Source organism: Paramisgurnus dabryanus, chromosome 23, assembly GCF_030506205.2.
Source record: "Paramisgurnus dabryanus chromosome 23, PD_genome_1.1, whole genome shotgun sequence".
NCBI classification, from domain to species: Eukaryota; Metazoa; Chordata; class Actinopteri; order Cypriniformes; family Cobitidae; genus Paramisgurnus; species Paramisgurnus dabryanus.
The window spans coordinates 25,191,426-25,335,604 of NC_133359.1; the positions used below are offsets into that span (position 1 = coordinate 25,191,426).

The following is a 144,179-nucleotide window of genomic DNA, read 5'->3' on the forward strand; positions in this document are numbered from 1 at the left end:
TAAACTAAACCCTGTCCAGGAAACCGCTCCTATGTAATCCTGTTGACTGGTAACAGCTATTGTTTTTAAAGCTGCCATCGGCAACTCTGGAGGATTGAGCAGTTTCCAAATGTTTAGAACTTAATGCCCCTACCCCACTACCACCGAGCAACCTCCCATCAAGCTCGTCCTCGTCAGCGCGTGTGCACCAGTATTATTGTGAACGCATACTTAGATTACTTGCATAACACTCCGAAATACAATAAAAGGGTAGGGGGGATCTGTGGCGCGTGCAGGAACTGTGATTGACAGGCAGATTTTACACAGCCCTGCGCTGATTGGACTAAATGAACCAGCCGGCGCTGATTGGACCAAGTGAACCGGGAGCGATGGATTTTTGCAAAACAAATAACAGGCTCTAGGTGGAGCTAGAAGCGCTGGGTTTTTACTTAAACAGTCTAATTCAGGGGTGTCAAAACTCATTTTAGGCTGAGGGCCGGATGGTAAATAACGCCATGATGTGAGGGCCGGATAATTTTTTTAAACCTTAGTGTGCTGATAATTGTGTTAATATTAACTAAACAAACCAATTAATTAGTTTGTTCAGCAAGAAAACTAGAGAAACACAGCTCTGTGAAAACTACATTTCATAAGGTCACACTCATACTGTACATTATACACACAAATTTACATCTGTACAAAATCCACTGGCCTTAGGTTGAAAAGCCTTAATTTAACTTCTTTTGCATTATTCCTTAATGCCAAAATTATTTATAAATCATTCACTTTTCTTTGGAATATATTTGTAATGAGAACAGTCATGTAGAAAAATGAAAATGCTAGATTGGGAAGTGGCCCAAACCAAAAAGGGCACTAAGGGGGGTGGTACTATTATTTTGGTTTTAATAAAGTATTATAAATATGATGTGTTATATTACTAGCATGTGATTATAATGGGAAATATAATAACAAGAATTAAAGTGTGACAATCTGCTAAATATTCAATATGATATACCTGCTGGCTTGATGGAGCTTTGAATCCATGTTTGCGATGTTGAACTGCCTTTAGCAGCCTCTCTTTTCCTTCTCTGTCTTTATTTTGTGAAGGCATTGGTGTTTTTTGTATTTTTTTTCTACAAAGTGTGCCAACAACAGCAAATTTAGTGTTTATATTAACTTAGATCTGATCGGGAAGATTAAATCGATTAGACATGTATTGTAACGTTAATACTAAGAATGTGTATATTTTGTTGTTGTTTGCTTGCTAAGTTGTTAGCACTTTTAAAACACAGACAGCAAATCATTACCGGAAGAAATACATAAACAAACTTCCAAATTACTAATTCTGTTGTTTAACAACTGATTTAATGTAATTAATCTACCTGTTAATGCAACGAACTTTGGAAACTGTCGTCTTCGCTCTCCAGGCAGAGAGTGGACACAGAGATGCTGCGGAGCGGTCGGGAAAACACAAAGTGGATCATCGGAATAAGTGGATCTTTAGCGGAGCGGTAACAATAAAACAGCAAGAGTTTTGGGCACCGTGTTTAGTCTATGTTCCGCGTTTTGCTGCTTTCCGCAAGTCTCTCATATTAAAAACGAACTAGACACCCGCCTGAAAGGGTTTTTAAAATATGTATTTCATATTTAATAAATAATCATGCGGGCCGGATTGGACACCTTTGTGGGCCGTATGCGGCCCGTGGGCTGTATGTTTGACACCCCTGGTCTAATTTATGATGTTCTATTGGAGCATAGTGTTGGTTTCAGTGAATATGATCAAAAAATATGATCAAATAAGTTGCCAACCGCAGCTTAAATGAAAATTTATTTTGTTCTTTATTTTGTAGAAAAAAAACCTCCAGCCCAGTTCAGGAGCCAGTTTTAACATACAACCAGACAATACTGTTAAATCCTGATTTGCGGCACAGTTGTATGTGTTGATGATAATGAAAAGGTAATAAATCCAGATCAGTTCAATTTATCTGCTTGTCTTATAAATTAAGTAGGTTAACCGTTTCTATTTTGTTCTAATTTCTATAAGGAAAAATTAAATAAAATGTTCACTGGATGTCGTGATGAAAAACAACCACTTGCTTGTGTCTGGAGGCGGTATCCAGTGGCAGTAAAAGACATCCGCAGTGTTTGTCCACCAAAGTTGCTGGGAGACTCATCACTGAGAAAGCCATGGCTGACAGATGATGTAAGTGTAGATTAATTAGGGCCCGAGCACACCGGGGTGTGAGGACCCTATTGTTCTTCAAGGAGTTATTATTATTATTATTATTTTTCTTTTTCTTCTCCGACTTCAGCGGGACTTTAGAGGGCTTAAACATACTCGAAAACTCATGAAATTTTGCACAGATATCAAGAGTGATGAAAATTTACATGTGGTGTAGGCTTTAGAATTAGGCGTGGGAAAATGGCTCTATAGCGCCACCTACAAATTTTCAACCAAGCAGCCCTCGGACTGTGTTTGACGTACAATTATGAAATTCGGTACACTTCTGTAGCATGACAAGACCTACAAAAAAGTCTCTTGGAGCGAAGCCGTAAACCAAACAGGAAGTCAGCTATTCAGAGTTATTTTTGTGATTTGGGCGCAGTTTTTGTCATTTCCAGGCGTCATACTTTAACTAACTCCTCCTACAGTTTTCGTCGGATCATCTTCATTTTTGGTGAGTGTCATCTTAAGGCCTTTGTGATGCTAAATTGTGAAGGATTTGACTCTACGTAAAAATTTGTGTCGGTTCTGGCCCGACAAATTTTGATGTTTTCCAATGAAACAGGAAGTTGCTGGAACTCATGCATACAATGTCCGATCTGTCCCAAATTTCACATGATTGCTAAGAGTCCTGACCTGAACACATCTACATAACAATTTTCATTTATAGCCATAGCGCCACCAGCTGGCAACCTGAAGGAACATGTTTTAGCGCCACTTTCAAATATTGTATGAAGCAGCCCTTGGACTGTGTTTAACTTACATGTACGAATTTCGGTATGCTCATGTATTATTACAAGCCCTACAAAAAAGTCTCTTGGAGCAACGCCCTAAACCAAACAAGAAGTCAGCTATTTTGAATTATTTCTCAGATTTTGGCTCAGTTTTTCTCGTTTCCAGCAGTCAATCTTTAACTAACTCCTCCTACAGTTTTCGTCGGATCATCATCATATTTTGCGAGTCGCATCTTAAGGCCTTTGTGATGTTAAATTGCGAAGGACTTGATTCTATGTTAAAATTTGTGTCTGTTTCGGCCAGCCAAAATTTGATGTTTCGCTATGAAACAGGTTGCTGGAACTCAGGCATACAGTGTGCGATCTGTCCCAAACTTCACATGATTGCTAAGAGTCCTGACCTGAACACATCTACATGTCAATAGTCACTTATGGTTATAGCGCCACCAGCTGGCAACAGGAAGTGACATGTTTACAATGATTATGCAATGTCTGATCTGTCCCAAACTTCACATGATTAATAAGAGTCCTGTACTGAACACATCTACATGTCAATAGTCACTTATGGTTATAGCGCCACCAGCTGGCAACAGGAAGTGACATGTTTACACTGATTATGCAATGTCCGATCTTTCCCTAACTTCACATGATTAACAAGAGTCCTGGACTGAACACATCTACATGTCAATAGTCACTTATGGTTATAGCGCCACCAGCTGGCAACAGGAAGTGACATGTTTACAATGATTATGCAATGTCTGATCTGTCCCAAACTTCACATGATTAATAAGAGTCCTGGACTGAACACATCTACATGTCAATAGTCACTTATGGTTATAGCGCCACCAGCTGGCAACAGGAAGTGACATGTTTACACTGATTATGCAATGTCCGATCTTTCCCTAACTTCACATGATTAATAAGAGTCCTGGACTGAACACATCTACATGTCAATAGTCACCAGTGTTGGGCAAGTTAATGAAAATTAGTAATTAGTTACAGTTACTTCTTTTAAAAGTAACTGAATTACTGTACCAGTTACTGGATATCAAAAGTAATTAGTTACTTAGAAAAGTAACTTTTAAGTTACTTTTATGTCTGCTTTTTAAATGTAAATATGAACAGTACTGAACAGTCAGAACAAAGGTATGTTGTCCCGTTTAGATTTTTCATGTTCATTCTATATGCACTGTCAGCTATGATGAAGTGTAATTAATCATTGCGCCGCCAACTACGGTCCTGCGACATCAGATATGTCTTGTCTATTTTTTACAAAATAGAGTAACGCGAGTAACGAACTCATTTAAATTTCAGTAATTGTAATTGCGTTACTTGATTTAAAAAAATACTTCGTTACATGCTCGTTACTGCTAAAAGTAGTGGAGTTACAGTTACAGTTACTTTGTAACGCGTTACTCCCATCACTGATAGTCACTTATGATGCCAATAGTCAGTTATGGTCATAGCGCCACCAGCTGGTAACAGCAACATGTTTACAATGATAATGCAATGTCAGATTTGTCCCAAACTTCACATGATTGATAAGAGTCCTGGACTGAACACATCTACGTGCCAATATTTACGTGTAGTCACTCATACTCACTCACACTCGCTCACTCACTCTCTTTCTCTCTCTCTCTCTCTCTCTCATGCTATCTTACACAATGCTACCTCGCTGTCATTTGTAATTAGCAACCGGAAATGTGGCACATTATACTACACTTTTAAATGGTTCACCTATGTTTACATGCTTAAATGCCTATTTACTACTGTTCCCTTTAATTCTTATGCCACGGCGTGGCGGTGTCATGTGTGCGAGGGCCCTTCCATCACTGCTTGCAGTTTTAATTATTATTTCTTTTGTAATTATTAACGTGAAATCAATAAATCTGTATTGTGTCTGTACAGCAGGAATGTTGGCTGTTTACTTTTTAACGATACAAATGAGTAATTCCTCCCTCTATTACATTTACTATCTTTCAAGAGTTACTAAAAAATAAATGCAACATTTGCTGTTATAATGTGGCTCTTTGCAGGCGCGCTGGAAGCTGTTTCATTTGAGGGGGCTGAGAGCTGGTTTGGAAAATGTGTGACGTCATTATGTTGTCACTGGCGACCAGACAGTTGTATATATTAGCCATTAACTCTTTTAATGCCAGCGTTTAAAATAAAGTTGCCAGCCAGCACCAGCATTTTTCATTATTTTCACAAACGTTTAATGCCTTCCAGAAAAAGTTATTCTTAAAATATATAAACAAACAATATATCAAATGAAAGAACAGACCCTCTGCTGTCAAACAAAAAAAAAGTTTAATCATACCTTCATTGGTTCTCTTTTTGTCCCCTCTCAAATAACTCAAAAACACCCAATTTTGAGCAAAAAGCTGAGATAATTCAATTTTTGTGAAGGACTTTTGATAGAGATCAGATGCAAAGCGATCTTTAAAGAAACACTATGTAGTTTTTTTACCTTTAAATAATGTCTCTAAAATTATTTCAGTGATAGAACAACTTTTAACTGGACAAATTGTACTGTTGCTGCAACCTGAGCAGCCTCCTAGCTGCTACAAGCACACTCTGAAAGTGGTGGTGGAGGGTAGGAAACACAGCCCCACCCCTCCCCCTGCCTGCAGAAGAGTGTCTGATACCAAGCACTGTTGCGCTTTTCAACCACATGGGGGAGCTGTAAATCATTTTTACATGAAAACTACATAGTGTTGCTTTAAAATATACACAGAGTTCTTTCTCTTTCACGTGAGGCACTACTTCCGGGTTGTATAAGTTGCGCCACCTGGTGGATAATAGTGGTATTGCGGAAAGCCGGAAATTCTCGTCATTGGCAGGGAAGCGTTTTCTCTTAATTGACGAGTTATCTAGTCAATGGCGCAGAAAGAGTTAACCATCACTTTCCCGTCAAAAATCACAGACGGCCCCACCGCCCCAGATTATTGTTGTTTAAAATTAATTACTTGTCAAAACCATAAGAAGAAAAATTTAATATAAAGGGTTGTTGTATTTTTAAAATGCAATATTAAATGTCAAAATTTGAATTCAAAAAGTATTTAGAACATCCTACCCCAAAAATCAAATACTGATATATTTTCAGATTTTTGTTTATGACTTTTTGCATTAACTAAAATTGAAAAACGCGATTAATAGCCATTTCACATTCAGACTTCTTTGGCAGAGATCGCAGTGCTTTGCCTAATGAATGTAATGAACATCATCATTCTACGCATTTTGTAATTTTTTTTCACGATTTCTTCAGCAAGCAAAAACCGAGACACTAGTTCGGCTATGTGCAATAGGAGCACACTTCTACCCTAAATAACCTAAAATTTGGTTACAGGCTGCTTTTGCCATAATAACTTGAAGAAGTACTGTATTCCATCATGTAAGCAACAGGTGTTCAAGGTGTTTGCTTTACTGTTGTTAACATACGCATCGTCTATTCTTGGGCTATGGTTAGAAGTCTATTACACTTTCACTGACAACCCAAATTTTGCCTTTTTGCATTTTAGCCTAAAAATGCTTGCTGGGAAGATGGTGAACGTGGAAGACAGATACACGTTTTTATAATTAACGGCTATTTTCAATGAACATGCAGTGTTGCAGTCAGAAACAATTTACTTGTTTTAGAGTCAGCCTGTGTGCTTCTGTCATTCCAACAATAAGTTATGGTTATGACACAGTTATTTAAATGCATCAACATTCACAACGAGAAATGTCAGCAGTCTGGACTATAAGTGAACAAGAAGGATTGTGTGAAAATGACTATACGTTACTGCAGTAGGCTATAACAAAGATCTCCGTCTGAAACAATAAAAACTTAGTTTGTTATAGCCTTATATATATATATATATATATATATATAATATTCACAAGTCATGCTCTAAAACAATAAAATTGCCATGAACACTGACTGCTTGTTCATTGAAAATAGCCGTTAAATATAAACACCCTCCCTTTCATTTTCTGTATTCATCAGCCTTCAGTTAGTCAAAAACACAAAATCACAAATCAATATGGACAATTTAAAAGTTTCAATCTTGTAGATGTTCAGTCTTGCGAGTTATAATCTATGCGCTTTAATAGAAATGTGTAACAATAGTAAAAGGCAGATATTGGGCCAGAGGACCAGCATCACATACATTTACAAATCATAATGAATATAATGTAATGTTTACATGTGTTACACACCCTTCCTTTAAGTATAGGGCAGGGGTGTCGCATGATGATTTATACAGTTTTATTAAATATTAAATACATATTTTAAAAACCCTTTTAGGCGGGTGTCTAGTTCGTTTTTAATATGAGAGACTTGCGGAAAGCAGCAAAACACGGAACATAGAGTAAACATGGTGCCCAAAAATCTTGCCGTTTTATTGTTACCGCTCCGCTAAAGATCCACCGATTCTGGTAATCCACTTCGTGTTTTCCCGCCCGCTCCGCAGCATCTCTGTGTCCACTCTCTGCCTGGAGAGCGAAGACGACAGTTTCCGAAGTTCGTTGCATTAACAGGTAGATTCATTACATTAAATCAGTTGTTAAACCGCAGAATTAGTAATTTGTAAGTATGTTTATGTATTTCTTCCGGTAATGATTTGCTGTCAGTGTTCTAAAAGTGCTAACAACTTAGCAAGCAAACAACAACAAAATATCCACATTCTTATTAACGTTACAATGCTTGTCTAATCGATTTAATGTTCTCGATCAGATCTAAGTTAATATAAACACTAAATTTGCTGTTGTTGGCACACTTTGTAGACAAAAAATACAAAAAACACCAATGCCTTCACAAAATAACGACAGAGAACGGAAAGAGAGGCTTTTAGCAGCAGTTCAACATTGCAAACATGGGTTCAAAGCTCCATCAAGCCAGCAGGTATATCATATTGAATATTTAGCAGATTGTCACACTTTAATTCATATTATATTTCCCATTATAATCACTTGTCTAAGTTGATGCTAGTAATATAACACATCATATTTATAATACTTTATTAAAACCATAATAATAGTACCACCCCCCATAGTGCCATTTTTGGTTTGGGCCACTGCCCCATCTAGCATTTTCTAAATGACTGTTCTCATTACAAATATATTCCAAAGAAAAGTGAATGGTTTATAAATAATTTTGGCATTAAGGCAAAAGAAGTTAAATTAAAGCTTTTCAACCTAAGGCCAGTGGGTTTTGTTCAGATGTAAATTTGTGTGTATAATATACAGTATGAGTGTGACCTTATGAAATGTAGTTTTCACAGAGCTGTGTGTTTCTCTGGTTTTCTTGCTAAACACACTAATTAATTGGTTTGTTGGTAACACTTTATTTCGATAGTCCACTTTAGACATTTTACTAATTATAAGTAACTTTGCAACTACATATCAACTACCAATCTTTAGAGAATTAGTAGACTGTCTGCTTAATATCTACTAACACTTTATTGTGATGATATCTCAACAGACATTCAACTGACTATAAGTATCTTTTCAGGTGCATGTCAACTTATTCCACTAACCCAAACCTCTTCCCTAACCCCAACACTTACAGTCTACTAATACTCTAATGACAGTTAGTTGACGTATAGTTGCAAATTATTAAAAGGTAGTTGGCATGTAGTTGCAAAGTTATTTATAGTTAGTAAAATGTCTAAAGTGGACTATCAAAATAAAGTGTAACCGGTTTGTTTAATTAATTTTAACACAATTATCAGCACACTAAGGTTAAAAAAAATTATCCGGCCCGCACTTCATGGCGTTATTTACCATCCGGCCCTCAGCCTAAAATGAGTTTGACACCCCTGGTCTAGGGGAAGGAGGGGTTGTAACAATTAAATAATAAACTAAAATAATAATAATAATAATAATAATGAACCTAAATGGCTGACGGTCACATCAATCCCCTGATCCAGAAGAAGAAACAGCACAACAAAATTAACCAACAAACTTTGTTTATTTGTTGATGTTAAATAATCATAAAGTAGGCAAACCTTCAGGAGAGGGCAAGGCCAACATAACAAACAAAACAGGTCTAACTATTAAAATAATGTCTAAATCAGAGGTCCCCAACCACCGGGTCGCGACCCAGTACTGGGTCGTGGACAAATTGCCACCGGGTCGCAAGAACGTCCCGAAAAAATGTGTATAATAGCCACGTAATAGCTTAATCGGGTATTTTGTACTGTAAGAGCCGACTTCAAATAACATCAATCATTTCCACTTTTGAACAGAGCCGCGCTCTCTCTCTTTTTCTCCGCCTCTCTCTCTCTACCAGCGCATCAGCGATCACATTGCTGTCATTAGAGTTTGAGCATACAGTACTTTTAAAACACAATCGATTAAAGAATTGCGGAGGTATGACTTTATGAATCATTTGCAAATGTACGTCGCAATGATGTACATATGCGGAGACGTTCAAATATGTGACAGCCCAAATGACTGAAAAGTAATTATTTTATTCTTCTTTAAAACAACTTCAGAATTATCCATCGATCGTAGCACCATGATCAAAATAAACTATTAGGCTAATAATATTTTAACAGCTACACTTTTAACGTAAATGTGAAAGGAACCTAAACTTGTCAATCATCATTAATCATGGTAAACGTGAGTCTCCGTGCCTCTGCGCCCATGCAGCCGCAATTCTTCTGTTATCTCTCCTCCTTCACTGCATTTTTCTTCTCTTCTGTTACTTGGAAATGGGTCTCGAGCCCGACCAAGATTCGAGCTGCCTTCGAGAACAGCAAGCCAAGTTCGTTTAGGTTCCATTAATTATTAAGAGTAAATGGGCAGGCAAACTAGTAAAAACAATGAAAGTAAAAAACAATCTGCCAAAATATGGTTTTACAAGTCTATAGAAAATATACTATAGCCTAAATAAAGCAATTATTAATTTTCCTAATGCATGGTTGTTATCTTTACTTCTGTTTAAAACCAATTGTTCGAAAAGGAGGATTTTCAGCACGTTTGAACAGCAACTCAGCGAAACTCAGCACAAAGAGTGAGCGCGTTGCTGTCAGCACTCAAACTTCTTCTTCTTTCCTTTTTAATGGTGGATGGCAAACAACTTTTGGAAGCATTACCGCCACCTACCGAAATGGAGTGTGGGTCTGGATATGTTTAACACTAGCTTAAAAAAATAAATAATAATAAATAAATAAATAAACACACACACATACACATACACAGGACCTACTCTATATTCTCCTAATCAGACCAGTTTCTTCCAAAAAATGAAACAAATACCTAAAACAAACTTCACTTGATCTTTTCTGAAGAATTACTTTTATTTTTAAAAGTTCACTTTCTATCTCCATCTCTTGAATTAATTGCTGTTTCTCCTGATTAAACTTAATACAATGTTCTATAACATGTTCTACAGTCTCATCAGCATCACAAACACTACATTTTCCATCAGCATGCTTTTTTAAAAGAAATAAAGAACTAGCCAAACCAGTGTGTCCAAACCTCATCCTAGAGATAATGTTTTCTTCATGAGTAGATCTATTAGTTGGTCTTGCTCCGCCCACAAACTTTTGGATACTGTAATATTTTCTACCAGAAATAGCATTATCCCATTCACTTAATGTTATCCTTTATACTTTGATTTGATTATGGTTTTAATTTCAGATTTACTATGACTTATATTCATTGTAATTTCGAGAGATTCACATGCCTCCTTTGCATTCTTATCAGCTAATTCATTCCCCCGCACCCCTAAATGCGCTGGAACCCATAGAAAACTGACACTTATTTCAGAATTTAATAATCTACTAATCAATTGTACAATTTCTAAAACAATGTCTTGTCTGGATTGAGACATGGCATTTTGGATACTCATCAATGGAGATACTGAATCTGAAGCAACCACAACCCCATTCCTAGGTAGCACTCAAACTTTGTTTTACTGCCCTCTTATGTTGGTTTGCCGTTCACTCACTGATGTCCTTCAGCTGGAGCCCAATTAGCAACCTGCTACACACAGAGAGTGAGAGAAAGACAGAGAGAGAGAGAGAGAGAGAAAAAAAACACACATGCCCAATAGGTGTCACAATAAACCCCAAATTATATATAATAAATACATCCACAGAGGATGTTACAGCCCCACCACAAAGAGTGCAGTTAAGATATATAAAAAAATAAATAAAGTCCAAATAGTCACTACACACACACACACACGCGCACACGCACACACACACACACACACACACACACACACACACACACACACACACACACACACACACACACACACTATAATGGACAATACATTTCATTTGAACCTTCTCATGCTCTAGAAAGAGCATCTGCCATTACATTTTCTACTCCCTTCTTGTGCTTGATATCCAAGTTGTACTCCTGTAAACCAAGAGACCATCACAGCAATCTCTGGTTAGCACCAGACATACGAGAGAGAAAAACAAGAGGGTTGTGATCAGTATAAGACCCCGTTTACGCGAAGGAAAGACGCAGATATTTCCCTGCGGTTTGGCCTGTCATTTACACGAAAACCGCGTTTTTATTACAGTAAACGATTATTTCTAAAACCTCCGGCCAAAGCGGATATTTCTGATTACCGCGGTTATGTGTTGCCGTGTCAACTGCGAGAAACGGGGTTTTAGGTTCTTAAACGTCACATTTTGCGCCAGAAAATGTTTAACGTCATGTGAGCGCCCTTACAGTTTGTTTGGCTACTGATCAATCAGGTTTATCATGGATGCTGTTAAGGTGCTACTAATTTTTACGTTTGTGCAAACGCTTGTGGTCTGTTTGCATTTGCAACAACTGCTCTACGATATGGAGGAGCAGAGGCGAAGGAGTGCCCGGAGGTCAGCATTTCTACTGTAACTTTCCCTTCCAAGACGTAGGTGCTTTGCCTGGCAATGTCGCCGCCGCCGGTTTTGGATCCGACCTGGGCGAACCCCGGTCTGGTGGGAAAACTTCGAGAAAGAAGTCGTCCTACCGGAGGAATGGCACGAGAACTTTCGAATGTCACGGTCATCTCTACTGTCCCTTTCCAAGTTACTGCGTCCCACCATAGAAGGTCAGACTACTGTTATGCGGTCGCCAGTCAGTGTATTGAAAAAAGTTGCCCTCACCCTGTATTATTTGGCTGATGAAGGTAGACTTCGTAAAACAGCAAACGCATTCGGTCTCTCGAGATCGGCTGTTTCAATAATTATCAGAAAGGTTTGTAGAGCTGCCAAAAACCGAAGCGGCTGTCCAGCGACTTGTGCAGGGATTTGAAGAAGTTCATGGTCTCCCTCAGTGCCTAGGTGCTGTGGATGGGACCCATGTAGAGATAAAGCAACCCGCAGCCAATTCAACTGATTACATCAATAGGAAAGGGAGATTTACCTTAAACATTCAAGCCACCTGCGATTATAAATATGCCTTCATGGACGTGGTAGTAAAATGGCCTGGGAGCATGCACGACGCCTGTATTTTTGCCAACTCCACACTTAACACGTCATTGAAAGACCAAAGCATCCCTCCATGTCCAAGGCAAATCATTGAAGATGAAGAGGCCATACCGGTTTACATACTAGGCGACCCTGCATATCCACTGCTCCCATATCTTATGAAAGAATATGTTAGTTTTGGAAGCACTGCCCAAGAGCAGTACTTTGGACTGTGTTTGTGCCGAGCACGGATGGTGATAGAATGTGCTTTTGGGAGACTAAAAGCCCGGTTCGGAGCCCTGAGAAGGGCCATGGACATTAATCTGGCTGATCTTCCCTTTGTAATTTATGCTTGTTTTGTGCTGCACAATTACTGTGAGGCTTCAAAGGACACGATAGATGACAACAGTGTTGCTGAGGCAATTCAATATGAAAGGGAAAACCAGCCAGACACACAACCAGCTACCAGAGGAGACTGCATGACATCAGAAGGAAAGAGGGTCAGGAGAGTCCTCACTCAATTCCTGGATCCATAAAAGTGACACTCTGTTCTCCATTGTGTGTTGTATCAAACAGTATGACAACTCTAAGTTTAAAGTTATTATTTTCATAGTTCTCAATATTTTGCTTCTGTTTATCACAGACCTAAAAACTGTGTGCTTCTTACATGCCAGTACAGGCAGTATATTTTGGCTACATTTGAAAGTGTTAAGCATTTAAATTTACAACATGTTAAAACAAAATGATTACAGTTTTCTGTTACTTACATTGTACATGTTTACAAGTCACTTGGATGTAATGTATTTGTCAGGAAATAAAGCACAGACAAGGATCCAAATGCAATGTGTTTATTAAGGACACACACACACACACAGAGAGAGAGAGAGAGAGAGAGAGAGAGAGAGAGAGAGAGAGAGAGAGAGAGAGAGAGACTTTGACTTTTAAGGTCTCTTTATTACAAAAAACTACAAAAACATTAAAACAGCATCAAGGTGATAAAAACCAAATCAAATATAAATGTGTAAAACCTCAACAGAATCAACCTCACAAATGCATTGATTAATTTCCCATTTTTCTTTGAAGCTCAACATGTCATCAATCAATTTATAATAACTATACTCAATATTGATGCGGGATTTTATTAATCCCTTTAATATTGTAATAACATCAATTGATCCCTTCTCAATCAGCTTATTTTGACAACCATATAGCCATCTTTGCTTGCCCAAACATGAAGTTTAATAAAACATGACTCTTCATTTTACTTCTGCAATATTTGGGTCCAAAAATAAAAAGTTCGGGTGCAAATAATTCCCCCAGGGTTTGACACCACTCTTTCAATATATTGTCACGGCTAGGGGCTGGCTGCTAACCCTAAAGCCACGCCCCTTCTCAACTTCCACCTCGAGGAGGTCCCCAAAGCCAACCCAATGACCACACAACACGAGAGCAGGTAAGTATTAAAACAAACTTTATTTAAATATTTAAAATAACTGGGGGAATGGGGAAAGGGGCAATTAAAACTAACTTCCTCTCTGCCTTCCAGGCAGACCACAGCACAGAAAAGTGGCAGAAAGGGGAAGAGGGCAACGGGGGTTCCAGGGGCTGGTGACCAAGATATAGGGGGGAGGGGACGGGGAACACAAGCTCCTGCCAACTCCGCTATCCGTGGCGCCCTCCTCTTCTCTCCTGGAGGCAAAGACAAAATAGTGTGAACTTGGGGTTTTATCTCTCCCTCTAACTGCGGTACCTGTGTCACGTTGGCCGATACTTCACTTCTCACTCCACTTGGTGTTTCTTTCCACAGGCTTCGACTGGGACACGAAGACTCGTTTGGCCTGGACGGGGATCGTCCTCACCTGTCAGTTTGCTGGTAGCTCTTGGTAAGTATGGTCTTTTTCCACAGGTCACTCTCCTAACATCCACACCCGTCTTATCTCTCTCTGTACAGGCCGCTTGGACACAACGACACCGTTAGTGCAACTTGGATACTTCTCACCTCTCTGCTGCTTACAGCTCGGGCATATGTGACTGTCCACAGTTCGTTCTACTGACGTTCACTCTTGTTCTCTCTCTTCCTTTACAGGCAGCTTGGACACAATAACACAGTTAGTGCAACTTGGATACTTCTCACCTCTCTGCTGTTTACAGCTCGGGCATATGTGACTGTCCACAGTCCGTTCTACTGACGTTCACTCTTGTTCTCTCTCTTCCTTTACAGGCAGCTTGGACACAATAACACAGTTAGTGCAACTTGGACACTTCTCACCTCTCTGCTGTTTACAGCTCGGGCATATGTGACTGTCCACAGTCCGTTCTACTGACGTTCACTCTTGTTCTCTCTCTTCCTTTACAGGCAGCTTGAACACAACAGCACAGTTAGTGCAACTTGGATACTTCTCACCTCTCTGCTGCTTACAGCTCGGGCATATGTGACTGTCCACAGTTCGTTCTACTGACGTTCACTCTTGTTCTCTCTCTTCCTTTACAGGCAGCTTGGACACAATAACACAGTTAGTGCAACTTGGATACTTCTCACCTCTCTGCTGTTTGCAACTCTGGGTAAGTGCAGCTTTTCCTCAGCTCGCTATGCGGTGTTTTGGTCGACAATGCACGGGGGCGGCTTACGACAGCTGGCCCGCACAGAAGGGCAACGGCGACGATTTCCCCAGGGGGCGCCGGGGGCCAAAACCCTCTCGGCGAATTCGCTGGTCAGCAGGGGGGGTGAACCGTCACACCGTCTCACCGGGCCGAGCGCTGCCCTGTCCTCAATGCCCGTAGGCCGATCGAATACCAGAAAGGGGCGCCCCTTTGTAGAGACCACGGGGCGGCGGAACTCCTTCACCCCTCACTCTGCCACAGATAGAACACACAGGTAAAGTAGCAATATACAGGTTCGTGTTTGTACTCACACACACACACTGCCAGCTTCCAGGTCTTCACTGCCGCACTCTGAAACTGTCAACACACCGACGGGGCAACTTCCAAGGCCCACACCGTCACTGTTCACTTAAATCGCACACAGCATACAATAGTTAATGTTACACACAACCGTCAGCCTCTCTGCCTTCTTCCTCAGTAGAAGGGATGATGCGGGGTACGTCTGACAAGACACACAGCACTTGCACAGCAACCCACAGCAAATACACAGCACCACTTCAACGTGAAAGGTTTTTCAAAATGACATAGCCTCACCCACCACACTACAAGTGTACACACGAGACGCCCGACGTCCTCCACTTCGCTAAGGTCAGATGGGGGCGATGGTACTACGGCCGGAGCTTTTGGTTCTGCTGCTACGGCTGCTAAATCCACTTATTCCTGCAGCTCACCTACCACGCTAGATCAGGGGTAGGGCCGCCTTCCTGGAGGCGTTCGATGATACACAGGTTAGTAGTTATATTTCAGTTAAATCCAGAGCCAATACTCACAGCGGTCCTCTTGGTAAATAGTTTACAAACTGCTTCGTTTCCTTCCTCCTTGGTTACTCCAAGCGTGTCACAATTATCGTTGTTTTCTTCTACCCACAGGGTTTCCTCTTACGGTAACATCCACTGAGAACTACGAGAGAGAAAGAGAGAAAGTGCAACCAACTGCCAACGTGTACCGGACGAGCACAGCTCCGTACCTCAACTCACACACTACCCAACCAACTGTGATTTACACTGCTCTAAAATACTCCTCTGTGTGCTGTAATCCTCCAATCAACCGGCGTTTCTCTTAAACGCCCACAGCTGCGCTCTATTTCGCTGATTACAGCCCTCGCGATGCTACCGGATGTCCGGTGTTTCCTCTTCCCGGTCTGGGCGGAAACATCCGGGCGGAACCAAAGTTTCCCGACTTTCGGTTCCGCCCAAAAGATCGTCACCTTGTGACAATATCATATAGTGGCTGTAATCTCACACAATTAAAAAATAAATGAAAAACAGTCTCTGACATTCCACAAAAAGGACAGCCCTCCCCAACCTGTGGATCAAGGTGTGCTCTGTGTCTGTTTGTGGCTATTATACTGTGGCAGGAGGGGTCCTTAGCGGGGTGCACAAAATGCACACAACTCAATTAAACGACTGTCGTAACAGTCAATATGACATTTATTTCCGACTACGCCACTTTGGGATTTTAACCAAAGAACAAACAGTGCCCCCTAGAGGCACGCACAGGTTCGAATCGCCAGGAGTCAGAGACAGAAGTAAAGGTACAAAAATATTTTTATTGAGTTGTACAAATATTAAAAATATGGCCACTCATCGTAAAACACTTCTGCTGTGGGCAAGGAGCTGGGTCTTACCAACTGGGGCAGTCTCATATGCCAAATTAATCACTACAATCAGGTGAACATAGCACACACACACAGACTGGTGTCAGTGAGAAGCACAACACACGGTGAAGGACACACCACCACCACAATAGAGCCACTCGTCTGCACCCAGCGCCCAGATCCTGCCAAAACAAAGAGAGGTATTAAAATAAACAATAATTGCACTGAATGCAAGCGCTGTGTCTGAAATGAGCGCGGCAAGCAGAGAGGGTTTACAAAAAAATAGTAAAGAAATAACAAAAACAATAAACTTAGTGCAGCTCAAAAGACCAAATTGCACAAAATAGAGATTCTTACTGGACTAGGTTAAGTCACAAAACATTACACAGCTTCAAATAGATGTAGGTGTATGGAATAATGTAATGTCCAGTCTCTGAGTTTGCACAAATCAAATAAACAAAACTTTAGACAAAATGTCCTTGGTTTCACAATATAATATGAATAATAAAAGAAAAAAAAGAAATTGAATAAACAATTGAATTCAGATCAAATGAATTAGAACACCAAAACACCAATAAAGTCAAATGATTAATGTATCAACCAAAAAAAGGAAAGGAGTTTAACATAACAGGGAAACCCTGCTGAAACCAAAATTAGACAGAAAGATTTCAAGCACTCATTACAGAGCCGCTTCAGCCTTGTTTAAAGACAATGCGCAGTCGCGTCTCAGCACACACACACAGGAAACGAAACAGTAGGAAACAAAATAATAGAAACAAAACAGAAACAAAACAGCAGCGCCCGCTGAGGCACAGAGCAATGGATTATGCAGCGTGAAGCATGCAGCGCAGCGTATGGAGTATGCGGCCCAAAGCAGGAAGTATGCAGCATGAAATATGCAGCCTGCAACGCAGCACTTAGTACGCAGCCATTGCCTTCACCTCGCGCCTATAAACACAAAGCAAGATGTTACGCTGCTCGTTCTCCCTTTGCTTAATGCTCAAGCAGCCAGTGATACTCACAATCGGAAATGCTGAGACGCAGGAGGTTAATCAGTTAGTGATCCCACCCCCAAAAGAGCGCAGCACCAGCTAAGCAGAGACTAAATTGCCCCTTAAATATATAAAGCAGACACGTAAGAGCACTAGCAATACAAAACATGTTATAAACACACGTCATTGTGCACCCGGTACACTCTCCTTACCGTCTCAATTGTCCACATTTGGTTCCTCACGCAGCAAAATAGACTTTTGTACAGTGGTTAGCAGCTTCGACAGTCTCTACCAACTAGAAAATAATCAGTATTAGCTCCCCAATATAGCTCGTTTTAAAGTGTTGCGAAGCCAAACAATACACTCACCACGGATGTAAACAATCCACTCGAGCAAACAAGCGGCGGCGCGCTGATGACGTAACGGCCCCCCTCAATGACACACACCTACGACTGATGCGTTGCGCTTTTATACCTTCAAAATCACTACCCATTGGCTAAACCCTCACATTACAAAAATAGGAGGGGCACAAACCCATTCTGCCACAATACCATGCACTAGCCTCCATTGTAGGTCCCCAGTTCTTTTCTCAATAGGAGGTTTGTACAGGGTCCGCCAGCAGCCCTTAGGGGAGGTACCTGGTCCAAAACAGTCTTGCCATTTAGACTCTTTCACATTCTGGAGCTGAAGAAGATGTGACACCTTTACACACAGTACATAAATGTTTTTCTTGCCATCATTTCTAAAATCTTCCAACTGAGGGGTACTGCTTAAGGTGAAGATGTCTTGTGGGACAAATTTTCTGGCACAGTAAATTTGAGAATGGTGAGAGGGAGTGATAGGGGCTCTTGAAGAAATCTTCTCTCATGTCCACAGTTTGAAGCAGCCAGCCTCTCTTCTGTATGTAGATTCATCATTTCTAGAGTCATCTGCAAACTTCAAACAAACACACACGCACCCGCGCGCACACAAACACACACACACTCGCAAGCACACACGCACCCGCACGCGCGCACACACACACACACGCGCATCCGCGCGCGCGCACACACACACACACACACACACACACACACTTACACACACACTTGCAAGCAGGCACGCACCCACACAAACATCACAAAGACATATAAATCGGGATCATTCATTAATGCAATCCAAAGATGACACGTTTAACAATTTAATTTTACATTAACATATTTCGTGTATCTTTACATTCTGACACTCAGTTTACTTTCATAACTCTGTTATTCTGTTTATTTTCAAATGTATATTACTCTCACAGTAACAAAATAAACATAATCACTCAAAACAGCACGAATAAGAGAAAATGCGGTACGGTCCCTAAGCTGTGCATGAAAAAGAAACTGCTAACGCGGAAGTGTTGCGTCTTTTAAGGTGGAACGAAAAGCGTCAATAAGAAGCTGCGAATAAGAAGCTAGATTCAGCCTCGTTCGTAATAGCCTCATTGGATATAAACGGTGGAACATTTGAAATTATGATTTTCGTTGCCGGAGCGGATAGCGGGGTTACCGGCACAAACGTATCCTTTACCCATATTCCGCTCACAGTCAACTGATTGACAAGAGAATCGGATTTTAAAAACACGACGACAGCCTTGTTCATCCGCGAAGCCGAAATTATATTTTCAAAGCCCACTTGTTCTCCTATAACTAGAAGCAACTCTTCTACTGTCACTCCAGGCTCTGGGGCACACTTGCACCCAAAAATCTCTGCTGTAAAAGACGGAAAAATGTACAGCGCTGTGATGCTTGGTTTCTGACACTTGCTAGCTTCCAACTGTGACGAGCTCCGCTGCGCGTAGACAGGGAGATGAGATCTAGACTTATTTTCTTGGGTCATTTTGCTCATCAAGAAAAAGCATCTTCTTTTAAGAATTTTTAGATATTTTTACTGAAAACAAGACAAAAGATTCACTACACTCACTGAACTAAACTTGTGTGATTAGAAATAGAGATTTGTAACATTATCTGTCAAGTGTGTTGTTATATACAATAAACAGATCACCTACTTATATTTTTCTGTAAGCAGATCACCTGGATTTTTTGATTTGCTTGAACAACAGATAATCAACGAAAAATCTACGAATCAGATACATTCTTGTAGTGACAGAGCAAAGAGTGCAATTATTTTATTGCAGCTTTATCAACATAATTTTGTGTTTTTGACTCAGTTTTATCAAGGGGTATCTATCTAAACTTTGTTTTGAAAGCGTTCTGCTTACCGCAGTCACTACACTCACTTCTCCCTCGTCTCTCTCCCTCTCCTCACCGACACTTTGCGTGCTGGTGCTTCCAGTCAGTGCTTTAAGTGGGCCGGAACGCGCCGTAATCAGTACCGCCACTTCTAAATATAGCTCTTGAGCGTACCACCACCTCTCTGTGCGCCCAGAACGTGCTTTTGGGGTACCGGAACGCTCATTTGCACATCTATTTAATTGAATCCTTTGGCTGCGCTGACAATGCACGCTTCCTAATTTGTCCCACCGAGAGCAGAGACTACATTACCCATACACCCTTGCGTTTACAAGTTAAAAGCGCATGCGCCGCTTTTGCTGCTGTCAGTCAGGTCTGGGGAGGTGTGTTTGTGAAACGTGCAACCATAGCTGCTCGGTTAAAATTAAAATACAATGAACACTTAATATGCCCTCCTTGTTTAAGACTCTGAGTAGTAAAAAAACAAGGTCAGAATCAGAGGACTCGCTGCCTGACATCCCACCAAGCCAGAATGATATCACTGCAGGTCAGACGCAAAGCTTTATCCAATACCCTTTTGTAGGTACTGTACGTGATAATCTCCGCTGTCGCGGCTGTCAATTTGGTTCCCCTCAACGCAACGTCGGATTTTCTCAGGGGATGTGCAGGGTATAAACATTCTTGAAATTGTAATAGACATTTAGTGTAATTGCTAAACTACAAGTGAACGAGATTTCAATGAATTTGAACGACACGCCTTTAGAGCCTGTTTCTTTTTGTAGCGCAGTTTTTCTGCACCTCCCTTGCGTTTTTTCTCCATCTCTCTCTCTCTCTCTCTCTCTCTCTCTCTCTCTCTCTCTCTCTTTTGACACGTGAACTGACAACGATGCACGCTCGCTTGCACAGAGACCAAAGCGGTGATTGGGCCAGCTTAATGTCATTCAAAAAAAAATGACCAATGGGCTGCTGCTTAAATGTGAGTGGGCCGGTCTATCTAGGAAAAAAAGGATGATGACTGTGCTGGTCAGTCATTGGGCCAGCTTAATGCTCGGACAAAAATAGTATGAGATGTATCGGCCCAAAAAGTATGTCGGCCCACCGGGAAACTGCCCGGTGTGCCAGATGGCCAGTCCGCCCCTGTCTGAAATTGATGATGTTAGCCTATCCAGGGTATTTGTTATTTTAGAGAAGTTCTCAGATGCCTGCTTTTCTGAGGTCTCAATAATTTCCACGAGTTACATCTTCACATTTTTGTCATCCTCAATGGCATTCAACCACTGGGCCTCAGCGGGTAGCTTCCTCTTTCATGCCGGTGTCCCTTCAGTTTAGCCTTTACAGAGTAGACAAAAACAAAATGTATTAAAACATGCCCATTCACAGAAGTAAACCTATCCAAAAATAATCACATTTGATATGAAATTGTTTTATTTCTGTCCTTACAATTAATTATTCATTAATAAGAAAATTATAAATAATAACCGGAAAAGGTGTAGGCTGAAGTCAATGCTTATTATGACTACTCTTTATATACATCAAATGAAAGTCACTTCCCCTGGACTTGATCAGTTCAAAATAACACAAGACATTCTCCAAAAAAGACACATCAATAATCTGGGAAATAAACATTTCATACAACAATACAATAAATTACATACTCAGATATTTCATATCAACTTGTATAGTTTATCAACACCTTGTTTTTAAACATTCTCTTGAATTAATTTTAATTAAGTGATTTATTTCCTTATCACAGTTATTCTATTAATTTACAGCTTTGACAGATAAACTTTTTAAATGAGTTCTTGCCCTTATTTGATTAAAAACACACATAGGGGTGGTTTCCCGGACAGAGATTATTTTAAGGATGAATTATTCTGATGAAGTATTATCTTGAATTTCACGGATAAATGTACACAATCACAAACAAAGCCAACAATATATACACAACAGTGATATGAGAACAAATACATACCTGAAGCAGGTCTCTCCTCTGCTTTACTGTGGGGGTAATGTTCACACTGCCATCAACTTCTAGACCCTCTGCTTCAGACTCGGCGTCCACCAAGGACGAAGAAGATGTGGCGGAGGAAGGAGTGACGGAATCCTCCAGTTCGTCGGTCTCGATGCCGGAGGCGATGGTCATAGTGGCTGGGGAACCAACCCAAACCTGTTCGCACACTTCAAAGTAGAGGAGCACCACTCTTCCGTGGCCGCTCCTTCGTCCAGTGTCCACTGAATTTCTGTATTTTCCTCTTATTGCCTTAAGTTTCGTTGTCAGATGGGCTCGCGTTATCTCCTACTTCACATGAGGAAAGTCCTGGTTGGTCTCGGACGGGTATTGCTCCAGGAATCGGGCCAACAAGTCGACATATTTGGACTGGCAAGATTCCCAGTCGACATTGTCTTGGGCTTTACTTGCCTTGTAGTCTAACGCTACACGAAGGAGTAACTCAACTTCGCTGTCTGTCCACACAAACGAACCTCGCGCAATGTTTGCTGTTGTGAAAGGAACAGGAAGTCGCTCGTGTTCTTCGTTGGTGTCGATTCTGACGATTTTGATTGGCTTGCATGGCTGTATTCCCCTTCCTACACTGCCTCCCACAGGTTTGGCATAGTTATTATGGCGCTCGACGGCGTATTTATGCGGGTTGATGTAAATGGAAAGTTTTTTTGAAAACGATGTTGTGTGCACGATGTTATTATTGAAAACGGAGGCGGGAAAGTATTCGTTTCTCAAAATACCCGGCTATGTGTAAATGTAGTCTAAACTACAATGGGGTTTAGGCTATTTCCAAGGTACACATCAAAATGTTTAAGAGCCAACAACAGTGCAAGGGCCTCCTTTTCAATAACACTATAATTCTGTTGAGCTCCAATGAACTTTCTAGAAAAATAGGAGACAGGATGTTCAAAACCGCTTTGATCTTCTTGCAATAATACTGCTCCAGCTCCACTATCACTTGCATCCACCTGTAACTTAAAAGGTTTTAAAAAATCAAGGGCACCAAGCACAGGAGCTTGACAAAGAAGATCTTTTGCAGCCTCAAAGGCAAGTTGACAGTCAACAGACCCCACAAACTCTCGTTTTGTGCTTAGGAGATCAGTAAGTGGGCAGACCAAGGTGGAAAATTTTGGACAAAATGCTCGATAGTAACCACTCATCCCTAAGAAACGTTTTAACTCTCATTTATTAGATGGAACAGGAAACTCAAGAATGGCTAATACCTTAGCATCAATAGGTTTTACTATTCCCTCACCAACTTGCTTTCCCAAGTAGGTGATAGTACCCTTAGCAAACTCACACTTTGCTAAGTTGAGGGTTAATGAGGCAGCTTCCAAGCGCCTACAAACTTCTCTTAGTGTCTCCAAATGTTGCACCCAATCATCAGAATGAATTACAATGTCATCAAGGTACACCTCACAATCTGACACTCCTGAGAGGACCTGATGCATCATTCTTTAAAGCAACACTATGTAGTGTTTTTTACCTTTAAATAATGTCTTTAAAAATATTTCAGTGATAGAACAACTTTTAACTGGACAAATTGTACTGTTGCTGCAACCTGAGCAGCCTCCTAGCTGCTACAAGCACACTCTGAAAGTGGTGGTGGAGGGTAGAGCACACAGCCCCGCCCCTCCCCCTGCCTGCAGAAGAGTGTCTGATACCAGGCACTGTTGCGCTTTTCAACCACATGGGGGAGCTGTAAGTCATTTTACATGGAAACTACATAGTGTTGCTTTAAAATGTGGCTGGTGCATTTCTCATGCCAAAAGCTAGGACTGTATATTGTAAAAAAAACTATCAGGTGTTACAAAAGAAGAAATCTCAGATCAGTGAGGGGCACCTGCCAGTAATCCTTCAATAAATCTAGTTTAGTAACAAATTTAGCTGAACCCACCTTATCTACACAATCCTCAATCCTAGGAAGAGGAAAAGAGTCTGTCACATTATTAACCTTACGGTAGTCTGTACAAAACCGAAAAGTCGAGTCAGGTTTAGGAACGAGTAGGCAAGGAGAGCTCCATGGGCTCTGGCTGGGCACTGCCATACCATGACGTAGCAAATACTGAACTTCTGTCTGCATAACCTCTCGTTTTCGAGGATTTATCAATATGGATGCTGCTTTATTGGCTTGGCATTCTCTACATCTATATCATGAACACATAAAGATGTTTTACCAGGCACATCACCAAACAGGGTGGAAAAATCATTTAACAGCTTTGTTACATCACTGGATCGATCACTAGTAAGATGAGAAAGAAAACCAGGAAGATCATTTAAGATCACAGAATTCTGAAGACGAGAAGAAAAGAGAGAGGCATCTTTACTTTGCAAATCAATCTCATCTGAAGGAGAGTTAACCCTCTGGGGTCTAAGGGGTTTTTAGGGTCCTGGGGAAGTTTTGACATGCACTGACATTTGTGCTTTTTTCAGTTGCTTAAAAACATATTAATGGCAAAAGTCTCATAACACTGTGTTCAGCACAAACTGGACTACAATATTATGTAATCAACATGTATGTACATATTTTTGAGAGAAAAATGTTTAAGCGTGGTTTTTGAAAAAAAACAAAATTTTTAAAGGAACACGCCCACATTTTGGGAATTTAGCTTATTCACTGTACCCCCCAGAGTTAGATAAGTCCATACATACTTTTCCCATCTCCGTGTGTGCTGTAACTCTGTCTGACGCAGCCCGCGCTAGCTTAGCTTAGCACAAAGACAGTAAGTGAATGGCTCCAGCTAGCAAACTGCTCCAAATAAGTGACAAAATAACGATAACATTTTCATATTTATATGTTGTGATTTGTATAGTCACATTGTGTACAAATAATTATTATTATACAATAAGGTGAAAGTAATAGCACAAAGCAAATTGTTTTTCCACAATGAACCCACAGACAGTAGCCAACAATTTTACAAACAAGGTCACTGTTTGTCAAAAATGTAAACTGATTCAATAGCACCGTGAAGGCTACAGTCATGATGCACCGCTTGTTTGTTACTGGGGCGATAGAGCGCGTTCGTGACAACATAATAATTACTAACATTACATAGAGCCCGGGAACAGCTGTAATAGTAGTGTCCTCCCTGTTTATGTAATAGTGTCACTAACATTATGCTACATCTAGCTAATGGCACTGTTACAGTAAACTAGTCGTCTAAAAAAATAACGGAACACTTACCGTAGACACAGGTGATCCACTTTGTCCTGTTTGTACGATCGATGAGATGGCCGTATCCTTCAGCACACGTTTCATTGTCCGTGTGGCAAATTCCATTTTTTGAAAATAGTCGTAATACATTTACTATTTAGCAATCGCTAACTCTGTTACTCCAACTCTGAGCGAACTCTCTGCTCCTCACCACGGGGCTTCTCGCTCAGGTGCTGCAAGCAAATCACTCCACCCAAGCAGCACTGCTTCTCCTGAGAATATAGTTCCCAGTATTATACGATTAAATGATGTCTGTGTTACATATGACCTTGCTATTTGTAAATGATGTGACTATACAAATCACAACATATAAGTAGGAAAATGTTGGCATTATTTTTTTACTTAATTGGGAGCAGTATGCTAGCTGGAGCCATTCACTTCCAGTCTTTGTGCTAAGCTAAGCTAGCGGGGGCTAGTTCCAAAATGTGGGTGTGTTCCTTTAAGTCACTGATATAAGTCCACAAAACTCATTCTAAACATGTATTCCCAAGAATTTTCAAAACAGGATCTAGTAGTCTAGAGTTTTTTTCTTCAAAAAGATGTGAAAATCATTCGGCCTCCCCCACATGGGGGAGCTGTAAGTCATTTTACATGGAAACTACATAGTGTTGCTTTAAAATGTGGCTGGTGCATTTCTCATGCCAAAAGCTAGGACTGTATATTGTAAAAAAACTATCAGGTGTTACAAAAGAAGAAATCTCAGATGCACGTTCAGTGAGGGGCACCTGCCAGTAAACCTTCAGTAAATCTAGTTTAGAAAATCATTCGGCCTACTCATTTACATAAAGCAATATATTAATTTACAATTTCTAAGACACTTTTGCTTGGGAAAGGCCGTATGCGTGGTGTTGGACTTTAAGGCGTCCATTTGCATGTTCATAATTTAGAGGAAAGGCACAAGATACGAATATCTAAGTTCAAATATTTATTGATCAGATATGAAAAAGTTTAACAGCGCTGGGTCCTCTCAAGTAGCGAACAACCAGCTCAGGAAGTAACATGCTTATTTATAAAATATGTGACGTCGATCTTTCTTCAGAAAATCTCCACCCACAAAGGCCGTTCCCCTCGTCCATCTGACTCCATCACCACACCCAATTTTAGCCTGTAGGCAAAGATGGACACACATAGACAAAGAAAAACGTCTCGGTTACGGATGTAACCCTCGTTCCCTGAAGGAGGGAACGGAGACGTCACGTCGTGACCGACGAATTGGGAACTCGCTTAGAGAGACCAATCTGCTTCGAATACTACTAAAACGCCAATGAACTTGGCATTGAGATATTTGCATAATGCTGGCGCCGCCCCGCCAGGTGCGTATATAAGCAGCAGGTGCAAATAAGGAAATTAGCTTCTTTTTCGCTGAGAAAGCCGGAAAGTGAGACCGGCCGTAACAGCAGGTGGCAGCACCTGTGGCGACGGGACGTGACGTCTCCGTTCCCTCCTTCAGGGAACGAGGGTTACATCCGTAACCGAGACGTTCCCTTTCAGTCGGTCACTACGACGTCACGTCGTGACCGACGAATTGGGAATCCCTACCAAAACGCCACTAGGGGCTGACCTCTTCCAGTGTCTGCGTAAAGCCCTCCGGTTCCACTTAAGGATAAGGAGAATTAGGTTTTAAGGCAGAAGGCCGGGCACTAGATGTTCCTTTAACCCCACAGAAGTGCCAGCGACTGGGAAGCGCCCTACCTGAGCGGGATAGGAACGCTGCGGAAGCCACCACCCGTCTTAAGGGTTAATGGTGGGCGAAAGTCAACCGTAGTTGAGGTAAAATGACAGCCGTGGCTGTGTAAGCAAAGCAGTGCTCTGCTAAGGGAAACGTGGGCTAGTAGGATTAACCCCACGGAAAATACTCACAAAGGAACCCGGTGGGACACAATGTGGAGCCCGAGCCAACACGTAGGTTCGCGAGGATGCAGCTAGTGAAGGCTGACAGCCAATGCTCCGCAACAAAGGCTGCCAAGGCAGCGGAGGAAGAACAATTCAAACCATTACGCATTTTTGTTCTGAAGGCCTTCCATACTGACACAGTTATGAAGCATCAGATGGAGGCTGCAAGCCGACCTGTGAGACTGTTCTCCGTGCTCCCCCTGGTGAGGAAAGAACACGAGAGGATACAGGCTCAATACGAACACTGTAAAATCTAATGAACGTATTAGGTGTCGCCCAACCAGCAGCTCTACAGATGTCTGTTAGCGAGGAACCACGAGCTAGAGCCCAAGATGAGGCAACACTCCGTGTGGAGTGCGCTCTCAAATTAAAGGGGCAAGGAATACCCTGAAGATTATAAGCCAGGGCGATAGTATCAACTATCCAATGAGACATCCTCTGCTTAGTGACAGCTTTCCCTTTCTGCTGGCCACCATAACAAACAAAGAGCTGGTCTGAGGTCCTGAGGCTTTGCGTGCGATCCACGTAGAGTCGCAGTGCGCGTACGGGGCACAACAAAGCCACGGTTGGGTCTGCGTCCTCCGGAGGCAGCGCTTGCAAGCTCACCACCTTATCTCTGAAGGGAGTGGTGGGAACTTTGGGCACGTAGCCTGGTCTGGGTCTCAGTGAGACAGCAGGACCAAACTAAAAGCACGAATCGTCAACAGAGAATGCATGTAAATCCCCTACTCTCTTCATGGAGGCCAATGCTATCAGGGTCAGAGTTCTCATTGATAAAAACATCAGACTCGTAGACTGCAAAGGCTCAAAAGGGAGACCTGAAGGCTTCAGCACCATGGACAGGTCTCAGGAAGAAAGAGGGAGGGCGCGAGGGGTTTAGCCTGCGAGCGCCTCTTAAAATGTAATAATTAAATCATGCTGGCCAACTGATCTGTCGTTGATAAGTGAGTGATGAGCAGAAATAGCGGCGATATCAACTTAAATGGCGGAGGGACAGCCTACCATCTAACCTATGTTAAAGATATAAAAGCACAATGTTAATGGGCATTCTCTGGGGTCCTCGCGTTGCGAAGAGCACCGGGTGACGAAAAAGGTTTCTTTAAGCGCGTAAGCCCGTCTTGTGGACGGTGCTCGAACCGCGTCGATGGTGTTAGATACCGCTTGCGATAAATCACCTAAACCTTGCGCGCGCTCAACGACCAAACATGGAAATCCCACAGGTCGGGGCGCGGGTGCCATAATGTGCCCCTTCCTTGAGAAAGAAGTTTTTTCCTCAGGGGAAATCGTCAGGGAGGGGCTGTCGCGAGGAGCATTAACTCTGAAAACCAATTCCTGGTAGCCCAGTACGGGGCGACTAATAAAAGGCTCTCCTCGTCCTGCCTGACTTTGCACAGTGTCTGCGCAATAAAGCTCACTGGAAGGAATGCGTATTTACGCACCCCCCGCGGCCAGCTGTGTGCCAACGCATCCACGCCGAGGCTGCCCTCGGTTAGTGAATAAAATAGGCGACAGTGGGTATCGTCCGGCGACGCAAACAGATCTATCTACGCACAACCGAACTTCTTCCAAATAGCTGGACCGTCTGGAGGTGGAGTCGCCATTCGCCGGGGGCGCAGCTCGGGAAGCGCGTCTGCCGCTGTACTGAGCGAACCCGGGATGTAAATGGCACGAAGGGACCTCAGATGCTTCTGACTCCAAAGGAGGAGATGACGAGCGAGATGCGACAGGTGACGAGAGCGCAAAACCGCCTTAACGGTAAATAACGCAACAGTCGCAATGTTATTGGTGTCGGCTAATACATCCTTCCCTCGCATCTCCATAGCGGAGCGTACAAGTCCCAGATATACAGCGCACCGCTCGCGGCAGTTGGGGTGCTATGCACACCCCTGAGACTGCAAGCCCGTCATACGTGGCTGATCATCCCGTGCTGAGGGCATTGCAATATACAGAATGCCAGGAGACCCCTCAGGGGCATATCTTCTATCGGAAATGCCGGGTCTACCACGGGGAAAAATTGAAATGACACGCAGGTGCAATGTTTACACGGTGTATGTCGGTGTGCCACGCTCTCCTCGAGACTCGATCGTAAGCCAACGCTGAAGCGGTCTCATATGAAGCAGCTCGGGCGGCGTCACAGCCGCAGCATGCTGTCATATGTCCAGGAGCTTCTGAAATTGTTTCAGAGGGACCGCGTACTTCCCTCGAATTAAACCGAGGCAAGTCAGAACTGACTGGTTGCGCGCTCTTGTTAAACACGCCAATTAGTCGATCGAGTCTTATTTCCATACTGAGAAAAAGGATCCTCTGCACGGGGCAAAGTTGCTCTTTCCCAGTCGACCTGAAGACTTAAACGAGCGAGATGCCAAGCATTAACTCTCTGTGTTCGCGCACGTCTGCCAAGAACGGGCTATTATAAGTCGACGTAGAAAAAAGCAGAATGCGAACAACGCTCTCTCTCTGACATTTTAATGCCGTGACTAGCACATGGAGACACGGAGAGAGAGAGAGACAGCTCGAATGGTGTACTTCGTATTAATATGCCCACCCCACGACGCAGAGCGAAAAACGGTCTAAAGCGAGGGGAGATGGACACATAAAGTACACGTCTACAGGTCTAAGGCTGCAAACCGATCTGAATATTGAAATACGAGCCTCGGCGTTATCATCCAAAAAGAACACCTTCGTAGAGCTGGTGCGTAAATCAAATCGATCGTAACCCGCCGCGTATCTTGGGTACTATGAGATAAAGGCTGGAAAAAACCCTATCATCATCATCTCGGTAAGAGGGACCGGCTCGAACAACCTTCGCCAACAGGATATCGACTTTTGCACGCAGTACATGTGCATCGGACGCTTTCACTACAGTGAAACGAAGGCCCGAATTTTGGGGTGTGCCGGATTCGTAACCGAGGCGGATCGTGCGTAAAACCCAACGAAACGGGCTGGGAACTGAAGCCAAGCACCCAGGCACCGTACGAGGAGAAATAGCGACACTACCGAAGTACCCGCGGTGGGGCAGCGAAGCGAGACAGGTGGGACTGCCGGTGCGTCTGCTGTGACAGCATAAACATCTACAGTATGTGTGTGTGACACTGACCTGAGCCCGCTGAGGGTGACGGTCGTCTGGTCTCCTCTGCGGAGAGCGCAGACTCCGATAAGGGTGCTGGTGGTCCGGTCTCCTCAGCGGAGAGCTCGGACTCCTCAGGTCACCCGCTGGCGATAGAGGAGAGGTAGGGTGAGCTGGTGTGTGCCCGCTCACGGCTCTCTCGATCCTCTGGAGACCTGGAGAGGGAAGAGGAATGCACTCTATGTGTGGTTAGTGGGTACCGGCTAAACAGCCGGTGGAACATATGCAAACCAAGGATTTTCCACCCGACCCTCTATCGGGGGAAGGAGCTCCATCTCCTGAAGAGTGATCCTCTGCCAATCCGGGTCGCCCTTCACTGGCCACTTAAACTCCCGATTTTCACGGGAAGCGGCTAAGCGGGCGGGCGAGCTGCTGACGACCGGTTCCCCTGCGCTGCCGAGATGGGGTCCGAGGAGGGGAACGGAGGTGGTCGCCGCAGGACGCCGACGGCGAGAGGCAGACTGAGGAGCCGGCGTGGTGGACCAAGGGCAGCTCTGTTCCGCCGGGGCATGACCTAGGAGATCGCCTCAGTCTGTGCAGCGGAGCTGTACGACTCCCCTGGCTCGCCGAAGAGGCCGGTCTGTGAGACAGGAGCATTCAAGTTGTTCTCGTCTGCGTCCGTCATGTCAGCCAGACACAGCCAAAGGTGGCGATCTTGAACCACTGAGGTGGACATCGCACGACTGAAGGTCGCGGCCTCCCTGGTAATCCTTTGTGAGCCTGCAGCAACGTTATTACGTGCAGGGCTGAAGCCGCCTCTCCGGCATGCCTGATGGGCAGCGTCCGTAACCGGACGACTGTCTACAAACACGGGAGGGGAGGGTTGGGTGGTCCCTCCAGGAACGCATCCCGCTCCACTGAAGGGGTCCCCGCCCCTAGCGGCTCCGTTGGTGAGGGAGGTGAGGGGTGAAAGCTGAACGGCCGGACGGCCGCAAATCACGTCAGCTCTTCGTGCCGTCGGGGAAGAAAGGTACAGGAGGAGAGGACCGAGAGGCCCGAGCAGCTCCGAAGTACCAATCATGTGGGCGGGACGGTTCGGGCGGAGAGGGGTTAACCTTTCCAACTCTACCGTCTCCGCCGCTCGCGGGCACGGCCGCCATCTCCGGAACGACTCTGCCTCGGAGGAAAAATGGACACCCCTCTGATGCTGCAGAAGTGACGGGACCAGCAGGAGGTCCAATGGATTCGGCAGACATCGTAGAACACGACTCTGCAGTCTCCACCGGAGCCTCAACCGGCTAAGGATGAAAAGGCCGGTAGGTGGAGGACGCATCCTCCGTCCTACTCAGCGTAGTGACGCGAAGGGCGCCTTGCGAGCGCTTGACAGCCGCACCATGGCGGCGTCAGCACTGCAAAGGCGCGGACAGCGTTCCCGTAGAAACGACAGTCGTCTCCGCAATCCAAGAGGGTTATGCTCTCACAGAGAGAACAGAAACTCTCCACGAACGCAGCCCCGGAGTGCTCGATGCCTGAGCACGAAGACAGCGCTCGTGACCGTCACTGGGACCCTTATACTTCTCGCATCCAAGATCGCACGGGCGAAAAGCTATCCTGAAAAGGACGCTGATCCCCGCATATACGAGAGAGTGGCTGCCTTTAACAAGGCACAAAGCTCTCTCGTATCACTCTTTTAGGGAAATTCACTCAGATGCTTAGTTGATGAGCGCACAGGAAGGCAACGCACACACTAAACTCAAAACAATAAACAGATGTAGAGCCGTGGAAAAAGCGAAGCGTCCGCTGTGATACTGCTAGTTCAACCAACTTCAGCAATCAAATCCCAACAGAGTAAAGTAGCTTCTCAGTAGCAGATACTGCAGGCTTTCGAAGCGAATAAAAGCAAATTTCCTTATTTGCACCTGCTGCTTATATACGCACCTGGCGGGGCGGCGCCAGCATTATGCAAATATCTCAATGCCAAGTTCATTGGCGTTTTAGTAGTATTCGAAGCAGATTGGTCTCTCTAAGCGAGTTCCCAATTCGTCGGTCACGACGTGACGTCGTAGTGACCGACTGAAAGGGAACAAACTGTTCTCCTCTCATCCCTGGGAGCCCTGCAGTTCCTCTCCAGTACTCCTCCACTTTGAATAGCATGTTATAATGCTTTCTTAGAAACAAATCATTAATAAAACATTCATTTATAAAAAACATAAGCTGTAAGATGAAAGTGATTATTATGTAAAACATATTTCAATATCATGACATCATTTCATTATTTGTAAAATTGGTTATATGAATAAGGCACACATTAACTTCTTTAGATAGATAAACACATATTAAATCTTTTACTGCAATACTACTTCTAAGCAAACACTTTAATCATTATTAAAAACCATCTGTTAGGAAAGAAAACACACACACACACACACACACACACACACACACACATACATACATACAGGAGATTCTGTTTCTTCAAGGTTGAGCTGCCCTGCCCCCATTAGGTTATTCTATATGCAACCTTCATTTCATTGGTTAATACAAATTTATCAAAGACAACATCTTATATTTATTACATCAATTATTCAATGATTAATACTGATTAAGTAAGAAATACATGGCATATTTTATCCTGTGAATATTAAAGCATTAATTAATGACATAGTTCCCTGTTTGCTTTTCTCCCTCAGGCCTCTCTCTTATCTTAACAATCTCCAGACGTAAATTCCTAAATTCCTCCTTGCAGCACACACACAAAAGCTGGTAACCTTCCACTCTCGAACATAAACACCTCATTTTTACATAATAGCTCAGTGCATATATGAAACACACACTGTTTATAGAATAAAATGATCAGTTAAAGAAATATAAAAATGGAACAAAATCAATTTCCACAGTCCTTATTTGGACATCTTTGTAACTTTAACACTTTTAGCAATTAGCAAGATTGATAAAACAACATAAAAATCCCACAATTCCCTCTCTTGACCTCTGAAAGAGGTCACACATTTTCTTCTCCATCCTCCTCGAGGTTCTGTACAACTTCATTCTTGTGGACTCAAATCCACACAGGAAACGTAAACTATAATATTATACGAAACTTTAAGAAAATCAACAGTAATGTAAAATGTAATAATTATAGAAAACTCAAAACTCTTAAGCATTAAAATGTTAAACAGGTTATACTGAATATATGGCAATTGTGATATTCAGGTCTCTAAACCCTTCTGTAAGGATTTCCAGCACTTTGTGGAAATCCAATTTATCCAGGCCACACCCCAGCCGGGGAGTGCATACACTTGTTATGTTTTCTTTCTCACACCACTCTCTCATACATCTGAGGCTGTAGGTAAAATTCTCATATGTTGGTAAATCAGTACAATTTTGTTTTATTATTAAATGAAAAATCAATCTGCCGTCGTCCTCATGGGTAACTGCACATTCACCTGTGTGTTTGTTCTGTCTTACAACCTTTTGTGTACCGTACTTCGCTTTGAACTGTACGGCTATACCTGCTCCGTAGGCACAATCTGTGCTCACACAGTGTGCTAGGGGTTCTGTTACTGGGCTGGAAAAAATGTCACCTTTTTTATGCACAATTTTACAGAGTGTTTGTTGACTTTGTTGTTGGTGTTGTGTGAGTGTTACCCCTGATGTGTTACCACTTCCTGTTTGTCCTCTCTGTATTCCAGCTGATTCACTTTCACTTTCAACACTCTCCCTCTCTTGGACCTGAGTCCTCAGGTCCACACCTTTGTCTATTAGAAACCCAATCATCATATATAACTGCTGGGTTGTTCCCACAATGTTGTTGTGTGGTAGCCTGTCACGAAAAATTTTCAATCATAGCAGTTAGTTTGTCAGATGAAACGTCATGTGTTAGAGGCAGGATGGGATCCTGCACCACGTCATGCCTTGGACCTGGAAACTGTCGACCTGTAAGCAATTCAAAGGGTGTGAAACCAGAAATCCTGTTAACAGAAGAGCGAATAGACATTAATGCAATTGGTAATGCGTCAAGCCATGTTATTTTTGTCTGTGCACATAGTTTGTCAAGTCAAGTTTTAATGTCAAAGTCAGGTTCAGTATTTCATCTTTGCTCTAACATTGGGGTGATAAGCAGCCCCGAAACTATATGTCAATTCCAGTGCGTGTTTGTCAATTTTGTCAGATCTAACTTTGTCTTGGGAAACCATGGTTGGGGATATAATTGGTTTATCAGGCAGTTGACAACAGCCACGTCATTAGGTACCTTCACAGCCTGTAGTATGTGTCAGGCTTTGCTAGCATTTACTATAGGCCGGCCTTTCCTGGTTTCAAACCCACCTATCTGCCATATGGCAGTTCCATATATACTGCACCAATCACATATGCAGATTCACTATAAACAATCACCCTCTCTTCACCAGTGTAGTGCAAGGCTTTGATTACAGCTGTCATTTCAGCTCTCTGTGCTGACCGTTTACCTTTTAATCTACCACTCAGTCGTGTTACAAAATCACCCACAACTTGCTCAACCACAGCAAAGCCTGCCTTGAATTTGTCATTTGCTGCTCTGAAACAACAACCATCTGTAAACAGTTTGATTAACGGTGGGGTAGTTGTCAGTGGTACCGCGAACAAACCATCTCTCAATTTATTTGCTTTTTCAGTCAATGGTATAACAATTATAATTAATTACAATAAGAATAATTTGTATATCAGTCAATGGTATACAATCCTGCGGCTCACCCTCAGTAATTAGATCTGCCATGTGAACACCTTCATGCACATATATGATGTCTGGGCTGGCGATTTCCTTAAATACAAAGTTGGTCACAATAATCAGTTATTTTCTATACTCACAGCTTTTCTTGTTTACCTTTTATAGTGTTCTATGGTGTTCTTTTTTTCTTTTTCAATTTATTTCTTATATCTATTTTAATTTCCTTTCTGCCATAGCTGTTCTATGCCATATATATTTGCTTTTTAGCCTAATACCATCAGTGGAATTCTGACTTCCTCTGTAGATACCAAATTTAACTATGCATTTCTTCCTGTCAGATTAATAGGAGTCTGATTTGATTTCAGAACAGGTAGTCACACCTAACAACAAAGTTCTTGATCAGCCTTTAAATTTGTCTAGCTGATTTTCTCATAAAGATTGTCTGTGTCCCTATAGTAACAAGGTCTTTACTAAACATTGAACGGCTGTTTACTCTTTCCCCTTTTTCACTCAAAGGCTCGTATGAAGATGAAAAAGTTCAGTGTCCAGTGAAATATTGTCCAGTTTCTCTTGCCTCCAAGAACATTATTGTCTTTGTTAGTCTCTTTCTGGATTCCACTCAGTCTTTTTGGTGTTTCATCCTTGTAAATGTCTCTGACCATATGCAGTGCCCCCTTCACTGCTTTAGTTCAAGTATAGTCCCATTCAAATAGAATGTGCTTTCAGTCCAGTTTATGAGTTACTCCTCTCTTTGCAACTCCAGCACTTTGATGTCACACACAGTTTTTCATTGTCTGTTTCTTGCCAGCTTTTATTCACTTTCTTGAATGTCAAAGGATGAGAGCTTTCAGCCTTTCAAGGTTTAACTTAACCCATTGCAAAATATTGCCTTTCAATTTAAAATAAAATTTATCTTGTGACCACCTTCCATCATCAGATGAAGACTCCTCTTCATTTTGTTAAATCTTTTGTCCTTTATACAATTTATCTGTGTCATTCACCTTTTAACAATTTTCTGTCCTTGTTTAATTGTTCATCTTTATTTCCACCTTTAATAACTTGGTCTCTACTCTTTTCTGTAATTTGTTGTTTTTCTTTCAAAGCTTCGCTTCTGTCGTTCTGCTAGATTTTGCTTAATCCCATTTATGGTTTTAACAGACTCATTATATCACAGACACACTACATTTTCACACAAATAAAATCTACATCTACATTTAATTCACCGCTATTGATTTGAAAAACAGGCTGTTGCATTGGGGCTTTGGCTTTCTCATAAGGAGGAGGTGTGTGCAAGGAGGGGTAGATCGATTTCACTGGGGTTGGAGCTGGAGGAGGAGCCGTAGTTGTCACACTTGAGTCTGGCTGACTGTTTCCTTGTTTAACTTCCTGTTGCTTTGCAGCTGCACCACTGTAAACTTCCCATTTTCTATTTGATTCAATAGCCTGCATGGCAGCAGCAACCAGAGCTAATCTCGTCCAAATTCTCAACTCTTTCTCTTAGTCTTTTACAGTTGGTCCCTTTCCAAACTATTATCATTTTTTCCATGGCACATACACCGGTGAACACACATATTCATCACACTCTTTCTGAAATTCAACCATTCTTTATACAACTGTAAATACAATTCCTCTATATATATACAACGTCAAAATGAAATATACCAAAATACAACTGCAGAATCAAGTGCACAATGGAATTTCCTGGGCCTGTAACCCAAAGGTTTCCACACCCTTAATTTAATACTGTACTCAATTAGATGATTTCTAGGACTTTCACCTAAAGGTCTCTCAACCCATAAATTTAATACTGTACTCAATTAGATAATTTCGAGGACTTTCACCTAAAGGTCTCTCAACCCATAAATTTAATACTGTACTCAATTAGATAATTCCTAGGACTTTCACCTAAAGGTTTCTCAACCCTTAAATTTAATACTGTACTCAATTAGAAAATTCCTAGGACTTTCACCTAAAGGTTTCTCAACCCTTAAATTTAATACTGTACTCAATTAGATAATTTCTAGGCCTTTCACCTAAAGGTCTCCCAACCCTTAAATTTAACAAAAAAATTCAAAGATTTCAAAAAGTTTTTCACTCTGATCAATTCTTATTGTTTAAATAATTAATTTCAGTTCGGAGCTCCTTATCAACACAATTAATTTGGTATATGTCCAATAGCAGAATTTGATATAACAGGTTTCTGCTTACCTTTATTTTAGAAGACCGGTCTTTTGTGTTGAAATGGAGCCCTCCCTTACTCTGGTTTCTTCAATGTGAAACCCTCCTTCCTCTCACTCTCTCCTTTCCCTCCACAAAACGTCGGCGGTCACCAATTGTTGGACTTTAAGGCGTCCATTTGCATGTTCATAATTTAGAGGAAAGGCACAAGATACAAATATTTAAGTTCAAATATTTATTGATCAGATATGAAAAAGTTTAACAGCGCTGGGTCCTCTCAAGTAGCGAACAACCAGCTCAGGAAGTAACATGCTTATTTATAAAATATGTGACGTCGATCTTTCTTCAGAAAATCTCCACCCACAAAGGCCGTTCCCCTCGTCCATCTGACTCCATCACCACACCCAATTTTAGCCTGTAGGCAAAGATGGACACACATAGACAAAGAAAAACAAACTGTTCTCCTCTCATCCCTGGGAGCCCTGCAGTTCCTCTCCAGTACTCCTCCACTTTGAATAGCATGTTATAATGCTTTCTTAGAAACAAATCATTAATAAAACATTCATTTATAAAAAACATAAGCTGTAAGATGAAAGTGATTATTATGTAAAACATATTTCAATATCATGACATCATTTCATTATTTGTAAAATTGGTTATATGAATAAGGCACACATTAACTTCTTTAGATAGATAAACACATATTAAATCTTTTACTGCAATACTACTTCTAAGCAAACACTTTAATCATTATTAAAAACCATCTGTTAGGAAAGAAAACACACACACACACACACACACACACACACACACACACACACACACACACACACACACACACACACACACACACACACACACACACACACACACACACACACACACACACACACACACACACACACACACATACATACATACAGGAGATTCTGTTTCTTCAAGGTTGAGCTGCCCTGCCCCCATTAGGTTATTCTATATGCAACCTTCATTTCATTGGTTAATACAAATTTATCAAAGACAACATCTTATATTTATTACATCAATTATTCAATGATTAATACTGATTAAGTAAGAAATACATGGCATATTTTATCCTGTGAATATTAAAGCATTAATTAATGACATAGTTCCCTGTTTGCTTTTCTCCCTCAGGCCTCTCTCTTATCTTAACAATCTCCAGACGTAAATTCCTAAATTCCTCCTTGCAGCACACACACAAAAGCTGGTAACCTTCCACTCTCGAACATAAACACCTCATTTTTACATAATAGCTCAGTGCATATATGAAACACACACTGTTTATAGAATAAAATGATCAGTTAAAGAAATATAAAAATGGAACAAAATCAATTTCCACAGTCCTTATTTGGACATCTTTGTAACTTTAACACTTTTAGCAATTAGCAAGATTGATAAAACAACATAAAAATCCCACAGTGGAGGCGGGAAAGCTCCTGAGTAATCAGTGATTGACAGCTGAGGAACAAAATAGTTGAATAATGAGCCACATAATGAGCCTTGTGGGGATGTTCAACAGGAATGTAACTTTCTCTGTAGTAAAACCATGATAAGGTTTACTTTTCAATATAATGTATAGGTATAAGTTACCTTTTAAAAACCATAGTAGCCTTATCATGGTAAAGGTACTGTTTGGCCATCGTAAAGTGAACACAGGGTTAGTGTTTGGTTGGGCAGTGAGAGGTTTTCTTTTGTGCAGTAAAAAGCTCAAAAGAACAACTGCCTATCGTTGTCTGGACTTTTATTTGTGTTTTTGTAATCATTATAGTAGAAACTCAACAAGGGACACTCGTGATAAACTTATCAATGTTTGTTTACAGCTGCCACCATTACCTCACGTGTTGATCATGAATGTAGTGAACGTGTGCACACGTGAGTGATCCTGTATTTAATAAACTTGCTGTGCGGAGATATACGCTTAAGGAATAAAATAAGGATTGTACTGTTTGCAATCGCGTATTTTATAAGAACACCAAAAAGCGCGTCGAGTTTCCTGACTTGTGTGTTTGTGTATGTGCGTTCCAAATGCGTGAAGTGTTTAACGGAAGAACACAAAACAATCGCGTCTGGAGATACCGACATCGGATGAAACAACAAGGAATGGGAGGGACTGGATTGTGGATTGCGCATCCATTGACTGCAGGAGGCACGAGTCATGCATATGGATGTCTCTGCTCATTCACTTCAATAGGGGGGTGTGGCGATCTCATCTCATTACAGTTAAACAGGTAACAGGAGAAAGACGGTACCTCTACTTCTTCTCATACAGTTTACACCGAATGACAATATCTGTTTTCAATGTCACTTACATAATTTAAAAGGAGACATTCCAAGCCAACACATCCTCACCCCATGTCGTCAATATTTGACGACACTTGACCATTCGTCAATATGTGACGGGGAGGGTATACCTTTCGCGTCATTTTTTGACGAACTGGGGACTTCAATACTATTACGTCCGTTGCATTCTCTTTCCTATTTTCTTACCATTTTCGCGTCGGTTTAGGGTTAGATTACGCAAAATTAAACAGTGTACGCGAAATTAAACAGTGTACGCGAAATTAAACAGTTGTCACCTGGCGTTGGGGTTAGAAACAGTTGTCACCTGGCGTTGGGGTTAGAGTTAGGTTTGGGTAGGGATGTCATTATGTAAATCTAACCCTAAACCGACGCGAAAATGGTAAGAAAATAGGAAAGAGAATGCAACGGACGTAATAGTATTGAAGTCCCCAGTTCGTCAAAAAATGACGCGAAAGGTATACCCTCCCCGTCACATATTGACGAATGGTCAAGTGTCGTCAAATATTGACGACATGGGGTGAGGATGGGTTGTCCAAGCATTATGTAGACATTTATCTTTTGTTTCTATGACATGTATTCATTAAGTTACAGTTAATTTTTCTGACGCGTTTCTGAAAGGACTTCACTGAGGGAGAGAGAACAAAACGCGCATCATGTTTATTTTCTTAATTATGCGAAAAGCACAACATTCTGTTTTTATTGGGAGTGGACAGAAAAAAACTAGACACTTTAACGTTTTAAATGATGTAAATCATATCTGTATGTCAAAAATCAGCAGAGTAATTTAAGTCTCTTTGCGGAGTGATTGAAAAATAAAGAGTTTGCGGCGCCTGCGCCGCAGTCGACTCCAGAGTTTTAGGGCGTTTTCACATTAGCACTTTTGGTGCGCACCCGGGTTCGATTGAGATCAGAGTTCGGTACATTTGGATGATGTGAACGCTGTCTTCCGAACTCTGGTGCGCACCCGTGAAAAGTACTCGAGTCCGCTTAAAAAGGGTGGTCTGGGGTCCGGTTCATGTGAACTCCAGATCGGTTCGCTGCTAATGTGAGCGCAATCGTACCAAATCGCGGAAGTGAAGCACTGGTAATTACGTATTATATGGAATGTCCCACCAAAACAGACATGTGTGTTTGTGTGCGTGCACTTACCTTGTCAACAAAATGCATAGAATGCTTGCTTGACTTTTTTTCTTATTTTTTTAAACCTTTGGTTTTGTTTTCAAAGAAATAATACAGAAACGCACTTGCGTCTGTCTGCCCTAAACATACTAAAGTCGTTTTTATGACAACGTTCTGTCCGCCGACGTCAATTTTTGCGGAGGCATTCAGAAATCATCTCTCAGCTTGCAGTTCGTCAATCACGCTTGTCGTCTTCTCGTTTACAGCGGTTGCCAAGCAACATGAGAACGCGCCGGCTGCAGCTTGATGATGCAAGCGTACCGCGGTTCGGATGCAAAAATAATAATGCATGGGGAGGGGGGAGCAATCGAACTTGGGTTCGGACCAGGCAATCGCACCAAATGTGAAACCGCTCTTAACTACTAAGCAGAGGTGGAAAGAGTAATAAAATATTGTACTCAAGTAAAAGCAAAGTTACTTTAATAACATTTTACTTAAGTAAAAGTAAAGTTACTGGTCCAAAAATCTACTCAAGTAAGAGTACAAAGTAAGTCACTTTAACTTTACTCAGAGTAAAAGTTCCTTTTTTTTTACAGCGGGGAGAGGTGGAGGATTCTAGTATAGTTAAAAACGACAATGGAATATAAATCTCAAACTAGTTGTTTTTACTTGTAGGAACATCTTTTCAATTAAAGTGCAATAACAAAAAGTTAATCAAATAATAAGCTTTTTTTATAACTAAGAAACATTTATGGAATTGTTTAATGATTTTTACATGTGAGTTATGCACTTTTGAAGCAAAAATAATATGAGGTCAGCAGCTAGTAAATACAATCACTATAGTAAAGTTGTAATTGATGTATTGCTGGTAACATACATTATTTTATATAGTTTAAATGACCATATAATGAGATGAGTGCCATGGCTTTACACTTTTATCCTTTACACGTTTATTGTCTTCTAGCTTCCCTAACCTGGGTACCTGATGTCTAAAGACCTTTATTCTTCTTTCACTCTCTCTCTCTCTCTCTCTCTCTCTCTCTGCAATGTGTAATGACCTGCGCATTCTCGAGGACGTTCTTAAGTTGTGTTTGACTTGCCGCGAAGCTGTTAGACCTCGGAAGATAATGTGCATATATTAAACACGCATCGTGCAAATGAGCGGTAAAAACCCGGTCGGCAATTCCATACTCAAGAGCATGAATCCTACCTTTCATATGAAAGAAACACTCGCTTCGCGTCAGTGGAAAGTGGTCGCTTCAATATGGCCAGGGGTTTCTTTCATAAGAATTGAATTGAGGCGGGTCTGCATTAGCGCGCACCTGTCTCGTCCGTCTCCATGGTTCTTTTTGTGCGTTTCCCGCCCATCAATCAATCATCCATGGCGCGTTTTTCTCACCTTGCCTTTTTAAAATATTTTTTTACTCAGTAACGGATATGATTTAAAATGTAACGAAGGACAATACTTTAAACAAAACATACTTAAGTAAAAGTAAAAGTACAGATTTTAAAATTTACTCAAAAAGTAAAAGTACACAAAAAACTACTTAACTCTTTCCCCGCCATTGACGAGATATCTCGTCAATTAAGAGAAAACGCTTCCCCGCCAATGACGAGATTTTCAGTCTTTCCGCAATGCCGCTATTATCCACCAGGTGGCGCCCTTCCGCAACTTTTTAAAACCGGAAGTATTGCCCTATGTCAAGCTGCTGCATGTCCGTGTCTGTTTTAAAGATCGCTCTGCATCTGATCTCTATGAAAAGTCCGTCATAAAAATGGAATTATCTCTGCTTTTTGCTCAAAATATGGTGTTTTTGCAAAAACCTACCCATATTCAAAAGCTGATTGCAAAAGAACCACTAAAGGTAGGATGAAACGGGTTTTTTTTGTTTGAAAGCAGAGGGTCTGTTCTTTCATTTGGTATATTGTATGTTTATATATTTAAAGAAGAACATTTTCTGGAAGGCATTAAACTTTGGTGAAAATCATGAAAAACGCTGGCGCTGGTGAAAGAGTTAAGTACAGAAACGTGAGTAAATGTAATTCGTTACTTTCCACCTCTGCTACTAAGTTCACCATAGCTGTAGAAACACTTTAACACACACTTTGACTTTAATCTCAGATTCCCGATTCACATAACCCTTAAGTTGATTCACATGGCATACACGACTTTTGCTCCTTCAAGATTGGACCATGACATATACGATTCCCAATGATTTTTGGCTGTCCCAGATGAAAGATTACCAATCGTGAAACAATCGTGGAGATTTCTGTGATCGTGGCTCTTAATTGGTGGTCCTATCTCATACAGTGTGAGAGGTTTAAAGACGTCTGTTTTCCCAGTCCTGGGACCAAAGACACCTACGATAGTTTTATGACAGTGTAAGAAGTTCAGCATGATCATCGCACATCAACAATGTGTTTGCTTCTACGACCTGCATACCTGTATTTGTTTACCACTAGCGCATGTTGATGGCAGATGTCGCAGCTTCAGATGCAATAGGTGTCTTCATCGACAGTCTACTGCTGAAGTTTAAACAATCCTTGTCACACAGTGTGATAAGGTCTTATTGGATTGCAAAAATCCTGCTGTGTATCCTGAGCTTAATATGTTGTGGAATGAAAAGTTTGGAAACCCCTGCTTAACACAAAGTCTCATTTAAAGTTTATAAGAACTTTTGCAATAGACCGACACTAAACGAAACTGATGGCAGATGAGGTGTTGGGATGACAATGGGCCAGAGTTGAATCTGTGCATCTTAGTAGATCACAGGCAGGTTTCTCCTGAAATGCTGCATTAAGAAAAGAAAGGAAAAGATGTTAGAACATTTTTAAGGAAATTTAAATAATTCTCACAATCAATATTGGACTATAAACAATAAATTATTACCAATGCAATAACATGCAAACAGACCTGTCAACCACCTTAATAATAGATACTACGCGGTAGGCATGGGCTGGTTGCCAGTTTTAAGGTACACCGTGGTTTTATACAGTCAAGGTTACAAAACCACTAAAATGGTCTGTGAAACCGTCTCCAAGGTATGAACTGTATTTATACAAAATTCATTAAGTCATGTGATTGATTTGATGTTTACATGTAATATACATTTCGAAAATATTATATATAATATAATTTAAAGGCTTTATTTTTACCTGCCATTTAAAAATAAAAAAATTTAGTGTAGCAATGGGAATACCGCAACACTGTGAAACCGTGGTATTTTTGCTAAAGGTAATCATACCACCAGAATCTTATACTGGCCCATGCCTACTAAGCGGTTGTACCATGTGTTCCCAGATAGCACACGTACGTCGCGGAGATGTCTGCGCGATGTCTTCTTTTTCGTCTGGAAGACGTATTATATAGGGCGTTTGCTCATCTGGAAGGCGTCGCCGAGACGTCCGACCCAGCTGTTTGCAAGACACCCAGCAGATCTTTACAAGATGTATGTTATTTAGAACGATGGCGAGCCGCCGTTTCCCAGATCTTTACAAGATGTTAGAACAGCAAGCCGCTCTTTCACAGATCTTTAGAAGAGCTTTAAAAGATGCCGAGCCGCTCTTTTCCAGATGTTTAGAAGAGCTTTAAAAGATGCCGAGCCGCTCTTTCCCAGATCTTTAGAAGAGCTTAAAAAGACGGTAAGCCGCTCTTTCCCAGATGTTTGTAAGATTAAAAGATCCCTCATTAACAAATTGAATTGCCCTAAACTACAGCAAATTATTTCTACACACATCTACACATGCATGCTGTGTCGTCGATATTAAGTAATTAAAACACCATTTTCAATTGATCTTAAAACAGGCAGTTGTTGATTTTATAAAACACATTTATTCAAATTAAACAATGAAAACTTTCATTCATTTATCTTTAAAGATGCATTTTACACGACAGTATGCGAAAACAACAACATATAAACATAACATATTTAAAATAATAAAAACCTTTCCGCGTCTGCTTTATTAATCTCCATTCTGAAATAAAACATTACAAAAAATTACCAGGAAATAATCGTGAAAGGCTGTTCTTTCTTCATAGCATTAATTAGGATCTAGAAGATAAAATTACCCGAAAGTGTTGTCATTGTTAAATAAATTACGAATGTGCGTCTTTGCGTCAAGGTCATGATTCTACATAACAACATCCGCTTGACCTCGCAATGCCAAGAAGAAGAAAGGCGTGGAACACATGCTTAAGGTATGTAGTAATAATGCATTTAAATAATAAACTGTTTGCTGTCGGATCATTTAAATAATACCTCGAAATTGGGTTGAAATAATACCTCGAAATTGGGTTGATAACAGTTATTCATGCTTTAATATTGATCTTTAGCCCACCTGTCTGACGTTAATTTATTTTGATCGTTCATGTAACTGAGTCTTGTGTAAGATTCTAGAAAGATATAGTGGCTTACTTTTTTAAAACGATCAGTATTATGGTTGATATTTGTATTACACTTGTTAATATTTGTTTTTGCCCCCATTTTTCATTTCATGAGCTGAACTTAAATATTTTCTATGTCCCCAAAAGGCCTATTTCTCTCAAATGTTATTCACAAATCTGTCTAAATCTGTGTTAGGGTTGCGTTTATAATTGTGGTTAGTGTGTGTGTAAGGCTCTGCCTGTGAAAACCCAGCTAAAGTCTTTTTTGTGATGTACTGTTTTCTACATAAAATCATCCTAAACAATGAAAAGAACATTTTGTAAAAATATCTTATCTTTAATATTGGCTGAGTAAGATTCTTTGTATAAACCCTCAGTCTGTTAATTTTGTCTCCAGCCTGTCAAGATCTTCAGATGATGTTTGAGCAAAAAGTCATCATCCTCTTCGTCACTCTTCATCCGTATTTGGGGTAACAAGCACCTGCTTCCCACAAGACACTGGACAGCTGATGTCAGGTGGTTAGTCTTCATTTGCATTCATCCTAGTACCGTCAAGACTGCTATTGCAGCTGCAAAAAGGCAAAGATAAATGAATTAGGAGTGTAGCTTTTAAAATGCTTTTACTATTAAATGCATTATTTTGATTTATTTAAACTTAAGAATCAAATAGGTGTGAAGTTTAGGTAAAATTCTTATAACTGCATTTGTCTGTTTTACAACAGATAAACAGTAACCAAGAATAAATGTACTGTTTTTTTATGTTGGATGGATCATCAGACCTGCACCTTCCTTGAACATGTTGGTAAGGTAACACTTCATGCAAGTTAATGATGATGCTTTTTTATAAGAACTTTTTATAAATAAATATTTTTATTGTTTTTTTAGGTAACTTACTCTGTATTTGTTCACGGTGACCCAGGGTCTCAGGACTCAAAACGAGTGCTCTATGGATTGAACATAAAATGTAGTATAAACAAGTGTTATGTTTTTAAATGCCACTAATAATGTGTTTCTGTTTTCTTTCTCATTATGCTAACAAACACTCTTTTACCCCTCATGTTAGGTAGATCAACACTCCAACCATCTGCATTAGGGACTGAATAAAGGATGCCCTCTGTAGCTGGGAATGTTAGATCAGGTAATTTGCATTTGATATATTTTTAAAGACACACACACTAATGCTGCTTGTACACCACCAGCGACTAGCAACACAATCTCGTTCATTCCAATGAAAGCTTTGCCCCATTAAGCAACATGAGCAACTGTGACCATTGACAACAGGAAGTGAGCATGTCCAGCTATGCCACAACTTTGAGTAAAGTTCAACTTGATGAAGGACTTTTGGGAGCAACTACCAATGAGAGTGAAGCAGTGAAGTTCATGTCATCCGTCTTTTGTCATTTACTGAGAGGATTGTTACTCATTTGTTTATAGTATTTACTAGGACAACCAGAATTGGGAACGCCTTCTAATAAATGCAGCATAAGGCCTTAACTGTCTGTGGCAAATATTTTTAGCACCCAAAATAAATAGGGGTGCTGCTTTTAAAGAAAAACACCACAGTTTTTCAATATTTTACTAAGTTCTTACCTCAACTTAGATCAATTAATACATCCTTATCTTTCATCAATGCATGCACTTAATATTTGTACAGCACGTCGTGAATGTGTTAGCATTTAGCCTAGCCCCATTCATTCCTCGGCGCGCAGTAACATCATCACTCCTGACTACTCCCCCCCTTTTGAGTTTGAGCGAGAGGTGGAGTAATCAGGAGTGATGATGTTACTGCACGCCGAGGTCGAAGTGCTGCAAACTTAGTGCTCTTTTGCCATACAATATAGTTCTCATTTTTATCCGCATAAAAAAATCGCCACGTTTTATTTTGTGCCACCATACTGTACTTACTCGTGTAACTACTCATGTAACAGTCTTTAAATAAGGAAAACATGAAAGGGTTGGGTGGCTTCTAAATTCATCCCTGTTTGGATCCTAAGGAATGAATGGGGCTAGGCTAAATGCTAACACATTCACAATGCACTGTACAAAGATTAAGTACACGTATTGAAAAAAGATAGGGATGTATTAATTCGTCTAAGGTAAAAACATAGTAACATTTTGGAAAGCGGTGGTGTTTTCCATTTAAAGGGATAGTTCACCCAAAAATGAAAATAATGTAATTAATGACACACCCTCATGTTGTTCCAAACTTGTAAGACCTCCATTCATCTTCGGAACACAGTTTAAGATGTTTTAGATTTAGTCCGAGAGCTTTCTGACCCTCCAAAAAATGTATGTGCTGTATACTGTCTCATTTCCAGAAAGTTAATTAAAACATCATCAAAGTAGTCCATGTGACATCAGTGGGTCAGTTAGAATTAGTTGAAGCATCATAAATACATTTTGGTCCAAAAATAACGATTTATTCAGCATTGTCTTCTCTTCCGGGCCTGTTGCGAATGCGCGTGCACAGTGGCGCTGCTGACGTATGACGCTGCTGACGTGTTATCCTCAGACATGTTTGCGAAGATTGTTTTGTTTACAGCGTCTCTCTCAGACTGTAAACGGAAAAAAAAAGCTTGGGTGCACCAGATAACAAGCCAACAGCATCGTACGGAAGCAGTGTCATGCACACGGTTCACAACAGACCCGGAAGAGAAGACAATGCCGAATAAAGTCGTAATTTTTGGACCTAAATGTATTTTTGCCGCTTCAACAAATTCTAACTGACCCACTGATGTCACAAGAACTATTTTGATGATGTTTTTATTACCTTTCTGGACATGAACAGTATACCGTACATACATTTTTAATGGAGGGTCAGCAAGCTCTCGGACTACATCTAAAATATCTAAATGGTTACTAAAATTGAGGTCAGATTTTTGAAAACGTGGTCATCCAAAGTTCTCGGTACAGAAAATCTGTTTTGTATGGATCAGAGTTAGACATGGTCATGTAATATATAACAATGTAATAGCAAGTGTTATGTTGTTTTTGAAAATGCTCTGAAAATGAAAAAAGCTTTGTTTATCCACTATGCTATCAAATGCTCTTTTACCTTGCATGTTAGGCGGATCAACATTCCATCCATCTGCATTAGGATCTACCTTAGAGACACTCACTGGAGCTGTAAATGGGAAGCAGGTAAGTTGCACAACAGGTTTCTTGTAGCATTCTTAGACTAACAATTTTTATGTGAGAACTTTAACATGATAGAAATTGTTAAACTACAAATATGGTCTATATTGTCTGAGAGAAATTCTTACTCAAGAATCTGCATATTGCTGTAGATATGCAGAGTACTTATCTCGAAACAGTCGTAAAAGATTAATGTTTTTGTTTTGTAGGTCACTTACTTTGCATTCGTCCTTGGTGGTCACCCAAGGGTCTCTAGAGTGAAAATTACTCAATCTATGGATTAAACAGAAAATTTAGTTGTATGAAGTGGTATGTTGTCTTTAAATGCCATTAAAAATGTGTTTCTGTTTTCTGTCTCATATAAAGAAATACTCTTTAACCTGCCCACTGGAGCTGGGAATGGTTAGCTGCATTTTTTACATTTACAAATAAACAAACAGAGTTAGATAAGTCCATACATACCATTCTCATCTCCGTGTGTGCTGTAACTCTGTCTGACGCAGCCCCTGCTAGCTAAGCTTAGAACAAAAGACTGGTAGTGAATTTATACAAATCACAACACATAAATTGGAAAATGTCCACGTTACTTTGTCACTTATTGGAAGCAGTATGCTAGCTGGAGCCATTCACTTCCAGTCTTTGTGCTAAGCTAAGCTAGCGGGGGCTGCATCAGACAGAGTTACAGCACGCACAGGGATGAGAAAGGTATGTATGGACTTATCTAACTCTGGGGGATACGGTGAATAAGCTAAATTCCCAAAATGTGGGCGTGTTCCTTTAAGGATTTAGGGGTATTTTGAAGTTAAATGAAGCCGTTTTACTTTTTAAACTGTCTCTTTTATAAGGACTTACTGAATTTATTTTTGCAGCAATTTGGGACATTCTTCCAGTTGTCGGCAACTTTGTGAAAAAGGCTGGAAACTTAAATGCAGGTACTGTTTCATTCTTTTTTTTTTTTTTTACAGCTATGAAAAATAATGTGTTTTTAATTGTACTGTCTATTAATTAATTATTTTATACAGTTTAACTGATTCTGCTTACCTGACTCATGCAGAATTCTGGCCTGGTGTTTGGTCTGTTCTGTTTTTGGCTCTTGCATCTCCATCATCCTGACCCTCTTTAGCAGCCTGTCCATGTATTTATTTGGAGCCACCATGAGCACCCATCTGCATAATATGACTTTGTTACTCAGATGTCCATGCGCTCCTACAAATTCTACATTTTTTGTAAAGCTGCAACAAGTTGAAACCCTATAATTATTAACGTTTGATTTTGAACTATGTAATTCAAATACATGAATAAGTAACAAAAGCAGAAATTTATTAAGATATTACCTTTTTGTTGCTTGTTTACTGATCTATCAATCCTTTTGCATTTTCATAATTGTTCATCATAACTTGGTATACAGTTGATGTGTGGCTGCAGATAACTTTCTGAAGTCAATTTAAAAAGACAAAAGTTAATAAAAGCTGAATTGGTCAAATATACATTGTTGTATTTTCACCATTTTGATGTTTAGGCATTTCATAACTTGAGGGTTAATTCACGTATAGTTGTTATTAATGACAGCTAATCATTTTATAAAGATTTTTATTACAATATTTATTTATATAATATCAATTTAATACATTTAATTCGTTACACCTACATTACTGAGCGCAAGGGAGTGCAGCCAACAAATACATTCAGGTGTGTTCGACTTAACACCGAGATGCGCAGACAGCACGTGGTATGACATCAAAAAACCGCGAGAGTTTGGGAAAGCCCCGGAAAAGGTTTGATCTCGCGGTACTTGATGTCACGATCGGTTTGCGTGTAGATCAGCATGAAGTAGAACACATCTGAAAGATGTGTGGGCTGCCTGCACTCAACGTTGCGATAATTCAGTAGAGTCTAACCTCAATCGGTTTTTGCAGCTTTTGGGTGTCGTGTCGAACGATCGCAGAACGATTTTTTGTTCTTTTCCAACTCGATTTTTAACTCCCTAGACTAGTAGGATGTTCCAACGGGTGAAGCAACAGTGCTGACGGCAGAGTTTCAGTGTCAATGTAAGTTAACCATTTTAACAGAATATATGTTGTTATGCAGGCATGTAAGTTAGTCGATCTACAGAATGATCGTCGTATATTAATGTTCTATACGCGATTAAAAGCTTATTAACGTTTATCAATGCACTGCTATTCAGGCCGCTGCAAAGTCCCGAAGCCACGTTGTAACGTTAACTTCACATGTTACGCACTGGTGGGATAAACCAGCCATTTTAATAGAGTTATTAAATGTCTCAAACCTTTCCCGCCCTTTAACGTTACGTTAAAATGGCCCTTATACGGATAACGTTACTGTCATTCAGACCTTTTCCTAGAAACCACTCAAAACCGTTAACGTTGTTCTATTGGAGTGGTTTGATAATTGTATTTATTAATTGTTTCAGTTATATTAGTTATATCTGTTCTTTAATTCGTATTTCTAACAATTAAAACCCAGGAATGACAAGCTATACTTACCAAGATTTTGACGATCAAACTGACAGAAAAACTAACTTAAAGCCGACTATTAAACCAAAAAACATACTATTACAAAGTGAAGAGGAATGTAATGTGTACAAAGTTGATTATTTACAGGTTATTAATAATGTTATTTGCGACAAAAAAGTTGAGGGTACTCGAGCAAATAACGGTCTTCTGGTAAATATTGTGGTCACGTGATGGCCTCGCGACATATAAGTCGTTTCCGGTCGTTTCTCAAACGCACAGCTGCGTCCTTTTAAAATTATTTTTAATATTTTTTTTTAATAATAAGAAATACAAAGGGGGACATTATACATATATAAAATAAAAATAAATAAGGAGCCGTCCTTATTTTTTTTTTTTTTTAAAATAAGGCTCCGTCCTAGACGGCTGCATGTCTCGGCTGCCACGTCATCAAGCATCGTCGAAGGACATCTCAATCTGCTTGTTTTCTATTTTGTTGTTTTAATTTAATTACAAAATGTTTAACTGTCCATGTTGTAAAGACAGTTGATACATGACTTTTATTCACTGTACTACATTATTGGATTTTTTTGGTGATGCATTGCTAATTTTCAACTTCTCTCTTTAAAGTTTTCATGCCATGATCACTGGGGCGGAAACCATTATGACGTTGCCTTGGACATCAAACTAAACCATCTCATTCTGGCTTTTTTCTAACATTGAAATCTCAGAAGGCCAGGACTAAGATGGACGCAGCCTCCACATGCAACCTTGCATTTGAGGAACACCCATAGAACGGTCAACTTACCCCATACTCTAACCTGAATGCAGGGATCATAAAACTTTATCTTTTACCTTAATTGTTAGATGGGTGTTGATACCAAACTTTTTTGTCTCGTCTACCCAGGAGAAAGTCATGGGTTCTGCTGCTGAGGTTGTCATAAAGCATGCTTTTTCCATTTGTTGCATTGGGCAATATTATCAAAAGATTCTGAAAGAAATAAGATAATTTTCAAAGCATTAACATGAATATGAAAGCATTAAGTCATTAATGACCATCTTTTATTATTGTTTATTTATAGTGTCTTTTATTCTGCTTACCGGACTCATTCAGAATTCTGGCTTGATGTTTGGTCCACCTGTTAGCTGGCTCTGGTGCTTGGTAGTCTTCTCAAACCTCTGAATCAAGGCCACCATGAGAGGCCTTCTGAAGACCATCATTACGCTTCAGATCCAGTTGTCTTAACTATGAGGTAAATCTTTTTTAACTGCAGCATTGAGCGTTATGTGCGCTGTTTATGCGCACTGAACGCCTTGCATTTTTGCCCTCTACTGCAACATGCATTTTTGAAGGAGCGCTAAGAGCGGAAAAGCACCCAACGTCATTTGTGTCTTTCCATTGTCCAATTGAATATGGGGAGAGGCGGGCCTTCCGTTGTAGGGACCGATGTTTACAGTTATTTGAAAAAACCGTACTTCAGTCACTTACTGTCTCCTGTGTGTTTATGCACCTCTCACCTTCGATCAAAGTCAGTGCAAGCGTCCTCTTTTTAAAGTTTCTGCTTATTTGACAGTTAACAGCAAAAGAGCGCTCACGCTTCAATATTTGATTGACAGGACAGCTGCCTCTGTGGTTGCCTAGCAATATAAAAATCTGCGCTGCACTGCTTTTTATAAAGTGACCAAATCAAGGTGCACCTTGTGTTTCCACATCTTTAAAACGCATTTGGTGTGATTGGCCCCCAACAAGGGTTTTTTCTGCTGCTTTTTATTTTTTCAGCTTTTGCCTTGATATTGTATTTTACATTGGTAAATGCCTATGGACATTGGCTACTAGCGTTCTGCATGTGTAAATCCACATCGATGCGAACAACGACGCAAACGTGTAAATGAAAAGTGGCGGATAGCCTACTGTGTAGAGGCATTGGGATAGGTCTGACTAAATCAGCCTTAATGACAACTGCATCAGTCTTCAATGATGGTTTAACTTTTACACAGATAAACACTCACTTTGTCTATCCAGACCTCAAGGTTAGAGTTCGAACAGATTCAGATAGTTGTTTTTGTTCATTTTCTAAGTATTTTGTTGATATTTTAGTCCTAATTGATTATGACAGATTTGTTACAGCCTTATCTGTCAAAATGACAGGCAATAAGAAAGTTTAATTCAACCTCTGGTTGTAAAGCAGATTTTGAACCAGTCTTCTTCAATTGTGTCACTAGCCTACCACAATCCCTGTGCACCAGCTATGGAAAGTGCAGACCAAACTTTTACCTCCACCTGTGAGTCTCTTCCCACATTTAGTAAAGTAATGAATGCAGTTTTACAAATGAAAGGTTTTTTAGGGTACATTATTTTAATTATCAAATGATTTCTCGGATGAATTGGATAAAAAGACAATATTTTATTTTTCATTTATGAAAACTGGTTGTTGCTGCATGAACTCAAGCACATTTATTTCAAACACATCAACGCAACGTCATTGCTATAAACCAATGCAGCTATTTTGGATAAAAGATAATGCACATCAGGTCACACAAATCAAACACGAAGAGTTGTCATACACAGTGTGTACAGTCAGTCATTCAAATTGGATATACACAAAAATCAGATTTAAACTGACAGTGTAAACATAGTCTATGAGATCAATGATGGGTCAATAGATCTAGTTCAATCAACGCCCTCACCATGCTCTCCCAGCTTTAGGTGCTTAGACCTGTTTTTCTAATCAAACAATACAAGGACAGATGTTTCGGCGTTATTGCCTTCATGGCATGAAAGATTAAAATCTGCATTTAAACCCAAAGGGGATATGATCTTTAAATAAAATTGCCTGTCATTTTATTGATTACAACCATAATACTGAACAACTTTAAAGGTCCCGTTTTTCCTGTGTTTTTGAAGCTTTGATTGTGTTTACAGTGCACAATATAACATGTGTTCATGTTTCACATGCGGTATTTTTCACACAATCTACTTATCTATATAGTGCTTTCACTGTCCTAAAAACAGGCTGGTGTCTTCTTTGTCCTATGAAGTCCCTCCTTCAGAAATACGTAATGAGTTCTGATTGTGTAGTTTGTTATTAGTGTGTTGTGATTTGACAGCAGCTTAGCTTAGCCAGGGTGGAGTTTAGTCAAACACACTTGCTTTGATGTCATTCAACCGGGAAGTAGAGGGCTGTAGTTCAAACCGGCCGTTCGCTGTATTGAAAGGGGAATGAAAGGGCAGTGAACTTTGAGCTTTATCATTTATAGGTATTATTTATGCTACTACATACAGCAACATTACACACTAACTAAAGTTTGAAATAGGGGATCAGAAAAAACGTGACCTTTAATGTTTAAGTATTGAGAAAATAATTAATTCTTACTGTGGTGGAGATATTGAAAACTCTTACAAAGAGAGTCATTTTGGGTGTTTTATTTAAAGACCATGTCCCCTTTTAGCCTGACTACGTCAGACTTTGTACTTCCGCTCAAGCAAAGTAGCAGAGAATGGTATTACTATGCTAGTCCCCTTTGGGTTTAAATGAAGATTTTGATCTTTCATTTTTTTAATATTTTGGTTTTTCTTTGGGTGCAATTTATATAAATGAAATACTTTGTCTGATGTGATGATGTTCTCATTGTGTTCTGTTGTTACAGATAGAACTGAACTGGAGTCTGTGAACTAATGCTGTGTTCGAGACAACTGGAACAGCAAACAAAGTTGAGTATCCGACCTCTCAACTTGTGACTGATCGATCAGCACCAACCTCAACGAGATGCATCATTTGACATTGCAGACAAGGTGGTGGCTAGCCTTTCACAGCCTAACATGAACCGCAAACAAACTTTAAACTATTTTTACAGCACATAATATTTATGAACATGAATGTTAAATTATCCAGTAACCGTTTTCTGCCATAATTGGCACAAGAGCACAAACTTCTCCTGGCGTCTCATTATGTGGTAAACACGCAAATGTGATATGTGATTGACTGGAATGCATTGAGGTCGGTGGTAGGATATTTAATGACATAACATCAGAAATCCGAATTGTCTGTAACACTGCGCAATATTTCACATAATTGTCATGACCTGATTATCCTCCCATGTTTTTAACACAACCATTGATTGGTCTCACGGAAGCAGAGACTTTGTCCTTTGTATCTCTCAAAAAAAAGAAAAAAAAAGAATTCTATATTTAATGTTAAAAAACACTTACAGTAGACTGTGTTAGATAACTGTGCTTTTGGAAGTCATTTCTGATAAATGCACACCTAACTTGTCTAATGTCTTAAAAATAGGCACCAGAGCAATGTTTGTGCTAACCGTGGTATAAGAGGAATAATTGACTCCGGTCCTTTGAATTATTTGAAAATAAAGCACACCCGCGGTGTAACGGCACTCTGCTTCTCGTCGTGCCGCATTGCACCTTGGGTGTGCATTATTTTCTATTTTCTAATTCAATGGCCCGTCGTCAATTATTCCTTACATATTGAAGGTTGACAGGTTTGTTTGCATGTAATTGCAGTATTATTAATTTGGGGTTGATAGTCCAATGTTGATTTGAGAGAATTTTTTTTTTCTTTTTAGATCCTTTCTCTTTTTAATGCAGCACTTAAGGATGAACCACCCTGATCTACTAAGATGCACAGATTCAACTCTGGCCCAGCATCATCCCCACACCTCATCTGCCATCAGTTTAATTTAATGTCTGTCAATTGCAAATGCTATTTATTTCAGTTATATTACAACTTAATGTTAACTTTAATTGAGACTAGTATTGTGTAAAGCTGGGGTTTCCAAACTTTTCATTTCAAAACCTATTAGACAAGTGTAATCTATTCTAGACCCACTAAAATATTTTTACATATACATTTTTTTAATGGGGTAAAACACATTTGTTCTCTTTCAGTGGAGTCATTTTATTTTCATAATATTTCATAATGTAAAGCAGTGGTTCTTAACGTTATTCCTCGAGGCCCATTGCTCTGCACATTTTGTATGTCTCTTTTATCTGACAGACTCAGTTCAGTTCATTGAGATCTCTTCTAATGAGCTGATGATTTGAATCAGGTGTGTTAAATAAGGGAGACATACAAAATGTGCAGGGCAGTGGGCCTCCAGGAATAACATTAAGAACCACTGATGTAAAGTAAATACAAGTTTATTTGCAATGCCAAATATTTTATGGTATATTCTTTCAAAACCATTGTCATTGTTAATTATTAATTTGGCCAAACTGTTGTTGCATCATTAAGGTGTGCAACACACCTTATACTGTGTGACCGACAAGTGGGTCCTCCTGACCCACAGTTTAAAATCCCCTGGTGTACTGAATGTATTGTAATTAAAGTCGCATCTAAGTCTTGTGTAACAGTCTCCATTATTTAAATTGTGATTATATTCACAGTTTCACATGATACTTTCAGCACTTACTACATCACAGTGTTTTTAATGCTTTAATTTTTAGGTTTATTATAAATTCATTCAGTTTTAAAGAATTCTTTCTTTATGTAGAACATGCAAAGTCTAAAATGGAAAGTGTCATGATCAGCTCTGGGTCTTGTGCAGTGATTAAAAGAGCAGGTAGTAAATGTCATAGCTTTGCAGTATATTGGTAGGCTCTGGATGTAATGAACATTCAGAACATGTTTCATAAATTAAATTTGGTAAACAAACTTGTCAGAACAATTCATGCTGTGATGCTGGATAATACCTGGTCAAATTAATACATGTATAATGTGTTTCGACATTGTATAAGGTTTCTTCATCTATACAGACATCTGTTGGAGAACGGTGCAGAGACTGCTGTCCATTATTGGTTACAGTATATTTGTTAAAATGTTGCCAGTAAGATTATTTCCGTGTACATGGTACTTTCTTTGAGAACCTTTAAGTGTTTTATTCTGCACTTAGAGCATAAACGCAATTTAAATGCAGGAGTCCCCTCGTCCTTACTGCCAAATATGCAAGTGAAACTGGACTAAACGCATACAGTATACATACGGGTATGATTTCATGTTTCTATATTACACGTGATACGAGGTAGGGTATATAAAAATAATATTTTATGAATGCTACATAAATCCAAACTCTTAAAAAACTGGCAAATTATATGCAGCTGGGTTTTTTTTATCTTTTGTTTGTGTTTAATACTGTAAACAAGAAATAAGTGTAAACAATGAAATGAGTTGAGCATTTAGGTCAGCTGATTCGTCTGCGTTTGCTCGGAATCAAGAGCTCCAGAAGATGCATGCAGCTCGTAAAAATTTCGAATGTTTCAAGACATCGCCAAGACGTCTTGCAGAGATATTGCAGACGTCTTACTTTTCAATGTTCGCAGCCGATCTACAGAAGATGAAGCGATATTTAGCAGACGTCTCCGCGACGTACGTGTGCTATCTGGGTTAGAAACATCAAGATTCTCAATTTTTAGAGCTAGCGCAATACCACAGTTTTGGCTATTCTTCATGTTCTCTAGGGCAGTTATTTTGCCCCAGTGACAGAAACAGCGACAGTAATCAAATAATTCATTACCTTATCTAAATGTGGTTAGAGGCCCACAGGTGAAGGAAGATTTTTGGCCTGCACTTTCACAGCTGGTAAAAATGGATTGTGGTGGGCTAGTGACAGAATGAAGAAGATCAGTTTAAAATTTGCTTTACAACCAGAGGTTGCATTATTTTGACAGACAAGGGCTGTAAGAAAATTGTCAAAATCAATAATAATATGAGCCAACAGCCAAACAATAACAACTAAACTCAATCAACTATATGTCATGATCGGTAACAGGAGTGAGGACGCAATTGCTGGGTTCACCATGAAATAAATAACATTTATTAACAGAACGGAAATAAAACAACAGGTGGGTAAACACAGGAACATCCAACAGACGGAACAGGAACAGACACGAACGTAATGACAATAACAATGATCCGGCGACAGGTGAGAAACAGACAGCAGTATAAATACACAACACTTAACAGGGAACAGGTGTGATGAATCAGTCCGTGAATGTCCAGGTGACGTAATCGGAGAGACAAACAAAACATGACACGGATCACCGTGACACTATCTTAATCTGCCTGAACTCAAATCTTGTGGTCTATAAAGTGGGAGTTTATCTGTGTGTAATTCAACCATCATGTTAGACTGAAGGAATTGCAGTTATCATTAGATTTCCCGACAGCACTGGACAAATGACTTCTCACACTCAGTGTGACTTGAGACAAAGGATAAACAAAGACATTGAGTATGTTTACATGCACATAATAAGAGGACAATTATCTTATTATGATATTATAAAAATCAGCTTATTACATTAACATGTTTCAAGCGTTTTAATTTACTTTTATTTGTGAAGTTTATCTATCACAGGTGGAGACATACGCACATACGAAACGGCAAAAAAGACTTTAAAATCTGGTTTAAGAGCAAAAAAACTACCTGTGCCAATCAGTTTTTGCCATTTATGGGCTTTACCCTATAAAAGAAAACCATTTTATGCATTTAAATGACCTTACACGTTATCAGTTTATTAAGCGTTTAGACTATGTAGACACACTCACTAACTCACTAAAATTAAAAAAAATTGGTTAACACGACCACTCGTGGTGGCTTCACTCAGAGGTTGGAGAAGACAACCGGTGGACTAAACATCAAGCCTCTGCACGATTCAGGTAAGTGGAATAAAATACATTGTAAATAAACATTATTAAAACAGATTGTGAAGTCATTCATTCAAAACTTGCTATGACCTAAGCCTAAATGACTTAATTTCTTTTTAGAATTAAGACAACCTTAGCAGGAGAGCTCCAGCAGTAACTTTCTCTCAAGCAGATGAGCAATAAGTTGCTTTGTATGAACACCACCCTAACAATCAAGGTAAAAGAGCATTAAACATTAAAGGTATTGCGGAGAATTTAGGTTTTCCGGGTGGATCATCAAGACTATTGGTCCTCCTAGTTGTCAATCTGGAGTAGGGGTGTCACGATTCTCCAAATCCTCGATTCGATTACATTTTCGATTCTAAGGTCACGATTCGATCCGATTCTCAATTTTTACATTTTTTTTTTTTGAAGACAAAAATGATATGCCATTATTTATTATTATTATTATTATTATAGTTTAACAGAACATTCACATTGCACAACTCGCATGGGGGTTTGTGGGCTTCACTTAACGCGAGAGCTTGTAGAAAGAGGATTCCTTCTTGCACGCACATGGATTTAATGCACATGAACTTAATGCGTGTGTCTTGGACTCATAGCATCTGAAATAAATCCAGCATCATAAGCAGCTGCGCTTCTCTCTGTCTCACGTGCACGTGCACGCGCTCTCGCATATGTCCGAAGTCTAAACATAAACTAAAGTAGTAATCCTTATGTATTTGTTCAGTTTTATGTGTTTCATGCGAGCTGAGGCAAACTATCCATTTTGTTTAAATATAACCCGCTGCATATTTGCGCCTCCCTCACTCTCGCGCACGTGCAGAGAGCTGCGCTCTGTCCAAAGTCAGATCACTAGTAATCCTGTTTATGATATGCATTTCAAGGAGTTGTAGCATACCTCGTGTTTAAAATATGACCGGGTTCCGCTGGACAGATGTTTTTAAAGGCATCTCTGAGAGTTTTTTCCCTCGCTTGGCAAGCCGACCGGACGTGACATGGGGGCGTGGCAGCATCGACGATCCCATTTTTTAATTCGAAGTTCGAAGCTGTGACTTAATTTCGATCGATTTCGATTTAAAATCGAAATCGTGACACCCTTAATCTGGAGTGTTGCGCAATTGCATTTTTTTTAAAAAGCGGAGACGGCGTTTCTTTTCTAAAATTCGAGAAAATCCTCCGCTACACCTTTAAGTGGAACATTTCTATAGCATGCTGCTTATAGCTAGTGAGAAAGATAATCTAATTGATCTACCATGCATATCCTTCAAATAACTTAACAGAACAACTGAACATGTATAATATAATTTAATATGTACATTATTAATAATAATTGTTAATAATATTTAATATTTGTGAAATTATATACTTGTGAATTCATTATATTTGCAATGTTTATACATTACCTGTTTTTAGGTAAACAGATTTTCCATCAGTGGGTGCCTCAAGGTTGGCTCTGTAAATACTGTATTCTGCATGTTTCCGAGCACACGTTTTCCAGGACACACTAATATTAAACAGAAAAACAACATAAATCAGTGTTAAACACAAACAAATTTTAGGTAAATTAAATAAGGTTTTCATTTTCAGTCAATATAAAAGAAATAAACGCAATAAAAAACAATGTCAGTGACGTAATAAATATGTGTAAATTTACACGCATCATTTATTAAGCATTATAAAAAAATCCAGCAATATGATTAAACTTTGGGTATTTGTTATTATCCCTGCATTCAAATGGTTGCAGGTTGGAGCAGGAAGTTAACCCTTCTGTCGCGCAAGCGCGAGCATAGACAGTGGTCGCGAGGCCATTCGTACGTCACGTGAGCGCCATTTTCATGATATGACCGTTTTTCCTCAGGCACACTTCAACATTTTCTTCGCATTTAACATCATTATTAACATGTAAATAATATAATTCGTAAACATTACGTTTATGTTAATTTATAATATGTTTTTTTTTTTATTGTTGGCTTTAAGTTAATTTGTCTGTCAGACTCAGTTTGTTCGTGTTGGTAAGTAACTTAACGTACGTTATTAACGTTACGCTAGCCTTTTGTCATGTATGTGTTGTTAGAAACTGATAAAAATACGAATTAATTCACAGATATAAATAACTTTATAGCTAATACAACTGATAAAATATATTAACTTAAGTATCAAACCACTTCGCTATAAAACTTTAAGGCTTCTTGTGAATACCGGTCGTTTACAAAACGTTAACTTACTCCAAGCAAGTCGGACGGGAAGATTGATACATTTTATAACTCAAGTAACTTTAAGTTAAACAGGGGCTGGTCTAGGCTAACTTAGCAAATGTTTACCCCACCACCGCTGAGAAAACGGTTACATGTTCAACGTGCCTTGCCTTCAGGATTTGCAGCTCGATTTTGGCTTGCATTGATAAACGTTACAAACAAACAAACCAAAAAAAGAATGATCATATACGACAATCAATCTTTAGATCCACTACATGCATAACATGTTGGTTACTTACCTCTACTGATGAAACTCCTTCGTCAGCGTTGTAACTTCACATGTTGGTTTTGGTAAATCACACGAGGCCAAAGATCGAGGTGAAAAAGAGAAATAAATTGTTCTGCGATCGTTTAACGCGATGAGACACGAAGCCTTAAAAGCCACAGGCTACTCCAGCCCAAAGATTAGTGTAGCCCTTGTGTCCGGCTTCACGTGGCTTAGCCTTAACCAGTATGACATCACAGTACCGCGTGATTACACTGTTTCGTGGGCTTTTGAATCACTCTCGCGGTACTTCAATGTCTGCGCATGTGTGCCTGAAGTCAACCACTCATGCTTGTAACAGGGGTAGCGTTTGTGCGCTCAGTGATTTAGGGTGTTACAAAACAAGATTATTACATGAATATTATCAATTATTATTGTAATAAAGCTTTTTAAATGTTTGTTAATGATTAAGTGTCATTAACAAACTCTGATTTAAAACATTAATATATATGCTACGTAAATTTTCCTTAAATCATCAAAACATCCAAATTCAATGAAACAAAAACAACAACAATGTATTTAAGATGAGACACATTCAGCATTTATAATTTTTTCTCTCTTTTTTGTTTGACTTTGTTTTCTACAGTAGCCTGTTAACAGTAGACCAAAGGTATGATGATCAATTATAAATGCAATATGGTTGAAAGGTCAGTAAACAAACAACAAAAAGGTAATTTCTTAATAGAATGTCTATACATTTTTTGCTTTTGTTACATATTTCATACATCAAAATCATTAAACGTTAATAATTATGTATTCCAACTTGTTGCAGCTTGACAAAAATGTAGCTTGAAGGAGAAGGGACAGCTGAGTAACAAAGTCCTGGTACGCAGACGACGATACTATTACACTGACAAGAGTGTAATGATGATGGAGACACAAGCCAGAGAAAGGGGGGACCAAACACCAGGCCAGAATTCTGCATGAGTCAGGTAAGCATAATGAGTTACACCAGTGGTTCTCAACTCTGTTCATGGAGTCCCACTGCTCTGTGCATTCTGTATGTCTCTTTGATTTGACAGACTGAGGCTGCGTCCAAATATCACTTTGTGCATCCTATCGTGCATCATGTTCTGGATGTAAAGCATGAGACTTTTAATTGTATGTTAACATTTCTATGGTGTTCACTGCATTATTGTTATGCATTTTGTGAAACATCTGCAACATTGTGTCGTTTATTTAGGGACTACTGAATAAATAATACACTTTAATAAAGCTACATACTCAAAACAAAGAGCTTTTTTACAGGAGCAAAGAATTCTGCATCTAAAAGTTTGATATAAGCAAATGTTCATTTCAGAGTGTTCATTTTATTTACAGAAAAACTTAAAAATGTTAAATATAAATTAAAAGTAGTAAATAAAACACAAATACGTTTTGGTGCAAATTGCTGGCACTACCTGGATTGAAATTTTTACCCATGCTAAGTGTGTCCCATCGGATGAATAATTCTACATGCACGCTTGGGATCTTCACGCCCACTAGAATATTTAGGCCAAATACAAAAAAAACCGTAATGTAAGTAGTCTAGTGCAAAGACAACAAGTGTGAACATTTGGACACAGCCTCAGTTCAGTTCATGAAGATCTCTACTAATGAGCTGATGATTTGAATAAGGTGTGTTAAATAAGGAAGACATACAAAATGTAAATAGCAGAGGACCTCAAGGAACAATGTTTAGGTACAGTTACACTGTATAAAACATTAACTAAACAGACAAATTATTTGTCATAGCTTCAATAAACAAAAGAATGTCACCTGCATAGTAGTGTACCCTACTACACTTGGTCTCTGCAACAGTCCAGTTTAGTTCATGGTAGGGGGGCATATTTAGAAACATAAATATTTTCAAATTATTTGCGACCCTTACAAAGACACTAATTTCCCACAGCCAGCAACAGCACAATGTTTGTCTGACATCACAATCTTACTGTTATTACAACTTTATGATTGTCAACAACTACTACTTTAGACTGAACACCAGTGGGCGGAGCCAACGATATAATGATGTGCTGTGTCTTTCTGTGGGGGAGGTCAAATGAAAATTAATTTAGCTAGTGACATCACTACTCCAGCCATTTTACATTCGTAAAAGAAGAATGCTGTCTGCGATTCACTTATGTTTCCATGATTGCAAAAACCTTTATCGAAGTACATATACAATTGTTTAAGTGTCATAATTAAAACATGCCTAAATTGGCAGTGACCCTGGCTTAAGTCGATACAAAACTCAAGTGCAAATCATGACACTCATATTAAAGGTGCCCTTCCTCTGGCGTTTTTATTGTTTTAGACTGTTGTCTGAGGTCTACTCATGACGTTTGCATGGTTTTTACATCCAAAAACATCAAAAGCAATAAGTAATAGGCTATTTTGTACCCTGATTTTGAGGCTGGTTAGAGAAGTGATCCGTTTTAATGGGCGGGCTGCATTGACGACTTGGAAGTAAACGCCCACTGCTATGATTGGATAACAGTTTTTCGTTCAAACTAACTTTCAATTTAATCTCATGTGTAATCAGTTTAATGTTAAGTGAGTGTCTTAAGACACAGTGTCTTTCTTACTCACGCATATTTTATCATAAACCCTTTTGACACACACACGCCTGTCTTTTATCGTAAACCCACGCACAAAAACACACACACACAAACGTACACGTGTCTTTTATCGTAAACCCTTTCGTTGTGCGTGTAGCAACACACACACACACAAACCCTTTTACATAAACCCTTCGACGCGTGTGTAACGAATGCACAAACACACACATGTGTTTTTTTATCACATTTAATAACTCACACAAACACGCGTGTCTTTTATCATAAACCCTTTCAAAGAGTGTGCAGCATGAATTCGCGTCCCTCGGAAGAGAAAACACCGGCCACCACAGTGACACATAGTACTAAAGTGTTTTACTCCCACAAACACGCGTGTCTTTTATCATAAACCCTTTCAAAGAGTGTGCAGCATGAATTCGCGTCCCTCGGAAGAGAAAACACCGGCCGCCACAGTGACACATAGTACTAAAGTGTTTTACTCCCACAAACACGCGTGTCTTTTATCATAAACCCTTTCAAAGAGTGTGCAGCATGAATTCGCGTCCCTCGGAAGAGAAAACACCGGCCGCCACAGTGACACATAGTACTAAAGTGTTTTACTCCCACAAACACGCGTGTCTTTTATCATAAACCCTTTCAAAGAGTGTGCAGCATGAATTCGCGTCCCTCGGAAGAGAAAACACCGGTCGCCACAGTGACACATAGTACTAAAGCGTTTTACTCACATAAGCTGCGCCACCATTACGTCCGGATCCAATATTGATAGAGGAGCATTGCTTTTTAATCGCAATCTCTCTTCAAATCCAGCGTTCTTCTGAACATCCAAACATGTAGCAACTGGTATGATTACCTCGTTTAATAGGAATGATGTCTCTTGACGAAAAACAATGGCCCGAATATGGTACGGTTAACGTTTAGCCATCCTTGCAGTAACTTGTTATGAAAACTAACTCAACTACACGTAATATGAGGGCGCGGTCTCAAGTTGAAGAGCTCATGAATATTAATGACCTCGATCAGTTCCACGTCACACTGATAAGCTTTTTAAACTGACCTGATTTCTCCGCTTATTTCTTTTCAGTGGCTAGAGCTGACAGAGGAGGTGGAAGTTAATTTTCACATTCACGACACAACACAAACACATATGAACCTAACACATATCAAAAAATACAAGTAAAAACGGTTTTATGTGGAAGGGCCTCTTTAACTGAAGTTTTGCAAATTATTGTAACACCGATATCAGATATGAATAGTGTCTTATGTAAATATAAAAAGATCAGAACAAAAAATGAATATAGTCAAAAAAATATGATCTGTGCATTAAGATTTGCATTGTAAATGCAGTCTTATTGTTACGAAAAAACTTGGTTATTGCTGGAATCATGACAGGTCTGAATAGGATTTGAGTTTGTTTACTTGTGAAACTTACCTGCACCACCATTTACAGATCCAGTGGGTGCAGATCATCATACAGATGGTTCAAGTGTGGATCCACCTAATATTCAAGGTAAACGAGCATTTGTTCACAGCATTATCTAAGAAAACATATCACTAGATATTACATATTAGATGTTCATGTCTGACTCTGATCCATACGAAACAGATTTTCTGTCCTGGGACACTCGGCTAACCATCAAGAAAGAACACAGTAGGTTAACAAGAATCTGACCTCACGTTTGATCATTACAAAATTATGGCAGTACATTACACATTTAAGGACTGTTATTCCTCTGGCTGATTTAAAAATACCCAAAAGTTCTTAAAAAGAAGCAGCCCTAGTTATTTTGGCTTGTTAAACATAAACTATATAGACATAACTATTGCGACACCTCCTTCTAATAAACAGGTTGAAATACTTTACTTATTTCCATGAGCACAAATCTTAATGCTACAGCATATGATATTCTAGAAAAACCGTTTGATGCTAAATTTATAGCAAGAGTTTTGGCAGGGCGCTTTTCAATACCAACTTAAGAATGACCCTACAAACAAAGTAAGGTTCAAACAGTAAATTAGTGATTCAGTCTGGTGTGGAAGAACTTTGAATGGTCTGAATAAACCCCAGACCTTAACTCAGCTAACCCCTTTGATATGACTCAAAGGTTTTAGCCAAAAACTCATCACCTAAACCTATCAATGACTTGTACAAGAAGCTGTAGTCATTTCGGAACAGAAAAAGGCACTTACAAAACTGTTGCAACAAAAATCAAAATTCTTTGTAGTGGTATTATATGGTATAGCATTTTTATTTGTTTTGATTGGACATACTGGAATAAATAAACATGTTTATTAGAATGAGGCCTCCCAATACTTTTGTCTAGTGTATTTGCCACAGACAGGGTAACGCAATCCTTAGAGTGTGCTTCTTTGTAAATGTGACAAATGAAAATGACCTGATCCATCATTTCCAGCTCCAGTGGGCATCCTTTATCCATCCAGACCCTCATACAGATGGTTGGAGTTTTGATTCACCTAAAGTACCATGCAAGGTAAGAGAGCATTTGTTGACATAATTAGGAAGAAAACATAAACGCATTGTTCATGGCATTTAAATACAACATAACACTGTTTAATACTACCTTTTTCTGTTCAATCCATAGAGCACTCATTTTCCCTCTTGAGACCATGGTGTGACCTGCAAGGTCGAATGGAGAGTAAGTTGCCTAAAAAAATAAATAAAATAAATGTATTTAAAATCGTCATTAGCTAAACATCAACATGTCTGAGGCAGATGCAGGTCTGATAATCTGTCCAACATTCAAAACCTCACAGTAAATCTACAGTCTTGAGTACTGTTTTAAATCAATGTATACATATGCTCATTATGAATTTTAATAAAAAATACTAAATGTATATAAAAAGCCTCAATTCAATTATTTTTTTGATATTGCAGCTGTAAACAAGACAATCTTGGAGTCACCTGCATTCACTGGTCCAGTTCTTAGTCCAATTACAGATGGAGATTATAGAAGAGGATGATGTCTTTTCTCCAACATCTTTCTAGACTGATAAAAGATCTAGACAGGCTCAAACAAAAGTTAACAGACAGAGGGGCTTATATAGAGAATGGTAAGAACCATTTTATCCGTCAAACTTTTTACCAATTATTGTAAACATAAACAATATTATAGGGCTTAATTTGTTTAAAACATTACTTCAATGTACTGTATCTGTTTAAGGTGAGCAGCTACACATGAAAGAAGAACATGGAGAATCTGCCCAGAGGTGTTAACCAGCAATGCAGCTATACAACTAAATTGATGCAGGCGGAAACAATGTGTGTATGTTATGTCCAAATGTTGTTATGTTCAAATGTTTTACAATATACTTAAACAGGTGGACCTGTCATTATTGCATTAGTCAAGTACAACTGAGTAGGTTAAGTTTACATATCAACGTCAATAAATATATATATAAATAAATATCAGTCTTGACAGCAAACATAATAATGTTAAATAAAATAATAATTACAGCTTTTTAAGAAATTTACACGGGCTCAAACTATCAGTGAAATTAACTATCAAAAACCTAAAATAACCACAGACACGTGAATAAAATATCTAACGTGAACTAGCTAGTTACTGTACATACATTGCTAATTATCAACGAAATTTCTAGTTAACTGATCCCACACCCAGCATTATTAAAATGTATTATTACTACATACCTTAAACAAATGTCCCCTTAAATCACCAGACCAGGACAGGTTTCTTTCTTGCCCTTCTTCTTTTGCATTGCGACGTCAATATAAGTGCATGGTGTGGTGTAGCACGAATTTAACGCAAAGACGCTCATATTAATAATATACACGATATTGACGATTAATACGGATGATTTTCTCTTTGTTTGACATTCTAATCAGAGTTATATTGAGGAAACAAAGAAAACATATGACATAGTTTGTAAAATTAATTTTTCCTTATTTTTGTTATGGTTTCTTTTAGAATGCAGCTGCTGCAGATGAAGAATCCGTCCGTCTAGCACTGAAGGAGACGCGGAAAATCGGGAAAAGATGTTCTTTGCCCGAGGAAGCATTTGATTAATTTAAAGATATTGTGTTTCTTTGTATGTTATAGAAAAACGTTGCTTTTTTGCATACACTCGTGTAAATATGCATCTTATGAATGTTTTCCTTTGTCTAATTTTAATAAATTTTACGCAATCAACTGCCTGTTTTATTGAAAATACTGTTTTAATTGTTGTCAATGATATATTGTAATAATGTGTATAACCGTGTAGAAGATGTAGTTTGGAGCAATTTATTTTTAATGATCTTTTAATCGTCTTTTAAAGCTCTCAGAAACATCTTAGAAAGAGCTCGATTAAAGCTCTTATAAAGATCTTTTAAAGATCTAAGAAACATCTTGGAAATATCTTAGAAACATCTGCTAACCATCATTCTAAATATCAAGCGTCTTGAAAAGATCTTAAAAGCGTCTTCAAAACGGCTGGGCTCGTACATCTCAGATACGTAATTCATATGGGCAAACGACCTTTATAATACGTTTTCCAGACGGAATGGAAATCTGAGTGATTACCTCGCAGATACGTATCTGAGACGTACGTGTGCTATCTGGGTACTGTGTTATTATTTTATATATTATTATTATTAACGGTTTATGTTGCCAACAGACAAATCATGCAGAAAAGTATCACTAATAAGTACACTACAGGAGAAGAAACTCACGACACACAATGATTCCAGAGTAAATTGTGATGTTACGTTAGCAGTCACAACAATAAACTCGTTTTCCCAGGACAATGCTAACATAGTCCCATTATAAAACATTTTCAAACGCATTATTTTCGCAAATTACAGAAATTAAGACCCGGCGGGGGATGTATACTGCTTGTGGACCGCGTGCTAATTGCTAGAAGCTAGCGGGAGGTCCGGACCGTGTATATATCTATGCGGACCGTAAAGTTATTAGAGGCTCGCCTCGTCAGAAAAGCCGGGGCGTACGGTCTCGGTTAGTTTGGCAAAAAGCTTTTTGCTCTAGCATCATAAATGTAGTATTTTGTGACAGAAGATGACAACATGCAAAATATAACGTGACTTCTTACCTTTGTGATGAAACAACGCGATCGCGAATCGAATCCAGTCTGTTTCAGATGTGTGAATGATCCATGAAAGTCCAATAAAATACATCCAATTACCATTTTTGTCCACAAATGCTTATAATCCGTGAAATATAGATACATAGTCTGTTGTTTACATCAGATTTCGCATGAAGGTCTTATCGCCTACAATCTGAGGACTGTTTGCGTCGTAACACACTGTATATAAGATTACTCCGGGTTCCAATAACCACGCGTTAAAACTTTGTTTTTAAAAGTAGGTGGGAGTATAATCCATAATATCCAAATAGCGCTGTTATTTCCGTGAGAGATGATAACAGCACAGAGGGTCTCATTCAAGTGACTGCTCTATGCTCTCTAGCTACCTGGTGGGTGGAGACCTGCGAGTGGGGTGGTGGGCGGGAAAATTCAAACTGAATGTGACGAAACGGTTAGTTTTAACTGGCGCAATCTGAAACTCAAGGCAGAGGACATTCAGAAACCTGTATCTCACTCAAAACAGCATGGATGGATTTTTTTCCAAGTTTGTATGCGTGTGGGAGCATCAGAGACACAAAATAACACCCCAAAACCCAGAAAAAGTGAGTTTTTCATAATACGGGCACTTTAAACCTTTTTAAGGTAAATTACCAAAATTTTTTTTCATGTTGTGAGTATTTCACAGTTCTGTCAGTGGAAAATGTATTCATATTTTTCACACAAACACGTCCAGAGCAGTTTTTGATCTTTACCATTGAGGAGGCCGACTGACCAACCATCATTAACACAACAAAAACTAAAGAAATGTTACGACAAGTGAACCGATTCATTTACTCATTATGCTACACCACAGTTTTATCAGTGAAAATATATTTGTGTGTTTTCTCACTGCTTGGCATTGAGAAATGTGGACCTGTGTCATTTGGAAATTTCATGGGAAAAGTGTATTTCTTAAAAATGTTTAAATGTTGTTTGGATTAAGGAACCGCACACTGATTTTGTTTTTAAAATATTCCTGTTTGGACAGTTTGTTAAAGTCATAAAGGAATGGTTGATACATTTCATGAGATTAAAGTTTAAATCTAATATTAGTTTTAATGTTGTGAATCTGCTCTAATCGAGCAGACCTGAACAACTAATCAAGGTCTAAAAAGTCACCTGAAAACTGCAGGTAGCCAAGGTTTTATCAGGGTTTGTGCTAAAATCGGCAGGACATTGGCACTCCAGGACTGACGTTCCCTACCCCTGGCCTAGTGCATCACAAATTTTTTAACATTTACATTTTAACACTATAGTCATTATGGCCTTTAGAATTTTTTTTAAGGAGATAGGGTAGTGCACAATAGGCCCCTGTGGCGCAGCCTATAGGCTTTTGTCCTTACATTACTTTTATACTTTAAGTAGTTTGGCAACCAGTACTTTACACTTTTACTTGAGTTTTACTTTTACCAGAGTAATGAATGGGAATACTTTTGACACCACTGGATTTATTTTAATGGTGTGTATTTCTGTGATTTACTCTTAATGATTAATTTTCTCACTGTACATTCACACGGGTTGGAAGTGTTAATGCTTGAAGGAAGGTGTGTCTGAAGTATGGTCAATAGCCAATCACAGTGGCCACAACACTTGCATAAACGTAATTGTATATAATTGTCGTAAATAACTTTTATCACCTACCTAATTTTTTGTACAGTAAATCACAATGTCTTGGTGCCAGATACCACAGAGGTCTTGTGAAGTTCATGTCTTGATGCATCAGAGCTGTTTTGCAGCACAAGGGGGATGTACACAATATTAGACAGGTGGATATAACAGCTTCATTATTCAATAGGGGCTTTGAAGCAAATAAAGCAGAAATTAGTTTTGATATTACAATCTGATCATATCAAATAATCAAATAATTTTAAGCTAGTGCACTCCCTGTGGCATTAATTTGCATAAGCAGTTTGGATAGATGATTGTTAAAATGGTCTGTATTTGTCTTCATAAATACTGATGAACTTATTTGTGTGTTTCCTCTGATCAGTGTTGTGTGTTATTGTGTTGTATGATCATCTGCAGTATCTGTCAGGTGTTTGAGTTCAGTCACTGTGCAGTCTGACTGACAGAGGTTTTTGTATCACTCTTTATCACTGTGTCAACATCCAGCTACTAGGCCCGTGTAAACTCAGACAGTAATAAACTCCTGAATCTTCAGTCTGAACTCCACTGATGGTCAAAGTGAAATCTGTGTTTGATCCGCTGCCACTGAATCTTGATGGAATTCCTGACTGGAGGGTTTTTGCAAGATAAATGAGGAGTTTAGGAGCTTCTCCAGGTTTCTGTAAGTACCAGTGTAAGTAATTACCATTATACACTGCACTGCTGACTTTACAGTTTATTTGAACTTGTTGTCCTGGTTGAACTGCTGTTATTGATGGACTCTGAGTAAGAGTGTACTGTCCTCTACACACTGAAAGAAACAACAAGAATGAAATATAAGACAACACTGAAACGAATCAATATTTCACTCTTCAATGAATTAATGATCATGATAAAAATGTTACAACACAAACCTTGAGTAAAGACTGTGAGTGTCCAGATGAAGATGATGATGAAAGTCATTGTTGTTCTTTTGGTTTGTGTGATGATGAAGATTCTGTTCTGTTCTGATCTCAGTCATGAAGTGTTAAACTCACAGCACTATAAACACTCACACATCACTGAAGCATGACAACACAATGCAAAGAAGACGACAGGAAACTTCTGCTCATACAGACTACTACACTATCACTATCATTATGGATTTCCATCCCAAAATATTCTGAATAATACAATTGTATAATAATAAATAACATATAGAGGTTTGAATAAAAGTAAAAACAAATGTCCAAAATGTTCAGAATTAATTTGTCTAAAGCTTCAGGTTTGTGTGTGCAGGTTAAAGAGTTACAAAGTGACCACACAACACTAATGAGAATAAATAATAAAGAGTGAAAACTGGAGAAATTTTGTAATCGTTTTGTTCTTAACATTTTTGACCTTAAATCATTCATAGTTTTTCATAATAGTTGTTTGTGTTGTGTGATGTTAGTGTTGTATATTCTGCTGTAGTTTGTGTTCAGTCAAGTGTGCAGAGGTTTTTGTACAGTCGCTCTATTAGTTTGTATCACTGTGGTTCACATTCGGCAGCGGCACCAGACTGGATGTTGGCAGTAAGTAAATAATTCAGTAATAATTTTAATAAAATATATAACTGTTTATAAAAATATACATCAGGTATGAAACACTAAATTGAAATGGATTTATGGAATAAAATTAGGAGTTAAAATAATTGAATGCACGGCAGGCTGTTGATAATTCCTTAAGTATTAATAATATATTGTGTAGATCACCTTAGAATTTTGACTTTAGTGTTTTGGTATAATTTAATAATGTGACTAATATTCATTCGTACATAAAGTTGAATTTTCCAATCTGTTTTCAAATACAAAATTTGTTACAAATTGTCTAATATTCATTTGAACTCTGACAACTAATCTTATTCTGTTTAGACTCAATATTTTGTTAACAAAGTTCAGCTTCATTTTAATATTCAGTTTGTTATATATGGAGCAACAAATGTAAAATTGAGTTACAAAAACATTATTATTTATAAATAGTTTATGGTGAACTGTAAGGTAAACTCTTTAAACTGCACTTGCACATAAATGTGCTGTATTACCTTGTCTGTATTACCTACAACTAAAATCTAAGTTAATAAGTGTTAAGCGTGATAGAAGCGCATGTCAAACATGTATCTGTACAACATATTTACGTTATGTAAATTGTATATATTTATATTATCTACGTATAATACATACATATTGTAATTAAACTGTAAAGATTTTCTAACTGTTGTTTTTGTAGAATTATATTTACATGTTCTTATTACACTTTTGTTTTTTACTTTATTTTACAGTATAATTATACATTTTAAATACTGAGTAATAATGATTAATAACATGTACTTATATAGGATTGGGGTTTGGTTTAGGGTTAGCTGCATGTAATTATGCATAATTTACTGTTTTTACTATAATAATTACTGTAAAATAAAGTTTTACCATCATTGTTTTAAGAACAATCATTTTCAAACCTGACAAACATTGAAATCAAATACTGTAAATATGAGCTTTCAAGGCAAAAGGAAAAATATATTAGGGGTATAATTCAGCCATATAATAAAACATCTTGATTATTGGTTATTTAATGTTTAACATGGAAAGAGTGAAGTTATTTTCTTTCTTGTGTGAGTTATTGACTATTGATGTGATTGTCAGCCACCAGTCGTCCTAAAGTGAGCGTCCTGCCGCCGTCCAGTGAAGAGATTTCCACAAAGCAAACAGCAACACTGATGTGTGTGGCCAACAAGGGCTTCCCCTCAGACTGGAGTCTGAACTGGAAGGTGGACGGGATCAGCAGCAGGTCTCAGTACAGCAGTGTTGCTCTCCTGGAGAAGGACGGTCTGTACAGCTGGAGCAGCAGTCTGACTCTCTCTGAGCAGGAGTGGAGCTCAGTGATCTCAGTCAGCTGTGAGCTCACACAGAAAGACCAGCGTGATAAAGTCACTGGAGAATTGAGGAGAGATCAGTGTTCACAGTAGATCCACTCACTCTCACATCAAGACTAACAGACTAACTGTGTTTCTCTTCATTTCTCTCTCACATCAAACAACACAAGTCTATGTCTGCTTTATTCATTCACTCATGATTGTGTGACAATTCATCAAATAAAATCATATTCTATCTTTATGTCTTTGACTCATTTTGTCTGTTTTGAATATGAAAGCTCACATGTTATAAATAAACCTGACTCAATGAAGCATGAAAACACCTGCAGATGAAGTAATTTTACATAACTGTCAGTCAAATGAAGAACCTCAGGCATGCTGTGATCTTGATCAATGATTATAAAGAGATAAACGTGTGACAGGGTTTGATTGATGTGTCAGTGTGTTTAGTTTGATAGTTATTCTCATGTGACTCCTTTAGTATCTGTGATTCACTGTATAAAATTATTTGCTGTCATAATTTTTTGTTTAATCAACTCGGATTTACAAGTTTTTTTCCTACTAATAGACCCCTTCAAGGTTTTTAAACATTGAATGACTATCGGGTGCGCGTGCAGCATGGGGTCAAACTGTTCATACCATTTTCTAGTTTAATCTAACAGGGCTGAAAAATGATGACTTACCTGAAATGAAATGAGCACAACAAACACAAGCCTCTTTGATCTTTGCATTGTCCCAGTCTGCACGTTTAATTGCTTGCAGCCACAGATGTTGTATTTTTTGTTTTTGAGATTCTGCAGGAATCCCGAAAAACTTAACGGGAGGCCTGGTGCGATTTTCCAAGCCCACGACGCAAGTAGGCATTTTTGACGATACCGAATAACACGCAACTCAATCTGCTGTAATGACTTTTCTGACCCCGACATGCGCAGTGGGAACCGCATGTGATGTGAACTGTGAAGGGGTCTATACTAATCTTGACAAGAGATGAGTTGTTATTATTCAGAAATTGTAGTTGAAATGAGTTAAAGTTGTAGCAACTCATCTCTTGTCAAGATAAATAATAGTAAGTTGAAATGACTTGTAAATCTGAGTTGATTTAACAAAACAAAACGAAACAAAAATGAAAAATATAAATAAAGCGATAAAGATTTTTTAACAGTGCAGCTGTTGACTGAATGATACTGACTGATGTTTCTCTATATGTGTGAGTATTATTAGTTTTAAATTATTATGAATTAAGCTGTAATACAATAATAATAAAAATCATCCATGCAAAGCTGTTTTAACACAACAGAAAATAATAGACAGACAATAAATTAATAATACAATTTACAACTATCAAAAAATAAATAAATAATGAATTAAATGTATAATTGTCTATAAAGTTGGCTTTCAAATAAACTATAGTACAAAATACATAAATAAGCTGTAAATGAAATAAACTATCAGCATCATCATCTGCAGTATCTGTCAGGTGTATGAGTTCAGTCACTGTGAGTCTGACTGACAGAGGTTTTTGTATCACTCTTTATCACTGTGTCAACACATATTTACTGTTGATATAGTGTAAACTCTGACAGTAATAATCTCCTGAATCTTCAGTCTGAACTCCACTGATGGTCAAAGTGAAATCTTTTCCAGTGTTTGCTGTTCCACTGCCACTGAATCTTGATGGAGTTCCTGACTGAAGAGTATTTATGTAATATATGAGGAGTTTAGGAGTTTCTCCAGGTTTCTGTAAGTACCAGGCTAAGTAGTTGCTATATATTCCTTCATCTATATGACACTCTATTGTAGCTGTTTGTCCTTGTTGAACACTTTTTACTTTTGGTTGAGTCAGAGTTACTCCTCTCGATTCTATAAAAGAGAAAAGGAAAAACAATTAGTTTATAAAACATTACTATCATATAATACTAAGAATGAACATAAAACAACTACACCAGAAGTAATGACAACTCGGTTATTCTTTCATTTCTCACCCAGAATAAAAACTGAAAGAGTCCAGATGAAGATGAAGATGAAAGTCATTGTTGTTCTTTTGGTTTGTGTGATGATGAAGATTCTGTTCTGTTCTGATCTCAGTCATGAAGTGTTAAACTCACAGCACTATAAACACTCACACATCACTGAAGCATGACAACACAATGCAAACTCACTCTCACTTCATTTACATCATTTATTCGAACAGTCGATTTCCTTTGAACATAGTCAGTGACTTCTTCCTACAACGAGTATTAAACCTGATTTTTAATTCAAACATTAGTGTTTACAAGAAACCTTTGCGGAAAAATATACACACAGTCCACAGATCTGCACACTGCATGATGTACAACTTATTTTATTATTGCACAAACAGTCCTATCTCATGCTGAAGATCATACAGGTAATCTTAGACGAGTGTTAAATAACTTCAACAACCACTGGGTTTCAATATTACAGTCTGATGTTTACATCACAGACACTTGGATACAGAATCATACCTATATACAGTGCTGAGCATAAATAAGTACACCCCCTTATATAATTAAAAAATTAATATTTTTCTCCATTTGTTAGTCAATTTGAGACAGATTTGCTGTATTACACACCAGTTTTATTAAACATTTATGTTTCTTAACATAAGAGTAAAAGTCACTTACCATCTTAAGGATACGAAAAATAACACATTTAAATCAAATGAGGTGATGCAAAAATGAGTACACCCTAAAAAAAAATATTTTGTATGGCCTCCAATATAAAAAAAGCACTAATTCTTCTAGACATTGAATAAAGAAGTTGACAACATACAGTTACATCTTTAATTCTCCATTCTTGAACAATGACCTCTTTCAGATCCTGGATGGAGATTGACGTTCTGCTTGTCTTTTTAGAACTCCCCATACCTCAACCTGGATTGAGGTCTGAATCTCTTTTACCCTGTGCTTCTTCTAAAATGAATTAGTGACCTTAGATGTGTGTTTTGGGTCACAATCATGTTGAAAGATTGCCCGGTGACCAAGGGCACAGAGTGATGGTAGCATCTTCTCTTTAAGTATTTCACAGTACATCTGTGTATTCATGATGCCGTCTATAAAATTCAACTCTCCGACACCCGCAGCACTCATGCAAGCCAACAGAAGAGCACTGCCACAACCCAGATTGACTTTCTAATGATTTAGCCAACTGTGCTGAACTTGCATGATGATTTTTTTCAACATCCCTCATCACAGAACACTCTTGACAAGGTGTTAACTTCAGTGAACGACCTGGAGATCACAGAGAGCTTCTCACAAGTCCATCCTTTTTTAATGTTTGGATCCCTTTCGTGAGAGTATTTAAACTTATAAGCAATGCTTAACTAATAATCTTGAAACATTGATCATTTTGTGACATTTCTTTACCATGTGGTGCTATTCTGTCACCATTACATGGGAGTGGATTTTCTCTCTTAAACAGCACTCTCACTTGCCAGTTATCCTGTGGCCACCTGTGTGATGATTAATTATATTCATCATTTCCTAGTGAATTCCTGTTAAATTCACGTTATTTAATTTTTTGCTAACATATTCGTTGGGGTGTACTCATTTTTGCATCACCTCATTTGATTTAAATTAGTTATTTTTTGTATCCTAAGGATGGTCAGTGACTTTCACTCTTTTGTTAATAAAAATAAATGTTTAATAAAACTGTTTTGTAAAAAAGAAAGCAAATTGGTTTCATATTTACTAAGGCTATATCCACACGAAGCCGGTGCATTCCCTATCCGATCATTTTTTTTCCTTGTGTGATGAGCCTCTGCGATGAGCCTCCATGTGTTCCTGCTTTGGTCGACCGGTGGGAGTGGCTAGGAGACTCATTGTTTCGGCTGCTAATGAATTCCACCTGTGTCTTTGGTTTAAAAGGAAGTGTGTGAGTGGAAAAGAGGAGTGATTGCCTTTGTGAGGATGTCCTGAGTTTGGTGCTCCTGGGTTAAGTTGTTTTGTTTTCTTTATTATATGATTTTGTTTTGGTTCTTTCTGATATTTTTACATCTTTTATCAGAAAGATGTTGCAGTAATTTTGTTGATTATTTTATTGTTTAATCTTACTTTTTCTATCTATGTTAAATAAAACATTTAATTACCCTTACCAACCACCTAGTCCTCCTCTTATTTGTCGCGGCTCTGAGCCAGTCGTGACAAATATGGGGGCTCGTCCGACCGTATGTTAATCTTGTAGTTTGGAAAATTTGTTGTTTGGTTATCTGATAAATATATTTTTTTAACTTAATTAATTTGAGAAAAAAAAAAGTTTTGTGATAGCATTCGTTAGGAGAAGAATGGAGGATGTAGTGGTTGGTTTGGGTGATTTGATAATTGCTTGCAGGAGTTTAAATTGGTAAGTACGGCTAATTTTTGTTAACAACTGAAGTATTTGTGAATAAGCTTTTCCCTGGTTAGGTTTAGTGGGATTTCCTTAACGGGAAGTTTCAATTTTTTTATTTTAGTTTGTTGTTTTTGTGCGGTGAAAGCAGTTAGAGCATTTGTCTCGGGTACACCTCCGTGTTTTGTTGTAGTGACTCGGAAATTGGTTACTATAGCAAACACTGGTTTAGAGTGTTTAAAACCCCGCTGCAAGTAACTGTACGAAGATTAGGTATGAGTTTAGATAGTTTTGAAATTTAGTTAGGGGGATTTGCTTATTCCAAATTCTTGTTTTGTAGTAGCCGTATATATTTTTTTTCACGATGTCCTCAAAAACTCAGGAATTTATTAGTGCACCATCCGAAACCTTGTTAGATGAGTTGACTAGGGATCAACTATTAGAAATTGCCGAACACTATCAAATTGATCTAACAAATCAAGATAAACGTGTGAAAGAGGGTATTAAATCCTTAGTAAAGGCAGATTTAATTGATCGCAAGGTGTTGACCTCTCAAGTCTTGGAAGACACGTTACCTTTTGGTAATGTGTTAGCACAAACGCAGTTAACATTTGAGCAACAAAAACAGTTGTTATTAATTCAAACCGATATACAAGCGAAGCAGTTAGAAGTTCAAAATCGTATTGAAGTTTCTAAAGTTCAAGTGCAACAGCAACAAATTGAACTTGAGCGTTATCGGTTGGATTTAATAAGAGATGGAAAGATTGCTGGTACAGGCGATTCAGAATATGTTTCAGGTTCAGTTAGGTCTGATACGGTGAATAATATAAGACTGGTTCCTAAGTTTGAAGAAAAAGAAGTTGAAAGGTTTTTTCTGTTGTTTGAACGAGTTGCGGATGCACGAAGTTGGCCAAATGATGAGCGCATTTTGTTGTTGCAGTCTGTTTTGACAGGAAAGGCACAAGAGGCATATTCTTCACTAAGTGTGGAAGATGCGTCTAGGTATCAAACAGTGAAAGCGGCAGTGTTAAGGGCTTATGAGCTTGTACCAGAAGCCTATCGACAAAAATTCAGGTCTTGGAATAAGAAGGAAAATCAGACGCATGTTGATTTTGTACACGATATCATGGTCTATTTAAATCGTTGGTGTGTGGCATCCGATGTAAAATCTCTCGACGATTTAAAAGAATTAATTGTTCTTGAACAATTTAAAAATACCATTTCAGATCGTGTTGCAGTCTACTTAAATGAACGCAAACCTGATTCAGCATATGAGGCGGCCGTTATGGCTGATGAGTTCACATTGACTCATAAAACTAGTTTTACTTCTAGACCTGATGAAAACTTTCGAAAAGAACCTTGGCGAAAGCAAAGTAACTTTTCTAAATTTACACGCGAGTTACCTGGCAAACAATTACACAGCTCTGAGGAAGGAAAAGACAGGGCAAATCAGTGTAATTATTGTCATGGGTTTGGTCACTGGAAGAACGAGTGTCCAATATTGAAGACAAAACTGGACAGTTCTAAAGTGAATGTGAAATTTGGTTCTTCTGTAAGGCCTGTTGCATTGGCTGTAACTCCCTCAACAGTGAATAATGTGCAGAAAGATTGTTCGCCATGTGTTTCACCTTTTGCACCATTCATTACACAGGGTTCTGTTAGAATGGTAGATTCCACAAAAACCGTACCAGTTAAGATATTACGTGATACGGGATCGTCAGAAACCTTTGTGTTAGAATCAGTATTACCTTTCTCAACTGATTCTTATACTGGAAGTAATGTGTTAATTAAAGGCATTGGCTTAAATGTTATGTCTGTACCACTTCATAAGATTATGTTGTATTCTGAGTTGATCCAGGGAGAAGTGGAAGTGGCTGTTCGTCCCTGCTTGCCTGTGGAAGGAGTACACATAGTTTTGGGGAATGACTTGGCTGGTGATCGTGTTTGGCGAGATGTTTCACCACATGTAGTGGTTACACCATCGGCGGTTATTTTGAAACCAGATTGTAATGACAATTTGATTTCTTCAAGTGTGTTACCATCTTGTGTAATAACACGTTCTATGAGTAAAACACAAGTTGAATCTATTAAGCCGGTGAGTAAAATGCTGGATATCCCTTCAATTTTGTCTGTGTCACGTGAGGAATTGATTGAAAAACAGAGAGCTGTTTTAGTTCTGACTGAATTATTTGACCAAGTTGTCTCGCATGACACAATTGTAAATCTTTCGTCTGGGTATTATGTAGACGAAGGATTGTTAGTTAGGAAGTGGACACCACAGGGAGAGTTTGCAATTGGTGATGAAATGATACAAATTGTAATTCCCCAATCTCTTCGGCAGCTAGTGTTACAGACCGCACATGACATGTCTGGCCATTTGGGTGTGAAAAAAACATATCAGTTAATTTTGAAAAGGTTTTTTTGGCCCAAATTGAAGCGTGATGTGTCTAAATACATTAAATGTTGTCACACATGTCAGCTTACTGGAAAACCCAACCAGTCTTTGAAACCGGCTCCTCTTTATCCAATTCCAGCCATTAGTCAACCGTTTGAGTACCTAATCATAGATTGTGTCGGACCATTGCCTAAGTCAAAAACGGGTAATGAATATTTGCTGACGGTCATGTGCCAAGTAACTAGATATCCCGCTGTATATCCTTTGCGTTCTATAACAGCTAAGCAAGTTATAAAAGCACTGACTCAGTTTATTTCAGTTTTTGGAATACCTCGAATTATTCAATCTGATCAGGGAAGTAATTTTACTTCTAATGTATTTACTCAAGTGTTGAAACAGCTCCATATTCAACATAATCTTTCCAGTGCTTCTCATGCACAAAGTCAGGGAGCACTGGAGAGATTCCATCAAACGTTGAAGTCTTTGTTGAGGGCGTACTGCGTCCAAATGGGTATGAACTGGGAGACTGGTCTACCTTGGTTAATGATGGCAGCTCGGGAAGCGGCGCAAGAAAGTACTGGATTCAGTCCGAACGACCTTGTTTTTGGTCATGATGTGCGAACTCCGTTAACTGTTTTATCGGCAGACTGGGAAAAATCCGATCCCCCGAAAAATGTTTTGTCTTACGTTAATGATTTTCGTAGACGAATTTATGAAGCAAGCCAGTTGGCAAAGGCATCATTGAATAAAGCACAAGATCGAATGAAACAATTGTTCGATCGCCGAACCGAGTTGCGTTCCTTTCAGCCGGGAGACCAGGTGTTGGTGTTGTTGCCTATTGTTGGATCTCCTTTTCAGGCAAAGTTTCTTGGACCATATACGGTTGCGCGCCAGATTTCTGATCTGAATTATATAATTAATACGCCAGATCGAAGAAAAAAGACGAGAGTTTGTCACGTGAACTTGTTGAAACCTTATTATGCTTGTAAGGATTTCAATGCGTCAAATGATATTGGACCTGATTCTTTTGTTAAACCTGTTCTGTTGGCAGATTCTTCTGTTAACAAGGACCATCTAAAATTTGGTTTTACTCAAAATCTGGTAAGTGGGGAGGAAGATGAAATCTATCCTGGAGATTGTGTTCTTCAAGGTCGTCTTCGAAATTCGGAAGCGTTGAGTTCTATGCGTAACCGGCTTAACCATCTAACGGATGTACAGTGTAATGATATGATTAATTTGATTAATGAGTATTCTACACTGTTTTCCGATACTCCTTCTTGTACAAGTTTGATTGAGCATGACATTGACGTCGGAGATTCGAGTCCTATTCGTCAGCGATATTATAGAGTGTCTGAAAATAAGAAAAAACATCTGGATGAGGAAATCGAGTATATGTTGGAAAATAACATTGCTGAACCTTCATTCTCTAGTTGGGCATCTCCATCTTTGCTTGTGAATAAACCTGACAAGTCGTTTAGGTTCTGTACAGATTACAGAAAGCTAAATGCCATAACGAAGCCTGATTGTTTTCCACTGCCTCGAATCGAGGATTGTGTTGATCAGATAGGAAACGCAAGATTTGTAAGCAAGTTTGATCTTCTTAAAGGTTACTGGCAGGTGCCTTTAACTGCCAGAGCTCGAGAGGTTTCTGCTTTTATAACGCCTTCCGGATTATATTCATATAAAGTGATGAGTTTCGGATTGAGAAATGCCCCTGCAACGTTTCAACGTTTAATGAATCGAGTAACATCTGGATTGAAGGGCTGCACTGTATATCTGGACGACGTTGTCGTTTTTAGTGAAACTTGGGGGGAACATTTGGTTCAGATTCGAGCGTTGCTTGACCGTTTTGTATTGGCCAATTTAACTGTTAACTTGATGAAGTGTGACTTTGCAAAAGCTACCGTCACCTATCTGGGGAAGGTGGTTGGGCAAGGACAAGTACGCCCCGTTCGTGCAAAGGTAGAGGCGATAGATGACTATCCTACTCCTACTACAAAGAAAGAGCTAATGCGGTTTTTGGGCATGGTAGGATTTTATCGCTGTTTTTGCAGAAATTTTTCTACAGTGGCAGTGCCTCTGACAAATTTGCTGAGGGGAGGAGCAGTATTTCGCTGGACTCCGCTGTGTCAGAAATCATTTGAAAGTGTTAAGATGCTTCTGACAGAAGCCCCTGTGTTGGCAGCTCCGAGGTTTGATCAAGCATTTAAGTTACAAGTTGATGCCAGTAATTTGGGTGCTGGTGCTGTATTGTTGCAAAACTTTGATGACATTGACCATCCTATCGCGTTCTTCTCTAGGAAATTTAATAAATACCAGCTTAATTATTCCGTGATAGAGAAGGAAGCTCTTGCTTTAATTTGGGCTCTACAACACTTTGATGTGTATGTTGGATCGTCAGTGGGACCGTTAGTGGTCTATACGGATCACAATCCTTTAGTTTTCTTGCACTCCTTACAAAACCCTAATCAAAGACTGATGAGATGGTGTTTATTTCTTCAGAGTTACCTGTTGGATATACGTCATATTAAAGGTTCCGAGAATGTGACTGCGGATGCTTTGTCCCGTGTTCATGTGGTTTAGGACTTTAAAGTTTGTAATTTCTCTTTCTGTTTCTGTCTTAATATTGCTTCCTAGGCGCCAGGTTGCTGAGAGGAAGAGATGGGGAAAGGAGTGAAAAACAACTTTGATACCAACTGTCGTTTAAACTACTACAAATTTGGATTGTGGGATTTGTGTTTTTCTTTATTAAGACTCTGTGGTCTTTTTTTTAGGGGGGGGTGTGATGAGCCTCTGCGATGAGCCTCCATGTGTTCCTGCTTTGGTCGACCGGTGGGAGTGGCTAGGAGACTCATTGTTTCGGCTGCTAATGAATTCCACCTGTGTCTTTGGTTTAAAAGGAAGTGTGTGAGTGGAAAAGAGGAGTGATTGCCTTTGTGAGGATGTCCTGAGTTTGGTGCTCCTGGGTTAAGTTGTTTTGTTTTCTTTATTATATGATTTTGTTTTGGTTCTTTCTGATATTTTTACATCTTTTATCAGAAAGATGTTGCAGTAATTTTGTTGATTATTTTATTGTTTAATCTTACTTTTTCTATCTATGTTAAATAAAACATTTAATTACCCTTACCAACCACCTAGTCCTCCTCTTATTTGTCGCGGCTCTGAGCCAGTCGTGACACTTGCTCTAAAAAAATAATCCGTAAACACGAAACCACTGAAACCGACTGAAAGCGATGTAGTATATATGCCGGACCAGTATGGGGCGCTGTAATTCTGCCACAGATATACACTATACACGGAGAAGAAGACTTTGAGCATGCGCATAACCAACGTATGGTGTTGTCTATTGTCGCTTGTTGGTCACCACAATTGCATTGAAGCAATAGATTTTGCTGTAATAAAGCTAGTAGGCTTTAGTAGCTTCTGTAGCACGAACACAATCACGTAATCCGCCGTTATTGTTGTTGCTGTTACGTGTGACGCTTCCGACACGTGATGTGATGACGTTTTCGCTTCACAAAATATACGGATTGGCGGTACAGACGAAACCGCAAGGGTGTCGGTTTCAGATTTATCCACTTTAGGACCCGGTTTCAAAAAATAGCTGATTCAGTCTCCCAAAACGCCGGATCCGTGTGGATGAAACGGCAATACGATAACAAATTTATACGTATGCAGTGATACGCGTCTCCGTGTGGACAGCCCCTAACAAATGGAGAAAAATCTAAACTTTCAAAGTGGGTGTACTCATTTATGCTGAGCACAAATAGAATTAATTATTGTTGTTTGTCCATGAGCTCCACCTTGTGGTTCCAAAACAATAAGACACAAAACTATTTTCATTGCTCTTCTTAACTCTTTCACCGCCAGCGTTTTTAAAAAAAGTTGCCAGCCAGCGCCAGCGTTTTTCATGATTTTTACCAAAGTTTAATGCCTTCCAGAAAATGTTCTTCTTTAAATAAATAAACATACAATATACCAAATGAAAGAACAGACCCTCTGCTTTCAAACAAAAAAAAAACGTTTCATCCTACCTTTAGTGGTTCTTTTGCAATCAGCTTTTGAATATGGGTAGGTTTTTGCAAAAACACCATATTTTGAGCAAAAAGCAAAAATAATTCAATTTTTGTGACAGACTTTTCATAGAGATCCCATTCAGAGCGATCTTTAAAACAGACACGGACATGCAGCAGCTTGCCATAGGGCAATACTTCCGGTTTTAAAAAGTTGCGGAAGGGCGCCACCTGGTGGATAATAGTACTGCGGAATTTATAATTGCGGAAAGACGGAAAATCTCGTCATTGGCGGGGAAGCGTTTTCTCTTAATTGACGAGATATCTCGTCAATGGCGGGGAAAGAGTTAACTTCCTGTACCGGGGTCAAAATGACAATATAAAATCTGTCATGAACCCAGTACCCCAATGAGTACTGTTTGTGATGCAGATTTGCATCACTTTGACCAGGCCTGGATTAAGAGGACTTTGGGCCCTGGGGCTGTAGCAACACCAAGGGCCCCCTTTCATCTGATTGCCAAGCCAGTCTTCTACCGCAATACATATTTTTTATTGTTATTAATCAATGTATTTAATTAATGTTTTTCTTCATCATTATTTATTATTATTATTTTTGTATACTAAATAGTCTAGGCTATTTAACACAAGTAACCCTCTACTGCACAGATTTTGGGAACATTTTATTGATAAAACATTTGTACCCTATGTAGTGCATTTACTCCAGATATGAACTCAAAAACATAAAGGTTGCCGAAAAACCGCAAAAACATTACTCATACATCAGTCATACTTCCTCAATTAGTACTTAAACATGAATTATTTAGGGATAGTTCAAAAACATCACCGTCATGTTGATAGCATCAGGGTTATTAAAGGTAGGGTAACACATTTTGAAAAATGCTAACGGTAGCCGCCTAGCAATGAAATCCCGATCCCACCCTCAAGTCAAATCGCTCTCCAAAGTCACGCCTCTTTCCAAACACATGAACACGCACAGATCAGACGGTCACGTCTCATGTCTCATTCACCAGTGAGAAAACAAAGTGAATAACACTTCCAAAATAACCAACAAAAACAACTGGTTTACATCAGAATTAGTTTAAGCACACGTCCGGTTGTGTAGACGTAGTAACTATATCGTTATGCTAATCCGTAAACGAACACAAATTTCATAAGCAACACAACGTTTCATCAAAGTAGAATATCTGAATCCATCTCAATACAAACATATCGCGTACCTACCTTACCAAAATAAACAGTGCAACGACCCTTTCAGACCCTTTGCCTCCTGCAGCTGTTTTCATCTCGTGGTATAGCACTAAAGTTACTGATGTTAATTTGGATTTTTGCTCTTGCTGATCCAGGAAGTTTTTGCTGTTGTTGTTATAAAAGATGCATTTAGTTTTGTTGCTCCTGTGTAGGTTGTCAATTCAGCAGAAAAGTTTGGTGTTCTTGCTGTTTACAGACAGAGCGGACATGAACGCGCCGATGACGTATGGTATCTGCGTGGACTCGATGCGCGGTGGGAATTCAAATTACGCTTACGTATGAGGGACATAAAAGGAAACGTCCGTTCGGACCGAAATCTATGATTTGTTGAACATTTTTTGGTCCTACGCCTTTCACAGATGACATAAATTTTTACAAATACATTTAAACAACTTAACACAGTGATTGCTATCAGGATGCGAGGAGACTTTTAACCAGCATAACTAAAAATGTTTCAGGATCAAATCTGTTACCCTACCTTTAATAGCCTGCATTTACAATTACATAAATGCTATGATTGTTATTTTAGAAGAGTTTATTGAAGAGCTGATTTACAAGGTGATTTTGGTTACACTACCAGTGTCTCATGCATTGCAGAGCTTTACTGATGCTCTTCTCATCTTGTTGTGTTTATGAGTGCAAGTGATAGTTTGATTGTAGATCGCGTATAGCGCATACAATTCAGCGCAAATTCAAAAATATGAGAGAATACACTGTTAAACAGAACTACAGAACGCGCGCGCATAACTCACCGCACCATAGGGAGGGAGAGAGTGTGGGAAAACACTACTAACCTTTCGTTAAGTCATGATAAAGTCAGTCAGCCGTCTTCTCTGTCAGGATCATCTGTTGACGTTTACGTATCGGGGTTGCAAATTAGCTTCGGCTAGAAACCCTGTGTGCAACACATTTGTTAAAGTTACTGTAACCTGTTAAAATGTGTCTCTCTGCATTTCCCCTGACAAATAAACAAATAAATAAATAAATAAATAAATATAAAAACAAGTACAAGGGAGAACGCACACTTTAATTCCAACTTTTAATTCTTTCACTCACTGAAAGTGTCATGTGAGAAATGCACTGTCGAGGTGCCGCACACAGCATGACGGAGAGAGCGCGCGCACCGAGCCGAGCAACAGTGAATGAAGCCGTTTTAAATATTAAAATATAAATGTAAATGGTAATCGTGAAAAATCTATTCGTGGTGGCCAGTGTTGATTCTGTGATTTTGAAACATTGCAATTATCATCAAAATAGTGCTAAACTCATTAACTTCAGCTGCTTTTTCGACGTATAAAACACGCGGATCGGGGACGAGGCAGGGGGTGAAGCTTGTTTTTCCTTTTTTTGTGAACCACTATCACTTGTTTAATAATTTTTAAACTCCAGTGGAGATGGGTCTGTCTGCGGACTGCAAGAGAGGGGCGTAACTATTGCTCCAGCAAGCGACTTATAGGCCTATAATGTTCTACATGAACGCATAATGAAAAGAGGTGTTTCTCAACGTCACGGAGCAAATTGTAGAGTTAATTTGATTGGGCGGTGAATTATATAATTCAGTTACATTTTCCAATAACTTCTTGTTATTTTATTATACACAAATCAACCACCTATGACTTGACAATCTCATTTCCTCCAGCCAATCACAGGCCCCCTAATCCCGCGGGCTCTGCCCTTATGTTAATCCGGCCCTGACTTTGACATATGTTTTACTGTAAGAAAGTTATTTACACTTAATTAACACTATCACCCCCCCCCCAAAAAAGGGATTTAAATGATTTAATATTCATATTTCATATTTTTCAAATATGCTAAAACATGGGCAAGTCTTATATCCAACAAAATTCTCATTCCCAGTAATAAGGCTGCATTGTTATTTTTGTTCTATTATCTTTTTTTTTTTATTCTGCATGAACATATAATCACATATCCAACAATCGTTGAATGAATAATTAGATAAGAAACGTTGTTTTTTAACTTACGTGAAACTTGAGCGTCAGCGCCCATGATAGCGCATATTAGCCACAAAATGCTACATGGTCTGTTAGCGTAGGTTGTCCTCTACAAAATGAGTCAATTTACAGCGTTTTCTTGATATTTTTTAGCCGTTTCTCAAAACCAAGTACGACGAACTCGGACTTGTGTCCTTCGTAGTTCGAACTTGCAAGTTCAGACTCGGAAGAACGAACTCCTGACGCGAAATGCATTCTGGGAAACTTCGCTGTCATAAGTCCACACAAGTCTCCTCTGATGCATCCTCGATAAAATGGGCGGATCAAGAACACATCCAGGGATTTTATGTGAACTTGGGCTTGATGCGAACTTTGAATTGGAACAGTACTTGGGCCGCGACTGATGACGTTTCACAAGTCCGCAAGAACACAAGTACAAACAAGAACGCATATTGAGAAACGGCTATTGTTTGTGCAAAACACAACAAAGTACATTTATATGAAAAATGTATTTTACTCCTCTGAAATGAACGGGACTTCCTCGCTTGCTCTTCAACGTAAACAAATGGTTATTTTTTCTGGCGCTTACTGCCACCTGCTGGTAACAACCAAATCTGTCTCCAGCCTGATAGACCACAAAAAGCTTGAAAAATCCACTGTCAAAGAAAATTTGGTGGTTCATCGGCTGGACCAACAAATCTGATCTATGAAGGTAAATTGCTTGACAGGGGCCTGCATAGAAACCTCCTAAATTCGATCATTTCTTAAAGCAGACATATCATGCTTTTAAATCTGTCCTTTTTACATATAAATCATCTATTTGTGGTCTAAATAAAGCGAAACTGCAATGCTTGCGTCTGAATTCCTCATTATTATAGCCCCACATGCCCCCTTTCTACCCCTTTTCTGATTTGCATCTGAGAGCAACTCGTTTTGGTACTGTTTTTTTAAATGCACGTCATACCCTGCCCCCTCTCCAGGTTGCAGAGGTGACACTCGGTTAAACTACACCCCGTTCGGCCATTTTTGTAGTTTTATAGCAGAGATACGATTATCTAGATGCACAGAAACTTTTTATTAACTCGTCATTCACAAAATGTCAACAACGGAAGACTTGTCCATCCAGCCTTATATGTTCGCGCCAGAGTCGGAAATGGAGCGAGATGAAAATGAAGACGACGAACCTGCAGAACAACGTCTTCATATGGAGGTATCGCAATGGTGTGTTAATGCCGGCTGTCTTATTTCAGAATATTAACAATTATAAAGTTGACTATTCTTAGTTAATTGTAAGTTGTTGTAATATGCTATAACTTAATCCTGGGTTGATGACCACATGCGACATCCACAGGCTGCAGCCTTCGGATTGAGAAACAGCACTGCTAAACTATGACCACCGTGTACTTTACTGTTTTTAAAGTTATTTACAGCTTACCGAAGTGCTCTGCTCGTCGTCTCCAAAGATAGAAGTAATTGACCCCTCAATCAGTCGAAGTCTATCGGCAAATCCTACTTTATACTGGTGGAGGTTGGTAAAATAGTTATCCTTGAAGTGCTTCGCGCACTAAAAAATGACATTTCTGTGAAAAAAAAACTCAACCAGGCACAGGTTCAACAACCGAACATTTTGATTTACTCTCTCGTAACTTCTGCATCCTTGAGCTTGGAGTACAATATCGCAGCGAGAAATTGAAAATGGCGGATTGCTCGTAGTGTTGGACTGGGAGTCGATGTCCTTATTTGGCAGTTCCGCTGCAAATACTGTGACGTAATTGTGCAAAAGACTCAGACGGAAGAGGACTTTTATTCTGATAGTGATAATCGCTCATACGGCGCACCGGCGGAAGAGCGCTAGTTCTAAACGGTGCTGCATATCAATGCATGTTTGCCTCGCTGTGTTAAGCATTATGGACACATGAATCGGTTGCTGTGGAGACAAGCACCAGATTGTGTTATTAATAGTGCTCACGTGCTATCAGCTAAACAGTCATACTAAGCTGTATCTAACTCACTTAATATTAATGTTCATCAATGTGTTCATACTAAATAATGTCAGTTATATTACATATGATGTATAAATACTGATAATGATGTAAATGTGTCATCTGAGACACGTCTGTTTTTATGCTATTGTTATAATGTATGAGGGGAGAAGCTATAGCTATTTCTTAATGTAATGAATGTTTAAGTGCAGTAGTGTTACTCTGGGAATCCTGTGATTATGTGTTGCAGGGAAACCACATCTCACATCTCCACCTGCATTAATCTGGCAAAACTCTCAAATACAGACACTCATTCATCTTCATTACTACATGCCATGCAACAAAGCCCATGAATACAGCTCTGACTTACCTCTATTTAAGGAGCATCCCTCAGCCTGTGCACCGCCCTATTAAAGGACCACTGCAACCATTACCATTACCCAGATCAACGTCTGCTCTGCTCTTCCCTAACCCAGATAGCAGACGGACTCGGCCCGAATGTGGCCTCATGATGGCACTGCTGGCGTGCTGCCGGCAACGGCATGCAACATGTCAGCCAAGTATGGGCCAGGTGTGGCAATGATGGCACTGGATCCATGATGGCAGATAATATTTGGGCCAGTTGTGATTGGGAGGTATGTGGCCCAGATCAGTGTAGTGATTCTGGCCCAGATCAGTCTAGTGATTTTAAGCCACATTTAAAATACTGATTTATAATAAATAATTAGAAGAATTTAAGGATTTTCAGGCTATCTTAATCTTAATGTTAATTTAACCTTTATTAAGTAAAATGTTAGTTTTGTATTAAAAGAAACTAATATATTTGGACAATAATGTTTGTCTACATTTCAATCACATAAACTTGCCTTCAGATCATGGGTCAAGATTATTTTGTTCAAATGACCCTGAACTTCCAAAAGTTTTTCTTTCTGAATTTAAGTAAGGGATAATGTAGAGGCAGCCGGTAGTTATTGGGAAATAAGCCCCGACAGTGTGATCAGGACCCGACGCGAAGCGGAGGGTCTTGTATCACACTGAAGGGGCTTATTTCCCAATAACTACCGGCTGCCTCTACATTATCCCGCTTATTACACGGCTACTTGCCACATAAGAAAAACACTGGACATGAATATGAATTTGAAACATTTTATTGGCATATTTGTTTTAAATTAACATTTTTATCCTTCCGCGAAACTTTGCACAGATGCATAAAATGATCGTAATACCTTATTAAGATCCTCTGCTTCATACTTGTCTGTCTCCATTTTTTTCTCTTTAACCAGTCTTTGAGAAGTTTTAATGCCCATTCTGTATTTTTTTGTGTGTTGGCTTCGTAGCTGTCATGCTCTATTTTGTCAAGTTCAGTCTCAGTAAGCTGTCTGTGTCTTGTCGTGGTTGTCGAGTGTTTGTCACAAGATGGCGCCAAACAGACAGTAATCTTTATTGATCTTTATTGGCGCGGAGCGATTTTACTCGTGAAAGTAGTCCGGCTATGCGTTATTATTTTGGAGCGGTTATTATTTGAAAAGAACGAACCTGCAAATGTCTCAACTGACCAATCAGAATCAAGCATTCCAGAGAGCCGTGTAATAAAAGTTTCTATAACGTTGCTTTGAGAAGCACCATGGATCGTTTTTATTTAAACTTGCTTTTGCGCGATTTTCATTGTAGCAGGAGTTTATTCCTGCTGAAGATTTCTGACTTCAATGACTAAACTATCATTGTGTACAATCAGATGTTAGATACTGCAGAAATAAACGTTACTGTGCTGAAGATTTCTGACTTCAATGACTAAGTAAAACTATCATTGTGTACAATCAAATGTTAGATACTGCAGAAATAAACAAAATGTATTGTTAACCTTCGCGTTACGTTAAAGATGCGCAGTTTATTTATGAAGTGCAACAAGAACCTACACGCGGATGACATCAAAGTACTGCGAGAGCGACTCGAAAGATCATGGACAGTAGTGATGAGCGAGTCACTCGAAACTCGGATCATTTAACCCGATCCCTAAAATGACTCGAGAACCATGAGTCCTAGTGACCATTAACCCGAGTCAGTTGAGTCCTCTCAGATTTTGCATTAAGAATGAGAAATTGTATAAAACACAAAGCTCTTCAAATGTTTACAACAGAATTACAACAAATAACTCTACAGGTTCTATAACTTGCAACAACAAGTTAATTTATATCTCCAAATGTCAACTGGGGGTACCGAGTGAGCAAAAAGCTGCTATTCCGGATCGTAATTTCCTGCAGCTCCGAGTCCGAGTACAAAGGGATGCGTGCGCGCGACAATGAGTTGGTCGGCGGCTCGGGGATTCACACAGAGAGTGACTCAACTCATAGAGCTTGAATCCTGGACTAGGAAAAATGAGCCTTGCTCGTGTTATTAACCCACTGACTCATGTAGGCTAATCTGTTGCAATATTTGACTGGCACAATGTTTTGGGTAGAAGCTGCAAATGTTTAAACATTTTAAATCCGAGGACTGCTGCAGCAGTGCTGCTGGAAAGATCCGCCACCGACGGACATACACAGCTCCTCTTGTTGACTGAGTCACTCAGAGTGACGCGAGTGGTTCACTCACAGGACCCGTGCAGGAGCGGGCGTCTCTGTCTGGGACTCAATCACAAGATCATGTTCTTGCGTGGATGAGTGACTGTGTGGCTGCATTAACCGAAACCTATCGTGGATCTTTTAAGTCAATCTGAAACAGGACATGTTCCTCTCACATCCAAGTCAACAAAGCCTGACATCTTCTAAACGTGGTGTTGATATATTTGTCATTATGAAATGAAACTAAACACACCGAACTTTTACAATTATGTTATTGATAATGTTACCACGGACATGCATGTTTTTTACGAGTTCCCCAGCCGTTTTTTGCGAGCAGAGGAGTCGTAGACTCGTAGCTGCATGCGTGATCTGAGTTGCTTGGTTGGCATTAGTATGATTTAGGGATTGGAATTGGAAGTGACTCGAGTGACTCGCACAACCCGGATCATATTAGTGAGTGACTCAGAATAACCCGAATCCTTAAAAAGATCCGGGTTGACCATCACTAATGGACAGCATTCTGATTTCAAATCACTCTCGCGGTATTTTAATGTCATCCGTTTCTCAGTTCCTGCAACTCAGCATTACGTTGAACACTTTGTCAAAAATGATTGAGATGGCCAATCAAATCAAAAAAGGCGAGTGCCACTGGCCAATCACATAACAGAAGACGAGCTTTCCTGTTAATGGAAGCCGAGCAGCGGCCAATCAAATTAACCAATAGGCGGGGTTACCGTCGCAGTAGCAGTTACACCGCGTCAATCAATCATAACGGACACAGAGATTTCGGCAGCAGGATGAAAGATAGTAAGTACCTCAACTTAAATGTTTAAACTTTTACGATCATAAAAATGTTTTTGACGTATAAAGGGATGCAAACGTTTACGTGATTCGTGTGTAACGTAATGTGTGACAATTAACGTCATATTGATATTAAATTAGCTGTTTTCTATCAGGTTAAGAATAACTGTGATCATATTATAATGAAGTAATCGAATTTGGTTATCTGGTCTTCCTGATGTTAGAACATTTATATAAAAAACATATTTTAAAATGTATTTCTGTAACGTTTAATTTTCTTTTTTGATGAAAGTGTGTCTGTGTTCATCAAGACATGAAGACTCTGGAGTGGGACAAGAGAGGGATGATGGGGTGTATATTCAAATAGACACATTAAGGTAAATTAAATATTGAGGCTCATGTTTGCATCTTTGTGTTTATATATCAAAACATTGCTCTATATGGCTAAATAGTCACATTGTGATTTCAGTGAAAGCTGATAAATACAGAGGGCTGGACATTGGTTTCATTCATTAGGTGAGTAAGAACTGACCATAGCCTAACATTACTTTAGTTACCCGAATTGCATTGTTGAAAACAAAGGAAAATGGTAAAAATACAAATATTTTGAATATATGGAATACTGTGAAATTATTTTCTGTTAATCATCTGCTGTGTTTGCTTCAGGTAAAGAGGTGGGACAATGATGCTGACAGGACAGGAGGAGGTGACATTCAGGTTAGTGACAGTACATCAGGGCCACCATTTAATTTAATGTTAATTTAATTGCTTCCAAAATCAATACTTGACAAATCTTTAGAATTATATCTGCAAAGCTGAATTTCTCATAGGTGGATAAAGTATGACAGCAATTGTGAAGACCTTAGACGTGCAGTATATGTTCTTCTCTCTTTCATTTATATTGATTTGACTTAATTTTCTTGGTAAATAATAATGGGGATATTCCTAATATAATATATTTTAAATACATGCTTAGAACATATCTCATTTGCTCATTTGCTTTGTATCTAAATGAAAAGTATGTCTTTAAGGTCTAAGCTATGTTTCATTTTATTTAGACATTCAACGCAGACATTTTCATCCAAAGCAACTTGAGGAAGAAAACAGAAGCAGTTCATCCTAAAAGGTTTATCTTCTAATTGTTTATCTAACTGTTTGTTTTAAAGTATATCATTATGCTTTTAATTACTTTATTATATGTCTTTTGCTTCATAACAATTATTGATTTGCATCTGTTTTCTTTTATATAACAGTGGGCTGCTGTAATGTTTACATCTATGGAAAGAGGAGCTGAGAAGAAAAGAGAGGCTGGAAAGCAGTACTTCTTGTTGAGGACAATCCTTAATAGGAACACTTTCTCATACACCTAGATTATTATTAGTGTTTGATTGTTTGTTTCATTTTTATGAATTGTATTGTTTTAATTTTTCGTTTTATTTGAAATTACCTAAGTTAGATTCATGCTAATACTTTAACTGGACCTTGTATCTTTGCTGGCTGGCTGGCTGTAGAGTTGGTTTCACATACACATGAAGTTTCTAATTAACTAACTTTTAAGTTCAGTTTGGATTAAACTTGTATTTACCCATGGTAATTCATTTAAATTTCTATTCATGCTTATATATTAATTTCAATGAAATTCTGTATTTGTGTATAGCTGGCAATTTGGGCAAGCTACGTTTAACACACAAATGTAACTGTCACAAAGGTTTTTTTTATTATCAGTTTGTTCTAAACTTTTGTTTGTTTACTAAGGATGAAATTGCTTTGTAATTTAAGTTGTTGGTAGATTCATGCCAATAATGTTTTTGAACAAACTAGTACTTTTGTTTATTGCTGGCAGTTTATACTAGATGAGTTTTAACACATACAATGTTGTAGTGTTATTGACTTGTGTGCTATTGATTAATAAAAAGGCAAACAATTTGAAAGTAATTTTTCGTGTGATTTATTTATTAATATAATTTGGGCAAGATTAGGCTGAGTTATGGCTCAGTTTTGGAAGTTCTGGTTAAATGCTGGTTTTAATATGGTTGACCTATGGCTGAGAACTGGTACCGATGTTAGAACCTGTTCTGGCCCAGGTTTGGGCCAATTATGGGCTATTATCTGTCAGAGACATGGGCCAGTTGTGGCCCATGTGTGGCCTTTGTCCGTAATTCAGAACTGGGCCACTGTAGGGCCGTCATTCTTCGTTGTATGTGGGCCGAGGAAAAACTGGTTGTGTGGGCCGGAACAAAATTGCTATCTGGGAAGTTGTGCTCTCATTCAGAGTTTTGCTGTGTGCTACCTCTTACATATTGAATGTTGGCTCTCTCCTCTGATATATGTTCTCTGGTGTGCCGAATAAAAGGCTCAAGTTGATTTATCTCTCTCTGTTGTGTTCTGACCGACACCCTGGTACACTGTTATATTCATACGCAACTAGCCCCCTACACTTCAGGTCAGCCTTCGCTACATAATTGTTCAAAAAACGTAATAGATAATAGAAAAATCAGAACAGGTTGGAAAATATGACCAAAACAGAATATAAAGATATCAACAAAGCACCTGAAGAGACTAATTTCAACTTTTATGTACTTCTAAACACTACAACTATACAACTAAATGCATTTAAGAGCTAAGAAAGTGGATTTAGCATGATATGTCTCCTTTAAAAGCATGTGATTCACAGAGCAAATGTACACAGAAAATGCACGTACGCCTCACTTGAAGATGGAAAATCTTTAATTCACAAATGATCTTGAAATTGTGCGCAGCTCATGTCAATGTTCAAATCCTTTTTTGAGCAGCAAGAATGACTTTTATTTCCAAAAATCTGCAGCACTCAGACCCTGACATGGCGGTAAGCGCTTTTCCATGTCAAAGACCATGTTTTCCATGTTTTTTATAAATATGAACGTTGCTGTGGATTTTTGCATGACAATATAAATATGATTTTCACTTCACTCTCAGTGTCACTGATTGATTAGTTGAATCATCTGAACTGAAAAAAACCAGTTTTACTTCTCTAAATGAAGGCATTATTCAGTTATAAAGTTGTTTTTGTACCATTTTATAATTCTTAAAACATTTAAAATTGTCCCAATGGATTGTGCTAGCCAATTCATAACAAAGTATAAAGTTTTATTCTCACCACTATGAACACTGATCATAATTATTCAAAGATCATCAGATTTGCTGTTTTCCACTGAATTACAAGAACAGACAAATGCAGAAAAAAATTTCCTCTCTTATATTCTTATTTGAAGTTGAAGAGTTTGTGTGTGTTGTGCTCTTAACAGCTTCATTATTCAATAGGGGGTTTGAAGAAAATAAAGCAGAAATGAGTTTGATATTAAACCTAAAGTATGATCGTATTAGTCAAATAATCAAATAATTTTAAGCTACTGCACTCCCTGTGGAATTAATATGCATAAGCAGTTTGGATAGATAATTGTTAAATTTTTGTCTTTATAAATACTGATACAAATATTTGTGTGTGTTCTCCGATCAGTGTTGTGTGTTATTGTGTAGTATGATCATCTGCAGTATCTGTCAGGTGTTTGAGTTCAGTCACTGTGCAGTCTGACTGACAGAGGTTTTTGTATCACTCTTTATCACTGTGTCAACACCCAGCTACTACTTGGATAGTGTAAACTCTGACAGTAATAATCTCCTGAATCTTCAGTTTGAACTCCACTGATGGTCAAAGTGAAATCTGTGTTTGATCCGCTGCCACTGAATCTTGATGGAGTTCCTGACTGGAGGGTTGTTGCATAATATATGAGGAGTTTAGGAGTTTCTCCAGGTTTCTGTAAGTACCAGGCTAATCGATCACCACCATACACTGCACTGCTGACTTGACAGTTTATTTGAACTTGTTGTCCTGGTTGAACTGCTGTTATTGATGGACTCTGAGTAAGAGTGTACTGTCCTCTACACACTGAAAGAAACAACAAGAATGAAATATAAGACAACACTGAAACAAATCAATATTTCACTCTTCAATGAATTAATGATCATGATAAAAATGTTACAACACAAACCTTGAGTAAAGACTGTGACTGTCCAGATGAAGATGATGATGAAAGTCATTGTTGTTCTTTTGGTTTGTGTGATGATGAAGATTCTGTTCTGTTCTGATCTCAGTCATGAAGTGTTAAACTCACAGCACTATAAACACTCACACATCACTGAAGCATGACAACACAATGCAAAGAAGACGACAGGAAACTTCTGCTCATACAGACTACTACACTATCACTATCATTATGGATTTCCATCCCAAAATATTCTGAATAATACAATTGTATAATAATAAATAACATATAGAGGTTTGAATAAAAGTAAAAACAAATGTCCAAAATGTTCAGAATTAATTTGTCTAAAGCTTCAGGTTTGTGTGTGCAGGTTAAAGAGTTACAAAGTGTCCACACAACACTAATGAGAATAAATAATAAAGAGTGAAAACTGGAGAAATTTTGTAATCGTTTTGTGCTTAACATTTTTGACCTTAAATCATTCATAGTTTTTCACAATAGTTGTTTGTGTTGTGTGATGTTAGTGTTGTTTATTCTGCTGTAGTTTGTATTGAGTCAAGTGTGTAGAGGTTTTTGTACAGTCGCTCCATTAGTTTGTATCACTGTGGTTCACATTCGGCAGCGGCACCAGACTGGATGTTGGCAGTAAGTTAATAATTCAGTAATAATTTTAATAAAATATATAACTGTTTATAAATATATACATCAGGTATGAAACACTTAATTGAAATGGATTTATGGAATAAAATTAGGAGTTAAAATAATTGAATGCATGGCAGGCTGTTGATAATTCTTAAGTATTAATAATATATTGTGTAGATCACCTTAGAATTTTGACTTTAGTGTTTTGGTATAATTTAATAATGTGACTAATATTCATTCGTACATAAAGTTGAATTTTCCAATCTGTTTTCACATACAAAATTTGTTACAAATTTTCTAATATTCATTTGAACTCTGACAACTAATTTTATTCTGTTTAGACTCAATATTTTGTTAACAAAGTTCAGCTTAATTTTAATATTCACTTTGTTATATATGGAGCAACAAATGTAAAATTGAGTTACAAAAACATTATTATTTATTAATAGTTTATGGTGAACTGTAAGGTAAACTCTTTAAACTGCACTTGCACATAAATGTGCTGTATTACCTTGTCTGTATTACCTACAACTAAAATCTAAGTTAATAAGTGTTAAGCGTGATAGAAGCGCATGTCAAACATGTATCTGCACTGAAAAAAAAAATCCTTTCAATTTACGTAATTTTAATGTGTACATCGGTCCCACATAATCCGATTGTGTAAAACCAACATAATTTTCCTCATTTAATTTTTATGTGTCAGACCAAAACATTTTAATCGTTTTAAGTAGTCTAATATAAATATGTTGACTCAAAGTGCCATTTCTCTTTACTATAACACATTTGTTTTGTAATGTTTAAGTAATTTTATTATGTAAGGGGACTAGATTTTCATCTGTAATTCCAACATGCTTTTTTAATGCTTATATTATGGGATTATGTAACTCTAAAGCAATTTCATTATGTCTCTGGCACCAGAATAATCACCCATAATTATCCAAATGTTATTTATTTCTTTTTTAAATACAAAATACATTTGCATTGGCATAAAAAGCAAAGAGTTTTAAACAAAAGTTTAGTGATATTGAGGCAAACCACTGCTTTCAGATCATCAATTCATTTAAATCACTACACATTAATTCAATAACAGTCAATTACTATTACAACAATCAGCACATGCAGTACATACAAAGGGGCAATTTCCCAAACAGGTTGCAGATTAAGCCATGACTAGGCCCTAGTTATATTAGGATATTTTTTACAAAAAAAGTTTACAAACAAACCTACCTTACAAAAACAACACTGGAGTACATCTTGAGACAAAACAATGGCACTGATGTATGTCAAGATATGTCAGTGCAATATGTTTTCAAATTAAGGCATTGCAAAAGTCTGGGACTAGGAAAAGCCCCATCTGTGAAACTGACCCAAATGTTTAAAATAGTTACTATCACAGTAGATTTAGAAGTGCTAAAACACAAACACTGCATTCCAAAGAGACATGCAAAACAGTAAGTACTATTATTTTTTAAATGGATTTACAAACTGGAAAATATCAATCCTTCAGAGAGTCAGAGCTACAGCATTTGTATAAACTGATAATCAAAGATTCAACAAAAACAAAATACAACAACCATTTCCAAAATCAACTCTGAGCAGCAAACTGTTAATGTTTTAATAAGAGAAAACACTTAAAACAGATAAATAAAAAGAACATAAATGAGCAGCACAGTCTTTCTGAACCTTTCACTGAAAGAAACGGTTCGTTAAAGTTACGCTCAATGCAGTTCCATTAAAATCTTTTGGATTTCCTCAAAAATAAAGCAGAGATCAGGATAGTTCAGGTTTAAGGCATACATCAGCTCAAACAACATGGCACGATGTTGCAACACCTTCATGCCTTCCAGGACTATACAAAGATCCTCTTCTTCATCACAAGAAGCATGTTGTTTGAGAGCACAAATCCCAACAGTGGTGTCTTCAAATGACCACACTGATGCTGACTTCATCCATGCCCTGTACAAAACAGACAAATGTAGTTAAAGAAACAGAAAAAAGTTACTGTTACAATAAAAGTGTCATTGGAAATTAGTACAATGCAAACAAATATAAATGTAAGTATACAGACCCATGTGCATTGCCACAGCATGTTACAATTGGTTACAAATATATGGGTTACAAAGCAAGGCAGCTGCACTGTCCACTGCTCCAGGTGTGTGTGCGCGTTTACTAGACTGGAATGAGTTAAATAAAGAGGCCACATTTCGAGTGTGTGCTACCATACCTGACAATCACAGCAAAAGTGAATTCTCTCATTTTCTCACTGTCATGTTGTTATAAACCTGTATAAATGTCTTTGTTCTGATGAACACGAAGGAAGACATTTATTTTGAGGAATGTTTGCAACCAAACTGTTCATGAGCCCCATTCACTTCAATAGTATTATTTTTCCCCACTATGGAAGTGAATGGGGCTTATGATTGGTTTGGGTACAAACATTCCTCAAAATATCTTCCTTAGTGTTCATCAGAACAAAGACATTTATAAAGGTTTGTAACAACATGATAGGGAGTAAGTGATGAGAATTTTTATTTTTGGGTGAACTACCGCTTTAAATCTTCCCAGGTGTTTTAATGACCCTTGTGCCAAAAGATGTAACTAAAACATACTACATTTTCTGTACTTCCAACAAGGTTTACACATTTTTTATGTCTATGAATCTATATTACTTACTTCTGTCATTTGATCATTGATTGTTCCAAGTCTTTTTGCTAGCTGTCCTCCTTTCTGATAGAAGAGTTTCGTCAGGTTTTTGGATTGGAGGTCCAGGTGACACACAGGAACATAAGACAGTAGTGATTCTTTTAAATTCAGCATTTATCTGAAAACAAATTAACCAACCATTGTATATTTGAGTACTGCAAGTCAAAGAATAATACATGTATATTAGTTATAAAAATAAGATTTAGCTCCTAACAGCAGTAAAACAGTGATAGGAATTACTTACCAATGCTTTTGAGTGTGTGCAAGGATGATGGACCTATAAGAGGAAATATTCAGAGGTGAAATCAACACACAACCTCAAATGATTAAGGTCACACATACACAGAGAAATAATGAAATAAGTATTATATCGGTCATAGGACGCAATTTTGGACAAAATGAGATCTTAAAACAAGGTTCTCTTCTGAAAACGTCAGCTTTAAGGTGTGGTCACTTCAAAGCGATTTTTTTTTTCAGTTAATATACCAGACGTCACGCGAGACATTAAAAAAGCTTTTTCTAATTGAATCAAGTGTTGCTCGTGGCGTAGTGAAGTCACGAATAACTGACGCGGGTCTGTTCATCTGCTTAAGCAGACAGTTTGTTTCATACGCAATGTCATTATTAATGTAGTCAATTGATATCATCTGGTAAATTACTTACATGGATAACGTTACTCTGGACAGAATAACGTTTGGTTAGCGTTTTATTTGTCTTTGAACCGTTTCCATAGAACAACGGAGTAAAAAGTGCCTCAAAAGTCAACTCAAATCTGACAGTTTTCAACTCGGATAAAACTACCAAACGTGAAATAACGTTATACAGCTGACATTTTTAAAACGCTGTTTTTCTTTATGAGCCTTACACTTACTGACTGACTGACTGTAACGTTAACTTACTCCACCAACATCCTCCAAACTCATTTTTACTACAAGTCATTGCAATGGCTACATATTGTACAAAAAATCTGTCTATCTAGTGAAGATGTATCACGTATAAAGTGAACATAAATAAATAATAGAACTTACTTTAATAACATGGTGTCCGTCTGAGAGAGTTCTTCTGACTGACTGCTGCTGAGTCTTCATTTTGGCGCCCAAAACAAACGATGTTTATTCTTCTTTTATGGCGATTGACGTCCATTTCATTGAGCGTTACTGCCACCTTCTGCTCAGGAGGTGCCATTTTGTGTGCAAACTCAATTTTATTGCTTTAAGTATTCAATTCAATCAATTTTAATCAATGTGAGAATAATGTGTTCATTTTACATTCAAACAAAACATTTTCATCCTAATCAATTAAATTATGTTTACACAAGGAATATAAATATTTTGTGTTGCATATACATGTTTATTTTATTTAAATTCAAAGACCCACCAAGTCCATTTTTTTCAGTGTGTACAACATATTTACGTTATGTAAATTGTATATATTTATATTATCTACGTATAATACATACAAATTGTAATTAAACTGTAAAGATTTTCTAACTGTTGTTTTTGTAGAATTATATTTACATTTATGTTCTTATTACACTTTTGTTTTTTACTTTATTTTACAGTATAATTATACATTTAAATACTGAGTAATAATGATTAATAACATGAACTTACTTTAGGATTGGGGTTTGGTTTAGGGTTAGCTGCATGTAATTCTGCATAATTTACTGTTATTACTATAATAATTACTGTAAAATAAAGTTTTACCATTATTGTTTTAAGAACGATCATTTTCAAATCTGACAAACAGTGAAATCAAATACTGTAAATATGAGCTTTCAAGTCAAAAAAGAAAAATATATTAGGCGTATAATTCAGCCATATAATAAAACATCTTGATTATTGGTTATTTAATGTTTAACATATAGAGAGTGAAGTTATTTTTTCTTTCTTGTGTGAGTTATTGACTATTGATGTGATTGTCAGGCAACAGTCGTCCTAAAGTGAGCGTCCTGCCGCCGTCCAGTGAAGAGATTTCCACAAAGCAAACAGCAACACTGATGTGTGTGGCCAACAAGGGCTTCCCCTCAGACTGGAGTCTGAACTGGAAGGTGGACGGGATCAGCAGCAGGTCTCAGTACAGCAGTGTTGCTCTCCTGGAGAAGGACGGTCTGTACAGCTGGAGCAGCAGTCTGACTCTCTCTGAGCAGGAGTGGAGCTCAGTGATCTCAGTCAGCTGTGAGCTCACACAGAAAGACCAGCGTGATAAAGTCACTGGAGAATTGAGGAGAGATCAGTGTTCACAGTAGATCCACTCACTCTCACATCAAGACTAACTGTGTTTCTCTTCATTTCTCTCTCACATCAAACAACACAAGTCTATGTCTGCTTTATTCATTCACTCGTGATTGTGTGACAATTCATCAAATAAAATCATATTCTATCTTTATGTCTTTGACTCATTTTGTCTGTTTTGAATATGAAAGCTCACATTTTATAAATAAACCTGACTCAATGAAGCATGAAAACACCTGCAGATGAGGTAATTTTACATAACTGTCAGTCAAATGAAGAACCTCAGACATGCAGTGATCTTGATGAATGATTATAAAGAGATATTGAAGATATATTTGATGCGTCAGTGGGTTTAGTTTGATAGTTATTCTGTGTGTTTCCAGTATTACTGTGACATTAAACTCCAGTGAGGATTCTGAACATCTGCTGATGGATCTGAGAGAAACACTCACACTGATGATGTAAATATGAACTGAAGTCAATCAGTTTTAATGTTTAACACTTTATTGTGTGAAATGAGACTCAGTTGAGTTTAACTCATGGAGAGATTTGGAGTTTTGTTTCTATTCATCAGTTTACATTGAGTCTCCTCTCAGCAGTCATACTGAACTTTAATCAATGTTTTATTCTCATGTGACTCATTCTTTAGTATCTGTGATACAGCTGTTGACTGAATGATACTGACTGTATGTTCCGCTGCATGAGTATCATCAGTTTAAAGGGACAGTAAGTAGGGTTTTAAGTGTTTTATTAATCAAAATGAATGTTTTATTAATCTTTATTCATAAAAATGTCCTCGTTTGTGTCAAACAGTGATGCGTGGGTTGATCCAAAATGAGCGGGTGCCTGCGGTCACCCGTGGTTACGAGTCATCCAAAAATATATTTTTAATGATATTCAGGTCGCGGTCAGTCGGGACGTTTGAAATTAAAATGCCAATTAACCAGTGCTTAATTTGTAAAACAAAAGGTGCCGCAAAATGCCTATTAGAGCAGATGGGTTAGGTCCCGGAATGGGCAAAAAACAGTGCTGAAAACTGCCAAAGATTAGTGTATTACAGGGAGTATGCTATGTTTACATTCATGTGTTTACCTTTACGCATAACTTTTGCCACGTTTGCGCCTTTCAGTTAGATTACTCTACTGTTTTCGACCCTCATACACGGAGTCGTTCGTAAACGCTGTTGTCAGTGGCCTCACTGTTAATTAATCAATAAATCCAGTTATCCAACCGCTTAACACTTCCACAATAAACTCCATAAAAATGCAGTTAATGAAGTTTAATCTTGAAAAGTGTGAAACTACATAGAATAGAAAAATACAAAATTATAATTTTCATAAAGTTAACAAATCATCAAATAAATGAGCATTCTGAAGTACACAAGGCAAATACAAGCCAACAATATAGTGTTATATCAACAGCATAGATGAATACCTTGCAAACTTAAATAGAAAGTTACAAACATGCTTAACTGAATACTATAACAAGTAGCACAGCAATAAAGTACTCATAAAGTACTCACTTACAGATATTGTATTTCATAGGGCTTTGAATGGCATGATGATGTTGGATGACTGCAAGCACATGGAGTACCTTGTAAAACTAAAGCACAAAAGTAACATGGCCTACTTCCTCTTAAAACAGGAAACAATAGGAAAAACTATGGAAAAAGTCAAAACTATATCAAAATAAAAGTCCTTCTTTAAACCACAATTTAAAGTCCAGCACAGCTTTTAGTTTGAGAACTCTGTGGTTGTGCTGCAGTGTAAAAGAACGTAGACGGAGTCTAAACCAGTGTTTCTCAAAGTTTTTCTGCCATTCCCCACTTTGGAGGTAGGGAAGGGTTCCGAGCCCCACCTGTCCCCAATTGCCCTGACAAAATGGTATCAAGTAGGCTTTAATTTTAACTGCTGAAATTTGTTTAATCCCATCATATTTTAAAACATAACAGCATTAAACACTTTCAATAGAGAAATGCGAAGAAAAAAAAATGTGCAAATGTGAAAAATACTTTTGCAACTGTGTTTGCATTTTGTCTCTGACAAAAGTCATCATACTTTCTTTTCGGCTGGCATTTTGGTTGATTGGGTTGACTGTCTTTCTTTGTTTTCTCTGTTAGTACAGAATCTCCAGTTTTCATTCCTTGTCACAAACATATCCATTGTTAACTTTTATACCCACTACCGCCTATATCGCCTCTCCACATTAAAGTTTTTGTTCCAATTCAATTCTGACTTTAATTCATTCTTGTAGACTATGGTTCCGGGTGACATTTTCTTCACAGTCTGATGTTGCTTTAAGTTAGGCTTATATTTAAATGTATCATTTTGAGTGTATGGTCAATGATTAAAAGAATTAATAGAGATGGGCACAAAAATAACCAAATTTCCTCCCATTTGTCACGCCCCACTTGTAATGTTCCTATTCCCAACAAATGGGGCCCGCCCCAGACTTTGAGAAACGCTGGTCTAAACGAACAGCTGGTTTTAATGTGACAGCGCATCAATATCAAAGTAAAAATGATTTATTCTGGTAAATGGAGGTTTGCAATGGAGGTTCCCTTTCAGTCGGTCACTACGACGTCACGTCGTGACCGACGAATTGGGAACTCGCTTAGAGAGACCAATCTGCTTCGAATACTACTAAAACGCCAATGAACTTGGCATTGAGATATTTGCATAATGCTGGCGCCGCCCCGCCAGGTGCGTATATAAGCAGCAGGTGCAAATAGGGAAATTAGCTTTTTATCGCTTCGAAAGCCGGCATTATCTGCTACTGAGAAGCTACTTTACTCTGTTGGGATTTGATTGCTGAAGTTGGTTGGACTAGCAGTACCACAGCGGACGCTTCGCTTAATTCCACGGCTCTACACCTGTTTATTGTTTTGAGTTTAGTGTGTGCGTTGCCTTCCTGTGCGCTCATCAACTAAGCATCTGAGTGAATTTCCCTAAAAGAGTGATACGAGAGAGCTTTGTGCCTTGTTAAAGGCAGCCACTCTCTCGTATATCCGGACATCAGCGTCCTTTTCAGGATGGCTTTTCGTCCGTGCGATCTTGGGTGCGGCAAGTACATGGGTCCGAAGGACGGTCACGAGCGTTGTCTTTCGTGCTTGGGCATCGAGCACGCAGAGGCAGCGTTCGCTGGGGGTAAGTGTTCTCACTGCGAGAACATGTCCCTTGTGGATTTGCGGAGACGGTTGTCTTTCCTCCGGGAAAAGCGTAACCCTCGTCATGTGAGTGCTGAACGCCGCCACGGAGCTCTCAGCCTCCTCATCCACAGCCGGTTGATGTGCCGATGGAGACTTCAGCGTCGTGTTCTACGATGACTCTAGAATCCATCGTGCCTCCCTCCGGGTCCACCGACGCCGCAGCATCCGAGGGTGGGCCTCCTCCCCCTGACGTGGACCCCGACGCCCTTCCTCCCTCTGGTCGGGTTGGGACGCCGGAGTTCGATCCAGAGATGGTGGCCGTGCTCGCTCGAGCGGCGGAGACCGTAGGGTTAGAGTGGGTTCCCCCCCCTCAGCCCGAGCCGTCCCGCCTGGATGATTGGTTCTTTGGAGCTGCCCGGGTTTCACAACCCTCTCCACCGGTGCCTTTCTTCCCCGAGGTGCACGAGGAGCTGACTAGAACCTGGAAGTCGCCGTTTTCTACCAGATTACGGCCGTTTCAGCCCTCCCCCCTCACCTCCCTCACCAGCGGAGCCGCTAAGGGTTATACGGGGATCCCTCCTGTGGAGCGCGCGGTCGCGATGCAGCTGTGTCCGGCTAACGCTCCCTCTTGGAAGGACCGCCCAACCCTCCCCTCTCGTGCCTGCAGACAGTCCTCCGGTTTAAAGGCTCTCTAAGCGAATCTGCGAGACGTTAGTTATTGTTGACGTTTGAAACTGTTGTCAAACAGACGGAGCGTAGCTAACTCCTCCCCCTCCCCCTCCCTTCCGTGCTTTCATGAACGCGCCCAAACCCCCACCCCCAAATCCTTCTTGTCGTTTATTGGCTGGAATACTTTGTTTTGTTTTGTGAGCTAGGTTTGGCCATTTGTTGATATTGCCGTTTGTGAAGCCTGGGCTGTCTACAGAGATCGCGTTTTTTTACAGTTTGATCAGCGGACAGGCAGCAAGCAGATAGTGAGGAGATGTTTCCGGTATGTAACAAAAAATGTTTTATGGTCTAAAACGCTTCAATTCGCTTAGAGCACCTTTAACGGGCGCTGCCCACCAGGCATGTGGAGAGGCGGCTTCAGCCCTGCACGCTATGGCGTTGCTGCAGGTTCACCAAGCGAAGGCCTTGAGGGATCTGCACGAGGGAGGACACGACTCACATGTCCTTTCGGAGCTCCGGGCTGCCACTGATCTGGCTCTTCGCGCGACGAAGGTGACAGCGCAGGCGATTGGTCGTGCCATGTCCACGATGGTAGTCCAGGAACGCCACTTATGGCTATGTCTGGCGGACATGTCGGACACGGAGAAGAACAAGTTCTTAGACGCTCCCGTGTCCCAGGCTGGTCTTTTCGGTGAGTCGGTGGAGTCCTTCGCCCAGCAGTTCTCCGCCGCCCAGAAGCAGACGGAGGCGATCGCTCAGATCATGCCCCGGCGCAAGCGACCTGCATCTCGCCCTCCAGCGCCGGTGGGCCCGTCTGCTCCTGAGGAGTTCCTGCTCTCCGCTGAGGAGACGGGACCACCAGCACCCTCCTCGGAGTCTGTGCTCTCCGCTGAGGAGACCAGACGACCGTCACCCTCAGCGAGCTCAGGTCAGTGTCACACACACACATACTGTAGATACTTATGCTGTCTCAGCAGACGTACTGGCAGTACCACCTGTCCCGCTCAGCCGCCCCACCGCGGGTACCCCGGCAGTGCCGTTAATTCCCCTCGTACGGTCCCTGGGGGCTTGGCTTCAGCTTCCCAGCCCGTCTCGTTGGGTTTTACGCACTGTCCGCCTCGGTTACGAAATTCAATTCATCCGGCACACACCCAAATTCTCGGGCGTTCGTTTCACCACGGTGAAAGCGTCCGACGCACACGTACTGCGTGCAGAGGTCGAAGTCCTGCTGGCGAAGGACGCGATCGAGCCAGTCCCTCCAACCGAGATGAGGTCGGGTTTCTACAGCCCGTATTTTATAGTACCCAAAAAAGGCGGTGGGTTGCGACCGATCTTGGATTTGCGCGTTCTGAACAGATCTCTACAGAGGAGGTCTTTCAGGATGATAACACCGAAGCAAATATTCAATTCAATTCGCCCCCAAGATTGGTTTGCGGCAATAGACCTGAAGGACGCGTACTTTCATGTGTCCATTCTCCCTCGTCACAGACCGTTTCTCCGGTTTGCATTCGAGGGACGGGCATACCAGTACAAAGTTTTATCGTTCGGGCTATCCCTCTCTCCCCGTGTGTTCACGAAAGTAGTGGAGGCGGCGTTAAAACCCCTCAGAGAGAGCGGCGTTCGCATATTGGCTTACCTCGACGATTGGCTTATAATAGCGCATTCTCGACGGACGCTTTGCGAGCACAGAGATTTAACGCTTCTGCATCTCGCCCGTTTGGGTCTTCGGGTCAACTGGGAAAAGAGCAAACTCTGCCCCACGCAGAGGATCTCTTTTCTCGGTATGGAACTGGACTCGATCGATTTATCGGCGCGTTTAACAGAAGAGCGCGTCCAGTCAATTCTGACTTGCCTCGGTTCATTTCGAGGGAAGAATGCGGTCCCGCTGAAACAATTTCAGAAGCTCCTGGGGCATATGGCAGTAGCAGCGGCCGTGACACCGCTCGGACTGCTCCATATGAGACCGCTTCAGCGTTGGCTTCACGATCGAGTCCCGAGGAGAGCGTGGCGCGCCGGCATCCATCGTGTAGCTATTACACCTGCGTGTCGCCTAACATTCCCCCCGTGATCGGTCCATGAGACAAATCGCTCAGCATGCTGTTGTACACACAGATGCGTCCGACACGGGCTGGGGTGCCACGTACGACGAGCTTACAGCTTCAGGGGTGTGGACAGCACCCCAGTTGCACTGGCACATCAATTGCCGAGAGTTGTGGGCAGTATATCTGGGACTTGTACGCTTCGCTACGGAGCTGCGAGGGAAGGATGTACTAGTACGCACCGACAACACTGCGACCGTTGCGTATATCAACCGTCAAGGCGGTTTGCACTCCCGTCACCTGTCGCATCTCGCTCGTCATCTCCTCCTTTGGAGTCAGAAGCATCTGAGGTCCCTTCGTGCCATTCACATTCCGGGCTCGCTCAATACAGCGGCGGAAGCGCTTTCTCGAGCTGCGCGCCCCGGCGAATGGCGACTCCACCCCCAGACGGTCCAGCTAATTTGGAAGAAGTTCGGTCGTGCGCAGATAGACCTGTTTGCGTCGCCGGACGATACCCACTGTCGCCTATTTTATTCACTAACCGAGGGCAGCCTCGGCGTGGACGCTTTGGCGCACAGCTTGCCTCGGGGGATGCGCAAATACGCATTCCCCCCAGTGAGCTTAATCGCACAGACATTGTGCAAAGTCAGGCAGGACGAGGAGAGCCTTTTACTGATCGCCCCATATTGGACGAGCAAGAATTGGTTTCCAGAGCTAATGCTCCTCGCGACAGCCCCTCCCTGGCGGATTCCCCTGAGGAAGGACCTTCTTTTTCATGGAGGGAGCACATTATGGCACCCGCGCCCCGACCTGTGGGATCTCCATGTGTGGTCGTTGAGCGCGCGCAAGGTTTAGGTGATTTACCACAAGCGGTGTCTAACACAATCGACACGGCTCGAGCTCCGTCCACGAGACGGGCTTACGCGTTTAAATGGAACCTTTTCGTCACCTGGTGCTCTTCGCAACGCGAGGACCCCAGAGAATGCCCTATTAACATCGTGCTTTTATATCTTCAACATAGGTTAGACGGTAGGCTGTCACCCTCCACCATTAAAGTTGATATCGCTGCTATTTCTGCTCATCACTCACTTATCAACGGCAGATCAGTTGGCCAGCATGATTTGGTTATTAGATTTTTAAGAGGCGCTCGAAGGCTAAACCCCTCACGCTCTCCTTCTATTCCTCCCTGGGACCTGTCCATGGTGCTGAAAGCCCTTCAGGCCCCCCCGTTCGAGCCTTTGCAGTCTGCGAGTCTGAAGCTTTTATCAATGAAAGCTCTGACCCTGCTAGCATTGGCTTCAGTGAAGAGAGTAGGGGATTTACATGCATTCTCTGTTGACGATTCGTGCCTTCAGTTTGGTCCTGCTGCCTCGAGCGTAACATTGAGGCCCAGACCAGGCTACGTGCCCAAAGTTCCCACCACTCCTTTCAGAGATCAAGTGGTGAGCTTGCAAGCGCTGCCTCCGGAGGACGCAGACCCAACCATGGCTTTGTTGTGCCCCGTACGCGCACTGCGACTCTACGTGGATCGCACGCAAAGCCTCAGGACCTCAGACCAGCTCTTTGTTTGTTATGGTGGCCAGCAGAAAGGGAAAGCTGTCACTAAGCAGAGGATGTCTCATTGGATAGTTGATACTATCACCCTGGCTTATAATCTTCAGGGTATTCCTTGCCCCTTTAATTTGAGAGCGCACTCCACACGGAGTGTTGCCTCATCTTGGGCTTTAGCTCGTGGTTCCTCGCTAACAGACATCTGTAGAGCTGCTGGTTGGGCGACACCTAATACGTTCATTAGATTTTACAGTGTTCGTATCGAGCCTGTATCCTCTCGTGTTCTTTCCTCACCAGGGAGGGCACGGAGAGCAGACTCGCAGGTCGGCTTGCAGCCTCCAACTGATGCTTCATAACTGTGTCAGTATGGAAGGCCTTCAGAACAAAAATGCGTAATGGTTTGAATTGTTCTTCCTCCGCTGCCTTGGCAGCCTTTGTTGCGGAGCATTGGCTGTCAGCCTTCACTAGCTGTATCCTCGCGGACCTACGTGTTGGCTCGGGCTCCACATTGTGTCCCACCGGGTTCCTTTGTGAGTATTTTTCCGTGGGGTTAATCCTACCAGCCCACGTTTCTCTTAGCAGAGCACTGCTTTGCTTACACAGCCACGGCTGTCTTTATTCTTATCGTCCACCATTAGCCCTTAAGAGGGGCGGTGGCTTCCGCAGCGTTCCTATTCCGCTCAGGTAGGGCGCTTCCCAGTTGCTGGCACTTCTGTGGGTTAAAGGAACATCTAGTGCCCGGCCTTTCTGCCCTATCCTATTTCTCCATTTCCCCGAGGGGATTTTGGAGGATTTTCTGCAGACACTGGAAGAGGTCAGCCCCTAGTGGCGTTTTGGTAGGGATTCCCAATTTGTCGGTCACGACGTGACATCGTAGTGACCGACTGAAAGGGAACGTCTTGGTTACGGATGTAACCCTCGTTCCCTGAAGGAGGGAACGGAGACGTCACGTCCCGTCGCCACAGGTGCTGCCACCTGCTGTTACGGCCGGTCACACTTTCCGGCTTTCTCAGCGAAAAAGAAGCTAATTTCCCTATTTGCACCTGCTGCTTATATACGCACCTGGCGGGGCGGCGCCAGCATTATGCAAATATCTCAATGCCAAGTTCATTGGCGTTTTAGTAGTATTCGAAGCAGATTGGTCTCTCTAAGCGAGTTCCCAATTCGTCGGTCACGACGTGACGTCTCCGTTCCCTCCTTCAGGGAACGAGGGTTACATCCGTAACCGAGACGTTTTGCCCAATAAACATCTACCAACAAACTGCAGATTATTTTAACATGTATCCTAATAGCTATGTCTGTTTTATGTTAATGTTTGAGTATTGTTGGGTTTGAATATTGTTGTAATGTTGTTTATGTTTTGTTTCGAATTTAGAATTTTGTTGAAAATAATTTGTCTTGTAATTATAATCAATGTTTTGTTGTTAGGTGTTGTGAATATGAATTAATAAGAACATTAAAAGCAACACCGTGCATCTCATTGATGCATATGCTAACGAATGCCAAAAGATGCAGTGAGTATATCACTTACTTTTCAAAAACCAGCCTTGCTGTGCCCAGAAATTACATTTACACACGCATTCAGAGCATAACGTAGCAGCACATTTGATTTGCGGTGTGCTTACGACTTTTAAAAACAACCTCATATTAATTTTTAATAGGCTACTTTAGCCGTCAACGCTTTTTTGACAGAGGACACGCACAGAGAACAGTGACGGCAGATAAAGGAAAAATAAGTTAAATGGTGTTTTTCTGACGAATGTTCAATGTTCAATGTTCAATTTATTTATAAAGCACATAGTTAATACAACAGAAGTTGACCAAAGTGCTGTACATAAAAATAATACAATTTAAAAACAAACATTGTTACACAATAAAAACTTAAAATAAGACAATAAGAATACACAGATGCTACCTCTCGTTTGGTCAATGATAAAATACGTCAGGCCCAACATCAGGAATACATAGTAAAACGCTAAAACCTTCAATGCGTTATAAAACCCATCTCTCTATTTACACTGCCCATATAACTATTTCACCACCAATCATAAACAATCAAATGCCACAGTAATAAATAAGATTTCAAGTTACGCTTGAATTCATTAAGAGAAGAACACTCCCGAACATACTGTGGAAGATTATTCCACAATCTAGGGGCGGCAACGGCAAACGAGCGGTCCCCCCGCATCTTCCTGTGGGTCCGTGGAATTATTAACAGATTTGATGATACAGACCGTAACGCTCTTCTAGGTTTTTGTACCTGAATTAGATCCACTAGGTATTTTGGAGCAGTACCGTGTAGTGCTTTAAAAACAAATAATAAAATCTTGAACTCAATTCTAAAAGAGACCGGCAGCCAATGTAATTCTCTCAGAACTGGTGTAATATGATCATATTTCTGCGTGCCTGTTAGAAGTCTAGCGGCCGCATTTTGCACTAATTGTAATCTCTCTAGGTTTTTGTGTCTCATCCCATAATAAAGGGAATTACTATAATCTAACCTTGATGAAATAAACACATGTACCATCTTTTCCATATCCTTCCGTGATATAAAAGGCTTAATTATAGATATCTGTCTCAACTGAAAAAAACTCGTTTTTACGACTTCATTTATCTGTTTATCAAGTTTTAATGCATTGTCCCAAACTATACCTAAATTCTTAACTTGATTTTTGCGGTATGAAGATAGAAGACCCTACTCAATTTTAGATGTATCCACCGCATCAGAAGTGCCAAATAAAATCAATTCTGTTTTTGATTCATTTAAACATAAAAAATTGGCGGACATCCATGCCTTAATCTGCCCAAAGCATTCTATAAGTCTATCAACAGCGTGACCAGCAGTGGGCTTCAACGGTAGGTACAACTGGGTATCATCGGCATAGCAATGGAAAGAGATACAATGTTTCCTCATAATCTGACCTAGCGGGAGCATATACAATGAAAATAAAACCGGAGCTAAAATGGAACCTTGAGGAATACCACAGAATAAGGGCGCTGACGAGGACCTACATTCTCCCATCTGTACAGAGAAAGTTCTATTTTAAAGGTAGGACTTAATCCACTCCAAAGCATTTCCCCGGATCCCTATACAATTTTCCAAACGGGAGAGCAAAATTTTGTGGTCTATTGTGTCAAATGCTGCTGAAAGGTCTAGCAGCAAGAGTAGGGTTACATCACCAGCGTCTGTAGCCATTAAAATATCGTTAAAAACTTTTAATAATGCAGATTCTGTACTGTGGTATTTTTAAACCCCGATTGAAAAACTTCACCGATTGTATTTTCGGTCAAAAAGGTCTCAAGTTGATTAAAAACAGTTTTCTCTAGAATCTTTGCTAAAAAAGGAAGCTTAGAGATCGGCCTATAGTTACACAACAATTTCTTATCTAGGTTTGATTTCTTCAGTATTGGTTGCACTACAGCCTGCTTACAATAGTTTGGGACAATTCCCGACAATAAACTCTTATTTACTATAGATAAAACAAAAGGACCAATCGACTCACTTACTTGTTTTAAAAGTGTTGTTGGTATAATGTCCTCAGGGGAAGATGTTGTTTTAAGTTTCCCTATAATGTCCAAGAGCATAGGCAGAGAGATGGGGTCAAAGCTAAATAACTCAGCATTTGTAACAGGTGTATCCAGAGGCACATATGAACTATGCTGAATATTCTTCCGTATGTCTGCTATATGCCCGACAAAAAAATTCAAAAGGCTTTCACAAAACTCAACAGATATATCCTCAGACACTTCTATTTTAGGGTTCAAGAAATTGTTAATTGTTGAAAAAAGCACCCTAGGATTGTGATGATTTTTCTGAATGATCTCAGAGAAATGTTGTGACCTGGCCGCTTTCGTAGCCCGTTGAAAAGCCCCCAAAGAATCTCTTAGCATTTCATATGAAATTTGGAGTTTATCTTTCTTCCATTTGCGTTCACATTGTCTACATTGCCTTCTTAACAATTTAACATGATCATTATACCACGGAACAGATTTATTTTTCCTACGCACCAGCCTCAAAGGTACAGCATCATTTAATGTCTCCTGACATAAAATATTAAAATTGTTAACCGTATCTTCCACATCTAGGTGTGGAGATAGGAAATCTACATTTGAACTTTGCAGCATCTCCATAAATGAAGCATTAAAAACTATGGGTGTATCAGGCTTTAATGGACGAAACGGTCAGTACATAAAATCGGATTATGATCACATATTAAAACATCCTCAATAACAATATCCGAAACAGTGAGGCCACGTGAAAGAACCAAGTCCAATGTGTGCCCGAGGTTGTGCGTAGGGCCATTTATAATTTGATGGAAACCAAACGAGTCAATAAGATTAAAAAAGTCTTTGGCTAAAAGGTTTGTTGGACAACACACATGAGTGTTGAAGTCCCCCAACAATAAAATTTTATCATATTTTAAAACAATGTCCGCCAGAAGAACCGCCAATTCTGAGATGTATTCTTTATTGGCTTTTGGAGGCCGATAAATAACGGCACAAAAAACGGGAATTGTCGATTGGATTACGAATGCTTGGAGTTCGAAACTTGAGAACTGTTCAAACACAAGCTGAGAACAGATAAACTGAGATTTAAAAATAGTGGCTAAACCTCCTTCCCTTCCAACCTGTCGGGGAGCGTTAAAAACTGAACAATTGTTTGGTACAGCTTCTCCCAACACGTAGTTATTTCCAGTGTTCAACCAAGTCTCTGTAATGAAGACGAAGTCCAAATTTTGAGTTCGGATGAACTCATTTATAATAAATGACTTGTTCGTCAAAGAACGGACATTAATCAGGGCTAGTCTTGCGGATGATCTCTCTGCATTCGCAAACTCTGATGATCGATCTCGGCCATATGGTACCGGTCGAAGGTTCCCGTCGTTAATTCCGTTCTGATGAAAACGTAACATGTGCCGAACATGGGTCATCACCGGCCCCTCTGGTATAATGGGTCTAATCCAGCGGCATATCATACTCTCTGGATGCCTCCAAATCACCCGACTGCCGTGCCGAAACTGCAATACATTCACACCACGCAGCCCTCCGGACCGAGCGACCAGGTATGCCTTTAATTTTACTAGCCTTCCCCCTCGCTTTCCACGGCGACGCCGTCTTTTTGGCAACGGGAAGCAGGAGTCGCGTTGGAGCCACGTTGAAAACCCTGGCAGGGTTTTTTTTCCACACGGTTGAAACTCCTCCTGACCTTGATAAAACTGTTTCTCAAATATATTTCTGATATTTAGCAGTGACGCACGATCATAAACCATTGCCGAGTTTGAGTGGCGTATAGACAAAGTCATAAATATAACTAACAGCGTAATAAAAAACAAATTAGGCACAGACAGACGGCATGCCAATAGCACCGGCGCCATCTTGAAAGTCAATGCAATGCACGACGCATGTGAGAATACAGTCAGTTTGTAAGAAAAATTTTAAATGGACTATAAGATCATCAATATGAACTCTGAACAATGAACTATTATAAACATAACAGCATGAGAAGCTGAAGAGGAAATCGCAACATTAAAGCAATAAGCATTTATGTAGGCTAAAGCTATACATCACCTCTTATGCTTTAATTTAGTTATTTATTTATTTTTTTGTGATCCGGGTTGTGGGTGGGTTAGTTGATAACGTCGGTCGGGTGAAGATTGTTTATACATTGACCCGCGCATCACTGGTATCAAATGATCTCTGCCAATGATCTGACTTTTCTTTGTAAGCTTAGTATTTCTTCTGTTTATTTACATTCACACTTGTGGCTAATGATGTGAGGGAACATATACAGTAGGCCAGTTCAGAGAGCACTGGTTTGTGAGGCCCTACAATGGATAGAAATCTGAGAGGAAGAGTTTGTGTGAGAGGAGGTCAAGGTGGTCAGCGAAGACAAAAAACAGTAATATCTGATGAAATCAGTGCTACTGTGATTGACCATTCGGCATAAGATTTCTGTTCTGTCTTTTTGTACAAGTGCTAAATGTATATTTTTTTCTTGTTTGTCGTGTCGACAGCTCAGGCCAAGCCAACATTTATTTCTCAAGCTTCATGTCCTGAGAATTGTGTTTTCTATTAGTGTTTAGTGACTGTTCCGTAGTGTTTTTAATTTTGATTGACTCGGGGCATGATTTGACAACATAGTTCAGTTTTGAGCACAGGTTGAACAATTTTGAGGTGAAAGTTTGGTTTTGCAAGAAGAGTCTGAGGTTTTGTGAATGTAGCTTGAAAATTGGGTTTTGTGTTTACAGTTTAGAGAAAAGGAGAGCAGCATTTAAGAAATGTGTCTTAGCAATTGTGAAAAACTGTAAAAAATATAATGAATTAAAGTTTAGTAAAAAAAATACAGCACCACACCCAGGGCTGGACTGGTAATCTGGCATACCGGGCAAATGCCCGGTGGGCCGACGTCCTTGGTGGCCGGTGAATATAATATGATATATATATATATATATATATATATATATATATATATATATATATATATATATTTAATTGGCCAATGACCGGCCTCATAAAGCATGGACAGCGGCCCATTGGTTCATTTTCCATACTGACACTGGGCTGGCCCAATCATCTCTTAACAAGCTCCACCCCTCCCCTTCTGTTTCTTGTGTCAGATGGAAACAGAGAGCGATGATCTGACACAAGAAACAGAGCGAGTATCCTACATCCCACACTATTTTTGTCTGACCAGCCCATAACACTCGTTCATCGCGCAACGCAGCCCGTTGCTTTCATTCTTTGTTTCTTTGTTTTAATGTAATTCATTAATGGCACTAAAAGGCGTGGTGGCAATGTACTTCATTTTCCAAAAAAAGTTAGCGTAAGATGTTTTTTTCCAGACAGACCGGCCCAGGAGACACCTAATCAGCAGCCCATTGGTTTCTTTTTTATTTGACATTTGGCTAGCCCAATAACAACTTTTAGGGCATTTTATGAAGCATGCAGCGTCGGTGTGCATCTGTCAAACTTTTGATCACAGTTTTTATTAAACATATTTTACTAATTCCAAACCAAATTAATTTTAAAAACTACCATTAATTTTGTAAATAAAACATTTATCAGTAATACATTATTGTAAATGATGGCTGGCTGGAGAAAAAAGCACCTTATATTCAGGTGTGCAGAATTATTAGGCACATTTTATTTTACATTTACAATGGGCCAAAAATGTTTAACACACACACTGGACATTCATTATTTGATGTCCATAAGAAAGATGCCATGCATGGAAATTGCAAAATTGAGGTTTGACCATTATACAAGAAATCCTGATTCGGGCAGCAAGGGCATAAAATAGGATGAAAGGAAAATATATATACAAAAAGAATGTTGGTTATTAAAATTACTGTGGTTTGGAATTGTTAAAAGGTGTTCAGAAAAAAAGTGATCAAAATATTCCGCACACACTGCAATGGGACTCGTGGTTCAGCCGCGAGACTGCGACTTCATTGTAACTTTTATTAGGTCTCAGTGTTATCATAAGATGTTCAGAATGGTTAGTTTAAACATTGTGCACTCACTGTCTAATACTATTATTTTTAAAACCTGCAAAGCCTTTTACAGCGCTTACATTTTTGTAATGTCACGTGTCGGCTCTTATACTTTTCTACTTAATCAAGGTTGCACAAAGATTTGTGATCCTATGTAGTGGGCCGGTCTGGGCCAAAATGCCAGGGCCAATTTTTTGTCCCAGTCCAGCCCTGACCACACCTAAAACAAATAAATTGCAAAATCATTAATTTCATGCTCAAAATCACAAATTGTAAACAAAACTCTCACACTGTTTACCAAAACACTGTAAACATGTCCCAGAATCAACTAGTTATGCCAAATGACCAACACATGTTCTCTTCCAACAGAAACATTTAGTCAATCATAACACAATGTCATGAAAAACACAAACATATAAGATGGAAAAACAAACACTGCATTATTTTATGTGTCAGTCTGTCATGAGTTTTGCACTGCAATTTATTTTGAAAACTTGTTTATATTTTTGTTTAGTTGGGTTTAGTAAAAGCATGCATTATGTTTGTTTTGCTGCAGCAATTCAAGACAAAAATGAATCATCCATCTTAGAGTACGGTTTATGAAAAAAAGTAGACAGAATTGTTGCAGTAAAGACTTTACAGTATTTACAACAGGACATTACTGCTAGAAAACAAACATATTCAATATTACTTCCATTTACAGGGGCCCGTTTCAGAAAGGTGGTTAAGTGAAAACTCTGAGTTTGTTAACCCTGAAATGAGGGAAACTCTGAGTTTTCTGTTTCAAAAAGGGAGGTAGGTTAAACCTGAGACAGCGGGGTAAGTCAAGCCTGTTTCAGAAGGAGAGGTAACTTATTCTGTGAACCTAACCTGGTCGGGAGCAGGTTTTATCCTGTAAACTCTGAGTTTCTTGTGGTGTCCTCCCCCTTTTTAAAGGAGTAGCGGTGTTTAATCTTGTTAGTTGCTTTAGTACATTTATTCATTGTGCACATTTTTATTATGTACACTGTAAAATATTTTTAGCTGTCTTTAAGTTATAATTAAATTGCCAGTGCACACCATTTTAACTTACTACTTTATATTTTTATATATTACACTAAACTTTCAACTTAAAAATTAAAACAGTAAATTGAAATGACTTGTAAAGCTAATATGATATACTTTTGTGCATAGATCGTCTTAGTGACTAAAATGTCAAATACTTTTATAGAGAATCCTGCAGATGATGATGTTGCATTCATTTGTAGAAAGTTAGATTTATGTCGCGAGAGGATTTTGAGACCCTGAGTGGTTTTTTGTCATATCCACTTACATTTATGTGAGCGAAAAAAATTTTTTTTTTTTGCAGTCATTTTACATATATAAATATCCTTATATATGACTAATATCAGTTTTTGTGGTGCTCTTACATCTATACAGTCTTGACATTTCTTACATATCCACTCGTCATCATCGTTGGTCCAGTGGGTAGTGCTGTGCGCTGTGGTTTGGGCAGACGTGCTGTCGAAGTTTGAATCCCGGCTCGGCAATTTTTTTTTATTCATGACAAACATTTGTAAAGTTCGTAGCCTCATATTACAAAGTATTATGCTTGATTTCATTTTTAGCTGAGCAGCTGTCATCTTTTTGTCCATGGGATTGCATCTGCATGTAAATGAATATAATGACGTACAGTCCTCAGTTTATTTACTTCGGATATTTTATCTGTGATGAAAAATTAAATGTACGCATTTACTAGAGTAGCAATTTACAAAAACAACTCTTTTCTTAAAAATATATGCTCGTAGTTGCTGTACACTTGCAGTAACTTTCAGTTTTAGTAGTAAAAATGATTAAGACCTCTTTGTCACGTGCTGTTGCCATGGTAAATCGTAATATCTGAGCTCCATTGATGATGGCTTTTCATTGTGGCTGTGCACGCGCTTAACTCAGAGTCAACCTACTCAGAGTTGATTGAACTAACTCAGATCAGCTTTTCTGTAACCGAAAACTCAGAGTTTCCTATCTCAGAGTAAGTCAACTCAGAGTTCAAGTTTAAACTCAGAGTTGGTTGAACCTCCTTATTGAAACGGGCCCCAGTAAAAAAAAGTAAAAATACAAAAATACAAACAGAAAAAGCCACTGAAAAATAAAGTAAAAAAGAAAATCTTATCATCTAATCTATTGCGTTTCTATTTGGCCACATGTTCTCATTCACATCACACCTGATATCTTCTCTGGCAAGGCATCTTGTGAGGAATCTTTGACATCTGTGAATGCACCATCTATTGCATCCAGGTGGGACTGGATGAAAACATTCCCCTTGTCCTGGTGGTCTTATATTGACTTGTGCAGACATATATCTGATATTTTGTGTTGCTCATACTGTTCCTTTTCCACACAAGATCGACCTAAAGAGGTTCTCTTTAACTCTATTGTATACCATATGGTCATGCAATTGAAAGAACCTGAGTGTGTTTCCTAGGTGGGAATCAGCTGTGATTTATATATTTGCATTGGTACAATGAGTTGTTTTTCAATCCCAATGGAATAAAATACAGGGGATATGTTTCAATTCATCATATAAACAGCTGTTTAATTTGACTATAAGTGAGGTTTAGCACATGATGTTATCTGTTTTGACATACTGTGTGAAAGCATTTGTAAATTTGACGTTAAAAATCTAGTGTTTTTGGTCTTGTTTAAGCTTGTATGTAAAATAAGTTAAAGCATTTTAAATTTGTGTTAATTATATGCATTTTGTGTTAAAACCAACAAGAAATGTCTTAATAGTATAGCTTACATAGGTGGATGTAGTGCTAACTGTGTTAAGAGTTTTGGAAACTTGTTAAAAGCGTTGAAAAATCTGTCATAGCAATCGTAAAAAACTGTAATAAAAATCATCCATGGTGAGTGAAGTTGTGTGTTCAAAACAAATCAATACAGACAGACAATAAATTGATGATTTACAATTATCAAAATATAAATAAATAATCAATTAAATGAATTATTATCTATAAAGTTGTCATTTAAATAAACTATAGTAGAAAATAAATGAGCTGTAAGTGAAATAAACTATCAGCATCATCATCTGCAGTATCTGTCAGGTGTATGAGTGCAGTCACTGTGCAGTCTGACTGACAGAGGTTTTTGTATCACTCTTTATCACTGTGTTAACACATGAATGCTACTTGGATAGTGAAAACTCTGACAGTAATAATCTCCTGAATCTTCAGTCTGAACTCCACTGATGGTCAAAGTGAAATCTGTGTTTGATCCGCTGCCACTGAATCTTGATGGAGTTCCTGACTGGAGGCTTGTTGCATAATATATGAGGAGTTTAGGAGTTTCTCCAGGTTTCTGTAAGTACCAGGCTAAGTAATAACTACTATACACTGCACTGCTGACTTTACAGTTTATTTGAACTTGTTGTCCTGGTTGAACTGCTGTTATTGATGGACTCTGAGTAAGAGTGTACTGTCCTCTACACACTGAAAGAAACAAGAAGAATGAAATATAAGACAACACTGAAACAAATCAATATTTCACTCTTCAATGAATTAATGATCATAATAAAAATGTCACAACACAAACCTTGAGTAAAGACTGTGAGTGTCCAGATGAAGATGATGATGAAAGTCATTGTTGTTCTTTTGGTTTGTGTGATGATGAAGATTCTGTTCTGTTCTGATCTCAGTCATGAAGTGTTAAACTCACAGCACTATAAACACTCACACATCACTGAAGCATGACAACACAATGCAAAGAAGACGACAGGAAACTTCTGCTCGTACAGACTACTACACTATCACTATTCAATGTGGACTTGCATTCTGAAAATATTAATAATAATAAAATCTTATAAATATTAAATAAATTTAAAGTTTTGAATAAAAGTAAAAACAAATGTCCAAAATATTCAACATTTATCTGTCTAAAGCTGTGTATGCAGTGTTCACACAACACAAGTAAATAAATGAGAACTAAATGATACAGAGAGAAAACTGGAGAAAATACATTGATAACAAACATAAATAGATTTTATAATAGTGTTGTGCTTAGCATTCTTAACCTTAAATCATTCAGAGATTTTTACAATAGTTGTTTGTGTTGTGTGATGTTAGTGTTGTATATTCTGCTGTAGTTTGTGTTCAGTCAAGTGTGTAGAGGTTTTTGTACAGTCGCTCTATTAGTTTGTATCACTGTGGTGGACTTTCGGCAGCGGCACCAGACTGGATGTTGGCAGTAAGTAAATAATCCAATAATATTTTTAATACAGTAGATCAATGTCTTAAAATATATACATCAGGTATGAAACACAAGAAGTGATGCATTTTTTTTTACCATATTTATTTGTATTAGAAAGACATTGTGTACAGCAGAGCACCCTGAAATTTTAACTCAAGATTTTTGGTGTGATATTGTGATTAATGTTTGTTTGTGTTTAATAATTTGTACATATAGATAGTTGACAAAGTTTGTGGATTTTCTTAAACTCAAAATGATTTTAAATTTCTTAAACTCAAAATGATTACATTTACAATACATTTTTTTTTTTTTACATTTATTTGAACTCAACATTTAATGTTTTTTTGTTTAGGCTCAATTTATTATTTTTTAACAAAGTGCAGCTGCATTATTTAATGTGTAGTTAAAACTAACTGGGTTAGAAAGCTATTGTGTCACAGCATTTGGTAAACAGTAAGTTACACTTTTCAAACTGCAGTTGCTTAAAATAATTTATTGTTTAAAACAGATTTTTATTGAGCTGTTTGTTTGTAATGTTTTGATTTCATATTTACTAGAATTTAATTTAGACTAAAATTTAAATTAGAATGTGCTATAAGGAGCAAAACTTAATGTCACAAATGATTTTTAAGTGTATGCTAAACTTGTATTCTGTAAAAAATATTTATATATTATTTATTAATATTATTTATAAATGTTATACATTTATATACAGTTTTACACAACTATGAAGACTTCAACTGTCTGTCCTATACAATATTTCAAATTTCTTAATATTTTCTTTCATAATCATGAATATGGGTCAGGTTCTCAAACAGAGCTTTAGTTTTGTCCAATGCTAAAATGTATGTTTGATCTGTCTTAACTGAAAAAAGTTTGCACTAAATATCTTAACATATCAGTGCCATTGTTACAAGGTGCACGCCAGTAATGTTTATTTAAAGATTGTTAAAAGTAATTAAATAAATACAATTAAGCCCTAATCCTTTATTTATATAAACCCTATCCAAGAAACTGCCTTTATATATTTTTTCATTTATATTTTCATTAAAGTAACAAATAGTATTTCTGTGATTCAATGTCTTCAGATAACCATGACAAAAATGATATTAGCCATTTAATGCAGCTATATGATAAAAAAACTAAACATTCTTCAGGAGACCTAAACTTTCTTAGTTTTTTTATTATGATTTTTAATTTTTAAAATGAAAAAAGTTTTTTTCTTGTGTGAGTTATTGACTATTGATGTGATTGTCAGCCAACAGTCCCCCTAAAGTGAGCGTCCTGCCACCGTCCAGTGAAGAGATTTCCACAAAGCAAACAGCAACACTGATGTGTGTGGCCAACAAGGGCTTCCCCTCCGACTGGAGTCTGAACTGGAAGGTGGACGGGATCAGCAGCAGGTCTCAGTACAGCAGTGTTGCTCTCCTGGAGAAGGACGGTCTGTACAGCTGGAGCAGCAGTCTGACTCTCTCTGAGCAGGAGTGGAGCTCAGTGATCTCAGTCAGCTGTGAGCTCACACAGAAAGACCAGCGTGATAAAGTCACTGGAGAATTGAGGAGAGATCAGTGTTCACAGTAGATCCACTCACTCTCACATCAAGACTAACAGACTAACTGTGTTTCTCTTCATTTCTCTCTCTCATCAAACAACACAAGTCTATGTCTGCTTTATTCATTCACTCGTGATTGTGTGACAATTCATCAAATAAAATCATATTCTATCTTTATGTCTTTGACTCATTTTGTCTGTTTTGAATATGAAAGCTCACATGTTATAAATAAACCTGACTCAATGAAGCATGAAAACACCTGCAGATGAAGTAATTTTACATAACTGTCAGTCAAATGAAGAACCTCAGACATGCAGTGATCTTGATCAATGATTATAAAGAGATATTGAAGTATAAACATGTGTGACAGGGTTTGATTGATGTGTCAGTGGGTTTAGTTTGATAGTTATTCTCATGTGACTCCTTTAGTATCTGTGATTCACTGTATAAAATTATTTGCTGTCATAATTTTTTGTTTAATCAACTTGGATTTACAAGTTTTTTTCCTACTAATAGACCCCTTCAAGGTTTTTAAACATTGAATGACTATCGGGTGCGCGTGCAGCATGGGGTCAAACTGTTCATACCATTTTCTAGTTTAATCTAACAGGGCTGAAAAATGATGACTTACCTGAAATGAAATGAGCACTACAAACACAAGCCTCTTTGATCTTTGCATTGTCCCAGTCTGCACGTTTAATTGCTTGCAGCCACAGATGTTGTATTTTTTGTTTTTGAGATTCTGCAGGAATCCCGAAAAACTTAACGGGAGGCCTGGTGTGATTTTCCAAGCCCACGACGCATGTAGGCATTTTTGACGATACCGAATAACACTCAACTCAATCTGCTGTAATGACCCCGACATGTGCAGTGGGAACCGCATGTGACGTGAACTGTGAAGGGGTCTATACTAATCTTGACAAGAGATGAGTTGTTATAATTCAGAAATTGTAGTTGAAATGAGTTAAAGTTGTAGCAACTCATCTCTTGTCAAGATAAATAATAGTAAGTTGAAATGACTTGTAAATCTCAGTTGATTTAACAAAACAAAACAAAACAAAACAAAAATGAAAAATATAAATAAAGCGATAAAGATTTTTTTACAGTGCAGCTGTTGACTGAATGATACTGACTGATGTTTCTCTATATGTGTGAGTATTATCAGTTTTTTAAATATTATGAATTTAGCTGTAATACAATAATAATCAAAATCATCAATGCGAAGCTGTTTTAACACAACAGAAAATAATAGACAGACAATAAATTAATAATACAATTTACAACTATCAAAAAATAAATAAATAATCAATTAAATGTATAATTGTCTATAAAGTTGGCTTTCAAATAAACTATAGAACAAAATAAATAAATAAGCTCTAAGTAAAATAAACTGTCAGCATCATCATCTGCAGTATCTGTCAGGTGTATGAGTTCAGTCACTGTGAGTCTGACTGACAGAGGTTTTTGTATCACTCTTTATCACTGTGTCAACACATAACCACTACTGTGATAACTCTGACAGTAATAATCTCCTGAATCTTCAGTCTGAACTCCACTGATGGTCAAAGTGAAATCTTTTCCAGTGTTTGCTGTTCCACTGCCACTGAATCTTGATGGAGTTCCTGACTGAAGAGTATTTATGTAATATATGAGGAGTTTAGGAGTTTCTCCAGGTCTCTGTAAGTACCAGTATAAGTGGGTGCTATATATTCCTTCATCTATATGACACTCTATTGTAGCTGTTTGTCCTTGTTGAACACTTTTTACTTTAGGTTGAGTCAGAGTTACTCCTCTCGATTCTATAAAAGAAAAAAAGAAAAAAAATTAGTTTATAAAACATTACTATCATATAATACTAAAAATGAACATAAAAACAACTACACCAGAAATAATAACAACTCGGTTATTCTTTCATTTCTCACCCAGAATAAAAACTGAAAGAGTCCAGATGAAGATGATGATGAAAGTCATTGTTGTTCTTTTGGTTTGTGTGATGATGAAGATTCTGTTCTGTTCTGATCTCAGTCATGAAGTGTTAAACTCACAGCACTATAAACACTCACACATCACTGAAGCATGACAACACAATGCAAAGAAGTGGGCAGGATTATAAGCGACTTGTGCTAGTAAACTAATATACACCCATTAATAAACATATTGTACTAAACTGAGTAAAAACTCATTAACTGATTACATTTTTAAAACAATTTGTGTGAAGCTGCAGTTTTTCCTGTTTATTATGATCGTATGAAGAACAGAATAATTATTATAAAGTGAGAGATCACAGCTCATGAAAACATTTATCATGATGAAAGTGGCATTTTGATAAAGATTGACTGGGATCACTCAACCCGCAGCTCCCGCAGTGTGGGGACCTCCCCGACCCTTTGATGGGCCCTGATATTGTCAGGGATCTCCACGTTGGAGAGAGAGATAGAACCCAGATGCAGGATCAGATGAACACAATACTTTATTTATAACAAAAATGACAAAACAAAGACCCACGAGGGGGTTAAAAGAGCAAGACAAAAGACAGATAACTAGACTTACACTAAACTAAGACATGAACTGGATAAGACTACAAAACAATAAACTTAAACAATATACTGACTATACACTAACTTACAGATGAACAGGTCAATACAGATACAGGCATGAAGCAAGACAGCATGAAGTGTATCACAAACACAGGTTACAAATGAATCAGCACAGGACAGCAAACACAAGGGCATAAAATAAGGGAGCAAATCAAGAGGGGAACAGGTGACATGAATCAAACAATAATGGGATAATTAACAAGGAAACGATGGGGCAGAGTCAGGAGACGATACATACAAGCACAAACAACATGAGCCTGCCATGATCCTGCCTCAAGACTGGTATAAAACAATGACAAGAGGGCAGAATCATGACAGATATACATTAAATTAATATTTGTTTGAATTTTAACTGAACTTAAATTTTTAATCTTTGCAGTGAGGGAAATTCTCTGTTAATTAATATATAAACAAATATTTTACTCCTGTGTGCAACATTGACATCAAAGCTGCGGTAAACAAAATTGAGAAGCAAAACGCTCAGACTCGGAGAGTGCAAAGGTTTCGGTAAAGGTTACTAACTTTTTAGGTTAATGTCAATCATTTATTAATAATGGTCAAAAGTGTTTTTGTAATGTATGGAAAGTTCTCAAAATGTAACATAATCTTGTGTTAAATTGGCTGAGAAAGGTAAACATTTTTATAAAAATGTAAAAAAGTTTCAGGCCATACTGTAAATATGTCTGTACAATCTTAAAAAAGTAGAAATTAATCTCTAGTCTTAGACAGGCAGAAACTGAATGTTTCCTTCATCTGGGCTAGGGCTGTAAACATCATATAAAGAGTTTGGTTTTAAAACGCGATGAACGCCATTTAAAAAAATATATTGTTACTGCCAAAATCAGTATTGTGTCAGGTCAGTATTAAAAAGTCAGTTCTTTATTTTACACAAAATTACATGTTCTCACACGACAGCATCAAGCTTCTGTCATGCTAACACATTGACCCAGGGTTATTATAGTTTAAAAAAAAAAAGTTTTTATTGTATTTAGTTATTTAGTTCTAATGTGTTATTTTATTTCAGTGTAGTTTAAGTTATTTTTAGTGGTGCATAAATAGTTTTGATTTCGTTTCTATTTTTTTCAAAAATCATTACTTTTAGTTTTTATTTAGTTTTAGTATAGTTTTAGTCTTTAGCATAATATAATTGTTGTGTACATACACCTTGCAAAATCTGGAAATGTTAAAATAAGAGAAGAATAAGAGAATTATTTAAAAAAAATAAGTTTTTTATTTAGTCCTGTCAATCAAAGAGCAGGACAAATACCACACCAACCAACACTCTAAATTCTGTTGGGTTTTAAGCTGGCTATATATAATATACATATATAAATATACATGTTTGGTTATAAATAATCATATGCTGGGTTGTTACCCAAACATGAGTTAAAACAACCCAGCATTGTATTGAAACAACCCAGCATATGTTTATTTATAACCCAACATGTGTTTTGTCCAATATTTTCCCAGCATTGGGTTAAAAATAACCCAGATCATTTAGAGTAAATCAACACATCCTACTTGAACAAACTTATGTCTGTGCAAAGTTTAATGTTCTGTCTATGAGTGTCCATATCTGTACCAGAAGACATCGTTGTGCTAACATAATATAATTATTTGTTGACTAAATATTAATATTAATATTAATATAATATTATTTTATTAAAGGGGCCATGTGACAGGACTTTTTTAAGATGTCAAATAAATCTTTGGTGTCCCCAGAGCACATATGTGAAGTTTTAGCTCAAAATACCATATAAATAATTTATTATAGCATGTTAAAATTGCCACTTTGTAGGTGTGTGCAAAAATGTGCCGTTTTGGGTGTGTCCATTAAAATGCACATGAGCGGATGAAATTCAAACAATGATCACAATGATGGTGGTTTGTTAAAATTGAAACTCAATTGTTCTGTGAATTATTTTCTCTCTGCACTAAATAGCAGTGCTGTGGTTGGATTAAGGGGTGGTTTTATTATAATAAGAGCTCCTTATGACATCATAAGAAGAGCCAATTTTCAACGACCTATTTTTTCAAGTGCTTGTAGAGAATGGTTTACCAAAACTAAGTTACTGGGTTGATCTTTTTCATATTTTCTAGGTTGATAGCAGCACTAGGGACCCAATAATAGCACTTAAACATGGAAAAAGTCAGATTTTCATGCCATGGCCCCTTTAATATAATATTATTTGTTGATTATTCGCAAAAGAATATAATAGTGTCAGATTAGTTCAGCGGACATTCTGTATCATACAGGTAGCAACCAAAAAGCATCAGCTAACACTGCCAAGCAAGCGATCGCCATCAGTGTTTTCAGCCATGTTTAAGGTTTAAATGCTTCAGTGTGCAGTACATTGATATAATTAAGCCTTCTTCAGATATATTAAGGGTTTACCAGCAGAAGACAGGTTGTCTTAATAAATCAACATGATGATTTTTTTCTGAACCAGCCTGTTGGCTCGGGGGCAGGGATCCAGTGCCAGGACAGAATCATAATACACATCACGTGATGCTGCTGTGCAGGTCAGGGGTTCTAATAGACATTAGTCTGCCACCTATTGGTCATTAATGATTCAGCAACATCTGCTGAACATTTGCTTATGATCCGGTAATATAAGTGACTCCGTGTTCAACTGCTGATCCAATAACATTTAAAAAACGAAAACACAAGTTTTGTTTTCCAAAATGTTTAGTTTTAGTTATTGCAGGTCCACATTATAGTTCAGTTGTAGTTTTTTTTTAGAAACCTTCGTTTTTATTTTATTTCAGTTAACACATTTTTTTTCACAAATAGTTTTTAGTTTTGTGATAGTTTTTGTTTACGATAATAACCCTGCATTGACCCCAATGGATCTTATGAAAAACTTTCCATTATTTTAAGCAAAGTCAACGAAAATCGAGCAGGACCAAAACATTTACAGCTGATCGCTGTCAAAAAAGTTCAGCGATGACATCCCAAGGATGACAACAGCAATGACAGTGTTCTTAATATGACAAAGTAAGTGTTTTGAATTTGATTAATGCTATTAATGTTTTTTTTTATCCGTGTATACCATTAGTCAACTAAATGAATAATAACATGGCAAAGATGAATGCACATTTATAATTGATTTAATAGATTTATTGCATTTTGCAGAAAAAATAATCAGTTTTTATAACAAATCTTTGAAAATTAAATTATGGATTTGAATTTGTAATGTTATTATAACCTAAAGATGTTATGTTTGTAACAGAAAAAACGTGAGCGTCACTTATAAAAAAAACCTTTAGACGCGTGGGCAGCAGGCACTTATTTTGACAAGACACTTGATACACATGACACGTCCAACACATATTTTGAAATGACGAACCACACACATGATGGGTTACATACATGTTGTAACAAGCTTTGCATTGTGCGCCCTCGAAAAAGAAGTCACCGGCCGCCACTGAGTACTGCATTAACACTTAACTTAAACTTAAAGTACTGAATAACTTACTGGTTGTTTTAGCTCTAAAGATTTGTGTTGCATTTAATTAATTTAGTATAGTTTATGTATATGATGTAGATGTGGGTACACACTTGTTGGTAAATTGTTTTAATTATATTTTTCACAAAATTGCGTTTGCTTAAGGACTATACTTTTATATTTCTCAAAGCTAATGAAATACACACATAAATACATCTGTACTTTTAGCATCATACAAACCATTTTTTATGCTGTGAGCACACCACAGTTATGTCAGTGGAAACATAATTCATATTTATGTGTGTTTTCTCACTGTTTAGCACAACATTTCCCGCGCAAGTGTCACAGGTCGGGGCGGACCCGAGATAGCTAAAGGGTCACGCCCCTTTCCTAGGTTCCACCTCGAGGAGGTTCCCAAAGTCACCCCAATGACCAGACACACAAGGTAGGAGTAAGATTAAAATACACTTTATTTAAATTACTTAAAAAGATAAATAGGGGAGGGAAAAAGGGGGAACTTAAAATAACGGCCTCTTCAGGTTCACTTGCTCTTCTTTTACGGGCAGTACAAGTGCGGTGCAGGTAAGTTTCCTCGCTTCCTCTCCACAGGCTTTCCAGCTTGAGACGACGTACAGTAAGTACGGTGCAGGTAAGGTTTCCTCGTTCTCTTTCTCTCGCTCCACAGGCTGCTGCAGTAAGTACGGTGCAGTTAAAGTTTTCCTCATTCTCTTTCTCTCTCTCTTCACAGGCTGCTGACTGGGACACAGAAGATCAGTTATTTATAACTGCTGGTTTCTCTCACCTCTCCCGACTTGGGACGACGTACAGTAAGTACGGTACAGGTAGGGCTTTCTCGTTCTCTTCCTCTCTCTCTCCACAGGCTGCTGACTGAGACACAAAGTGGGTTATTCAGCCTGCTAGGTTTCTCTGACCTCTCCGCTTGAGACGACGTACAGTAAGTACAGGTAGGGCTTTCTCATTTTTCTTTCTCTCTCTTTCTCTCCACAGGCTGCGGACTGAGACACAAAATGGGTTATTCAGCCTGCTAGTTTTCTCTCAGCTCTCCACTTGAGACGACGTACAATAAGTACGGTACAGGTAGGGCTTTCTCGTTCTCTTTCTCTCTCTTTCTCTCCACAGGCTGCGGACTGAGACACAAGTGGGTTATTCAGACTGCTAGTTTCCTCTCACCTCTCCGCTTGAGACGACGTACAGCAAGTACGGTACAGGTAGGGCTTTCTCGTTCTCTTTCTCTCTCTTTCTCTCCACAGGCTGTGGACTGGGACACAAAAGTGGGTTATTCAGACTGCTGGTTTTCTCTCACCTCTCCACTTGGGACGACGTCCAGTAAGTACGGTACAGGTAGGGTTTTCTCGTTCTCTTTCTCTCTCTCTCCACAGGCTGCCGACTATCACCATGGTAATACTTCACATCCAGAGCTCACTTACAGCATAGGCCAGGTAATAACAACTGAAACCGGCAGCCTTTTCGTTCTCCCACGGCGAGGTTAGCGAAGGCGGGGGTTTTTCTAACAATGCACACACAGCAGTACACAGCACCACGTCAAAGTGAAATTTCCACAACAACACAGATTCACCCACCGCACTCAAAGTGAACACTTAGGACGCCCCGTCTTCCTCCACTTCACCAGAGTCCGTTTGACGTTGTTTAGCACGGCCCAGTCACCATTCACGTCGCTGTGATAGCCCAAGTTGTCTTCCTCCAGCTCACCCACCACACTGTTTAGGGGTAGGGCCGTCCTCCTTTTCCTAGAGTCGTTCGCTATGAAACGGGTTAGTATGCGGTGTGTCTCAAACTCAATGTTTCATACTCACAGTCCTGTATGATCTCTCTCTGATGCTCTCCTCTTTAGTACACACAGGCAATTATTTCCAGCCACACAGAACGAAGCATTTCTTCCCCCCAACAGGGTTACACAGCGATTTCACTAGTGTCACAACTTCCTCATATAGCAAACACTCACGCTAACTCCGCTTCTCCTTCTGTTTTGTTTCAGTTTCCAGTCATCTCCAGTCATCTTCCAGCCACTATGGTTTGCTCTGTCCCACACAGCCACGCCAGCTTTCAGCCTGAGAGGATAATAGCACAACAACAAACGCACCAAAACTCGAACCTTTTGCGGGGTGCTCCTTTAAATAGTCCACAGCATGCCTTTCTTTCGCCTCCTGTGGCTCTGTCCTCTTTCCGCTCGCTTCCAGCGATACCCGGATCAACAGAGCCTTCAGGCTCTTCAAAAGGTGCTTGTCTTCAATCTGCCCTAGGCAAAGGAGCTTTCCCCGTGTCGATCGCCTTACTTCTTCTTCTTCTTCTGCTGCAATTTTATGGCGGTTGGCAAACCAGCTTATGGTGCACTACCGCCACCTACTAAACTGGAGTGTGGAGCACCGATATACAAGGAAATGCTTAAGTAAAAAATAAATAAAATTAAAAAAAAATAAAAATAAACAACAACTCTAAATTATCCCATATAACCCAATTTCTTTAATAAATTTAATAATGACTCTATATCTCTTCCATTGCTCTAAACTACATTCCAAAAAGCTTTGTAAATTACAAGTTATTATGTCCAATTTTTCCATTTCCTAAAACATTGATATTCTTTCATTTTCATACTGTTGACAAATAAATAATATATGCTCTATTGTCTCTATTTGATCACAATGTCTGCATTTACCAGTTGCGTGCTTTCCTATTTTAAAAAGATAATTATTTAGTCCAGAATGTCCTATTCGAAGACGTGCAATAATAATATCTTCTTTTCTGTTTTTAAATACACCTCTTCCATTTCCTACAAGTTGTTGAATACTATAAAGATGTCTGCCCTTGATGTCAGTATTCCATGCTTCCTGCCATTTATTACGAGTATCTTCTTTCACTTGAGCCTGGATCTCTTTTTTACTAAGAGCCACTTGTATATCAACTTTCTCATGATTTAGAGCTTGCTTAGCTAGTTTATCAGCCACTTCATTAGCCTCCACTCCCACGTGAGCAGGGACCCATAGAAACATGATAAGACTTGAATTACTATTTCTCAGTAAGCTTGCAAGAATATCATAAATAATATCTTGCCTAGTTGATTTTAGACCACTTGCAAGGCTTGATAGTGCTGCATATGAATCAGAACAAATGATTGCTAACCTAGGTTTTACATCCTCCACCCAATGAAGTGCTACCAGAATGGCAATTAGTTCTGCTGTATACACAGATACATGATCCGTTATTCTTTTGCTAATATTACATTGAAATGTAGGGATATGCACTGCAGAGGCAGTTCTTCCAGTGGCTGGATCTTTAGAACCATCTGTATATATATGCAACCACGATGTATTTTGATCTAAATACTGCTGTGCAATCATGTTCTTAGGAGTATCTTTGTCCTTGTTAATTTGCTTTTGAATTTGAAAATCAACTATTGGCATTGGAAATATCCATGGTGGAATATTGGATAATGTCACTGTTGGGCTAACTTCATATCCATCAATACCACCTTCCATTGCTTCCCCATTAGCAGTCCATCCAAAGCTTTTAATATTCTTATTCCCATGTTCCCAGCATTCTTTCATTACTCCTTTTACTGGATGATTTTCTTTATGCCCTTTTATATTAATCCAGTAATTCATTCTGAGCTTATACCTTCTCAAGGAAAGAGGAGCTTCTCCAAGTTCTACCTGCAAGGCTGCAATGGGAGACGATTTGAAGGCACCACAACAAATTCTTAGAGCTTGACTCTGTATTGTTTCAATCTTTTTAAGTAGTGTTTCAGATGTAAATCCATAGATAATACTTCCATAATCCAGACTTGACCTAATTAATGTACAGTATATTCGTTTCAAAGATATTCTGCAAGCTCCCCATTCAACTCCTGATAAACATCGTAATATATTAACTCCTATTTTACATTTCTCTATTAACTTTTTTGCAGGAGTTGCAAAAGTCAGTCTTTGATCCATCCATACTCCAAGGTATTTAATTACTGAAACTTGCTCCAGGTCTTGTTTATATAATTTCAACTTAACAACTGGTATTTGTTTCTTTTTTGTAAAGCAAATTACTTGTGTCTTAGGTACTGACAACCTGAAACCCCAATTATTTGCCCATGCTTCAACAGCTTCCACTGACTCTTGTAACTTTTTTGTCACAAAATTAATGTTACGTCCTCTTTTCCAAATTGCCCCATCATCTGCAAATAATGCCCGTCCTATATCACCTTTAATATTATTAAAAACATCTTTTATCATTATATTAAATAACACTGGACTACATACACTTCCTTGAGGTGTCCCATTATCTATCTTATACGTCTTAGAATACTCTACTCCTACCCTGACTTGAATTGTTCTTTCAAAGAGAAAGTCCATAATCCAGTTATACATCTTCCCTCCAATTCCCATGCATTTAAGTTTTATTAGTAGCCCCTCATTCCAAAGCATATCATATGCCTTCTCAATGTCAAAAAGAACCCCAACCAGAACTTCTTTATTTACTTGAGCTTTCCTTATATCAGCTTCCAGGCTTAACACAGCGTCCATTGTATTCCGCCCTGCCCGAAATCCACTTTGATATGGTGACATAAGCCCATTATTTTCCAAAACATAGTTTAGCCTGTAAATAATCATTTTTTCCATCAGTTTACACATATTGGAAGTCAAAGCAATTGGTCTATATCCAGTCGGGTTTGATTTATCTTTACCCGGTTTGCCTATTGGAATTATTATTCCATGTTTCCATGAGGATGGAAGCTTTCCCTCATTCCAAATCCTATTAAACAGACGTAATATAACTTTCAAAGATCTATCAGTCAGATGCTCGATCATTATATAACACACATAATCTTTACCAGGAGATGTATGTTTAACTCCCCCTAGAGCCCGTTTTAATTCATATAAAGAAAAATCTACATCCAAAGTATCTCCAGAGGCATTCCTTTTTGTCATCACATCTGGGTGCTGATTCTTATTCTGATCTCTTATGCGGCTTTCACATAGGATGCGGTGTGCGCTGCGCTGCGCTATGAAACCCATTCATTTCAATGGCTTGCGCCGCGCGAGGGCGGTTTTTTGTTGCGCCGAGCAAAGCGCGAGCGCAGCGGAGCGCAGCTTGCGCTCACGCCGCGGTCAAAGTTCAAAATAGTTTAACTTTTGCGCTGCGCTCTGTGACGATTACCCGCGCGGCCAATAGAAACGGGGCATCCAAACAAGCAAAATGGACGAAAGCTTATACTCGGAATTCTCAGAGCTTTATAATACAAGTTTATGCTCCTACAGAGACATCGGAAGGAAAGCCTTGTCATGGAAACACGTAGCAATTCAAGTTGGCATGTCAGGTGTGTTTTAAGTCAAGCAGCTTGTTGTAGGTATGCTGAAAGTAACGTGAAATGGAGACGAGCAACATCAGTCTCTGTATTCCTCGTCGACTATTTAACGCAAATATAAACACTGTAGTAATTTATTGAAAACCCCGCCTACTTTGGTCTGGCCATCAGAGCACAAATCGCTTGGCTGCGCCGAACCCAGCGGCGAGCGCAGCGCACACCGCATCCTATGTGAAAGCCGCATTAGTCTTTTAACTTCCTCTGATACATTATCATCACTATGAACTCTTACAAATACTTTAGCCAACATTTCAGCTTTTTCAATATCATTCACTGCTATTATTCCTTCATCATTTTTTAAGACTGGAATAGCTTGGTTTTTATATATTCCACCCATTTTTCTTATTGTCCCCCACACTTCACTTATATCAACATCTTCTCCTATTGTACTACACCAGTCTCTCCAGTATTTCTTTTTCGCAGCCCGAATTGTCCTTCTGACTTCAGCTTGTGCTTTCTTATATTTGATGAAATCATCAAATATGTATGTTCTTTTAATCTTTCTAAATGCTTTATTTCTGTCCTTTACAGCTATGCTATATTGCATTTTTCTGTCCACCAGGGAACTGATTTTCTCTTTCTACTTTGTCCCTTTCTTCCTATTACATTATCAGCTATATCATACAAAACTTTACAAATCCTTTCATTAAATTCTTCCACTTCTTCCATTGATTCTGGTTCTATTGCTGTAAGTCCTACCTCACTTAAAAATGAATATGCTTCCCAATAAGCCTTTTTAAATCTCCATCCTGGAGCAGTCTTCAAATTTTGTTCTGCCACACTCATCCCTACCTTAATAATTATAATTATAGTGATCACTTCCCATACTATTATCTTCACACACATCCCACTCACACATCCTTGCTAGCTCTTCTGACACCAATGTTAAATCTATTGCTGATCCAATTCCCCTTACCAAATCAATTCTTGTGTTTCTACCATCGTTTAGGCAAACCAGTGCATGACTTTCTATGATTTCTTCTATAACTTCCCCATTATGATCATCATTAATACTTCCCCATAATGTATTATGTGCATTAAAATCTCCACACCAAATAATTTTATATCCTAATCTTGCCCCAATAACCTCTTCCAAATCCTTATTTAATCTTTCGCACGGATTGTAAAAATTAATGACTCTAATACTCTGTTTTTCTGCAAATATATCAATAACTACCAATTCATAATCTTCAAACTCATTAATAACTCTGTATTGTACCTTATTTTGAATAAAGGTGGCCACTCCACCCCCATTTCCTGCTCTTCTATCTTTCCTTACTACACTATACCCTTGTAAAACAAAATTTAAATGAGATTTTAACCAAGTTTCTTGAATGCATATTATATGTGGTTTCTTATCCAATTGATCTATGTATTGTTTAAATTCGAGCCCATTTGCAATAAGACTTCTAGCATTCCATTGCAAAACTGTTAAAACCATTGACTTACGTACTTCTACCTGGAGTTTGAGTGATTGTTGGAATTTTCAGTTTATCATTTATTTTTTCCACAGTCACTCCATCTACATTTAAGTATTTCTCTGCTGCCCTTATAATGATCTTAATTATTTCTGTTCTGCTTTCTGTTTGCGCTGAACAGTTTATCACTTCAGCCATAAATGAAACAAACTCCATTTTCCCAACTTCCAGTTTATCCTCATTTACCTTTCTCTGGACCAGTACGTTCCAATGCAATTCATGATTTTTGTTCACTCCCTGTGTCTGCTCAATTTGCTTTACCTTCTGTATAGCCTCAGCATATGTCATACCCTCATGTATCCTAACATTTTGTACTTTTACCGCATGCTTGTGAGCACTACATCCCCCAAATCCAGCACTATGCTCCCCACCACAATTGCAAAACTTAGCCTTTGCTCCTTCATCACATTTACCATATTCATGGTTTCCCCCACATCTCGCACATCGTAGATTGCCTCTGCAAACCGCACTAACGTGCCCATACTTTTGACACTTGAAACATCTTAGAGGAGGTGGAACATATGGTCTTACCGGGTAACTTATGTAGCCTAATTTAACCCTGTCTGGCATTCTTTCCTGATCAAACGGTAGCATGACCGACATACTATCAGTTCTTTCTTTATTTTTAACATACTGAAGCCTCTTCACTCCAATAACTTTTCCTCCTTCAATGCAGCTTTTAATTGCATCAGTAGATACATCAGTTGGGATTCCAGTTATCACACCTTTTACCCAAGGTTTCCTATTGTACACTGTGCATGATACCTGATACCCAAGCATCGATTTTATACTGAGAGCCCTCTTCATTTGTTTCTCATCTTTGCACATGATAACCAAACTTCCATCTCTAAGGGTCTTTGCACTATTTATGTCTCCTACCGCTTTTTTTAATGCTTTAGTCAATTTGATGGGATTTACTATTATGCCAGCCTCCGCAAATTTCAAAATAACCTTGAAATCTTCAACAATATTCCTACCTACTTGTTCCTCCTTTCCGCTATCCGTATACGATCCTTGACTACCTATTTTCTTCCTTTTCCGATTAACTATTTTCCACCATTCGTTTCCTCCAGCGTTCCCGCTACAGGATTCATCCTCCATTTCCGGATCACTATCAGAACTAGCGTAATTTCCTGCCATCAGTGCTCCAGTCACAGCTCAGTGCTGCCAACCGCCTACCAGCGACCCAACGAGCTCCTGTCCGCTGCCGCCCGAAATCCCAGTCACCGGATCGATTGCCTTACTTGTATTCCTGTAGAGCTATTTATGTGTCTCCTCCACACCCAGCCTCCAATCACAGTTTGCTTACTTGATTCATTTCACCTGTGGCTCGTAAGGTCCCGATTATGTTGTCCTGGAAACCAGGAAGTGCTGGTGTGTCATCCAATGCCGCCTGGGCGGAAACCCCATCTTCAGGCGGAACCAATCTCTATCACTTTTGGTTCCGCCCTCCAATAGTCACCCTGTGACACAAGTTTGAATCTCTCTCAGTGAGGACTGAATGATGGCCATTCACTCTGTCATGATCCTGTCAGCCCTGACTGTTGTCTTATTTTGTGTAGAGAGTCATGTGGCCTGTGTTTGTTTTGTGTACCTCCTGCTCTCCACCACAAACCACTCGGTGAGTAGCACAGTTTTGAAAATGAATGTAAGTGTTGTTTTAATGAAATGTTTGTGCATGGTCATTGACTTCCATTCTGAAGCAGTCAAGAGACGCTTCTAAACGAGTCAAAAACTCAAGACACGACCCATTGTCAAAATTTCAGTGTCCATCACTGTAGTTCATCCAAAACAAACCAGAAATGAGACTCAAAGTGTTAAATACCGGAATTATCCTTGGATATAACAGCTTCATTATTCAATAGGGGCTTTGAAGCAAATAAAGCAGACATTAGTTTTGATATTACAATCTGATCATATCAAATAATCAAATAATTTTAAGCTCCTGCACTCCCTGTGGCATTAATATGCATAAGCAGTTTGGATAGATGATTGTTAAAATGGTCTGTATTTGTCTTCATAAATACTGATGAACTTATTTGTGTGTTTCCGCTGATCAGTGTTGTGTTTTATTGTGTTGTATGATCATCTGCAGTATCTGTCAGGTGTTTGAGTTCAGTCACTGTGCAGTCGACTGACAGAGGTTTTTGTATCACTCTTTATCACTGTGTCAACACCCAGCTGCTAGGTATGTGTAAACTCTGACAGTAATAATCTCCTGAATCTTCAGTCTGAACTCCACTGATGGTCAAAGTGAAATCTGTGTTTGATCCGCTGCCACTGAATCTTGATGGAGTTCCTGACTGGAGGGTTGTTGCATCAAATATGAGGAGTTTAGGAGCTTCTCCAGGTTTCTGTAAGTACCAGGCTAAACGATTACTACTATACACTGCACTGCTGACTTTACAGTTTAATTGAAGATGTTGTCCTGGTTGAACTGTTGTTTTTGATGGACTCTGAGTAAGAGTGTACTGCCCTCTACACACTGAAAGAAACAACAAGAATGAAATATCAGACAACACTGAAACAAATCAATATTTCACTCTTCAATGAATTAATGATCATGATAAAAATGTTACAACACAAACCTTGAGTAAAGACTGTGAGTGTCCAGATGAAGATGATGATGAAAGTCATTGTTGTTCTTTTGGTTTGTGTGATGATGAAGATTCTGTTCTGTTCTGATCTCAGTCATGAAGTGTTAAACTCACAGCATTATAAACACTCACACATCACTGAAGCATGACAACACAATGCAAAGAAGAAGACAGGAAACTTCTTCTCATACAGACTACTACACTATCACTATTCAATGTGGACTTGCATTCTGAAAATATTAATAATAATAAAATCTTATAAATATCAAATAAATATAAAGTTTTAAATTAAAGTAAAAACAAATGTCCAAAATATTCAACATTTATTTGTCTAAAGCTGTGTATGCAGTGTTCACACAACACAAGTAAATAAATGAGAACTAAATGATACAGAGAGAAAACTGGAGAAAATACATTAAAAAAAAATCATAAATAGATTTTATAATAGTGTTGTGCTTAGCATTCTTAACCTTAAATCATTCAGAGATTTTCACAATAGTTGTTTGTGTTGTGTGATGTTAGTGTTGTTTATTCTGCTTTAGTTTGTGTTCAGTCAAGTGTGTAGAGGTTTTTGTACAGTCGCTCTATTAGTTTGTATCACTGTGGTGGACTTTCGGCAGCGGCACCAGACTGGATGTTGGCAGTAAGTAAATAATTCAATAATAATTTTAAGAAAGTAGATCATTGTTTTTGAAAATATATATCAGGTATCAAACACAAAAAGTGATGCATGTTTTAGCATATTTATTTGTATTAGAAAGATATTGCGTACAGCTTAAGATTTTTGGTGTAATATTGTGAGTAATATTTGAACTCAACACTTTGTGATATTTTGTTAGGCTCACATTATGTTTGTAATGTGATTGATTTCATGTTCACGTGAATTTAATTTAGACTAAAAATCAAGTAAGAAAGCATTATCAGGTGCAAGACCTAATGGCATAAATGATTTTTAAGTGTATGCTAAACTTGTAAAAAATTATTTGAATATTAGTATTAATATTATTAATTCAATACAGTTTGACACAACTATGAAGACTTCAACTGTCTGTCCTTTCCAACATTTCTTAATATTTTCTTTCATAATCATGAATATGGCTCAGTTTCCCAACAGAGTTTAAGTTTTGTCCCACGCTAAAATGTAAAGCTGTCTTAACTGAAAACAGTTTGCACTGAAATATCTTAACATAACAGTGCCATTGTTTTGTCTCAATGTGCACACCAGTAATGTTTATTGTAAGATATGTTTGTTAAAAGTAATTTAATAACCATAATACAATTAAGCCCTAGTCTTTAATTTATATAAACCCTATCCAGGAAACCACCTTTCTACATTTTTTCATTGATATTTTCATTAAAGTACAAATAGTATTTCTGTGATTCAAAGTCTTGAGATAACCATGACAAAAATTATATTAGCCATTTAATGCAGCTATATGATTAAAAAACCTAAAACTTCTTCAGGAGACCTAAACTTTCTTAATTTTTAACATGAAAAGAGTTTTTAACTTTCTTGTGTGAGTTATTGACTATTGATGTGATTGTCAGGCAACAGTCGTCCTAAAGTGAGCGTCCTGCCGCCGTCCAGTGAAGAGATTTCCACAAAGCAAACAGCAACACTGATGTGTGTGGCCAACAAGGGCTTCCCCTCAGACTGGAGTCTGAACTGGAAGGTGGACGGGATCAGCAGCAGGTCTCAGTACAGCAGTGTTGCTCTCCTGGAGAAGGACGGTCTGTACAGCTGGAGCAGCAGTCTGACTCTCTCTGAGCAGGAGTGGAGCTCAGTGATCTCAGTCAGCTGTGAGCTCACACAGAAAGACCAGCGTGATAAAGTCACTGGAGAATTGAGGAGAGATCAGTGTTCACAGTAGATCCACTCACTCTCACATCAAGACTAACAGACTAACTGTGTTTCTCTCTCTCATCTCACATCAAACAACACAAGTCTATGTCTGCTTTATTCATTCACTCGTGATTGTGTGACAATTCAGCAAATAAAATCATATTTTGTCTTTATGTCTTTGACTCATTTTGTCTGTTTTGAATATGAAAGCTCACATGTTATAAATAAACCTGACTCAATGAAGCATGAAAACACCTGCAGATGAAGTAATTTTACATAACTGTCAGTCAAATGAGGAACCTCAGACATGCAGTGATCTTGATCAATGATTATAAAGAGATATTGAAGTATAAACATGTGTGACAGGGTTTGATTGATGTGTCAGTGGGTTTAGTTTGATAGTTATTCTCATGTGACTCCTTTAGTATCTGTGATTCACTGTATAAAATTATTTGCTGTCATAATTTTTTGTTTAATCAACTCGGATTTACAAGTTTTTTTCCTACTAATAGACCCCTTCAAGGTTTTTAAACATTGAATGACTATCGGGTGCGCACGCAGCATGGGGTCAAACTGTTCATACCATTTTCTAGTTTAATCTAACAGGGCTGAAAAATGATGACTTACCTGAAATGAAATGAGCACTACAAACACAAGCCTCTTTGATCTTTGCATTGTCCCAGTCTGCACGTTTAATTGCTTGCAGCCACAGATGTTGTATTTTTTGTTTTTGAGATTCTGCAGGAATCCCGAAAAACTTAACGGGAGGCCTGGTGTGATTTTTCAAGCCCACGACGCAAGTAGGCATTTTTGACGAGACCGAATAACACGCAACTCAATCTGCTGTAATGACTTTTCTGACCCCGACATGCGCAGTGGGAACCGCATGTGCCGTGAACTGTGAAGGGGTCTATACTAATCTTGACAAGAGATGAGTTGTTATAATTCAGAAATTGTAGTTGAAATGAGTTAAAGTTGTAGCAACTCATCTCTTGTCAAGATAAATAATAGTAAGTTGAAATGACTTGTAAATCTGAGTTGATTTAACAAAACGAAACAAAAATGAAAAATATAAATAAAGCAATAAAGATTTTTTTTTACAGTGCAGCTGTTGACTGAATGATACTGACTGATGTTTCTCTATATGTGTGAGTATTATCAGTTTTTAAAATATTATGAATTAAGCTGTAATACAATAATAATAAAAATCATCCATGCGAAGCTGTTTTAACACAACAGAAAATAATAGACAGACAATAAATTAATAACACAATTTACAACTATCAAAAAATAAATAAATAATGAATTAAATGTATAATTGTCTATAAAGTTGGCTTTCAAATAAACTATAGAACAAAATAAATAAATAAGCTGTAAATGAAATAAACTATCAGCATCATCATCTGCAGTATCTGTCAGGTGTATGAGTGCAGTCACTGTGCAGTCTGACTGACAGAGGTTTTTGTATCACTCTTTATCACTGTGTCAACACATAGCTACTACTGATGTAGTGAGCACTCTGACAGTAATGATCTCCTAAATCTTCAGTCTGAACTCCACTGATGGTCAAAATGAAATCTTTTCCAGTGCTTGCTGTTCCACTGCCACTGAATCTTGATGGAGTTCCTGACTGAAGGTTATTTATGTAATATATGAGGAGCAGGGCAGGGCTTACCAGGGTGGAGGCCCCTGGGCTTGAATAAATTTTGGGCCCTACACTCTCAGAACAAAAGGTACAAAAGCTGTCACTAGGATGGTACCCTTTAAATGGGTCCTAATATTTACTATTTAGGTACAGATATATACATTTGTTCCCATTACATGCACTCTTTAGGTACAAAGGTGTACTATTTGAAAGGGTACCACCACAGTGACAGCTTGTGTAAATTATCTTCTGAGAGTGCACACATACAGTAAACAACCTAAAATAAATAATATATCATAGAACTATATTTTAGGGAAGTTTCCCCACAGGGTTTAGATTAATCCAGCACTAGGCCTATTGCTATAGGTTATTATTAGGGCATTCAAGTAGTTTTTACAAACAAACCTTACAAAAAACATTACTGGTGTGCGTCTTGAGACAATGTTAAGATATATCAGTGCAAGATGTGTTTAAATTAAGACAGATCAATCATGCATTTTAGTCTGGGACTAGGATAAGACCTGACTAGGAAACTGCCCCTATATCTCTAAAGCAGAACATAAGCCCAGTCTAAAATTAAATCATGTATTTTAGGGATGTCACAAATCCACATTAATCCTGCACATTAAAAAATACCCCATAACAACATTTAAAATCATTGTGTTAGACTTAGCTTAAGAAGAGAATGATATGTTTTGATTAACATTCACCTTATTACACACCATATAATGTTATAAACATAATCAACAAGCGTATTTTGTGCATATAGCCTAAGTGGTGCAGTGAAAAGAAAAGATTTTAGGATATTATTTAATAATTATGACAAGACCATCATGTAATATTTGACACCAAAAACCAAAGTGGAGAAGATGATCATTAATTAATTTTGCGTTTGATATGAACGTAATACATTAAAACCTTGAACGTAGATATAAAAATGAACACTTTTCAGAAGTTTAAACTGTGATTCTGTTAGCAAACATGCTGAAAGAGAAACTACAGGAAAGTTAGGCTAGCTAGTGGATTATATAAAAAACCATCAGGACATCAACATGGCCATAATTTAGTGAATCCTCACCTCCAGATGAAGTAATAAACTGGACTGATGATTTAAATGTTGACATAGTCATATGTGCGTTGTTAACTCTCCGGATTTTGTAATGTTTCGTAGCTCTGCTCCACTCGTTTATTTCTCCACAGAAACTGTTTGTCGCATGAACTGCAGACTGCGAAAAGATTGGATTTCATTTGGCGCTACGCAGATCGTTTGGTGATGTCAAAGTACCGCGAGAGCGATTAGAAAGCAGACTTCTCTGTGTGATTTCTCGAATCGCTCTCGCGGTACTCTGATGTCATTCTTTTTGCTGTTGTTGAACCACTAGAAAACACCCGTCTGCTTTACAATCACTTTTGCGGCGTGATAATTTAATTTCATATAATGATCGGATCGCGCAGTGCCGCATGAAGTCAAATGCACCAAATACCAAATAGCCGACTGCATATGAGGTTAAACCCGCCAAAGTAGCAAGTGGAGCATGCGAATGGTGAGTGATTCAGATGTCAATTTCTGAATGAAAGTGTCAAAGGTTTGTCACACACTGTTAAGTATCCTCACGCTTTTTTAAATGGGTATACGGAAATCCTTGACCATTACTAGTGGATATACTGCGTATACCGGCGTATCACGTAAGATTACAAACAAACAAGAAAAAAACTGAGTTACAAGACCATAGCCTACTCTAGTAATTTTTTTCATACTGAGCGCTTCATTTTCGCGTTGCTCTTTCTCATTATCTGTAAAGCTCATTCATGACTCGCATTTCGCGTATTCGCTATTGTACTAGCATCTATGGGTTTCAAAAGCAGTAAACTCAGCGCGTCATATTCAGCACCAAGATGACTGACATATATATATTAACGAATTAAATGCAGCACCAAACAATTCTGCACCAACCAATAGGCTGTAAAATAAAAAATGAAAACGACTGAACAAATCAAACGAACGCAAGCAAGCACGGAGGCCCCTATTGGCCGAGGCCCCTGGGCTCAAGCCCACTCAAGCCCAATGGTAAGTCCGGCCATGATGAGGAGTTTAGGAGTTTCTCCAGGTCTCTGTAAGTACCAGGCTAAGTAGTTGCTATATATTCCTTCATCTATATGACACTCTATTGTAGCTGTTTGTCCTTGTTGAACACTTTTTACTTTTGGTTGAGTCAGAGTTACTCCTCTCGATTCTATAAAAGAGAAAAGGAAAAACAATTAGTTTATAAAACATTGCTATCATATAATACTAAGAATGAACATAAAAACAACTACACCAGAAGTAATAACAACTCGGTTATTCTTTCATTTCTCACCCAGAATAAAAACTGAAAGAGTCCAGATGAAGATGATGATGAAAGTCATTGTTGTTCTTTTGGTTTATGTGATGATGAAGATTCTGTTCTGTTCTGATCTCAGTCATGAAGTGTTAAACTCACAGCACTATAAACACTCACACATCACTGAACCATGACAACACAATGCAAACTCACTCTCACTTCATTTACATCATTTATTCGAACAGTCGATTTCCTTTGAACATAGTCAGTGACTTCTTCCTACAACGAGTATTAAACCTGATTTTTAATTCAAACATTAGTGTTTACAAGAAACCTTTGCGGAAAAATATACACACAGTCCACAGATCTGCACACTGACTGATGTACAACTTATTTTATTATTTCACAAACAGTCCTATCTCATGCTGAAGATCATACAGGTAATCTTAGACGAGTGTTAAATAACTTCAACAACCACTGGGTTTCAATATTACAGTCTGATGTTTACATCACAGACACTTGGATACAGAATCATACCTATATACAGTGCTGAGCATAAATAAGTACACCCCCTTATTTAATTTAAAAATTAATATTTTTCTCCATTTGTTAGTCGATTTGAGACAGATTTGCTGTATTAC

At 38.8% G+C, this 144,179-nt stretch overlaps 6 long non-coding RNA genes and 7 gene segments (V, D, J or C); 6 read left to right on the forward strand and 7 right to left on the reverse strand.

The window, feature by feature from the left end:
• The first annotated feature begins 43,601 nt into the window (after positions 1 to 43,601).
• Positions 43,602 to 55,365, forward strand: LOC135780973 (uncharacterized). 6 transcript variants are annotated; one of them, XR_012335842.1, is made up of 10 exons: positions 45,582 to 45,649; positions 45,749 to 45,823; positions 47,753 to 47,826; positions 48,030 to 48,129; positions 48,690 to 48,752; positions 48,843 to 49,868; positions 50,922 to 51,225; positions 51,406 to 51,544; positions 53,940 to 54,084; positions 54,873 to 55,365. It is a non-coding gene; the product is annotated as an uncharacterized lncRNA (long non-coding RNA). The 6 variants fall into 6 exon arrangements; XR_012335843.1 differs by having other exon boundaries at positions 45,620 to 45,823; positions 51,374 to 51,544; XR_010545034.2 differs by having other exon boundaries at positions 45,620 to 45,823.
• LOC135780974 (uncharacterized) lies at positions 47,178 to 49,289 on the reverse strand. 2 transcript variants are annotated; one of them, XR_010545039.2, is made up of 4 exons: positions 49,155 to 49,289; positions 48,862 to 49,052; positions 48,039 to 48,093; positions 47,178 to 47,809 (listed from the first exon to the last, which is right to left on the reverse strand). It is a non-coding gene; the product is annotated as an uncharacterized lncRNA (long non-coding RNA). The 2 variants fall into 2 exon arrangements; XR_010545038.2 differs by having other exon boundaries at positions 48,862 to 48,986; positions 49,155 to 49,252.
• A 2,761-nt stretch (positions 55,366 to 58,126) lies between the features above and the next one.
• Positions 58,127 to 67,249, forward strand: LOC135780970 (uncharacterized). 4 transcript variants are annotated; one of them, XR_012335869.1, is made up of 8 exons: positions 61,263 to 61,404; positions 64,475 to 64,534; positions 64,631 to 64,675; positions 65,439 to 65,516; positions 65,628 to 65,681; positions 65,921 to 66,096; positions 66,207 to 66,308; positions 66,972 to 67,249. It is a non-coding gene; the product is annotated as an uncharacterized lncRNA (long non-coding RNA). The 4 variants fall into 4 exon arrangements; XR_012335868.1 differs by having other exon boundaries at positions 66,207 to 66,304; XR_012335870.1 differs by lacking the exons at positions 66,207 to 66,308; positions 66,972 to 67,249 and adding an exon at positions 58,127 to 58,166 and having other exon boundaries at positions 61,059 to 61,404; positions 65,921 to 65,993.
• LOC135780971 (uncharacterized) lies at positions 61,069 to 66,808 on the reverse strand. Its single transcript, XR_010545030.2, has 6 exons — positions 66,695 to 66,808; positions 65,948 to 66,053; positions 65,607 to 65,690; positions 65,421 to 65,499; positions 64,457 to 64,522; positions 61,069 to 61,391 (listed from the first exon to the last, which is right to left on the reverse strand). It is a non-coding gene; the product is annotated as an uncharacterized lncRNA (long non-coding RNA).
• A 2,968-nt stretch (positions 67,250 to 70,217) lies between the features above and the next one.
• Positions 70,218 to 70,692, reverse strand: LOC135781677 (Ig kappa chain V-III region PC 4050-like). The segment is given in 2 exon segments: positions 70,218 to 70,540; positions 70,644 to 70,692. Coding segments are annotated over 2 exon segments (372 nt in total).
• A 270-nt stretch (positions 70,693 to 70,962) lies between these two features.
• Positions 70,963 to 72,860, forward strand: LOC135780977 (Ig kappa-b4 chain C region-like). The segment is given in 3 exon segments: positions 70,963 to 71,007; positions 71,231 to 71,282; positions 72,390 to 72,860. Coding segments are annotated over 3 exon segments (420 nt in total).
• Positions 72,861 to 74,045: 1,185 nt separating this feature from the next.
• LOC135781676 (Ig kappa chain V region BS-5-like) lies at positions 74,046 to 74,674 on the reverse strand. The segment is given in 2 exon segments: positions 74,046 to 74,479; positions 74,602 to 74,674. Coding segments are annotated over 2 exon segments (375 nt in total).
• Positions 74,675 to 92,289: 17,615 nt separating this feature from the next.
• Positions 92,290 to 93,769, forward strand: LOC135780969 (uncharacterized). Its single transcript, XR_012335881.1, has 3 exons — positions 92,290 to 92,452; positions 92,603 to 93,062; positions 93,190 to 93,769. It is a non-coding gene; the product is annotated as an uncharacterized lncRNA (long non-coding RNA).
• Positions 93,770 to 95,535: 1,766 nt separating this feature from the next.
• Positions 95,536 to 96,013, reverse strand: LOC135780966 (Ig kappa chain V region K29-213-like). The segment is given in 2 exon segments: positions 95,536 to 95,861; positions 95,965 to 96,013. Coding segments are annotated over 2 exon segments (375 nt in total).
• Positions 96,014 to 96,585: 572 nt separating this feature from the next.
• LOC135780967 (Ig kappa-b4 chain C region-like) lies at positions 96,586 to 101,601 on the forward strand. The segment is given in 2 exon segments: positions 96,586 to 96,603; positions 101,229 to 101,601. A coding segment is annotated over 1 exon segment (249 nt).
• Positions 97,776 to 100,695, reverse strand: LOC135780968 (uncharacterized). Of its 2 annotated transcripts, XR_010545026.2 has the most exons (4): positions 100,332 to 100,695; positions 99,548 to 99,580; positions 99,274 to 99,421; positions 97,776 to 98,556 (listed from the first exon to the last, which is right to left on the reverse strand). It is a non-coding gene; the product is annotated as an uncharacterized lncRNA (long non-coding RNA). The 2 variants fall into 2 exon arrangements; XR_010545025.2 differs by lacking the exon at positions 100,332 to 100,695 and having other exon boundaries at positions 99,548 to 99,770.
• An 18,563-nt stretch (positions 101,602 to 120,164) lies between the features above and the next one.
• LOC135781675 (Ig kappa-b4 chain C region-like) lies at positions 120,165 to 122,357 on the forward strand. The segment is given in 3 exon segments: positions 120,165 to 120,206; positions 120,610 to 120,661; positions 121,923 to 122,357. Coding segments are annotated over 3 exon segments (417 nt in total).
• Positions 122,358 to 141,049: 18,692 nt separating this feature from the next.
• LOC135780964 (Ig kappa chain V region 3547-like) lies at positions 141,050 to 143,623 on the reverse strand. The segment is given in 3 exon segments: positions 141,050 to 141,233; positions 143,310 to 143,451; positions 143,575 to 143,623. Coding segments are annotated over 3 exon segments (375 nt in total).
• Between the last annotated feature and the right edge of the window lie 556 nt (positions 143,624 to 144,179).